This window comes from Chaetodon trifascialis, chromosome 1 (genome assembly GCF_039877785.1).
Source record: "Chaetodon trifascialis isolate fChaTrf1 chromosome 1, fChaTrf1.hap1, whole genome shotgun sequence".
Classification (NCBI taxonomy): Eukaryota; Metazoa; Chordata; class Actinopteri; order Chaetodontiformes; family Chaetodontidae; genus Chaetodon; species Chaetodon trifascialis.
In genome coordinates, this window is record NC_092056.1 from 5,659,992 (window position 1) to 5,781,887 (window position 121,896).

The 121,896-nt window shown below is 42.0% G+C and overlaps 4 protein-coding genes across 5 annotated transcripts; 2 read left to right on the top strand and 2 right to left on the bottom strand.

Moving 5' to 3' along the window:
- Positions 1-29,963: 29,963 nt before the first annotated feature.
- LOC139329989 (CD151 antigen-like) lies at positions 29,964-53,575 on the bottom strand. Its single transcript, XM_070960688.1, has 8 exons — positions 53,379-53,575; positions 48,683-48,767; positions 43,930-44,121; positions 36,275-36,349; positions 33,092-33,196; positions 31,706-31,864; positions 31,421-31,507; positions 29,964-31,324 (listed from the first exon to the last, which is right to left on the bottom strand). The coding sequence occupies exons 2-8, from the start codon at positions 48,764-48,766 to the stop codon at positions 31,265-31,267; spliced, it is 762 nt and encodes a 253-aa protein (XP_070816789.1). The 5' UTR covers position 48,767; positions 53,379-53,575; the 3' UTR covers positions 29,964-31,264.
- Positions 53,576-55,734: 2,159 nt separating this feature from the next.
- LOC139329996 (transmembrane protein 138-like) lies at positions 55,735-60,896 on the top strand. Of its 2 annotated transcripts, none has more exons than XM_070960700.1 (5): positions 55,735-55,870; positions 57,534-58,148; positions 58,360-58,531; positions 58,849-58,924; positions 60,581-60,896. In XM_070960700.1, the coding sequence occupies exons 3-5, from the start codon at positions 58,388-58,390 to the stop codon at positions 60,691-60,693; spliced, it is 333 nt and encodes a 110-aa protein (XP_070816801.1). In that variant the 5' UTR covers positions 55,735-55,870; positions 57,534-58,148; positions 58,360-58,387; the 3' UTR covers positions 60,694-60,896. The 2 variants fall into 2 exon arrangements, with proteins under 2 accessions (XP_070816801.1, XP_070816809.1); XM_070960708.1 differs by lacking the exon at positions 55,735-55,870 and adding an exon at positions 56,181-56,689.
- Positions 60,897-61,476: 580 nt separating this feature from the next.
- Positions 61,477-75,169, bottom strand: cfap70 (cilia and flagella associated protein 70). Its single transcript, XM_070966281.1, has 26 exons — positions 75,098-75,169; positions 73,744-73,930; positions 73,229-73,324; positions 73,005-73,087; positions 72,276-72,461; positions 71,822-72,004; positions 71,367-71,461; positions 70,766-70,856; positions 70,131-70,268; positions 69,665-69,805; positions 69,283-69,375; positions 68,958-69,049; positions 68,726-68,786; positions 68,414-68,596; positions 67,561-67,692; positions 67,328-67,456; positions 66,891-67,024; positions 66,673-66,788; positions 66,018-66,227; positions 65,364-65,506; positions 64,857-65,009; positions 63,781-63,942; positions 62,855-62,944; positions 62,388-62,489; positions 61,957-62,004; positions 61,477-61,589 (listed from the first exon to the last, which is right to left on the bottom strand). Exons 1-26 carry the CDS (start codon positions 75,167-75,169, stop codon positions 61,479-61,481), a joined length of 3,231 nt encoding a protein of 1,076 aa, XP_070822382.1. The 3' UTR covers positions 61,477-61,478.
- Positions 75,170-76,655: 1,486 nt separating this feature from the next.
- ddb1 (damage-specific DNA binding protein 1) lies at positions 76,656-120,954 on the top strand. Its single transcript, XM_070960517.1, has 27 exons — positions 76,656-76,836; positions 78,399-78,547; positions 79,334-79,450; positions 79,637-79,858; positions 80,422-80,536; positions 80,821-80,918; positions 84,767-84,925; positions 87,643-87,726; positions 87,945-88,061; positions 90,124-90,226; positions 90,924-90,999; positions 91,087-91,195; positions 93,852-94,030; positions 97,356-97,519; positions 99,279-99,386; positions 102,435-102,642; positions 103,649-103,744; positions 104,087-104,198; positions 105,138-105,261; positions 106,757-106,921; positions 107,451-107,545; positions 111,821-111,991; positions 113,080-113,189; positions 113,910-114,079; positions 117,670-117,772; positions 118,562-118,685; positions 120,254-120,954. Exons 1-27 carry the CDS (start codon positions 76,776-76,778, stop codon positions 120,335-120,337), a joined length of 3,423 nt encoding a protein of 1,140 aa, XP_070816618.1. The 5' UTR covers positions 76,656-76,775; the 3' UTR covers positions 120,338-120,954.
- The last annotated feature ends 942 nt before the right edge of the window (positions 120,955-121,896 follow it).

The following is a 121,896-nucleotide window of genomic DNA, read 5'->3' on the forward strand; positions in this document are numbered from 1 at the left end:
CTTTTATTAAAGAGTAAGATCGTTTTTGTTTAACCAGAAACAGCCGTTACATGGCTCTCGCCAGAGCCACCAGACTCCACTTACAGAAAGAGCAAGTTTATCACTGTAAAACACACTTCATTCAAACTCGACAGAAACAAAATAAAACTCACCAAAATCTTCTTGGTTCATCCTTCCACTGTTTCATCAATCACTATCATCTCTGGTTTGGTTGAAAGAAAGTCTTAATTCACCGAATCTGGAGAGGAACGAGAGAGAGATGGCGGACATCAGAGAAGCGGCGAGGGAAAACAGCGAGCAGAGCCCGAATATTTCCACGTGTAATCCACACGAATTATTTTCACTGTGTGACTTTTAAGTTAGCAAGTCTCTGCTGCTTTGTTCTTTAAGAGAAAAAAAAGGCAACAATGCTTTATGACTGTCTTCATAGCATCGCAGGGACTTCAGGAAGCTAACTGATCTGCCAAATTTGGTTTGGATTTTAAGTTACATTTGGTTAATTAACACATAATACAGAGGCATTACAGGCCTACAGCAGCTTTGCATTAGTCTGACCTTTGCTCTGAAACATGGTGAACTGCTGCAAAGCTGACAAAAATAACATTTCTAAACATGCTGCAAGAAGTACAAATTTTAAGAGGAAAGAAAGCTGCTATGTTGGCGGTAATGTTGTAATGTCACACCAGTGCAGACACTAAAAATGGTAAACAGAAAAACCTGATTTTAGAGGAACACAACAGGCAGAGTGAAGTACACTGCACCGCCCAACTCTCCACTCACGGACTAAACATCAGTGACATGAGCGCCCACTGCTACTCCCAGCACCACCGAGACGTAACAGCACACAGCAGAAACAGCTCCGGTGGAAATACGTGTTGTTAAAATGCTTTCGCTGTTTGCACAGTATGCATTTTAACATTCAGCTATTTTATTTTGAGTGTTTAATATTTTTCTCTCTCATAATACTAGGTCACACTCAAACCAGAAAAGGTTTACGTAGCAAGGACTCTCAGTCCCACAAGACTGCAGCGTACACCTGAACACAAACCACTCTTTGGAAACTGCTACGTCAAGCTTATTTAGAAGAGCTGCAGAGTTTCACAATATCGCACTAGAGGATGTGAGGTTCCATGGAATTAACTTTTTATTTATTCTATATGAACAACCTTAAACTCCGGGCACATGTCTCAAATACCAAGATCACAGGAATGCACTTATTCATCTGGCTTGTTGGGGCAATGCAGCCTCTTTCAAAGCTAAATACAAACAAAATATTGAGTTTCAAGGCTGTGTCGTTATGTTTCCATACCGAAGTCCACCTATACATTCTTCTGGATCTGAACAACCTCCTCCACTCCCGATAATACAAGCAGACTTTGCAATTGTACCATAAAGCTGCTCAGTAAACAGTCCAGACTGAGTTGCAGTACTCCTCACATGCCTTTGTGTGTGTTGGGCTGAAGATGAAAAGAGAGCATTGTAATTTTGATGGTTCATCAGCTTTGCAAAGGGCACAGGTTGATGCATGGATCAACCTTTCTTTTTGTTTTGCCCTCCTCCTCATTGTTTTTTATTTAAAACATCGGTTAACGCTGAAGCTGATTATAGTGAGACATGAAAAAACTGCATATTTTTGCATGAAATCCTTCAGCAAGGGCATTCAGGGGGTATTTGATGCTTTGTTTTTCCTAGTGGTTTTTCTAAAGAGAGTTGTCATCCTATTGAAACGACAGATAATCTGCATTGTGAGTTGTGTATTTTGCGTGTCTTTAGCCTGCACACAAAAGATGAATTAGCTGCAGTTAACAAAAGCCAAAACTTGTCAATGGGGAAAACTGAATGTCACTAATAGGCTTTCAGTTTGTGTTTGAATGGGTTCACAGCCGCCTGATTTGATGTCATTTCATGCAGCAGAACATGACAAATACGACACTGGTGTTCACATTTAAGAGGTATGCTTTAAATCAACATCAACATCCTGCCTCATGCACCTTTAAAGCTGTATAAGGCTAAAAAAAAAGCCTTCTCAAAGAAATCGTGCATTGGGCCTGGAAAACTGGAGCAATCTGCTGCTCTGTTTCATCAGTGGATTGCAGTTGGAGTGATTCTCAAATGCAAATGTAAATTCAAATTTACCAGCGCTATCTGAAACTCAAAGCACTCCAGCTATATGGCAGCCAACCCAAAAGCAAGATGGTCTTATTTTCTTGACTTTGGTTGTGAACTAGCTTCATCAGCGATTTTTTCAAAAACAGCCAAAAATACTTGAGATGTCAAAAACATGCTGCTAACTTGAATCTTGATTGGCTTCCTAACTTGAAAGCACTGAAACAGAATCATTCAACTTTATCTCCACTCCCTGCTTTTCACCCCTCATTGCTGAGCACTTAGCCCACATTTTTAACACCCCTGCCTTAGAAATAACTGGAATAATTGGACTTTTTTCTTTCTAATAGGTCTTTTTTGCAGCACACATTTTGACTTTTGAGTAGTAAAAGCCCAAGTGATATTAATAACATTAACAATGCCTGCTCTTGTCAAGCGTATCAGTAAGTCATGACATTGTGACAGTAAGACTGACGCAGCTAAATGGAATTCATCTGTCATTCATTCCTATGCTTTTCCTACTCTGAAATGTCAAAATGTCGTCCTATTGGTAAGAGACACGAGCTGAGAAAAAGCTCCTCGGTTAGTATATGCTGTGACTTTGTTTCGGGGGAACCTCAGCACCTTTGGAGCCTCTCCTTCAGTCCAGTATCAGACTCATGGCGGCACAGACGATGATCATCATTCTGGCCGATAAAACTGACCCACATCTGTCAGCTGCCAATGTATCATTTGCTGAACGAACTGCACCGGCCAGTGATGAATGGACCTGCCTCCTCTGCTCAATATGATGCTGGCTGCCTCGCTGTCCAGCACCGGGACGCCTGACAAGAATCCTCAAAGCAAAACAAGTCTGCACATGTCCATTTGGTAATGCTGTATTCACATTTTCAGCATGGAGAGAGCTAAACCTAGAGTGGTGACTGGGGTAGAAATTAAGCTTTTACTCATTACATTTAATTTACTTTTACTGTGATGGAGTGCTTTCTATTGTGGTGTTACAAGGACTGAATATAGTTTAGCATATAGTTTATATTAAGGCATATTTATACAAAATCAACTAATCAAACTGCAACAAATTGTATGAAGAGGTACATTTTCTGCCTTTTTAATGGAGCTTTCACCCACATCTGACGGTCTTCACCAGCAGATGAACTGTAACAAGCAAAATCATTAGATGCAGATGAAAGCTCTAGAAGGGCTTGTAAGTGGGTCTTGAGTAAGGTTATTTATCCCCGAGGTCACAATTTAACTTCCAGCCTGTGTCAAATTCATGTTCAGCAGCACCAAATGTTTTCCACGATGATGCCAAACATGAGCTATCAGACAAAAACATCATAAATAATCCAACAAGTCAACATTGAATTATTGTCCAGCCTTAGATATTCATTTTGCACTACTTTGGGATATCTCATTTTCACCTCTTCTCATTCTTAATTCATTTTCTCAACTTTCTTTTTGTAATCTGTGATGTCTAAAAGCCCTGCCGTTGTTTTTACAGAAAAGTGTGAACTGACCACAACCCTTGGACTCTCTCAAAGACTCGCCTGTCCTGTCGAGCTGTGACGTTTAGCCTGCACGGCCTCAGGGAAATAGTGTTGGCTAAAGGTCGCTGAACAACATAAATATTGAATAAACGACGATATTAGATTTTACTGTCCTTGGCTGAACATATGAAGCCAGCCACAGCATATTCTGCTGAGAAAGGCTCTGGGTTCTCAGTTATTAGCATAGCTGAAACTGTCAGTAGGATTTTGAATGAGGCTGGAACAGAACCTGGGTGTTTCGGTTTCACGTCGACCTTCTGTAATATATCGAAGTGCCAGGTTTCTGCCACAAAGCTGTAAAGGCTTACAGAAGAGTTAGATTTAAAATAAAATTATGCAGTAAAAGATGTTTTCCCAAAACAGGTTTGAGGATATCTTTGAAGGAAGAGAACTAAGGGAATTTACTGTGAAAGCCCATCAAACTTACTCATCCTCCTCATCTCCTAATACACTGAAGCCGAGCTGCCTGCTGGATGAAGTGGATTCCCCTTAGGTACTTTTTCTGCAGTGTGACTAAGTCCCTGTTATTTCTTTCCGCAACTACAACAATATCAGCATTCGTTTGCTGTTTTGAACAGGCAGAAAAACCAGAGAGGGCAAGCTAGTGTATAGTGACAGTGGGATGATCTGTGGATCACCTGCGGGTGGTTGCCTCCATGTGTAGACTTTGTTTTTTTTTCCCCTGTCTTTTGCCTTTAGGATCTCTAAGTGCGTGACATGGAAAACTAAAGCTCCTAAAATAACATCCGCCACAGACACTGCCGGTAGGAAGACCCAAAGATGACTGGGGACAAATTTCCAATCAGTTCTGTATGATGTAGGCTGAGCGCCTTCATTTGTACCACCATTTAACAGAGAAAATGGATTAAAACGCTCAGTTTGCAGTCAAATAACACACACACACACACAAGATGGTCAAACAGTTGATACTCTTAAAGCAAGTCACACTCAGCTCACACTGTGAAATGCAGCATTTCTGGTTTGATTCACTTGTGGGTTCAGAAATCTACTGTGGCACCCCATTTCAAACTTGGGTTAATGCAAATCTTATGACAGCAATAATGATGAAAAGCTGTCAAATCATTTTCACTTTCACACATGTTGGTGAGCTCCAGCCGGAAAAAAGAGGTGTGCAAACTGGCAGCTGATCTAGCCACATCTGTTAACAGGTGAATGCACCGCTGCGCCTTCTCCTCATGCTCACAAACCACTCTGAAAGCTCTAAAAATGCTCTAAATAGCTTATGTAAACAATGACATTTGACAAGCCTCTGAAGTTTGCTCTTGAGTCTGTTCTTGTTTTATCTGGTTAAAAATGCAGCCAATAATTTTTAACACTAAAACCGCAAGGTAAGAAAAATGGAACATCCAGCTGCAGAGCTGACAGCGAATATGCACACGGTTCATTAGCTGCAGTGAATGAGAGATGATGATGTTGAAGACTGAAGTGTAGCTATATCGACCTCAAATGGAAGGAGACTGTCTGTATACGTGTGTGTGTGTGTGTCTGTCCTTCAATTTTCTAGACAACCACTCATCCAATCCTTCACATTCGGCAGGTGGACTGTGACCTCTTGAGATCTACAAAACATATTTATTTGTAATGAGTTACTCCTGAACAAGCGCACACTTACACAGCATATTGAGAGCATTACATTGCCGAACAGCATGCTGGGTACAGCTTGTTACAGTACATTCAAGAAAAGATGAAGAATGAGAGACCTGAGATGTTACACTGTAGCACAAGTTTGCCATTTTGTTTAGGAATTAATGCTTTTGTTCCCAGAAACAGCCTGGTTCCAAATACCTAGCTGATGATAGCCTGCAGGTGTATTGCTCAGGACCCAACGAAGTGTACTGTTGAACCTGAAGTTTGGATTTGGATGAGCGATCCTTGAGAAAGCTGCAATACCAGAGGCCAAACTGTTCCAAACGGGGGCATTTTTGATTGGGTACTGCACCAGTGTTTAATGAAATCCAGATTAATGACGTCCTAAACAATACATATCTTGATGAGTGCATTTATCCAAAAGAACACCAGGAAATAGTGGGAAACACAAAGTGATGATCTGCTGCAGGAACAACAGGCTGAAGAAGATGACTTCAGGTCTGAATTAGCAGTTGCTATATAGGTCAAAAGTTGCACAGATCCTTGGCCTGCAGTTTGTGGTTCAGCATGAAAATAACTGGTTTCCATACGTAGTCATATCCAAAACGTTCAAGTGAAATTATTCTCAAGGGCCGACTTGTGTCACATCCAAGCACTGTACGTACGCCAAAATGTCTGGCTGTGCGGCGAGTCGCCAGGGAGGTGCTGATGGTGCCCCACATGCCCCAGAATCAGTGTGACAAGCTGTTAATCACATCCGGTCATTTATCTGTCAGTCCGCCCAAGTGTTGCGCACTGAGGATGGACAATTCTCCACAACGCTGTCACACAGCCACCTCCAGCTGTCTGTAGGTGCAGTCTCAAAGCATGCGATCACAGTTCGGGCCTTCTGAGTCATGCACTTCAACAGATGATGTCACTCCGACGACTTCAACAAGCAGTTCAGTCCAACACCTGACAGACACTGAGCAGCACTTCTTTCATTTATCGAGTTTCTTTGGCAGCCTCAGCATTGCAGCGCCCCCAGTCTATTTTTACCGGCATGCACGACGGCTTTCAGGGCATAAAACTGTGTGTCTGCAAAGTCACAGCGGTGTTTTCACCAGAAGCCAATGCACTGTGCTTGCACTGAGTCAAAGTAAGAGAAATAAAAGCAATGCAGTATTTAAGATAGACTGTGAGGTCTTACAGTTTTCACATTTGTGAGCTGAACTCTCAAAATTAATGTAAAATCCATCATCGTCTAATCTTGATCGTAGAGTCACTCCTAATCTAAACTTTCTGATGCCTACTCTTTACCTAAATAGCATTACATTTGGATTACTTTACATATAATATTTTAGCCCTATAATCTCAGATTAGGTTATATTAGAGTTAAATTTACAGTTCCACACAGAGGTGAAAGATGACGATAATCCTCTAATGAATTTAAAGATAAATCTTAACCTTAAACAAACTTCACACAACAATTTAAAAATCAGGTCTGGAATCTCAACTAGCACACTGCTGAAGAAATGATTTGCCAAATCTCACTTTTTTGATTCTTCTAAAGCAATTTGGTTCTTTTAAGTACAGAAATACAAAAAAAACAACCACATACACACGAGAAAAGGAAGAGAAGCCAAACACAGCCGATGCCTCCGTTGCTGTGATCTAGAAATAGCAACTGTTAAAAATGTGCTCGTGCTTAAATAACACATATTCATTCAAACATTTTCTTTTCTGTGACATGTAAATAAGTTCAAACTGTCAGAACAATCAGAATGCCTGAGATTGCTTTTGGTTAAGTGCTGCACAAAACGCTCAAGTTTCCTCTTCAAACACTGTGAGTCACTGCACATAAATAAAACGCTCATCCAAAATCATAATTGCAAACATGTGAACAACTCAACACAAGCCTGTGCTTATCAGCTGAGGACACAGGTGGCCTGGGGTAAAACTAACATGACATCACAGCGTCACACATGATGTGGTCACCGTTAGGCCTGGTTGAAGGATTTCATACACACTCGTTTTTGTTCTGTTTGTAGCTGCCTGAGCGTGAGTTGCGCTCATGTTCTGTGAAACACGCCAAACATCCAAAATGCATTCGACAGCATTCAGTGTGGTCAGAGAAGAAGTTTTGGATCGGACTGCACTGGATCACCACTGTCACTGACTGAATCAGTAGCTTTTAGCAGTGGAGCTTCCCTCGCTGGTGACCGCTACCTGCTCAGCCGTGGTACACAGTATGTTACTTCCTGGTTAAAAGCCCATTAAAAGACAGCAGAAACCACAGAGCCAATCATGATGTGATAAACGTCACAAATAAATGACTAAACCATGCTCATAGAAGCTAGTTTTGTACAGCTCAACAGCTTGAACCTGCAAGAAACTAAACATACTGCTGAAGTGAAGACAGTCCGACTGAGCGCTGAACAGTGATGCTTCTCACTTACGGGCTATTCACACATGCAGGCTTACAAGCTGCGATTAGGGATGTCAGTTCTGGTTAATTTTGCTTTCCACAGGCCAACACTTCTAAACTGGTGACTAAACAATTAATTTTGAGCTGGGGAGCACACTGGACTGTATTTCCCAGCCAGTCGTGTCCTGAGACAGCTTTTGAAATTGATCCAGCGTGAGCGAGAGCGCTGCAGCCAGCAGCTATGAATCAGGCTACAATGCAAACCCTCCTGCGTGAGTGCACCGTCAATGCACGTCCACTAAAGGTGTTTGTTTTTGCCACTGACGGGATGAGATTGTTATTCTGACTGTCTGACATGATTATGAAAAGGATTCCTACAGAGTCAGTCCTGGTGGCATAGCGTACTCAAGCTTGAGGTACCGAACTATTTCTTTGGCTCCCTCACCCTCTACCGCACTGATTGGTCGCACACCAGGCTCAGTCATTCAGCACAACAACTCAGTGAAGGCCTCACATCACACTGTGTGTGTGGATGCAAGTTCACCAATAGACCAAAATGTGCAACAGGTCAAAAATAGTGTTGGCTGACATCCCTGACTGGTATGGTGATCAGGTGCTAATTATTGTGATTGAGAACTGGTGTTGAAGTAGGCGCCACCTGCTGAGCTATACAGAGACTCAGAAGGTGACCAGCGACAAAACAGGGGAGAGTTGAAAAATGCTAGCTGTTTTGCTCGCTCGGGCATCATTGTTGAATTGAAGCAGTGTCAACAATGCATGCTGCAAGGAAAAAGATGACTGCAACACAAAGCTATTGTTTATTCTGGAAACATTATATCAGATGCTACCACTCCCTCCTGCAGTAACCCCTGTGTTCCCACCACTCTCCTCCCTGCCCACCTGTACACTTGTTCACCAGCCCATTCACATTTACTCTCTGTCTGTTTGGACCTCAGCTTGGCTTTTGGACTTCTGCCCCTTTCCCTGTTCCATAGCTGGATAAGTTTTCCTTCTCTCCCACGTCTGCCTGGTTTAGATCCTTGCCTGTTTTCTGACTACAAGCAAAGCTGCATTTTACTTCACCTGCCTGGCATTTTAGCATCATTCTGCTTATTGTTTTAGTATCGCTCTCATCACTGTTCAAGTCCACTCTACCCTACCTGTTCAGCACCAAACAGCAAACAAACACAGTTAGTGACTAGCTGGTGAACACAGTAGAGCACTTAGCGGCTAACAGAGGTAAAGGGATTAGAAATATATCAATTAATAAATTTAAGGGCATCATGAAGAATGTGGTGATGGAGACGTGCTTGTTTTTCTTGAGAGGTCCACTATGTTTTAATAGTTGTGGGAGAATTTACAGTCTGTTCACACTGCAAAAAAATGTAAACACGTACTCTGCACACACGCAGAGCATTTACCATTATTCATTTAAAAATACAAAGCTCCAGTTAACTGACACAATTTTCTCTGCAGAGCTGCCTCTGTAGCCTGTTAACTCAGAAGTGTCCCGTCACACCACATTGGATTCTCTGTGCAGGCGTTTGTTCTGGCCAAATACCAATTGATTTTTGGAACGACAAGTGGCCGGCGCCCAGATGGTTATATCATCATTCATTGTTTCAGACCCATCCAGATTAATTTGATCACAGCAGGATAAAAACGGTCAATCAGGCTGTAATGTAGCTGTAATATTGTGTATGACATGATGTTCCAACCTCACAAAAATAGACAGGGAGGAGGGGCCGCTGAAGTGACAGGAGGCAGATGTCCTGCAATGAAAAGTTTCATCAATCAGCAAGCTGTGTTCTCTGACAGCATCTCCAAACCCGCAGATTGCCTTAGAACTGACTCATGTTGCACAACAATGTGCAGATTTGATTAAACTGAACACTGCTGAAATGTGATCTGATACACAAGACACGCTGCTGTTGTTTTCAACCCAGACTCCCTTTTATGGACAGAAAAATATCAACCTCCTCCTCATAATGGAAGAAGTCACATTTGTGAGAAAGGAGCTCACATAACTCAGGCTTAATCTAACGTATCCATTTTCATACAATGGTCTAATTGCTTTAAAAAGGATGCCAAACGATCAGTGAAGTGAATCTCAAAATTCCTCAGCATAATTAGAACACCAAACGGATTCATTTGTAATTTCTGATGGCAAACGGAGCTTCTGGTTCAGCTGGCATTCACTTTCAGTTACTGAAGAGCCAAAATATCAAAAGAAAGTCAAAGGCTGATTTTGTATCTTGACTTGGGACCAAATTTGTCCTGCACATAGAAATGAATGGTCCATTTACAACAGATCACCTGAATTGTAAATGTCTGAACTTCCATTTATCAATAACTTCAATATCACACAGTATTGATCAGCAAATGCAGTTTAATCAGTTGTCACTTGGCTCTGATGAGCTGTTATGACTTAATCCGTCCATTAGCTCTTGCAGGACTTCTTATCCATGTTGCCTTAAAGTCGCAGTGAAACAACAGTTTCTGGGTGAAATGCAATGTGTGAGCTGGGTGTAGTTACGAAAGGAACAAGACCTGTGCATGGCTTGACTATTACAGCATAATATGGAGCTGTAGAGGACTGCTGACTTTTACCCAAACCTCCCGCACCCACTTTGTTAGATCAGGAGGTCGAAAACAAGGGAGAAACAAATATGTTAGTGCACAACCATCCTTTGTAAAATGTAAAAAAAAAAATGTTTTTGTCAACTGATATCCAAACGCACACCTCTGACACTTGATATCGCTTTATAATGTGCTTCAACCTTCAAACATTCAAGTGTGGTTGCTTAGCTGGTCGCTCCAGATCACATTTGATCAGGCAGATTTATGAGTGCACCCGAGTTCAGAGGAGAAACACCAGAGTTTCACAGGGAGAGAAAAGAGGAATTCCAGGATAAAAATCTTTGAAGGTTAAACGTGAGAATTCGTTCTTGACCTTTTGAAATATTTTGAGAAAACAATCCAAACTCAAGGTCCACTGTCTGACTAACGTTTCCAGAGCTTTCGAGCAGGCTCTTCATCGGTGGATGGAATTGGCTCAGTTGCCATACCGCTGACATGTTTCATCAGGGTTGATTTCTGTGACGTGGTTGGACAACACATCAGACGTACCAGTTTTTTTAAAGCGTAGTGCTGCCATTACACAATGATGCAGTTTCGAATGCATATTGATTTTAAATGTCTGCACTGATTTATCACACAGCAAGAACATAACTTTGACAACAACAAGAGAAGCTGACGTGATCTCCGCCGTGATGGATTACTTCAAGCAAGTTTCAACACTTTAAAAGTCGTTTTGTAAGGTTTGAGAAGCTCATCACAAAATAAATGTGAAACACTATGGAGCACTTTGGAGTTACGTAAATTATAATTATGTGATTTAAATAGGCTAAGACATTCAAAGACACTGTTCTGGTTCTTTAAATCTATCTTGATTAACAACTACAGTCATTTCTGTTTGAAGTTGTTCAATTTCACACTGCATTTAATTCATATATCATCCTGCTGTATTTCATTTGATACCTGTCATCTTTCATTGGATCGTATATTAATCTTATGGAGCAACAGGAATGCTGGTCTACAGTTTCAAAAACACAACGAGACCATCAGAAAAACAAGAAGGCGGGCTTAAAAACGATTGTAATGACAAATCAATTATTGTTATCATTAATGTAATCAGTGATAAAACCACATTCAGTGAACAATGTGTCACTAAATACTGCATCACTGAAATACATTTTTCATATTTTTGGATATAACTGGGTCTGAACCAACATTATATATCATCACATTGACCTGCTTAACATGAAATCTTAGCTGAAGCCATAACACATTCACTCATTCAGCTGTGCATCCAGCAGCATGTCAGGTTTAATCCCACATGGCATCTGAAGCAGCACAGACTGCAGTCTGCTTTGCGTGGTAGGGTTTCGACGATACGAATGATAAGGTTTTCTTTGTGGTGGAGCCCACTCTTTCAAACTGCTTTCAAATCCTGAAATTTGGACTTCCAACACACACACACACACACACACACACACACACACACACACACACACACACACACACACACACACACACACACACACACACACACACACACACACACTCTCTCTCTCTCTCTCTCTGACATGCCACTGTAAAAAAAAATAAAATAAAAAATAAAAATCAAAGAAATTGCTTCCTCAAGCAGATTTTCCCCAGGGACCACTGTGCTATCAGAGCCCACTGGCATTTCTTTCAAAGACACTTTTTTAGCATTTCTACCTTATTAAATGGTTCACGGATATGAGAGACGTAGGCAACAAGCATGAAGGGTTCTTGGCAGATCTGAGCCACCAGGACAGCAAAGTTTGGGGAATTTCACCTTAAGGCACACAAGCTCTCTCAATGTACCATCATATGCCTGCCTTAAGTATAAAGTGCACATATCTCACTGCATCTACGCAGCAGGATAACAAAACAATGGATATCATATGTTTTTCCACCAGGCTTCATCAGAATTGCTCATCCATGAAGTCTGGTGGTGAAACAATGAGTGATGCTTCTGTGCGTGGGCCACTGTTCCCTCTCTGACCACCACCTGAGCTTCACACACGGCTGTTTGCAGGACATGGACAGTCATTGATGTGCACCATAAAGCAAATAAATTGTTTTTTTTTCTCTCCTATGTACTATGATGGTTCAGCTCAAGCTCTGAATATGCTGTGACATCTCTGTTCTCGTCTGTCCTCCTTGTAAAGAAGTCGGATATCTTTAACTTGGATCCTTCTTCCTCCCATCACATCAGTGGAGTCCTTTTCTTCAAATACTGTGTAATTTACTGCAACCAGATGTTACAAAAATCAAAATCATTTTAAACCATCTCCTATCCCTAAGAAGGTGAGTAATTATCATTATAACATGTATATTTACATCTTAACAATTCTGATTTAATTACAGTAAAATAAAACAAAGAATGATAAAAAAGAAAAAAAGAAACTGGAAAGGATAATAAACAAGGATCCCAATAATGAGCCCTGTAGTAAGAGTAAATTACACCCCACCCGCTCCCCTAAAACAGGCCAACAGAAAAGAAATGTGGACAGTCTGCAAACAACATAAAATATAGAAAATGTCACAAAAACAAAGAAATTCTCATTTCTAGATCTAGATCCTATTGTGTATGAATAAGTTATAAATCTCAGTGTGAAACAGAGACAAGTTGCTAATCTTTACACCCAAGAAGTGGGAACAAGCTAACAAGCTAATAAAAAGCAAATAAATAATCATATCTGAAAGAGCATATCAATTATCAGAATGAGATATACACCGTTTCCCTCTCTGCACTCTCTTATATGATCCTATAGGTTTCATGGATACTACATCAACCCAGAATCATGTCTTTTCTAGTGGAAACTGACTGAATCTTGTAAATGTACAGAGTTCGCTTTGACTGGTTCAGACAATGATGTCAGGTCCCATCCAGCCCAGTGGCTTTATGTGTAGGCTTCCCTCCCTGCTGCAGACACTTAGTGGGGTCAGCTCCTGGTTACATCACTGCTTGGCGCTCAGCCTGATGAAACAGCCCCTGGAGTAAATCGGTCCAGTCGACTGGGACTGTGGCTGGGTACCTACGCACTGTATCATGTGACGACGAGATAAAAGAGGTTTTACAGTTTCAAAGTAGCCTGCAAGCCTCACATCACCGAGGCTTTCACCTAAAGACTTCCAGATAAATGATGGTCAAAGCTTCTGCCACAGTACAACACCTATGTGTGCAAAACACATGAATGTTACTGTTAGAAAAAGTTCGGCTGCCACAACTTCTTCGAAAACAAATACTTGTTTGACAGTACAGCACAACAGGGAACAAAGTGTGTAGAAAATAGTGCTGCAAATTGTCCTCGCTGTCACGTCGGGTTGACATTAATGAGCACGTCTGAACGAATCGAAAAGCGTCTCCGTTCTGATTGAAGCTGTAGCCACGTCACCCGCAACTGCAGCGACCCAGAGCAAGACTAACATCCTCAGATGCATCTCAATTGAGTCACTGATGCAGCCCTAACCCATTTCCAAATGAGCGTCTGGCAGGACCCTCCTTGTCAAGGCAGATAGGATGACTGCTGAGTCGTGTGGACAAATGGTGAGGGCGTTGAGCTGCAAACAGAATGAAAATGACCAAGAGAGACAGAGGGGGATACCGAGAGAGAGACAGATATGGAAGGAGACATTGCGCTGGCTTATGCAGCTCCCACACACTTAACGTCTCCATGTTGTCCTTTTTTTGTTGTTGTTTTTGCAAGGATGATTCTGCGATGAATCACCATGTGACCTACATCTGAGCACACAGGCTTGGAGAAAATTAAATTGATATCATTAGTTGGCTGCTCCCATCCACTTCTTCCAAATTACAGTCATTTAATAGCCTCCCGCTCATTCAGGGAGGCTCCTGCTTAACTGTTAAGGATGTGTGATTGTCTGCGTGCATCTAGCTGCTGGATGACGGGCTTGTCTATTTGTTAATGCGTGTATGCAAATGTGTGTGTTTTTTGGCTGATCGCAGAGCTCCTCAGTGAGTCTGAAAACATGAGATTTGATTCACCCCTAAATGTCAGAGTGTATTCAGCTGGCAGCTTGTTTTAATTTCCAAAAAGTGAAAAATATTCACGACTTTCTCCTTTCCTTTCCCCACACCCTGTTCAGAGTCATGACAGGAAATATTACTTCTGATAACATGCTTTTTTTTTTCCAAATTTGATGTCTTCTCTTAAACTCTCAAATCAAGCATTTCCAGTTTGAAATCAACTCGCGTTAACTCAAATGAAAGCCCACGAGCAAGATTTACACAGTGGATTTTTAGCTGATTCGAAGGCAGCGCAAGAGGAACACAAATCACGATTCCCAGACTAGCTTGACCCAAAAATATCTCAGCACTTGACCCACTGGTTCTCAGTGCACACAGAGAATCCGAAAAAACTTACATTAAACTGGTGAGAAAGGCACGCTAAGCCGCAGCCTGAGGATCGGAGCATATTCTCATTTCAGGACCAATGAATTATCATAATGAGCTGTCCATGGATGTCGATGTGTGTGTATGACAAACATGCTGTTGCAAGCTTCCCTGAGGCGCTGCGTACATACGTACACTGCGTGCCTTCGTGTGAGGCCACTTTACTGTTGACTGAATGATTCGGTGCAATGTGCACTCCTGGAAAGTCATTTTCTAGCTCAACATGGGGGAGGAGGCTGCACTCAGAAGACCCGAGATCCAACAACAAACTGCACATGAAAAACTACACACACACAGATTGTATATATATAGAGGAAGAGAAAGCAATTTCAGAAGGAGGTTGGATGTATGTTGGAGAAGCCAAGTTGTTCTCAGAGCTGCATTTAAAAGTGGAGCGAGACGCTGGTAGTCATAGTGGGGAAGGAATTACAAAGTGGATCAGTGGGCTTCCTGGTGGCCTGGTGATTTAATGCAGTATCTACCACGCTTCGCTTCAAGCTGGGGGCCTTTGCTGCATGTCATACCCTCCCCTCTCTACCCATGTTTCCTGTCTGCATCTCCACAGAAAACTCTTTAATGAAGGCAAAAGGTCAAAAGAATTTCTTTTAAAAGTGGTCCAGTATCTCTTTTTGTTTGGTGGCACGGTGGTAACACTGTCGCCTCAAAGTCAGAAGGTCCCGGGTTCAACTCTGGGCACTGGGGGCATGTCTTCCACCATGCCTTCTGTTTCCATGCCTTCCTTTAAGGGGGGGCCTTTCTGTGTGGAGTTTGCATGTTATCCCCGTGCTCACCTGGGGTATCCTCCATAAAAACTACCACTAAAAACATGCAAGAAGATCACCACCTGTCCCCGGGCGCCGCTGTCGGCTGGCAGGACCATTGTCACCCAGCTCTGTAACATCAGACCGACAAACAGCTACAGAGAATTAAATATTACACTCACATCTGCCTGAACTTTTCCGGCTGTGAGTTTAAACAATAGGTTTAGTATATCACGCCTACATGAAAGAGTTACTGGTGGCAATGATTGCTCCTTCTCTACATACGCCTACTGGTTGTGGCAACATCGCTCTAATGTCAGAGCGATAGGACATAGTCTATTTACATACGTACATTGTTTTACAACAGATTTAAAAAAAAAAGATGAATTGTTCCTTTCAGCAGAGGGCATAAGAGAAGCCAGCTATTGGCTCATATCTGCCAATCAAGACATCATCCAGCTTTCGGTCGTATTCTTCCTGTCTGTTCTCTAAAAGCATGCTGCTCCCACCGCTGCCATTCAGAGGAGAATGAGTGATGGAGTGAACATAAACAGTAGCGGAAGCAGGAACAGGAATCGCAGCAGAAAACCGGCATGACTGCCAAAGTGGCTGATTTGGAAACGTACAAAAACTGAACAACGCAGACCATGTGCAACGTTCTGAACGTTGCTTTCACTACAGATTGTCCAAACTGTGCGTCTGAAGCACAAGTGCTGGCCTCGATGCAGCTGCCGTTGTTTGGACGGAGCTTGCAGTTCAAAGCCAGACAGTTTTGGAGTCCAGAATGAAATAAAATTGAATTTGGGAGAAAGTGTGATCATGTGTCCACAGAGCTTCCAAACACTAATCTTCACTAGATCCAAATATACAACTCTCTCTCTCTCTCTCTCTGTCTGTCTCTGTCTCTCACTCTCTCACACACACACACACACACACACACACACACACACACACACACACACACACACACACACACACACACACACACACACACCATTGTTATGGGTTTTTTCCTCCACAACATTACACACACACACACACACACACACACACACACACACACACACACACACACACACACACACACACACACACACACACACACACACACACACACACACACACACACTTCTCTCTCCTCGGCAATACAGGCAGTCAGAGCTGGCAGCTTCAACCCCCCCAGCTAGTAAAGCGGCAGGGCGAGCAAACAAACAACACATGTGCACATGCAAGCTACGATCCTCGCTGGCTGCACACACTCGCTGGCTTCACATGCAGTCACATGGCACAGGAGCCTCCTATCAGATAACCTACAAGAATCACCATGACTCCATTAAAGTCAGGATAAACAGGGTGCAGGAGGTGTTGTTGTGGGTTTGAGGCACTTTAACAGAGAGTTAATGGGATGTGAACACAGGCTGACACATTGGGGAACCCCGAGCTGACCTACAACGTGGCAAGGACTTCACTCTTGCTGAACAATGCTCCAGTTCGCCGCTACGCTGGAAGATAGCTGTCCTCTCAGTTGCACTTTAAGTGAAATAGATTATTTGTCCCTGCAAACACACCCATGGGATTTCCGATCAGGTTGAAAAAATGGCAGGAGTCCCAGCTGTGGATCATGACCAAAATCGAAACAACTGGTCCAATAAAACCACCAAATTTAACATTACAATACAGTATGTGTTTAAAGTACTCTGGTAATGTGGCAGGGGCAAAGATAACTACCAAAACATGTGTGTTAATTAGCCCTAAATTAAAAAATTAATTCCTCAAACAGGTGAAAGCGATGATTGAAAACATTCATCAAGGAAAAAAGTCAAATATTCCTCAGATTTCTGCATATTCAGAAAATTGTAAAATATGTAAACATGTTTGATTTTTACTATGACTATTACTTGAAGATGTCCTTTTGGGATCTACAAAGACTGTAATTTTTCCCAATTTATGGATATTTTATACAAGAAATAAAATAACGGATTAATCCAAAAAGTGATCAATATTTAAGCCATAATGAAATCAAACCATAACGGAGAGGCAGAACTTATCAAGCAACTCAGCTTTTCATAATCTCTCCACGTTTGTTTCAGTTGGCTGACAAATAATAACAAAAGCAGAACCAATAGAGCCGCAGAAGAATCTGTAGGTTTGACAGAGATTCAGTGATTCTGAAAAGGTCTTTTATTTTCTACGAGATCAAAAAAAAACTGAGCGCGAGAATAACTCATAATGACCTTTGGAAATGATACTCTTTGAAGCTATCTGCCACCTCCATAATCCTCAAAAGAGCAAAGTCAGAATGCAATTGTGAATAAAAGGAACAGAGCTCGCACCCACACATGCACACTCGACACAAATACACGCACACACATACATGTCCTTTTCCACTCCCTCAGTTACATAACCTTAATGCAAGAGACAGCTTGACTAAGACATCCTGGGCCCATCTTGCGATCGCCGTTTACTTCAGCATGCCGGGGAATTCATTCATTCATTACCAGGTTGAGCTGATGACCTGTGTGTCAAGAGAGATGAATCATGTGGAAAAGAAAAACTTGCCAAGAGAGGACCCATGTCTGTGTGTGTGTGTGTGTGTGTGTGTGTGTGTGTGTGTGTGTGTGTGTGTGTGTGTGTGTGTGTGTGTGTGTGTGTGATGTGTGTGTGTGTGTGTGTGTGTGTGATGTGTGTGATGTGTGTGTTTCTGGACTAGAGATGCTGATGTCTGTATCCATTCCTGCCTGCTGTTTAACATAATGTAAATCCACAAATCCCCTTACAGAAACACACATACTCCAGGTTGAATGTTTTGCATTCATCTTTCTGACTGCTACAGCCTCTAAGGCAGAGACAGCCATGCTGTCGGTGGGCTCATTTTTGGTGCTAGCATGCTAAACAGCGACGAAGTCCATAACACACTGTTAAAGCTGCAGTATGTAAGATGAAGAAGAGAGCAGACTTAACATGAAAATTTGAACCAACACAAGTTCCACGTCACTCCCCCTCCCTCTCCGCTGCACTCATGCCCTGCCTCCAAGCCCCTCCTCCCTGCTGCATCTGAGCGGCTGCCGTGACAACCAGTAACGTTAGCCTTAGCATCAGAAACAAGCTCGCTCTGCCCAGCCGCTACATCACAGTCGCTAACATACCCTACGCGCTGCGGAGTGTTACTGTAACAATCACCATATTAGCTTCATGGTTACTTGTTGTCTTAGCTGTATATGCTGTTGTTGGCAGCGGCAGTATCGGGCAGTTTCTCCTTTGCGGGTGGCTGCCACTCAGAGAGGAGGGGGCGGTTCACAGTGTGTGTGAGTAGTGATTGACAGATGTCAGACACTCCCTCAGACGCTCCTCTGGCTCTGATTGGTTGTTTTGTGTTGGGTGTGGGGAATTCTTGCAAATCGCAGTAGGAGCAGTAGGTGGGACCAATGGAGCCGTTTTTTTTTTTCACAGATTACGTTTCATACTATGTACTGCTGTCTGGGCATAGGGACAGTTTTAGCAAACATGACAAAAAAATACTTTTATACAAGTTGCCTACTGCAGCTTTAATTGAAATTTTGTCAAACTCTCTACAGCAAAAGGAAAAACACATTAATGCCTGTGAAAATGATGATTATGAAAGAAACACTTTTAGCAGGCTAAACCTCCCTCCAGTTAAACCTGACAATGAAGAAAGCACAGTCTAATGCCAGTGTAATTATCAGACAACAAATGTAAATTCAATTATCAGGTCCTACTGAAAACCTTGGGCTCCTCAAAACAAACCCAGAATCATCATGGTCAATTAAATAACACTGTACTGGCTAATACAGCCAATAGTGGTCAGCCGACAGTAGCTCGGAGATTAGCTTGTTCGCCTTAGCGTTAGCTCGGCTGTCCCTGTTCGTTATGTGACCCGTTGCTTTGCAGATCTCTCACACACACGCACATAACAGGGAGCAACAGGCATTCAGGTTCATGCCTGGCAGATGCACAGGGTGAAACACGGGGCTCCCAGAGGCCTTCGCTGCAGCATGCAGGCAGGCGCCAATGACAGCCAGCCACAGAGCCAACAGTGACAAATAGTGGTGGACTTTTTACGCCCCAGCAACTCGCAACCCCCCCCACCTCCAACACACACACCCTCAGCACCCCCACCTCCATCTCTTTTCCCGTCAATGACACACACACAGGGATATGGAGGCACAACCCATCAGTGGCTCCTGGCTTCTCGTGCACAGAAGGAAATAATAAAACAACAACAACAAAAAAAAGAAAAAGCAAGAACTGCAGAAATATTATGCACTGTCATCTGCCGAGCTGACTGAGTCTGAGGGAGGAAGAAAATCTCAGCGAGGCACAACAAGGTGAGACAATATCCTGAGGATTTACCAGACTCTCACTTACATTTTTGCGTCATACACGCACAGATTAAAGCGAGGGACACATTAACAAAACTGCTTCTGAAACACCTTAACCAGTTTATCTTCAAATTGTTGAATCCCACCAATCAAAATTATAACCTCATAAGCACGCCCTGATGATTTAACTTAACCTGATTTGAGTTGATGTGTTGATTTTGTGCGCTTCATGAAAATTGTTTCTAGTGCATCTGAAAGAGCCTGGATAAAGATGCCCTGAAAATCAAGCAATTGAAAAAGGAGGAAATGGTAAATGGACTGTATTTATATAGCGCTTTTCTAGTCTGACGACCACTCAAAGCGCTTTTACAACATAGTCCGCATTCACGCATTCACACACACATTCGTACGGTGGCCAAGCCCCCTGCTCATTATGAGCATTATCCATTCACACACACTCACACACTGATGGCACAGCAGCAGGAGCAATTTGGGGTCCAAGGATACTTCAACATGTAAAATGCAGAGGCTGGGGATCAAACCAGAGCCTTTCTGATAAGTGGATGACCGCTCTACCTCTTGAGCCGCAGCCAACAAAGAGCCTCAATTTATTTGTGTAGGATCAGTGATTAGCAGTAATGAAAGTACACCATCTTAATCATTTTACTACTTTTACTTTTCAGCTTGATGCCATCCATTACGTAGTGGTTTCCACGTGTGTGTGGGCTACTAAGCACCAACCACATGGATGTACTAAACATCCATCACCATCCACATGTGGCCGTTTTGCTCTATATAGGGATCTATACATCCAAACCCCAAAGGCAATATACAGAATTACCCTATTCTCAGTGGGGGAAGTCCATTGACTCAAGCACTGTCCTTAAAATTTGAAGTATTTTACTTAAGCGTTTTCATTTTTTGCAATTTTATACATCTACCTGAAACCATTTCACAGCTTTAGTTACTATATGTGAGGGCTGGCATCTACGTTTGGAGCTCCGCCCTTGTAGGCAGGCTTCTTTGTCTGAGGTAGATGTGTGGCAGGACTGCTTCATTTGTGCAGGTAAGGGAGATCTGAGTAGCAGGATTGGTAGTACTGTTTTATTAGAAATCTAAGCAGGTGTGTAGTATATCTAGTTGTGTCCTGATTGATTCAGATTGACGGATGCTCTGTGGCTCCATGCTGAAGAGGTTGGCTGTAGATGATTCTGGTTTTGGTTAACTTTAGACATCATGAATATTATGTAATAATCTGACTCTTTAGGAAGGATACAGCTTTCACCTCTCCCCTATTTTAGCCACAATACAGAGATAGCCATCTTTACCAGTGGCATGACAAAGGTAACCTGATGGTTTGGTAATATAAGAGGCCTGAACCAGCTCATCAATGCTCTCTGGCAGACAGATTGTTGTAAATTGTTTGCTTTATAATGTTTAAAGTCTGGCTGTTCAGCTGTCTGTAATTGGCAGGACTGTCTTTTAAACTTTTGTGAATCTGAACCAACTGAATCTCACTGAAATACCTGGGTTTATCCTTCCTTTAGGCAGCGGGGATACCTGCGGGGAGTACTCGTGGTATACGCACACCCCTCTTTGCATGCAGTGTGGTAGGTCTGAAGGTGGCTTAAATCATCTTGTAGGTTTGCTTTTCCAGTGTAAGTTGTAGAGCACCCTGCCTACCTAATGCAACCAGTATATATCTTGTGTTTTATTTCCTAATGAAGTTGGTTTGTGTTTTAGCAATTTAGCTGTTTTATCAATTCATGAGCATTGTGAAATCAAAGGTTTTGCCTTCGACTTCTAATTGTTTCCTCCCTTTTTTCTCTGAGGTCCTTCACTGCAACAATCATCCCATTTTTAAAAACAAAATCCAGCTGCAAATCAAATGCACGTCTCGGCCTCTCCTTGAATGCTTTAAACTGGACTGTGTTACTTATGTAGTCAGGGGCCTATTAAGACTTATACAGAGACATGTCTGTCTGTCTTGGACACTGTACTGGGTCACATTTTAGACTCATTTTATAAAATAAGATTCATTTCTGTAGATTAAACTACCCAACAGTATATACAGAAGTTAAAATGAGCCCAACCTTGAATATCTACAGCAGTAAAATGCTACATATACATTAATGCAGCAATACTATTAATCCAAAAACATGATACAAAATACAACACTGAGGAGGACCATGTCTCTTCATGAGCCCTTTAAGTACATTTTGCTGATAATACTGAGATGCTTTACTGAATGCAGGACTTTTAGTGAATTTTCAGTTAGTAACGGTTCTGAATACTTCTTTCACTGCTATAAACTTAAGTGTTCCTGTAAGAAACTCAAACAGCAAAGAGCAAGGGGGAATCTATTACAGGACCAGTTCATCCCATAACGCTCACAATACAGTATTTGTGTTTATTCATACTTCATGACGGCACAACAACCAAAAGAAAGTTAATGCAAGTACTGCACATACACAGCAAAACAGCTGAAATAAGCATCCAACAAATACCAAGGCGGCAGTAGTGAAACAGCCAGCATGTCTGCAGTCACCAATATTACTGATAGGGGCTAACGAGCACACAGAAGCTAACTTTACCATCATGACGGATTGGCATGTTAGCTCAAACATTTAGCTAGCAGCACAGTCAGCAATGAACGTTACCTGGACGTTGATGAAGAGTTTCTGTCGCTCGAAAACGCTGCCAGAGAGGCAAGAAAATCCACCTGACGATATCAAACTGTTGACACGTTGGCTTGTCAAAGAAATGCGACAGGACAGCAGCAGAGCGGAGAGAAACAAACCGGCGGGCCTCTAACGGCTCAAAAAGGCCGCCATGTTGGAAAAGGTGCGTTTGATGTCATTACTGTACGGCCCGGGGAGCTGCAGGTAGGAGGAGGGCGGGCTTCGCACTTCATAAGAAGCAATACTACAGTGCGAGAACAGTGTTCGAAGCAGAAGCGTTGTTTTCAACATTTAAAGGAAAAGTACAAAATGATTAGCTTCAAAATATACTCAAGGTCACCTATCAAAAGTAAAAGTATATAATATAGACAGCATATTAACGTGTAAATGCACGGGGTGTGTCAATAAAGTTTTATCCCATAATAATACATCATAACCTACTATTTAAGTATATCTTGTATTATATTTGAAGTTGTCGTATAGGTGTAGGCCCACTGGAGGTAAATATCTATATAAAATATTTTCCTCTGAAATGTAAAACTTATAGTGCTGTACTTGAGTGAATGCACTTAATTACTTTCCACCACTGTCAATACATTCATGCAAAGATACTAGAATGAAAGCAAACAAATGCAAAAATTGCTTTTGAGATGAAGAGTTTTGGTGGTTATCTGTGTGCAGATCACAGCATTAGCAGTATACTGTTATAGCTGGAGCAAAAGCAAAGTGTATGTCTCATAATGCAAAGACAGAAGTGCAGATATGTAAACAGGTGAGCTGTGTGGTTGAATTGTAGTCCTGCAGGCTTTTTGTTTGCTGTGCACAGTGGTGGCTGTAGCAGTTTGGTCCCTGTAGAAGCTGCAAAGAGCTCCCAGGGTTTCATGGGGGGGGGGGGGGGGGGGGTGTTGTCCATGATGACTGGTAGCTTTGCCATCATCCTCCTCTCTCACACATCCTCTGTGGAGTCTGAAGAGCATCCCAGGGCAGAGCTGGCCTTCCTTTGACCAGTATCTTCCTGTCTGCTGCTGAGACGACCAAGCAGAGCACCGCTGATCCCACCACAGTACAAGACAAATACTTTTATCCAAAAATACTTGTATATTTTCACTTAAACCTGCAGAAACTGATGTTTTTGGCCTCCTCAGAGCAACAATCATTGAACACAACATCGACATATTATGACCTTTTAGGCTGATATGTGGAACAGTTGCTTATTTTATGGAGCAACATCACCATGTTCGTCCACTGTTCGCTTAGCTGTTTTTGATCTCCACCAATGAACTGCAGTAATCCGGTTTTTCACAGTAGACGCAGACTTCACGCTGCACATGTAATCACAGTGACTGCGTGTTACGAGTTCAGTGTATATTGATCTGTGAATGAGCCGGGATTGGACACTCGTCCTCAGTGTGTGTTTGTGTGCATGTGCACATACTCTGACCTGAGAGTCACTCCTAATAAGATAAAGATGAAAATTCCATAATCCCAATGCAATTACCTCCTGAAAGATAGAAAAACTTGTTCTTTTGAGCAGGCAGAATGCCCCAGACCATTGACTTTATTATTGTGCCAATATTGAGGCACATTCAGGCACCCTGAGGGGTCTTTGTATCACTGCTGCTCAGCCAGGAAAGTGAAAAAGAAAATGTGTACAGTGTAGACGGTTCCACGTGCCTGCTGTATTTGGAGAAAGTATTCATGCACAGATATTTAATAGCACCGGTGCACTTACCTGTACATTCTGCTGAAGTAGAACTTGTTTGCTGGTTTGTGCTGTAATGTACTGTCCATTTGATGGCAGCATGGTCAGATTAGCCAGCAAGGGAGCAAAAAATGTACAATGGCTCTATAGGCAGCATGTTCCTCCTCCCTTTCAAGCCCCCATTGAGTGCAGTCAAAGCTCCAGTCATAATAATAACACAATAGCTGGTGGTATAGACCCTGCATTTTTCTGTGCTCTTACCTTTAATTATGATTTTCCCTGCATGAGCACATTTTCTGATTGAAAGTTAAAGATATTAGAAAATAAATCTACATCCCCATCTCACCCTGTGGCCTAATCCACGTGTGTCGATAAGCATTTTATTATCCACTTTGGAAAATCTTTTAATGCACATTTAATGTCCCTGGTGGCTCTGACGAGGTGCGACTAAGAGTCATTGACCCTCAACACTGTTGAGATGCTATCAATTAGACACTGTAAATCAAGTGCACCTGCAGCATTTAAAATATTCACACCTCTGATTTACACATATAAACACACGCACAGGAGGAATGTGTGCTGACTAATGCCCCGTCATTATCACTGGGATAGAGTCAAACAAACTGTAATTGCAAATAGATATGGAGCATGGGACCCTATAAAAACACTAGCTCACCTTAACATAATTAAAGTGACACTTTGCATGCATCTCCTGCATCACTGAGTGAATCCTATGAGCCCTTTATAGTCAGACTAACTGAATTAGTTTAGTAGCAACTGACCTTTTAAAAACTTACATTTGAACCAATTTAACATGAATTCAAAAGCTGCGGTGATATTAAGTGGTCAAATTCTTTCATTGAAAGCTACTCTGACTTCCATCCTACTCAGAAAAGTCAGTGCAAATGAGTTGTAGTTTTTCACTTAAGTCAGAATGAATAGCACACAGCAATCCCAGTTTTTAAGATCAAACTGTTTATTATCGAACTCTTTATACCATCATCTGTGCACAGCAAAACATAAATAAAAATGAAGGCCTGACTGAAGTTTCCCTCAAACAAAACAACAATTACAACATATTAAATTTATTGATATGGATAATCATCCATAATCTTCCTCCCAAACAGGTATGTCATTCTGCATAATGGGGACTTTTACATTTCAAACTTTAAGTACATTTTATTTCCAGCACTTTTGTACTACAGGACTATAATTTTGAATGCAGGACTTTAACTTGTAATGGAGTATTTCTATGGAGGGCTGCAGTATTAGAACTTTTACTTGAGAAAATGACCTGACTGCTTCCTCCACTACCGATTAAAAACTATGTGGTCCTTTTAATTCATCACCTCTTACTGCGTTTCAATGGAGACACTTGTTTTGTCAGACCCTCTGCGAAGAAGTGACAGTTTGAAATAGCCTTAAGGATAAAAGTTGAAAATGAGCATAGTCCTCCCTCCTGTCTAGGTTTCAGAGGGAAATCAAATAAAACCATGTCATCCTTCAAATTCATGGGCTTTTTTTGTTTCTGCACAGAAGTAATGGCTTAATCTAATACGATGGTCACATTAACATTATCCCAACGAAAGAAGCTCAAACCGACTCTTCTGTCAAGGTTTCACTTGAACATCAAAACCATATTGTCCTTTAAATTAATGGCCTTAATTTAGAACACGCAAAGACATTTCTCTGATGGATTAATGAGTGTCACTTCAGCCAAAGGAAGTTCAGAATGAACACATGCTCTGTAGGTGTCAGAGGTCTCAGTGGTAAATCAAACAAACCCATGTTGCCTTTTAATTCATGGCCTTTCTTGAGTAGAAATCAGTTTCTTAGACCATTTTTGATTGGATAGCATCTGCTGTAATGTTATTTAGCAAAATGTGTCTATGCACATCCTTCCCAAACACATTTGATGTGAAAGGAAAGTGTTTTTTAGGTTTTTGTGTTGATAAGATAACGTCACACTGTGGGGTGGCAGAACAGACAAATATATTGGCTTCTTTCATGTGCATTGTAGTATTACATCCAAGGCCACGGCCTCCACAACTCCTCCTGATTCCACATCTGCAGCTGCAACCCTGTTGCCATCCCTGGGGACATACAACCCCCCACCCCCCTCAAACAGATACACTCCAAGCCCCTAGAGGATCAAAAGCCAGCTGGTCAAACCACCTTGGAGAGGGTCTAAACACCTAAGGACTCAGAATCTCCTCTGCCTGAATGGCATGTGACCCAGAAGAGGAAGAGGATGGAGAGCCAGATGTTGAGGCGCTACGCTTCAGGGAGCGAACGAGGGCTGAAGCAAGCCCGAGTGAGCAAGTGAGTGACAGGCGGCGTACGGCACTGTATCTGCGTGTGGAGGGATAAGAGCCACGTGTGAGCCTCTCGTCAGCACACAGGAGCTTTACCCCGATGTGCGTCCCTGCAGTCGCTCCTTCTTTCAACACATGCACCGGTGACATCTCCTAAAAGCTGAGAGGCAGCTCAGCGAGAGGTTTTATTTCACACAGCTCTTCGGCATTAGTCAGAGGGGAGCTTGAAAGCTACCGAGGCTCAAAGTCTCTCACTTCGCTGAGCCAGTCACTCTTAAATTAGAGGAAATGTAAATGACTTACATAATCAGCAGCCTCTTTGCAACCCCCCCCCCCAAAAAAAATGTGAAGTCAGCGCTTAATAAGACTGTTGATAACTGTGTAAAAATAGCCAAATATAATCAGTCATATTCAGTCAATTTACAGTTTGACCAAGTGAGCAGAATAAAACTGACATTTTATTTGGCTTCTTCTGCTGCATAATGAGGCTTATCCCTGACCCAGAGTCATGATCATCATGTGGGTGAAGCAGAAGCTGTTACTCTGTATTAATCATCCTGTATTAATCCATTCCTGCATGTTGTGGATTTTAATAAACTAACATCCATATGGCCATGCTCAGAATGTGACCATGCATACACTGGGCTTGTATATGTGTACAGGTAAACAAGCGATGACGGTGAAAACAACTCTTCTCGGTAGCGAGTGGATTTTTTCTCCCTTCATGCTGGATTATTCCAATTAATTTCAATTTCAGATGACAGCCCTTGACCGCCAAGACAAAAGACTTTTTTTTTTTCCATTTGTATTGAGACAGATTGGCCAAGAGTGCTGCTGCCATCTACAGACACAAGATTACATTTGTTACCCCGCCCTCACACAACCACAATGTAAACACCCGAGGCCTTGAATGAAAATGAAATGGCCTGATGCGTCCGTGCCTGCAGCAGAGACGTGCGGGGATGCAGAGCATACATACGGCTAAACACAAGAGCAGATTATGTTTAGACCTCCTGCATTCACCTGGAGATACAGCACAGGATTAGCCAGTCACAGCTATAAAGGCTCACAGCCCTCAGAAAATATTTGGCCTACAGAATTCCCTGTACTGCCTCCCACTTTTTTTATGTAGTGTACACATGCAGATGATGACATACAGTCGTTCAGTACATCCTAACCTTTATGGCTTGTGACCTCTTAAAACAATGCAATGTCTATTTGTGGCTCTGTGTCAAGGGTTGCATGTTTGTACCCACTGTGGCCTGTGAAGAGTGATTTTTTTTCATTCCCAGATAGATTAATTTGAATTTCTAGGGGCATGAGTGGGTAAAAAAAAATCAAACATTAGAGTCAAGTATGAAAAAATAAACTGAATTTTGAGCTGCATGTGACATTGTTTCTTCTGTCCTGTCGTCAATCATCATGATCCCTGAAGTGTCTCATGTGACCTCTTTGGGTGGTCCTTACCCACAGGTTGGGAACCACTGAGGTGTTTATCTTTGGGGTGTACGCTCATTTCCTTATAGGTAATGCTAAACTTAACTGACACTTACCTAACCTTAACCTTAACCAGACCCCAGTGAAGACAGCAACCGTTTTAGCTCATGATAAACGCAACTGCGGCAAAACGAAAACAAACCTCTGCAGACGAGCTGTCCCCGGTTGATTGAGCTGAAAATCATGCAAACTACGCCTAAAATTAGACTCTCACACAGAGGTTTCTGTACTCTTGGGTTCCCCTGCCCTTCAGTGACCCTGGGAACGAATGCCTGCATGTTCCTCCTCCTGTCACCAGCTGCAGACAAACTATAGCACAGCTCCCTGTCGTCTGTTTGTCCTGTAGGAACAGAAATCACGTCACCTCCCAGGCAAAAAAAGGTGCACAGAGAAGGGTGCACAAGCCCCGCCGGACTGAAAATAGCGTACACCTCTCTGCCGGATGGGCCAACAGGCCGAGGTGCAGCGGGTGACATGTGCAACGAATGGACAACTGCTTAGAGAGTATTGGAGGAGATATTTTGGAAATGTCATGCACTGGCATTATTAACATACCCCTTGTGTTAGGCTGTATGTGGGCTGTCACAGCCAGCAAGCAGAACAGGCAGGGAGGCCTGCACGGCTGGCAAGGAGGAGGGAAATTTATTATGGTTTTCATCAGCGGGGCACAATTGGGTGGGACACACTGATTGTTCAAAGGCTTGTCATAATTTCTGTCATCTATTTAAAGTCAAACTCAGGCAACGAGCAAAAGGCAACGGCTGTGTCAAGAGCAGGGCAGACGACCTGCATTCCACAGATGTCTGCTTCTTGGAAAAGCGCCCTGTTAAAATTGCCATGTGCTGAACTACTTTCACTCCGATGGAAACGTTAACTGCTGAATCCCCCCCCCCTCCCATGAGCAGAAAAAAAAAACTCCAAACAAAACTAGCAGGCTCATTTTGCCAGGGATGACTCAGCTTTCACGAGGTGAGCTGTGAGAGCACCTTCAAGGGGTATTATGACAATAGACATGCATTTCTGTTGTTTCGTTTCGCTGTGTGCGCCTGTTACACAGAGGGGAAATGTTTCTCCACTGCCAGCTTCCCGAGCTGAGAAATGGTTTAATTTGCATTGTTAGCAGTCCCAATGGAAACCTATTAGAAGTCTGTAGCCGTGATCTGACCGGTTGCCATTTTTCTTTCAGTTTGTTGCAGACTGAGGTGTATTTCTGAATGAATGAACTGTATGTGTTTCACTTACAAAATGCGAGCAGGTAAAGTTCCACATCCATGTGACATCCCGTCATCGTGAGCGCGTTAAAAAAGCCTCACTTCCATTTTTTCCTCCCCTGAACGCTCCAGGACCCCATGTTAAAGCTTTTCTGCCAATCTGAATTAGGAAAGAGTGTGAATGTGTTTGGGGAGGGGGGTAATCCTCAATAGCCTGTGGGTGTTATGCACACACTCTCACCAGCTGTTTTCATCAGTGTGGTGTTGTGGCGTGAAAGCCTGGCGCGTGCTGCCTCCCTGTGTTTGCACACAGTAACTGCTGCCGCTCGCCGTGATGACACCGATGCACGGCCCCTCTCAACGATGCAAAGGGTCAGACGAGCTGTCCTCGCATCAAACAGCAGAGTAACTCCCATTACAGGCCGTATAGCTGTCATTGTATAGGTAATGCACTCCGAAAGCAGGAATATGGCTTACATCCCGGATCGACATCACCGCGGTACAGTAACATTAGGGAATTGACTTTGGGTTAATACACTAATGCACCTATAAGCTGGTGCCAATTGTGTAAGGGCCACTGGTTACCGGCACGTGCTTTTGTCCGAACACGAGAATTGATTTTTTGGCAGTTTTTGGGATGACATGACCTGATAACTGTGAGGTGAAGGACGACCGCTCAGTATTTGTGCGCTGCTGCTGTTTTAAGTTATTAAAATAGCTGTTTTGTCTGTTGGCGGCTTGACTTTTGCTGAGAGAGCAAACACAGCGGAGGCAAAATGAAGTGTTGATCAGTGTTTATTCAAACTAAAATTATTCCTGGATTATCACAAAGACAGAAATACAGCAGATTAATTTAGCGTGGTCTCTGAGGCACGTAGGAAAAAGATCATCGCTAACAGTGAGTGAATATCATTTCCTACCATGAGTCTGTTAAATACAATAATATACTTATGGTCTATAGAAAAGTAAACAAAATCTTCATTTATGAAAACAATCTAAAAAGAGTGACATCAGTAGATAAGTGAGAAAGGCTAGAAGAGATACAGCAGGTCCTTACACAAAGTTATGGTTGACTTTGGCATCAGTGGAAAAATCCCTTGTAGAAAAGAAAACATGAGGCACTTTCTGATGAGAATTAGTAGTGGCACTGCTCCTATATATTCTTAACACAAATCTCTTCATTAACATCAACCAATTCCACCTTAGAGTAGTCACACAGGGTTAAAATGCTGGCGTTGCTGTGTCAAACGGCAGTCATGCTGTTGAGCAAGGCACTAACTTGTGTACCTTTGCTCTCGGCAGATACTGCGTCCCTCTCAGCAGGTCTTTAAGGTGGCAGAGATGATTAAAAACATGATCAAAACAGCAACATGGCACTACGAAGGCGCGTTAGGCAATGAAGCCTCACAGCTCAAAGGAAAGCCTCTCAATAGGTACAGAAAATAATCGTTTACACAGTATAAAACCGAACAGTTCAAAGGTTTAAAAAGGCCACTATCGAACAAATACTAACAATGCATGACTGGCTGGAGCGCGTGGTGACAGAATGCTGCTGCAGTTGCATGGGGCCCCAGAGGCAGGCTTGTTAAACCATGCTGCCAGGGAAGAGGAGCTGCTGCAACCGGGATTAACATTTTCTGCAAAGCGCCGGTTTTACTCCACTGATCTTTACACCACTCTCGGGTGCAGCACCTGGTCGACAAACATAAAATGTACTTCGAGGGAATCCGAGTGGAAGAAAACTACAATGCTCTAGTCCCGAGGAGGCTGTCCTACACTAATTTACACAATCTACGTTAAAACTCCCATCAGTGTCTCTCAGAGGCTTTTTCCTCAGTGCTGCGATCTTGAAGATGTAGCTGAGACTGCAATTTGAGTGCCTAATTACTTCAAGATACCTGGTAGTGTTTTTCCACCCTTTGTTTACCAAAATGAGATCCTCAGATGGGAAATTTGATCCCTTGCCAAATTTTCTTTCCTCTACGAGTGGGAAACAAAGAAAAGAACCTATGGGCTATTTGAGTACGGCAAGTGGTGATGAAGTTACCTCCATCACCCACACACTGTTCTTCTGCTTCTCTTAGTATGGCTCTGCCTTTAGACTTCGATATAGGCAGCATGTAAACACCATCCCTATGATCTGGGGATAGGATGGAGAAGGGAAACACAATTTAGTAAAACTGCGATCTCCACGGTTATTGGACGTTTACTGTATGTGTGTGAGTTCTTTGCTCACCTGCACACACGCAATCCCAACACCCACTGCTCCGATGATCTTCAGATGGTCCAGGATGAATTTTTCCAGTTTGGTGATGCAGCCGCCCTAAATGGAAAGATCAGTTGACGTGGGGGTGTTGTTATGTATACGGTTCAGATATGACAGCTCTTCTTTCTCTGCTACACGTACAGCACACAATCTCCCTGCTGACATACAGAGACATGACAGGAATACTGATCTAGCCACCCGTACTGAAAAGTCAACCCCTCTGATGCCCCCCTGCAGCACCCTTCATCCTCTCACCTCCACCTTGTAGATGTTGGATGGGTGGTCCCTGCGGCCGCAGAGCTCAGTGGGAGTCTTACAGCAGCTGTCAGGCACCATTCTGCTGTTTGCGTCTCTGGAGCGAATCCACACGCTCTCAGCCCAGTCAGATGAACTGTTGCTGCCACAGCACTTGAACTGACAGGAGACAGAGGAAAAGACATCTTCAGAGGGGAATTTTGATGGGATAAAGCAGTATAAAAAGATTAAGTTACATATGAAGCGTGAGAGGTCGTTTTAAACCAATGGGACGAACATTGTCCTTACAGCACGTCAGTGGAATTTGCTGGTTATTTGGTTCTTATTAATAGATATTTGACAAGATCGATACTACTCTGACAGCTGCACGTTAAATATGAAAGTAGCAGTCAATTAGCTTAGCTTAGCATGAGACTGGAAACAGGGGGAAACAACTAGCTTGTCTCTCTCCAGAGGTAACAAAGTATGGGACAATTTCTCCAGAGAGTCTCTGTTGGCTGCATGGCAACTACTCCTGAAATGGTTGAGCACAGAACCACCTGTAAAACCACAATGTGCCATTTTTACAGGAGATATAACACATTAAGTAGTGAGCTTTAGAGGTTGCTGGTGGGTAGATTTTGTTACCTTCAGACAGGGACAGGCTAGCTTTTTCTTCATGTTTCCAGTCTTTATGCTAAGCTAAGCTAACTGGCTGCAGCTTCATAGTTAACAGACATGACAGTGGTGTAAGTCCTCTCAACTAACTCTGAGCGAGAAAGCGGATATTTCCCAAAATGTGACACTGCACCAGTTCCACACAAAATATTGAAAATTATTCAAAATTGAAAAAAAAAACTTAGAATACAGGGCAAAGAATAAATGTTGACACCTGACAGCCCGGGGCATCTCATACTTAAAAAAAACTGAGCTCAGAAAAAATGAACCAACTGGAGCCTCAACTGGTGCTGAGATTTATTCATTCCTTCATGTGCTGTCAACTGGTGTAAGTAAAAGCGAGGGTGAATTACAGCAGAGAGCAGACGAGTCCGTCATCCTTAGCTGAAGTCAGAGGGACTTGAATCGGATTTGTTTTGACTCGCCCTCATCACCAAAATCTCTAATCTGATGGGATGATAGGTTACCAAACACTGTCCAATCAACAAACCACATGTGTGTCCATGTGACTTTTGCTTAGAGGCTCTGGTTCACTTCTAATATGATTGTGTGGAAGTAAACAGCAGCTTAAATATATCCAGTTTTCCTGGACTACTCTTAAAAGTAAACACCAGTTCTCATTTTAGCATTTGTGTCAAAAATAACATTAAACCACCCTCCACCTTCTCCACCCTGTGAAACTGGCAGCTGTGTCTGTCCATGTCTCCATCCCTTTGCGCAGACACTCACCTCCTGCTGCAGCTTGTCTACGGCCCTGGTGATCTGCTCATGGCTGTTCTGTTGATACTTCTGGGTCATGGTCTCCCTCAGATTCTGCTTCAGCTCCTCATTCAACTGTTGAGACACACAGACACAGATATATGCACAGTCCACCGCACAGCAAAGCAAAAACCTCAGACCATTACCAGGTGATGAATTACTTTCAACTGTTGACTGTTGCTGGTGAGATTTATGGCAGGCAGACTTTAAACGCTCTCTTGACGATACATGTCATGGACGGCAGCTCTAACAGCAGAGGGGCAGACGACGGCGGGACGAAGGCGGAGGAAGTCTGCGGGTTTTTTTTGTTCTCTAGACCAGTAGCAGAAAACGCTCAATGGAGGAGCGGGAGGTCTAGGGGGCTCAGTTTCTATGGCAACGAGCCAGCTGGGAAACCACTGTAAATCAAAGCGTGAAGGAGATATCAAGGGAATGAATGATGAAGAGAGGAAGGGAGGGCAGAGAGATGAGAGACGGGAGGTGAAGACAAAGAGGAGGAGGAGGAGGAAACAGGAGGGATGTCGATTCCAGATTTAAAATGGCTCAGTAAGTCGAAACAGCCGAGTGAGTGAACAACGATATGTGGTTTTAACCACACGCAAATAAATGTGAACAAGAGTTCAAGCATCTGTTCAGGCGATGGCTGTGAAAGCAGGCTGCTCCAACCTGGACCACCGTTTTACCAGACACAGCAGCAGTGTAAAAGTGCAGGTGCTGATGTGTAAATGTGCACCACCTACAGGCAAAGACGGTAATAGCACCTGCTGCTTCACCATCACCTGAAGGCTATGGCTGCGGCTGCAATCTGTTTCTTTTTCATGGCTGGTGATCGACATCTTTTACATTTTAAAATTGCAAAATGGAATAGTTTTATTAATGGTTATAAATGTAAATGTTTTTTGCTGGATAATGAAAAGAATCCAAAGGTATCAAATAATTAAATGTGTAATTGTAATTTGGAATTTCCCCTCGTGGGACTAAAAAAGGAATATTGAATTGAATAATTAAAATCATTCAGAGTTCCGCTGTCAACAGGTAGAACAGAAAAAGGAAATACAACATAATAAATTCACTGATGAGATCTCTGTTAACGCTAAGTTATAGAAATTTTATAACAACATGCTGATTTATTTTTAGGAGGCTGCGACAACAGCTACAAAACTGCAGATGTAGCACTCACTGCCTGCAGGTGGTGGGGAAGGTGCTGCAGTTATTACTTTACCTGATGGAGGCAGCACTGACACGTTTACAGCAGCAGGTCTGCACTGCACTTTCCTTTACTCTAGGTGGAGCCAGTTAACATATGCCGAAGTGAACGAACAATGAGCCAAGAGGTTCTCCTCTTGGGAATCCGCAGCTAGCTTAACATGAATAAATGTGTTTTGAGTGAGTTGCAAGCAGGTTGCATGAGGCGTTTGAGTTCTTGGAATTAAAAAACAAATGTACAGTTCTCACAACTAATTACTAGAGAGGAAATAACAAGGGAGGAAGAACAGGGAGAGAGAAGAAGAGTGGCATTAGTGACAGATGGGAGTGTGGTAGAAGTTATGTTGCCAACGATGACAAAATTTGGACATTTTTTACTTGATATGGACAGATCTAACAGCCTCTCCCACAGCAGTCAGTCAGCCTGCAGCCTCTCTGCAGGCTGAGCTGCTCACACAGAGCGGACAGCAGCGTGAACTTCAGAGCAGAGCGCACAGCTGAGGGGGTGAAACACACTTTAGGATCTAATTTAGTGGAGTCAGCGAGGACAACGCTCATTATCCATACATGCAACTAAAGTGATACAGATCGATGAATTTCTCAAAAACCTGTTGAACAAGCAGAACAGAAATGTGATTCAGTGACCTGCTGCCTCTTCATCCTCACCTGCTTTGTTTTTGTCATATCCCTCAGCCCTACTGTAGAGACTTGAGCAACTCAAGTAAGAATCTTGTGAAGGACGTGAATGAGACTGAGCTTTAGGAAGCAAGAGAGAGCCGTGGAGCTCAGCTCCTGCTCACATGAGCTGTGTATTATGAATGAACGAGACAGCGCTAATGGTAGCAGAGCACCTCTAGATGGAGAAAAGGCCTGCTGCTGAGCTATAAGCCACCAGGCTTTAAGACTAGTCAGGGACTGATGTAGGTGCAGAGCAAAGTCATGTTAATATTAAAGAAGGCAAAAAAAAATCTCATCTGTAACTTCTGGCAGTACAGTCAGTATAACTCTGCACTGGCAGAGCTGAAATGTTCAGAGGGGGGCTGAGGAAGTTTTACATTAACTACAGTACATGAGATAAGAAAATAATCACAAGCAGAACTGTGTATATCCAGAACACATTTTGTAGTGACAAGCAGTGTTTTTACTTTCTTTGGGCGTTTAGTCATTTATTTGTGAATCATTTTCCAGAGCATTTCAGCTCAAAATCATAACAGAATGCTCTTAAATGATCTGACAGTGCGTTTAGCTGTGTTATGGAGGCATTTTTCATTCCATTTGGACTAAATGTACCATGAGTAATATGGCCGGTCTGATATTTGTATTTTTAATGGGCAGTCTCACATTCCCTCTCTGCGATCTCATTTATCATGCTGGTTTTGTCGTGGTTAAAATTGCAGTGCAGCACATGCCATGTGGGAACTGAAACAGTCGTCTCTGTTTCATTACAACCTTTTTGACTACGTGCTCAGATTGAGAGACATGAAAAACATGCTCTGCTGAAGTTTTACTTGAGTACATCATTGATGCCACACGCACAGACATCAGGTTTTAATATCGCATGATAATTTTCTGTATTATGGTCGACCTGTAGGCTGTCCACCAAGACCATGTTTTTAAATTTTGTGACAATAATTGGGATAATTTATCAAAAATATATGTATCAGAACACAAAAAATAAGAGTACTCATGAGGGGGTTAGACAGTAACCCTAACCCTCTCTTTGATATTTGCCAAACCAATTCAATTATGACTGTATTATTACTTAAAACCAATCCTGACTTCTGGGTCATGTTTCAAATTACTTTTTTGTCATTTGAAATCAATATCTAGTCCTCCCACATCTGTCAGCTGTCAGCTCCTCTGTTATTCCATGCACGCAACCTAACACACAAATCCCAGGTTGGAAAACATATTTCAAAGGACTTAAAAAATAAATAAATAAATTACCTGCTGGTAGTAGATATAAGCCAGAACGCCAGCCAGGATCTCCAACAGGAAGATACACAGCAGCAGGACAAAGTACTGGGGAGGAGGAGGGAAAATAGAGTCAGTGGATCGTAATGTGATGGAGTGACAGGTGGCTTAAAAATCTGATGTGGTCGCTTTAAAGTCACTCATGAAGCGCTGCTTGAAAGGTAGTTTAATCATAACCGAGACATACAGGCTCTACAGTCTGGTCACATTCTATTGAGCTGTTAATGTGAAATAAAAATACTGGAAAAGTCTGCCCACTGCAGGTTTGTACCACCACCTGACAACAAACCAGGCTCATCAATACATTCTGACCGCTTCGGGGCTTGCTTTCAAACACCAATTCTAAACAGGTTTCGGTTATGTCGTTTACTCAAGGTATCCTGAAAACAGTCGAGATGCAAACACGAAAACGCTTTTTTTCTCTTGATGTACACCAGTCTCCCAAAGGGAATGCACAACAGTAATGGAGGAGCTGCTCACGGCTGCAACAAATTTAAACTAATAGCTCCAGAAACATCTCTAAACATTCTGCTGTCATTCATCAGCAGTCATAGTTTCACTGAGCTCTGAAAACTGCATTATTTCTCGTGTTAATTTGTTAGTATAAAACTCTTAACCCTGCAATTACTGAATTTCTGGCCACTTGGGGGCAGCAGAAACAACTTGTGAACACCATACTGACATATCACGTTTAAAGTTGTTGTTAGCAGCTGCTTATCTACACATTGAGCAGTGTTTGTGTGCACCTGCTCTTTCACCTTCAGGCTGTACATGTAAATATAATGCAATCAAATACAATGGCACCACCAAGCACAGCATAAAAAAGGGTCTAAAAGTGCTTTGTGCTTTCTGGTGTTGAGCTCTTTTGCTCAAAGCTGGTTTATTAAAGCCAAACATTGAATCAGTGCGCGGTGGCACATCTCACACCCTGCGCCTTTAAAGTGAGGTTCGCAGCCCAGAGTTTATCGCTGCTATCTGATTGGTGACCAGACCAATGGGAGTCAGAGGGAAGGTCTGCTTTTCATGCCAAGTTTCTTCAGAATTAAAGACAAGAAGAGATACTATCAGAACAAAACCTTGACCCAGATTCCTCTGGCCCGCTGCTATCAGAGAGAAAATCAGCCCGGTAAAGTGGGCTTGGTCTTTGATTTGATAGCTTGGGCTGATTAGATCTCTGAGTGGCTCTGAGTCTGAATGCTGAGCAGACTCTTCAATGCATTTTGATGTCGTGTTGATGGTTCAAAGAGAAGTACAGCTACAGATACACATAGTCAATATATAAAACAGTCAGATTCAGAGAATTGAACCTTAACAGTAAAGAAAGCGTGTGAAGATTTGATCCAATTGTTGTTTGACATCACACCCTTTAAGTAAAGATTTGATGCATTAAAAAATCTCTTACTCCTCCCATGATTTCATTAGTTTGATTAATTTCAATACTCCAATACCAAGTAAGTAAGCCAATTAAGCAACAGTTATCTGAAGTTCTGCCCTAAACGATAACTGTTCCATACATCATGCTGGTCCCTCAAAGCTTGAGTGACACGTCAGCAGATGGGCCAATCTCAGATAACAGTTCAGACTGCAGTACATACATAGATTTGATGATAAATAACTTTTCTGCAACTGTTTTTATCTATACTTATTTATAATAAGTATAGTTTTCCATTTCATTTAATGTTTTGTTTATAATTTAACTGTCATGGTTGATAATATGTCTGATTCCAAAAAAGTAAACAGAAAGCAGTGATTTTCAAATGATCTGTGTTTACTGATTACTGTTTATGGTTTTAAAAAGTGTTCCTGAGCCTGGGCAGTAACCTCCTTTATACAATCATGTGTTCACAAAGTGGTGAACCTCGCTCCATCCTCGCTTGAGAACAATGAAGCTGATGAGACATAGCATTAAATATATTGTCTTTGTACTGTTTTCAGTTGAGTTTATATCAAAAAGGATTAGCAAATTATCACATCCTGTTTATTTCAGTTTTACACAGCATCCTAATATTTTTGCAATGCGGTTGTAGCTTAAATGCAAAACATTCTGCCCCAGGAAACGTCTTTATTACAAGTCTTGTGTAAAAACATTTTTCAGCTAAGAAAATTATCAGATATTTACGTCTTTCCTCTTTATGTCCCTGGTCTTTCTGTCCCTGGTCTTGAAACTGAAATATCTGTCAGGCAGAAAACTGGAGGTTTATGGAAGCTGAACAGGGACATATCAGAGCTCGAGGACAAAAGTCTGTACACCTTCCTGCAATTAGGTGATTTTAAATTAGGCACAACATCACTTTAATTTATTTTATATATTCTGTACATCTTCACACTGATACAGAGCAAAGATCTGATCTCACGGTCACGACTCTTCTACCTGAAGTAAACATCTGTACAGAAATCCCTGCTGTTTCAACAGCTGAGCTAACTTTACACACACACACACACACACACACACACACACACACACACACACACACACACACACACACACACACACACACACACACACACACACACACACACACACACACACACACACACACACACACACACACGCTTCTATGCCTCTCAGACAGATCCCACACAGACAGTGATGTGTAGAGGGTGTGACAGAGAACCTGTTGTCGGCTGTGGAGGCTGAGGCGGCTGAATGACTGACTGCAGCGACTCCAGATGATCTCGTGAGCACACGCACGCACGCACGCACGCACGCACACTTTAGGTCTGAGCTGCCATTCTTCTCCTGGGCACAGTGTAATTACTGCAAAAATGGCTCTCTACAGGTTCATATGAATAAAAATTTTTCAAAAGCTCTGCAGTGGCTTCAGACTCAACAACGTGCTGCACGTAGGCTTCCTGGCTAAACTACAAAATGTCTCAAGGTAAACTCAGAGTCATCTTGCTGAGGTAGTTCGAAAATATTTGTTACTTCAGCCTTTTGTGTTCCTCTTTCACAGCGACTGTTTCTCTCCAGAGGTTTTGTAACTTCGTTCCTCCTTCACCTTCATGCATTTCCACCAGCATCCAGTGAACATAAAGGAACAACACAGTGGATACACACATTTGTATGCAGCTCTGTGTTTCTATTCCAGACTTCATTAGAAGTGTACTGCTGCCTTTACAATTACTGAGCAGGCAAGAGTTCAGAGCCACACTGAAGGTGACTTTAGACAGATAAGGGTTGGACATGTGCTGGGTTTTTGAAAGGAGACATCCAGTGACCTTTTGGCTACAAGGTGGACTCTCTGGCCTCATACAGCGAAATCAATTGGAACATTAAACTAACTTCAGCTTGATGCAGACTCTATTAACCTGTGTCCATCAGCTTTGATTATCAAACTAACTTCAGCCTGGTGTCTGACTTTATTCTGTGTAAAAGTATAAAAACTACGGGGTTGGAGGACGTGGGGCGAAATGATTCATCGAGATTCTCTCTTGAAAGATTGTCTCGATGCAGAAAAGTCAATAATCACAAACTTAGAAGCCAATTGTGGACATTATGATCGCCTGTAATTATTTTGTCAGACCCACTATATGCATGTTTCATATAGTCAATAAACTAATCACACATTACAGTGTTTTAAAAGTAGCACGTAGTCACAGCTCATCACCGCCAAGCAAATGGCCGATGTGATGGACCAATCAGTCACCTGCTGAGCTGAATCATGACTCATCACCTCTCTATCAACCAGCTGCAGAGCTGAAACAAACAATCCATCTACTAATTGATGCTACAGGCAAACGCACATCTTGTCGGACTGAATGTAAATTCTCCTTGAACATACTATACTGCTGTTCATGTCAGTGTGCCGGTAGTAAACACACGCAGGTGTGATATGAGGTTTCGCTGTGGCCTCTTGTGTCATCCCTGTGGCCTCACAAACTGCAAATACCTCAAAGCAAGTGGGAAGCAGTGCTCACGACTCACCAATGCCAGCAAATGCAGAAGAAATAAACTGATCAGTTAGATTCATTGTAGAATAAAAGTGAGAGATGTCAGCTGTTGTTTTATGGATGATTTGTAAGTCATACATAAAAGATCTTGGATGAAGATGAAGAGTTTTAATGAGTGAAAAATGTTCATGCTTCCAAGATGTAGCGACAAGATGTCATTCCATGAATTTGCATCTCTCGATGTGTGACATGAAGTCGGCAATGCGCGCACACACAGAACTCCATTATGTTCTCCATCTTTGGCAATCTCTTGCGATCCTCCCTCCCTCCTGACAACTTCATTCCTTCTCTGTGATTCATGGCTGTGATCTCTCTGCGAGATGCACCATGCATTCAAAAAACGCACAGAGAAGGTGTGCACGGATTTCAAACTAAGCATGAACACTTCTCTGCGTCGACCACCTTTCTTCATACAGCTATCAATACACAGCGCCAGCCTGGCTGGATTCACGGTATTCAACACCATTCAGAAATGAATTTCAATGAGTGTGCTAAAAGCTAAAAAAGACAGAAAATGAATGGTCTGTAAGTAGATTAAGATTCTGTGATAAGGCTAAAAGATCATACAGTCATGACAAACAATTCATAAGATGTGTTTAAAATTGTTTTAAAAGCAGTAAAATCCAACTGTTTTTGTCATTTGAGTAAATGCTCTCACTGAGGAACCACAACACCATCACCCATGTGATTATTTGTCCTTGCTTTTCAGAGCCGTAACATTTTAATATCATCTTTCAGACAACGCTGTGCCCCGAACTTTCTTTCTAGTTCTTCTGTCCCTGCTGAAGCTTGAAAGATCTTCCAAAGAAACTCTGTGTGCAGCTGAATAAATGCATGCTGTTAGTCAGCGATGATGAGCTGCAAGAAAACTACAAAGCACAGGTCTGCTAGCCTGTTGATTCTTATTAATACAGCTGACCAGAGAGAATGCAATGTGTGATGGATGGACTTTGAAAATGATTAATAGATTAACTCTCAGTAAAAACCAAAAGTTCCAATCTGGAAATCTTTTTGATAAAATGAGAGACACACAGAGGGAGGCAGAGAGAAATATAAAGAGACATAAAGAAGATAAAGTCAGAAAAGCCAAACTAAGTGAAGAGAAAGGCAGAGACGAGACTGAGACACACAGACTTGTAATATGTCGTGTCAAACTGCATGAAGTCAGTTTCTCCACAGGTGGATCCAGCCTGTGTCCAGACTGCTTTCCATTTGGCTCTGCGCTTGGAAGGAAAAAGTTTCTCCCCCCTCGCCTCCCTCCATTACTGTTCTGTCACTTTTCTCCTCCAAAACCATGAAGCTGTGTGTTTGCAGACACACCACACCCCTCTTCCCCTGCACAGAACTACAAAAACTACAGGAAGCCTGATGAGGCCATCCCTTTAATCAGCTTCAGCTAGTTTATTTCAGCCGTATGGTTAATACTGCAGAGTATCTGGTGATGCTATGGCTGCAACTTGTGACCTTTAGGTTACAGGACAGTGTCGCCAATTACTGCAGAGTGCAGCAGGTACTTGCCACATACAGGAAAACAATTACTTTACCCCCCCATGCCCGCCCTTATGTTTGCCCTCTTTAACAATCTCGATAGCATCTCTCCTTGCCGACAAGTTCATTTCTAGCCTGTGATTCATCGCCCTAATCTCAACCGCTCAGGATGCACCGACACACGGGAGAAGAGGGGGCGCACACATCTCCATTTACACACAAGTGCTGAGTTATATCAAATAATCTGGACAGAGCGGGAACTTCATTTATTGCACACGATTCTACAAACTTTTCAATTATATTTTAAAGCATCAGCACCCGCGCAAACATATTGGCAATTGGCAGTTGTTGGGCTGGCAGAGGCAGCAAGAAAATTTTACCATATTGCCAACCCCAACGCCATCCTTGTCCTACTTGCTACTTCATGCATGCTACATATAAACACACCTGGTGGAAACTGGCTATATTTTGGCATGTGCCTCGTCTCCAGTGAAAAGCGGATAATGCTAAAGATGACGACACAAACACTTCAGCTGCACCCACAGCGGTGTGCATGCATAATTTTAGCACGTTGAAATGTGTGGATGAGGGCCTGAGCTGTGTGTGTTTGTTCATGGGTGTGTGAATAGTACAGTGTTCCTGTGGGTTTGTATTTTGAGCTGGTTTGAGTGCCATGCTGGTGTCTCTGTTGGCAAACCCCGTGCTGTGTACAGAGTGTGCCTGGATCAAATATGGGCACACACGCTCCTACTGTGTCAGGCTCTTGTGTCTGACCCTGAATGCATTCGAGGCTGACATTGTGGTGTGAAGTGTGTTTTAAGGTGGTAAAAGAGCGTTTCTGTGAATGGAGTCTTGGAGCTGTTTCTGGTTAAACAAAACAGATCTTACTCTTTAAGAAAGTTATCTCTGCAGGGATCCTTTACATAATGTTGTCAGACACTTATTATAACTTATATATTGAACAGCCGCAGTCCACTGCAGTCCGCTTTGGGGCTTCTGGCTGCTCTCGTTCAATACTGAAAAAACTTCAAAAACTGTTGCCTCCATTAGTCACTTAGATAGGAAAATAGTCAGATAATATTCGACCGGAAGTCTTCGAGGACGTGCACAGAATGTCTCCACAGAAAGTTATGATGTACTGTGGGTCAGGCTGAAAGAAGCACATAATTCAACAACATGGAAGAGGACCATTATTTCACTTGTTTATTCTGTAAAAGAAGTTCATGTTGAAATAATATACAAGTGGTATGTCTCTCGTTGCATTGGTCTTCCCTCTTGAACTTGTGTGTTCTTTCAGAGGGAATATTCAAATGTCATTTTTGGCCATTTTGACAGCCCCAATATGCAGTCCTGCCTCTTCTCAGTCTGAGTATGTCATTTACTTCGACAATGGATGTATTCTGTGGCTTCACATCTGCTCAGTATCACCACATACAAAATGTTTTGTTTCTTCCAACAATACTCTCGTTAGCCATCTGGCTGGAGACCGGACAGAGAGTTTATGCTTCATGTCAAACACAGTCACAGGCGCCAAATAAGAGGCCTGGGCGATACAGAACCAGTGCTTTCCTTTGTTTTGTACCTGGCCAGGTGTTGGCTTTTGGTGGTCAGCAGGACAGATTTAGAGAGGAGCACATTTCCTGAAGCTATGTGCCTCTTGAACAGTAAACCTTTGGTACTTTAATGTGCATTCTGTCTTTGGTTTGTGGTTTTCTTTGTAATTATTTGTGGTATTTTAAATATTTTCATAGGTTTAGCTTATGTGGCTCATGAAATCTAAATCTTTGGTGTGTCTTGTTTCTAGCTTTCCTTGGTATTTGGTATTTTTGTGCATTTCACAATGTTATTTCTACAATGGTTTAGTTTGTATGCTTAAATTCCAAACACTATGTGTTATAAGGGCAATAATGTCAACTCAACTCAACACAGTGAAAAACTGAAGACTGTTATTTTTTCTAGGCATGGGTTGGGTTGTTATAGCTTTCATTTTTGTCTTACGACAGATTTTTTTCAGCATAGGGTTCATTCCCAGACCACTGACCAGGCAGCAAACATGTTTGGGTGTTTTTTCCACATCCTCCACGAGCCATTGGTGAACAGTAACTATAAAATTATGCACATATAGCACACGCTTACTATACATTTTCACAAGTCTGCTGTGCTCTCTCTACCCTGACGTGATCTCTTACCACTCGCAGTAGCCTCCTCTGCTCCTTGAAGGTGGCACAGCAGCCCAGCACGCCTGTTACCATGACGATGGCTCCAGCCAGGACCAGTATGTAGGCGGAGGCAGCGTAGGTCTTGGAGGAGAGAAGGCTGATGTAGTCGCTCTTCTCAACCAAGGTCCAAACACCCACCGCCATCACAACGCCCCCTGCCAACTGGGAGAAGAGCACATGATAAGAGTCCGATCTCGGCCAATAAGGGAGACACTCGTACCCAAAACAGGACAAGGTACACACAGGGGGAGACAAGAAATGAGGGTGGCAAAGAGGATTCAATTATTTATCACCTACGTCATCTTGTGACGAAGAGGAAACTGAAATTAACACATTTCAATGGTTGAATGCGAACTGATGAAAACGACCCACCGCTGCCACACAATCATCATCACAATCTAATCAGGAATCAGTTTACAAAAGATCATTTTTAACGAGCCAACTGGAGCTGCTGAGGTCAGTAATCCAGGGCTGTCACTGCTACCGTGACAGGCTTGATGAAAATCTAAACTTTTGTGCAGCTGCAGTGATTAGTCAATCGATTATCAGCGGACAGATGATGGATTTATCCTTTCAGTTATTTTTCTAGTAATAATGCTGAACGTTCCCTGGTTTCATCCTCTTAAATGAGAGGATTGGCTCCTTTTCTTTGTCAGATATGACAGCAAATTTAATAACTTTAAGTTTTGGACAAAACAAATTGAAGACATAACTGTGGCTACTGAGAAATTGTGAATGGCATTTTTTCACTGTTTGTTTTTTAGCACTTCACAGAATAAAGGAATGAAGAAAATAAGTGGCAGATTTCTTTAGAAATAAAATAAATGTTAGTTGCAGCTCTAAAACTCTTTTCTCTGGTTGGGGAACAGGCATTTCTAAAAGGTTTTGACTTTAACCGTACAGAGCAATCATGTGGTTTAAACTGAGAGGAATTACAAAGCGTGCAGTGAATCCTTAAGCCCGCGGGATAGACGACGCGTAATCACAAACGAGCGCAAAAGTCGCTGCTTCAATCCAGCACATAACTGTCATGGTCCAACATCTTCAGCATTATCTAAGCCAACAGTTGAAGAGGTTATGAGGAAAATTAAATTAATAAGATATCACAGTGACGAGTCAGCAGATGGTGCGGTGCTGCAACAGCAATCTGTCAGCATGCCAAAGCCATCAATCCAACAGCTTGCCTAATTTAGATTTAATTTATAAGGGAAGATGACGGCTACAGAGGCGAGACACTGAGTCAGACTGTACCACACCCAGAGACAGAGGAGGAAACACACAGAACAACAGTGATGAGCAAAGTGTTTCAAACAACGCTCGATGACTGTTTTAAAGAGTAACCAGTGCTTTACCAACTACTGAACAGGAGCAATGATAGGCTGCCGTTACAATACTGTGCATGATGATTATTTTAGTATGTTTTAATTCTCAATTCCATTACAGTTCAGAGTCCCTGAAACCAGACGCACGTGATAACTGAACTGTTGAATCACATTCTTTTTTTTTCAATTTATTAATTAAAGTTTGATCGGTGAGAGTATTCATCATTTTACAGGACACATAAAAAAGTGATGTGAGAAAATTCATCACAAATTGTTGATACGTATATTTTTTCTTTACACAAAGCATCTCACAGCACTCCAAACATCATCTCGTTACCCACAGAAAGATGCCAGCCCAGAGAACCACGGCATTAAGGTTCAGTGTTTGCAGTAATCGCTCTGTGTGGTGGACGTGATGCTGCTGTGGCTTTATCTGCTGTTAGAACTCAATGAACCACAGGAATTAGTGAATATTTTCCAAGTGTAATTGAAAGCTGCATGAGGGAAATTCATCCTTTGGCGACCTCCAGTGGCAGCAAGAGGCATAAACTGGAGCTTTGAAAGTGTGAAAGGACACGAGGTGACTAGAACATCACATCTGTGTATTTGCTCATTCATGAGATCTACAGGTGTGAAGACCACCATAGAAATGTTGTTTTTTTGTTTTTTTTTGCAGTCCTGCAACTATCACTGGAGACTGAGGAGACATAAGTGATACCTGAAATTGACAGGGACAAAGACAGTCAATACGTGTCATCTGTTAGCTGCATGACACTATTTTCTTCAGTATTTTTGTGCAATTCTTTATTTATTTACTGCATTTTATTCAAATCTTTGAACTCACTGGTGCCACAATAAGTGCTTTGTTTAAATGGCAACACACTGTGCTGCTCATTCAAAGTTCTGTCCTTGGCCTTCAAGATAAAAAGGTTTGTTCGTGAACACACACAGCAGATATGTGTTTGAGGTCTGACGGCCATTCGAGGTAATGTTCCAAGTTCAAGTCAAATTTATCTAGAATGGAGCTGTTGGCAGATTGGATATCTAAAATTCTTGCATTTTGAATCAAATTATGTTCTGAAAAAATTTCATTAAGGCCAAAATCTTAAAAAATTTCAACCTAAAACCTCCAATAGAGGCACATGTAACACCGCACTTCAAATGAAAACATCGAACCCAAAGTGAATTTTAAGGTTTTTAGTTTATAGTGAGATTAAATCGAGCATGGCTGAATCAATCTTGGACTGTACCTTTAAATACATCGCCACGTCCACTAATGTTACTTACTGGACCTGAAGTTACCTCGGAAAAGCGTCCCCATCATGGCCTACATGTGTCCCACCCCCAACAAAAGGCAGACAAACAGAAGGACCAACAGAAATCCATCTCATCCTGCTGAAACATTCTCTCTTTTACTCAGTGTGGTGTCGAGTCCTCCTCAATACTCAATCAAACCGACAGCACATGAAACAGGACACAGTGACCACGTTACTCCTGAGGTGAACGGACATCAAAATGCTTTATAGTGTTTCACTGTGTTCATTCTGTTGTTTGAAGTTCAGTCCAGAAAGCTCTGTATCTTCAATAACTGTGATGCATGTAGCTAAACTAAAGCATTTAGGAAAATATGTAGTAAATTTAGTCAAAAGATTTGATTTGGTCCTGAAACTTCCATATGGTTGGAACTCTGGCATCTGGCACAGAAGAAATTCAGCACTGTTCGCCTGCCAGTTTGAGAGAGATCCGATTCTTTGGCAGACAGATGATTATCACATATGGGCCCGAGCTGCAAGTGCGATTTCACACTGAGGACGACACCCTTCCTCTGCAGACAGGGAGGCAGCCACACTGATGTTTGCCTCTTATTTGACACAGAACATTCAAATGTTGAATTCATTTATTTGTAGTGCTTTCCTCCGGGAACGCCACGTTCTTGACACTGGAAAGTTTTGGGCTTTGAATGCATCTTCTGTGTCCTCTGTAAAAATATGCAACTTGGCTTTGATTCTGTGAACTGGAACAGCGGCAGCCGGCATTTATCTGCTGCTTGAATAAGAAGGCTTTGTTGAAGGGTTCTGAAAGACTTTCATCAGATAATTCTTCCTATTTGTCCCACGTGGAAAAAAGAAAAGTACATACTGTGTGCATGTGTATAACTATGTTTGTGTGGTGAAAGAAAACACTGTTTTTTACAGCTCCGCTTTGTTAAAATCTGAAACATCATCTTTTCTCTAATGGGAATGGGGTTGGATGTGTTTTCTGTATTGCTTCCATTTTCATCTATTTCACAATTTGGGCTGTTTAGGGCTCTGATGAATGACTGGGACCTGTGTTGATCCCTCTGGCTCCTTTTATTTTAACACATCGGTTAGACAGATTTGTTTTCATTGGATTTAAGCAGTGGACTTGGCACACAGCAGACCCTCTGCCAACACTGTCAAGTCATGAAGACAGCTCATGTCAACACACACACACACACACACACACACACACACACACACACACACACACACACACACACACACACACACACACACACACACACACACACACACACACGTATGGAAATGAGGTAAAAATGTGTTTTTAAAAAAGATTTTCAGCAAAATGCATCAAGCTTCAGATTATCCATAAAAATATTTTGAATGATTAGTTGAATTAACGTGCAATTAAATTAAACGTCTGAGCTGAAGTGTGGACGCTCCATATTAATGAAATCTGATTGGTTCGGTCTGTCATTTAGAAATCACATGAATGGAAAAGTTAAAAGGGAATTCATACTTTTAAACCAATCATATGAGGGGTCAACTACAACCAGTTTGATTGGTTTTGAAATATGGGCCTGCTTCTTCCCTGCCCCGATGGCAGATATCAGAAAGTTTCAGGGGAAGTTGAGAAACCACTTTATTTGAAGGTACAACTCAAAGCAAGTGCAACTGAAATGTCTCAGGAAATCTGTGTCGGTGCGAAACTACACCAAGAGCAGGAGGTCAAAGTTCAAACCACGCCTGTAAAGTGTGATGCACGCTCACAACAAAGAGTTCGGTAAATAATTAGTTCAGTCTCCTTTGCTTTCTCTTCCACATACACCAAGCATGGCGTCCGCAGGCATGTGTTTAAAACCTGTATGACTATCTGACTGCTTCTTTTCACTGTGTTCCAAGATCTCACCAATTACCTCGGTGAGTACAATGTCATTATTAACCAATAAAAGTGAAGGCCAAACCAACCATTGTAGGAAAAGTTACATATCCAGATCATAAATGTTTTAAGACACGCCTGCATCTTGGGAAAACTCTGCCCGAAGCCTTCAGGTGATTGAGAGGCACTTTAAACCAACACAAGCGCTTTGGCAATTAAAACCTCTGTGCAGGCTCAACAACGCCAGAATGGAAACTTACCCAAAAGAGAAAGTTGAACGTAAACAGGAGGTACTTCAGGCAGATGGTTCCACATGTTTCCTTTTTCTCCTCGTACACCCCCATGCTGTAAAAGAAGCCAAATATAGGTCAGTCATGACAATATCATAGAGTGGAAGACATTTTTAGATTCTCCAGCACTTTCAATAAAATCAACTTGTGAGCAACAACTAAAATCTTGAGCTTTCTGACAAAGAAATGTGTTGGTAAAGACAAGTGTGCCATACATGTGTCTTCTGGTGAATGATGCCTTGTTTGTACAGGATATAAAACTCTTTTGTGCAAGTATTAGGTGTGCCATGAAATTTGTTTGGCAATAGTTTGATAATACCTTTCAGCAATTGATAGTTTTTTGCTCAAGACACAGAAAAGTCCAAAACCCAAACACATTCAATTTACTTTGCCTCATATGAGAAGCTCAAGCCAGAGATTATTTGGCATTTTTGCGTAAAAAAAAATACTGAATCAATCAATAACGAAAATGGTTGCAGATTGATTTCCTGTTGATCGCTGCTGCTCTAACCTTTATGATACCCCGATGATTCAACAGCCATATAAAACAACTCCAACACAAATAAGCTAAATAAGCACGATGCAGGCCAGAAGCTGGCAGAGAGGAGAGAGAAATAGAGCTTGAAATAAAAGCCAACCTTCCCTTTATTGTGAAGTGCTTTTAACAAATCAGATGTTACAGGGCTAATGTAGAACATGGGGGAGTGAGCATCAGATTAGCAGTGTAGGCAGAATCAGTGAGCTGAGTTATTACATGTGTATGCAGAGAGATCCATGACTAAGCACTGAGTAGGAGCTGAGAGTCGGCCAAAGGCTGGAAATTATAACCACCCGCTTCCCTGGTGCCTGGTAGCAACATCCAACGCTTCTAGAAGCAAAGAATCATCTTCTTTTAACAGCAAATTCAACTTTTTAGCATGGTGTGTTCCACAAATCAGCTTGAGAGATGCTGTTTAAGGTAAAATGATTACTTCACTTTAACGAGATGGTTAAAAATGTCACGTGGGAGTTTTTTTAAAGCAGGAATGAGATCAGATTGAAGCTCATCCCAACAGTTCATTTGATATCATATTAAAATTTGAGTGTTTTCACCACCAATGTCTGCAAGATCCACAGATCTCATTGTAGAACATCACTTGCTACTCGCTGCCTTCATGTCATCTTCGTTACCCGAGTCTCAAATCCACTTTTTTACCCCACAATTTTCTTGGCTCGCTTGCCAGTCAAGCCCAGACTCGCCCTCCTCTCGCCTCTCTTCTTCCCCTCCCGACTCTCCGGTCTGCTCCCCCACCCCCGCACACAGCACCATCAGTTCAGATGTGAGCGCTACACGAATGAGTGAGTGTGTCTGGACTTCAGTCTGCTGACCATCTGTTATGATGGGCCCCCTCAGCGCGATCTTGTTAATGAAATTCAAACAACACTTAACAGACAACTCCTTATTTCACTTTTAAGAGCCGGATGGGAAACAGCTGAGTCATGAAAGTAGGTTAACTATTTAAAGTGTTAACAAGCTTTCTTTTGAAAATGGAAAAAAAGGCTACAGAGCGAATATCTCTTCTGCATGAAGGGTTTAACAACTGAGTTCCACAACTATGCATCTTATTAGCTTTACCTTCTTTCAGGACATGATAGCTTTCCTCAAGGGCACATTAAACAAGATGGCAAATAAAGCCAAGAAGTGCCACCTGTCTGACACACTCACCACAAATCGCATTTGGTGAGCTAATGGCTGTCTCGTCTACTCCAGGGAGTTATGTGGTGAAATACTAGGAACAGGTCCAGAAAAGTTTTATTATCTGCATGACCAAACAGATTTATTTATGTGTTACGTATGTTGCAGGTTAGTGAAGGCAGATGAGGAGTTTAAAGGCCTGCAGGACAAAGAAATGGCTAAATTACTGTAGTTTTAAGTGGAGAAGCACTCATCCAACACTGACTTCAGATAGTCTGATCACAGTGGAGCTGATTTATAGATCAATCTATTCAACTCTATGTTCATCTAAGTGTGTACAACTAGATGTTTTGCCAAAACCGCTGGGGTCAAGAAATGCAACAGAGACCTCACTAGTGCCTGAAACTAAAACAGGCAAAAAAAAAACTACAATTACCAGTATAAACCACCATGTTCTGAACTGAGACATTACAAACCCAACAAGTAACAAATAGGAACGTTGCATTTCGGAACAGAAAACAGAAAACTTGATCTACTCAATCCAGCAGGCCTAGTGCATGATGGGAAATGTGGACTCTCGCCAGTAATGCGAACCCAGGTTTGCACACCTGTCCTGGAGATGCTGACTGTGTTTCTGGCGCTGTTTACACCTGGCATCAACATCAAGGGTGATGGGATTACAAGTGGATTGTGTTAAATACAAGCATAAATGAACATCAAGACGCATCATGAACTGAAGACTCAAAGCGCTTTCCGAGGTGTTCTGGGATGCTTGTGACCACATATCTTTTGTAGTGTAAACGCTAATGTGTTCTGATGGATCCCTGACAAGGACGTAACAGGAATATACCTCATCAAAGGAGGATGTGGTGGTTGTTTTGGTTACGGCACACCAGGGCTTGAAAAAAATGGAGAGGAGCACTGATGTGGTTGGACTACAAGCTTCTTTTTCATCTTGTACCGCATTCATGTGCAAGAAACAAATTACTTTTTCCAGCCAATTTCAACAACTGGAATAGCCCGTAAAAGTATATGAGTTCTTAAAACGTTTGTTTTCTTAGCTGCTAGCCCACGTGAAAGAAATCTGGCGACACACAGTAACGAAATCTGAACACAAGTGATCCACTTGTGATCAGATCACCCAAGACACATGTTAATGCCAGGTGTAAACAGGGTCTCTGCATCCCTAGCTGGTAGCCAAGGATGCTGAATCTATATTGGCGGTGGAGGTGTTTATCTTGAGGGATTTAACAGTTGCAGACTGCCATCATGTCAACAGTATGTGGACATTTCCACCAGTAGGGGAAAAATCTTGGATTTGTGCAACGGTAAGACTGCTGACGCATTTTGTGTCCGCTAATACCAAATTAAACATCCTTCTGCTGTTAGCACACAGGCATGTACAAAAATAATTTGTGGATTATTTAAATAAACAGAATGAACGCCCACGGCTAACAAAACTGTTCATCTACATGACTTCAAAGTCAAATAATGTCTCAGTTTAGAGGCGCAATGATAACTCCATTAATCGATCAGAAAAAATTAACTGTTTTTTGAAATGTGGTTTGACATTTAAAAGACGTAATCTTGGACTCTGGGAACTGTGACGGCCATTTTTTCACCATCTTCCTACATTTTATAGACAAAATGATCAATGGAGAAAATAATTCACTGAGAAATCACAAATAAAAAGTTTGTTGCTTGGATTTAAGTTTGTTGCTTAAATCCAATGTTTGGACTTGACTGTGCACACCTCCATCTCACTGTAAATTAAATCTCCAATCTGTACTGTTATTTGCAGCTGATGAAAACAGCAAGCTGCAAGACAAAACTCTCAAAGTTTGATTTGTATTGGTCTTCATACTTACATCAACTTATGAATTAGATGCATCTGCTCTGCCAAAACATTTTCTACACTGTAGACTTGAAAAGCAGCATCTTGCGTGTGGTCAGTTTACCTTATCTTCATTAAAATTAAAATTTGATTGGCAAATAACTTTAGGGTATTATGGTATATTTTCAGGATTTCCCAGAGGAAAATGTTTAGCTGTGGCAGTAAGACACAGATCCTGAGTCAGATCCAGATCAATATAATTAGTGGACAAAGGCTTCAATAAAAGTGAGTCATGTCAAATGACACTGACTTCTAATTATTCTGCTCTTTTCCTTAAAGCTAATGTTTTATTTGAAAGAAATGTAGCTACTGATAGAAATAGCAGACTTGGAAAAACAAGTGATCTGATTTGAATGTGAGTGAACCAGATGTGTTTCCAGTCTGAACGCAGCTTGATGAACGAAACCAAATTAAAAGTGAGTCACGTCTGAAGTCATGTTACTCACACCTGAGACCTCTCTCATTTCACTGACTGGAAAAACTCCAGTGGCACAGAAAACCGGCTGTTTGACTAGCTGCTATCTGAAAATGATGCTGAAAAGATAATAAATTTGGCTCTTAACAGGAGGTTTATTTGGTAGCTAGCACCGACTACGAGAAAAAGTTAAGCTAGCTAAACATTTCCGTTACAAATCACGACTGCGTCCTAACAACGGCTCGGCTGTAAAACCACTGAAAAGTAAAGTCCTCCTGTGGGTTTTACAGAGTTTGAGTTCATAATAACCATCTAAGCAGGGTAACTCGATCATATATTGATTTATAAGACGACCTACCTTGATAAAAATCAGTTTTTTGTATGTTTTCTCGATGATTTTCAACTAACGTTACAGCGCATCTCTTCGCCAGTTTAAGCTAACTTCGTCTAACCTCTGTGCTGCTGAAACAACTGGAGAAAACGACCTACGTAATCAAGACCAGCCGCCTTTTAACAAAGGCGATAAACACGGTAAAACTGTACGGTAACCTCGCTTTCATACAAAGACACAAAATGTTTCGGCTGTATCGCAAACGACAATAAATGCTGCCATGTTTGGCCAATGCGGCACCGCAGTGTGAGCTAACGCAGCATCGAGGTATCACTTCCTGCTTTCTCCTACCTGCCGTTTCTTGGATCTTCTGTCGGTGTGGAGCGATGAAATGTGCTAAATTATTCCGAGATGTCGCCTGTTTTCATTCCACTTCTCTTGGATCGAGGCTTCTCCGACAGCCGAGTGAAGCTGGAGGTTAGAAAATCAAAGTGCTGAGCTCACGGACTGAGGGAGGCTGCTGCTGCTGCGGCGGCTGCTGCTGACTCCACCCCGGGCCACCTGGCATGTTTCACGGCTTTTTACTGTCCCGGGGCAATGCTTATGTGAAGCATGCAAATACTGAGGGGAAAGGGGGGAAACAAGAAAAGTAAACATGTTTTCAGGGATTTATGTCAATTTTTATAATCTTCAACTCTGGCACGTCACGATAATATTGATTGATAGTCCAGGCGTGGAATGTAACTAAGTACATTTACTCAAGTACTGTACTTAAATATGACTTTAAGGTACTTTACTTGAGAATGAAAATATTTTCAACTAATAATTGTTGATATCATTAAGTAATTATGCATTATTATAGATTAACATTGGGGGAATTCACAGCAGCAGTATGTAAATTAATTGAAATTAGCTCCACTTTGATGAGCTGCAACATTAAAGTGATGCACAATAAATTACAAGATCTTCTACTTAGAGTATTTCTACAGTGTAGTATTGCTATGTTTACTTAAGTACTTCTTCCACCCCTCTGATAATCTGGTTCAGAGGATTTTTATGTGCATCATCAGCATTCACAGATATTTCATTTGGTCCCTAGAAAGTAAATTAACTTCTATTCAATTTTAGCCAAATGAACATTTTCTAAAGGCTGAGATATGGACCACCCCTCTTTCATGGTTCCTACTGGAAAAGTCTTTTTCATCGTGGTTAAGGAGGTTATTACTCAGTTTTTCCCTGAGGAAGCTCACGTTACAGTGTGAAAGCAGCCAGAACCATGATATGGTTTTAAATGAATAATGACTTACAACATCATCAGAATTGATTCATTGAATATTTAGATTTTGTCTTTAACGAAACATCATATTTTATAAACTCTTCAAATGTTTTGCATGCAAAAATCTTAATTTGCAAGATAACTAAAGCTGTGAGATAACTGTAGTGGAGTAAAAAAAGTACGATATCTGCCTCTGAAATGTAGTGGAGTTTAAGTAGAAAGTGGCATTAAAGGAAAAGACTAGAGTACAAGTACCTCGAATGCCCACCATGCTCTGGTGGCTGTGGGAGAAATAGTATTTTCTCAGTGTTCAGTGTCTTGCCCAGGGACACTTTGATTTGTGGACAGGATGAGCTGGGGACTGAGCCACCAACCCTGCAATCAGTGGACGGCCGGCTCCATCTCCTGAACCACAGCTGCCCCACAATACTAATTACACGTTTCACACCCCAAACAACCTTAGATTCTATCCAATTATCCAATTACCAAAAACTAATTGACACTGTTGGTCCCCGGCTGGCTGCAGGGAAGACGTACAGCAGAGGGACCCAGTCGTTAATACAGCTTTGTAGGTGCATGGCAAGTCAGTGCTTGAGTAAATACACTGAAAAAGTTAGACCTATTTTCTTGCAGGGAAATGGTGCAGCATTGTTTTCTCTCTCTCTCTCTCTCTCTCTCTCTCTCTCTCGCTCCCCCCCTCTCTCTCCCTGTTTGTGTAGTAATGTGCATTCACCACTAGATGACAGTGATTTTCTTTTGGCTCAACTCCAGAAATCTTTCCGAGAAGCATTACCGTAATCTTGAATGGAAATGTGACTGAAAAAGCTGTGGAAAAAGCTCGGCGTGTAGCTTATAACCCGTCATCATTCTCTCATAGGCCGCTGCAGCTTTGATCTGCTTTCCTTTCTAATAAATGTCAGTCCGCTGTGAAAAAACAAACTTTACCTAACAAAGTACCCAAGAAATGGATTTTGCAACTCTTTTTTTAGGCATTTAAGTTTTTATTGTTTTTTTATTTTAAAGAAACAGCCGGTATGGCAGCAGGAAAACCTTTACATAATTTCAGAGGTACAGGAGTGGACATGTTTGCAAGACATGGTGCAAGAAATAAAGGATGAATTAAAGAAATAAATAAAAACAAACAGAAGTGAGAAATTTGATAAAATGAAAACATGTCACAGCCACAGCAAATGTTTGTCTCTGCTTGAAATGTAAATAGACAGTTCATCGATGTTTAATGAGGTCCTTTTAATCTCTTAAGCATCAGAGGATACAGTCTCCACCATTGAACTGACCCAGTCTTTGAAACAGGGAGTTAACATTATTTTTAAACTACATCCAGTCCTACAGTTTGCTGTCATTATGTATGTACACAAACTACCCACAATTCATAGTACGTCATGACAAAAGTCTTGTGCGTGTCCATTAGAGAGGAGGAGGGGATAAAACCTGTCACTGGGACAGCAGAGACAAGCTGTCAGTCTGCGCTGCACACTGTGTTGATGTGCCACATGCATCATTTGGACAGATACTCACTTCAGCCTCTGAAAACAACCTTCATTCACAGGTACACACACTTTTCTCAGCTCTGACAGCAGTTCGACTGGAGTAGCTGATATTCTGAAACAGTAAAAAGGAGGAAGTATCAATTCTGCCTGAAGCAACAAGCTGTTACGGAGTTACCTAAGAAGATTAAATGGTGCAGTACTAAGAACTACAAGTTGGGAGCACATTAACAACAGTCAGTCAACAACAGGCTTTTTAAATGACACCACGACGTTGTTGTCAAAGGAAAACTAAATATCCAGCAAACTTAGTACAGTTTAGAAGAAGAGAGAGTGGAAATGAGTAACTCTGTCTCTGATGTGTATCCATAGCTCTGGAAAACCTTGAACAAGATGTTTCACCTGTGAGACTTTGGTGTTATTTTCTGTTTTCTAAGTTTTTGCCAGTTGGGCTGCTAACCCAGAACCTCAGTGGGACAGCTTTCAAGAACTCTGGTCACCTCTCTGCTGTTTAGAAGTCCTAATCTTCCTCGCACCTGCCATGGCCGTGCCAAGCTATAAATACGGGAGTCATAAGAGGATCCACCTGGTGTCAGTGTGAAGGAGCCTGGTGGATAGTGAGCCTGGCTCAGAAGCAGCAAGAGGAGCCAAGGCAAAGATTTACAGTACCTACTTAACTAATTCTCTCAGTGGTGCAACAGTAGTGAAAGGAGGACCTGTTTTCTCAGCCTACAACAAGCGAGTGAAGAAAAGGTCCAATGTAATGGATGAGAAGTAACCTGAAGGAATACCTCAAGGTCTGTTCTGTATTTCTGGGATTTCACTGAATATTATCAGAAAAGGATGCTCTTTTGCGAGAGGAGCTGCTTTTCTACTTAACGGTAAACTGTAATTTGTGTGTAAATGTCCTTCCTGGTGTGGAGTTAGCCGTCATTTAATTGCATCCTGATCAGTGTTGGGCTTATTGTGGAGGCCTGAAATTTGATTTGCAAACATTTTTCTTGTGCTTCAAGGTTTGGTTCATGCAAATGATTAAAAATCAGATTCTCTCATTGGCCTGTTGTCGGTTTCCCACACTTGGACACACGGGGTCCCTCCCTCTCAAAGGTGTGATTCACCTGCTGAAGGTTTATTCGGTCATCCTGACCAAATGTTTGAATCAGAATCAGAATCAGAATTCCTTTATTGATCCCAGAGGAGAAACTGTTTTTGTTGCAGGTGCTCCATACAAGAATAAAATTAGAAAAGAAAGAAAAGAGAAAGAAAGAAAGAAAAAAAAAAGAAATATATATATATATAAAGCAAATATAAAAAACAAAATATGAATACTGAGAACACACACACACATATATATATATATATATATATATATATATATATATATATATATATATATATATATATATATATATATATACAGAAGGATGTGCAAAATTGAATTTGGCGAGAATGACTTTGAATTTGATGCTTTTCAGCAGTTTTTCAGCAGCTCCTATGTATTGATAAGGTCAAAGGTTACCCTCTTAGGGGAGAACATTAGAACATCAGTCAGTTTAATGTGTCTGGTTATGTTCAGTGGTAATATAACAACGTTTTTTTCTTTTTCAAATCAAGTCTCGTCTTTAAGTGGATCTAAATGAAAGCTGCACTGTGCAGTAAATACCGTTTTCCAGCATGATGTGCTCCTGCAGAAGACTAAAGTGTCTCTTCTGTCTCCTTCCACAGAGTCTCTGCTGGATTTACCTGGGTGCTGATATTTCACCAGTTTTGATACGAACGTTCAAGAAAACCTTTGCTGTCGCAGCGTGCCAGTGCTGAAGGTTTTCACCACACCATAGCCTGTGCTGCACCACATCTGTTCATGCTGGAGCGTTGAAAATCAATCGCTGTGACATGCTGACATCTGTGACTGCCATGCAACTCATCCCAAAGCTGGACCCTGTTTCTCATTTTGAAAGGACTTTAGTTTTTCCAAAGTAAACAGGACAAATTTTACAAAGAGAAAATGGAGCCCTAATGTTGTATCAGTCACACTTCACCTGCATCTGGGCAATCAGAGTGGAGCCATTTGAACGTCTTACAAAGACCTCAGATCAGTCAGGACTGCTGTGTGTGGATTGATGTTTCTATGTAGTGTGTGTGCGAGTGCAGAGCAGCCTTGGATCCAGCGTGGCACCACAGTCCGCCCGGGCGCCCAGCCTTCGGGCCGGAGGCGCTCCAAACCAGCAACTACTCTCTGGTGTTACTGATTCAGCTCAGCCTGCTCTCCTTCGACCTGTTTGTCAACTCCTTCAGCGAGCTGCTGAGGGCTGAACCGGCTGTTCAGCTGGTGCTTTTCATGTAAGAGTTCCTCATTGTTGCAGCTGCCAAGCATCATCTTTGGCTCGAGGGGAAAACAATTCGGGGCTAAAAATAGTATGCTTTAGCTGTCTATACTGAGTCATTAAGGATGCTGGAATGAAATGAAATAGATCTGCACAAAGAGTAATCTCTCTGTTTCTGTCCCTCCTGTTTCTTCTCTCTCGTCTTCTCTTTTCTTATTCTCCAACAGCATCCAGGACATCGCCATCCTGTTTAACATGATCATCATTCTGTTGATGCTGTTCAACACCTTCGTGTTCCAGGTCGGCCTGGTCGCCATCTTGCTGGAGCGATTTAGAGCTCTGCTAATGCTCTCTGCTCTCTATTTGACCTTCAGTATCATACTCCATTCCTGGCTCATGGTACGTGCTGTGTGTGCACAAATGTGCAGAAATATATTAAAAGCCTTCATGATTTTTCACAAGGGTGCAAAATCCTACAAATTTCATTAAATTAGTTTAAAATAAAACTAACAGAATGACATTATGAGACTGGGAATTGGCCAGAAATCTGTGTCTGAGCACCCTCAAACAGCCCATCTTGTCCTGTTTTTGCCATCAGTCTAATTTTAGTGACTCATTTGAGATACATGCCAAAGACTTTTTCCTCCTTTTTAATGGTTTTATTAAAAGCTGTGACATCAAAATAACGATGAATGTTTTCTGTATAATCTTTCCAGAATCTGCGTTGGCTAAATACCAACAGATTTATTTGGACAGACGGCCTTCAGGTGCTGTTTGTGTTCCAAAGAACAGGTAAGAGGACATGTTTACACACTGTTTTTAATGCCAACCAAATGCATTTATTTTGAATGTCTGAACACAGAAGCCTGCTATTAAATACTGCTGTCTCTGGAGCCTTGCTGGGGATGTCAAAAACGTGTCTCATTTCAGCCTTTTAATTGTATTCATGATCTTAAATGAAATGAGAGAAGCAATCAAAGCAGTACCACTGGTATAAATTAGTTTTTACATTTCAGACATGCTCTGATTACCAGACTCACAAACTGACTCAAACTTTATGTTTTCTCTCTGCTGAATATAAGACGTAGGAGACAATATATGCAGATTCTTTCCCTCAGAGCAGGAGTATTATGAACAGACTGAATGCTGCTTTTAGGTACAAGGATTAAACAAAAGGACTATGTGAACTGTGCCATCATTCCACCCACCTTCTTAGTTCCCACTTTATGTCTGACACATTGCTAATTTTGTCAATTATTGAGAGAGAACAGAATGGGCATTTCAGTGTGATTATGGCTCCAGTTACGCTCTGTAGAGGGTCACTGACAGAAAGCTTAGCGCTTTCAGAGTTTTTCATGAACGTGTTAGTCTCTCCGCTCTACCAACAGGCTCCAGGCAGTGATCTCATATCTCCAAGTGGGTGTGATTTTCATACATGTATAAGCTCATAAGTGGATAAAAGGATTAATTGTCCTGTTGTTGTTCTCTGCAGGTGATCCCTCATTAAGTGTGAGGGGGTATGAGGAGTGTAGCCATGTTTCATTTATCTCTCTGTTTTGTCTGCTACTTAAGACCCATCCAGACGGTTACTCAGTGTGTGATTCAGTGTTGCATCACCACCTCACAGAGTCTCTTTCATTACGATCCTACTTTAAGACACTGTAAACTCTGCTGGGCTGAACTGTACTTTTCTGATCCCATACAGAGTTCTAAATGCTGGTGGAGATCTCCCATTTCTATCTGTTTTTGCAAAGCTAACGTCCATGTACAATCACACATTATCTCTGAAGTAACCTTAATCCCTGTGTAGTCATAACATAGAAGCTACTTGCTTGGAAATGGGTAATGAAATATGCAAACTAAGAAGTGGCATTAATATATTTATTTTCACCACTGACATTCGTCATGTTTTCATGCATTTACCTTTTGTATGTGAATGTAAGTCATCATTTTCCTGGTAATGGAATTTGGCCTCTAAAACGTGTGCACTGCATTGCCACTGAAGAGCCACTGAAGTGGTTCAGTGTGAGAGATTAGCATAACTCAAGCAAGTCTCAGGTTTATACAAGTTGATTTTCATGACAATACTGAAAGTTAATGCAGCGGGACATTGAGAGAAACACTAAACTTCATTTGGTTTTTCATGAGCTGTTTTGGACGTGTTGTGCTGCTGCCTGCTTATTCAAAGTGCTGCCCTGCATTCATTTAAATTTGGACTAGTTTATACAATACAATACAGTCCAGGACAGAATAAAGCTTTCTTTGAATGTCAGCACCTGCAACAGAGTAACCCCTGACTCAGTATTCATCAACAACTTTTTCAACTCTCTCAGTAATTTTTGTGCTTTGGGAAGGCGACAGTGTGACTCAGAGCACCTTGAGTGTAATTTCTGTATGTTTTGGTGTTTTTTCATGTGAACACATCCTCATATATTTTCCCGTTTGCAGCATCTGTGTTGTACTACTACCTGTACAAGAGGACCTCAGAGTATCTGGGTGACCCTCGCCTCTACGAGGATTCGCCGTGGCTGCGAGAAGTCTACGCTCGGGTCAGACAGTGATCCCACGGCAACAGCACATGATGCCACAGAGGCCAGAACTAGTACAAAAATGGCACAATAAAAAAATGCCCATATGGAAAGCAAAGACGTGACAAAAATCCATATAATGGGAAAAAACTGGCTACATCAAAATTAAATGCATTTCCAATCAGAAACCAATTACATATTGATAGCAATAATTTCCCAATTCAAAATAACAAAAATACATCCAGTTTAAAAATCTGCATTCAGAATGTATTTGGCAGGAAGTGTAGCCAACAAACGTCCACTGCTGGAAAGATTGTGCCAAAATCTGGTAAAGTGTTTTCGAACACCAGAACGTCTCATCAGGCTTGTTTTGCTGTTCAGATGGAAAAAACTTAAAATGAGATGATTTCTCTTTTTAATATCATGCTCATACCAGTCACCACATGCCCTTTTTCTTTTCTTTTGTTAATGCTGTACATTTTTTAAAAAGACTACGTTGCAGTTGTTTTGTATGCATTTGAGACTATTTGCGTTGCTTTGAGTTTGTTTGTCAAAGGAATCTCCACTGTCTGTCAAATCCGATCATTTGCACCATATAACTGCTAATACATATGTATATGCTTAAAATACAATAAAATGTCTTTTGAAAGTGTTGCTCATTTAGACACTTTGTGTGTGTATGTGTATGTGTATGTGTGTGTATGTGTATGTGTATGTGTGTGTATGTGTATGTGTATGTGTATGTGTATGTGTATGTGTATGTGTATGTGTATGTGTATGTGTATGTGTACGTGTATGAAATGTACTGGCCATGTGATTTAAACCTCTGCTTTGGAGCTTGTTCCAAAACATGAGTCCAGATGACTGAAGCGCAGCCGATCCTTCAGCTCACTGAACTCTCTGAGGAGTGACTCATTCTGCAGGTTGAACTGTACACCACGAAAAGAGAAAAGGTTTTCATTAGATGGGAGTTTCTTTACGTGAAGTGAAAAAGAGAAATTACTTTCAAATAGGTCTTGGTTGGCAGGAACCTACTGTATTTAGTCAATACAATAAAAAACAATATGACAAATTTACTGTTGAATACAGGAGCATAGATTTGTTTGTGTGACAGCGAAACCCCAGAAACTTAGAAATCTACATATATAAAATGATTTCCTCTTCAGTTAAAAAATGATTGAATGCAACAGGACATTTTTTGGTATTTTACTGACTGAAGGAAAAATCAAAAGCTTTGTTTTTGCTGTGTTTAGTGTTAAATATAGAAAAAAAACCCAAAACACTGGACTAACTCACCCTTGTTGCGTATTTATGAAACTGCTCGGCTTCCTCTTGTCTGCCAGACTGAAAACAAAAGATTCATTTCATGGTTAGTTCAGGTTCCTGTGGCCTGCCTCCAAAACTCCAGCTGCAGACAGTGAAAAGTGTCCCAGCTCACTGGATACATTCCTGAAGCGCTGCAGGCCACAAAGGTGTGTCCTTGTGGTTAAACTGAACTTGCTTATAGATGAATATCACAGGGTGACACAACTGGTGAGCAAAGGATTGTGGGATTCTAAGGACCAAAGGGTACACCGGCTGTGTGTCCTGTGTTTGGGAAAAGAAAGGCGACGTTTCTTGGTGACAGTTCTTGGGATTCTTCATAAGAGGAAGATGTCCCATTGAGTCATATCCTGTATCTAAATATAAACCTCAAGGGACGTTTTCAGAGCCTCGTCATCACTCACCCTGAGGCAGATCAGAGACAGGTAAGCCCACACCTCTGCATTCTGGTTATTCAAATGGTTGGCCTCAGTCAAAGCTCCCTCAGCGTCACACAGCTCCTCCAGCTGCACAGACAGACACACAAAAACACACAACACAGGCTCACTTTCTTACAAACTAAATGAGAAAAAAAATGGCTCCCAACAACTTCACAGCTGTTTTGTTTATATGAGACTTGTTTGCTAACTACACAGTAACTCAAAGAGTAACCTGTGCTTTGAGAACAGATGATAAAATCACTGAGCTCAGCAGTTTTGGTGGAGATAAACCTCCAACGTCAACTGCCTGTAACACTGTAATGTCACAAGACACTATGTGAAAATAAAGCTGCTTCTTTGGAGCCTTTAAAACCAGCATTTAGCTGGATTTCAGTATATATCAGGTTTCCATTGTTTCCATCGCTGTTCTGGAGGTGGAGGTGGAGCTTTACCCGGTAACAGGCGGTGCCCAGGCCCAGCCAGGTCAGGCAGGATGGAGACTGCTCACAAGCCTGAAGGTAGACAGCTCTGGCTTGCTCAAACTGAAAGTTCAAAATAAGAGATTAAGTAAGACTGTAGTTAGTGGCTTCAACAGGATGTTTTACAGTTATAATGATGATCTCTAACTTGAGGAAAAACTGTTTCGGCTTGGTGTCTACAGCACAATGCTTTTTTTATGCTCCTTGTTCCACAAGGTTCAATATTGGGTCCTGTCTCATTAACAATTTGCATTAACAATATTACATCTATATAACAACCTGTAACACTCATCTTTATGCAGATGATACACTGCATACTAAACTCTTACAAGCCCTTGTTTAAACTGGTCCCGTAGTCAGTCTTTGAGCCATTCAAGTGATTGGCTAATGCTCGAAGTCCCACGAGTAAACACTGAGCTGCTTTTAGTTTTTGTGCTGCACACACCTGGAACATTTCACAACACACAAAAACACAATTCTTGTTAATTATGTGTTTTAACTGTACTCTTGACATGATTGGAAATGAGAGCACGCCCTCAATAATTGAGATTTAAACAAAGGTTGAATTAATGAATGAATTATGACACACTCACGTGATTATACACATTCACATGTTGCAACATAATACCAACTTGATCATAATTGTGCTGCAAATTCAAAACATGTCCAGGAAAACACATTGTTCCTTCTGACCAATTCTGCTATTTTTTGAAAGACTTACTATGACTAGTTTTTCCAAGATGTGTGGGAGCGGCACATCTGACTGGTCGATTACAAGAATGACTGGTGAAATTTGTGATCTTTCCTGGATATGCACCAGGTAAAATCTCCTCCCCTGACTCATCAGCAGACACAGTGCATGAGTAAACCAGCAATGGAGCTAGAGCTCAATATCTGACCTTCTGCTGCTGGAGGTAGATGGATCCCAGGCGGAGGAGGACAAGGTGAGAGTCTGATGGCTGCTGCAGCGAGCTCAGGCTCCGCTCATAGCTCTCCTGGGCATCAGTGAACGCCCCCCGCAGGTAGTGACAGTGACCAGTAAGAGCCCACACATCCGCTTCCTGCCCACAGGGTGCACAACACTTCCATCCATGAATGAGAATGATTCAAAAAGAGTCTTTTATTCATGAACAAACCACTACCAGTGAAGAACATGTCTGACTTCACCACTAGGCCTTTCAGAAGGATTCAGTGCCTCAGATTAACTCATGTTTGCTGTCATCTTACTCAACCAGCCTTCTGCATTTAACATTGCTGTGACAGAGCTCAGCATTCGTATGAAAAGCTGAACAGAAGTTTCTCTCTTTTTCTCCTGAAATCATTAGAGCTTCGGTTGCAGAACTTTGGAAATTTGGATCATTTGACTTTCGAAATTTAAATTAATCTGAAAACTACAGCATCATGTTTTGTTTGAAGTATGACGTATGTAGAACTAGAAGTGACAGAACTCAGAAGTTATGGCTTAAAGGTCAAAATCAAAGCAACAGTGACTGAGGCTCATGTTACTATAATAAATGAGATCTCCCACAAAGCAGTTAAAGGCAACAAAGAATGTACTGTTAGACTACCAACTATAATGTTGGAGCAGAAACAAGGAGCAATTATGACTTTCATCCTCAGTAAAGGTTGAGCACAGATCGTTACACATTTTAGCCTGATATCTGAAACATTTTTGAGTAATTTAAGTATTCCGTTCATTAAATCCGGTTTTGTCACTTTGCACTTCTCCACTTGATGCTGCCTGTGCTGATTAACTTAACTGTATTTTGCTGCATTTAAAAGACAATGAGGCGAAAGAAGTTCATAAATTCAAAACTAAATGTGAATCTTTGCTGCAGTTTCAATGTGATAAATTACAGACTGCAGACTGAAACACTCAGACTAACAGAGCAGTACAAAGGCAGTGAACCATTCATGCCACATTTTCCACTAAGTCTTTGCTCAGTGTTGCAACCAGTAGTCAGGGTGTGAGTACCTGTTCTTTGTGAAACAACGCCTCCCTGAGGCTGTCCATGGCACTGCAATAGTCAGCTCTGAGCAGCTGCAGCTGGGCCAGATGAAGAAGATAGGAGACACTGCGACCACCGTGTGACCACAGCAGCTCCTGAGACAGAGCACGCTCTGCCATCTGACAACAGCAAAACAGTGACTGTTGACAACTGTTAGCAACCACAACATGGACATCTATCATTTCATTTTTGTTGAAACTTTACTGCTGACAATTTGAGCTCTTAGATTTAGACATTCAAGGTTGCCACTGTCCATTTTAGCATGCCAGTATAGATAAAATAAAAAAAAGCCAGCTGACATTTTCCAGATGCTGGAGCATCAAAAATGGTCATAAATAACTTTGGGACCAGAACACATTACACTGAGCGCCACAAAATGACCCCACAGCGATACTGTACTTTGTCGGATGTTTTCATTAATATTTGACCAGCGTGCATCCAGCTGGCTGACCAGCCACGGAGTGTGTTCCTACCTGCAGGGCAGCGTTCTGCAGCAGGAACTGAGCTGTCTCTGTGTAAATGGTGGAAGAGAGTTTAGCTGGAGCTGATCTGGAGCTGACACTCTGTGCTGGAGACTCTTCTTGTGCCCTTGAGTCCTGGTCTCCACAGTCTGGGTCTATGGGAAAATCATGGTAACGCAGTCAGGTAACACTGGCTGCCCCAGGACCCTGAAGTGCACTGAGAGCATTGATAAGCACATGACATACAGAAGAGATGAGACTTATTTTAAAGTCTTTTTATTGATTCTTGCCAACGTGAATGCATCTAACCTATGAATAGGCTGACATTATCTTCTGACTGCATGCTGTATATCAACATTTTTACTTGCGTTAGGTCTTCTGTTAGGATTAAAGATTTGCTATAAATTAACACTACAGATCCATTGGAGCAAAGGCAAACTGGAACCAGAGGAACAAACTAAACCCCATATGGCCCTTTCTCAGTCATCACTGGCAGACACAACACCACAGTCGCTTCTAGCATTTCTGCTTTTCTCTCCAAGAATGGTATTTATGTCTGCCTCCTGCTTGCCCCTCATGTGACGAGGAAATACTAACACGTCTTTACATTCAGTTGAGGAGACAGCGCACTCTACTCTGGCTGCTTTTACTCCCATTGCATCTCACCTTGATTAACAGCGTGAGACTGACGTGCAGATGTGGCCGTCTCCTCTTCTTCATGCTGGTCTTCCTCCTTGTTATTTTTCTCCTCCTTCAGTTTCTTCTCCTCCTCCCTCTGTGTTTGCCTCTTTGCTTCTCTTTCCCTCAGCCGCCTTCTGGCCTCCAGAAAAGCCCTCTCAGCCAGGATGGATTCGTTCTGGCTTTCGTGGTACAAACCTGGACAGCAGTCCCAGAAATGTGAAATGAGACTACCCAGTTCCCAGCATGCAACTCTCCTGCCTCACAGATCAGGGAAAATTAGGGTCAGAGTTTGTGAGGGTTAATGTAAATGTTATTCAACCAAAAAAGCTAAATGTTGATCATTTGTGCTGATCTCTTATAACATTGACATTTGACCATTTATGAGTACCTGGTTTTCATTATCAGGTATTTTATTTTGATTTTCTTCTTTTAGCTGTAAAGAAAACTCTCTGAAAGGTTTTTTAAGTGTACACATACACCATACCAAGAAATGTCTCTTGTGAAGCCTCTGTCATATTAAAGGTAAAGAACACTCACTGGCTGATATCTGATGTTTCACTTTGGTGTGTTGGTAGTAGCAGTCTGTATATGTCCTGTGTTGGTTAACAGCAGTGAGAAGGAATACAGACTTTCATCTCACCCAGCAGTGTCCAGGCCACCACACTGGTTGGATCTAGGCTGGTGGCTCGCTCCAGGAAGGCCTGGGCCTCCTCGTAATGCTCAAACATGGCCGCCAAGACCCCACACATCATCAGGCTGGAGAAACAAGAGGATACAGACACACAGGACCTCCCAGTTCACACAGGAAGTTAAGTTACATTAAGTTTATCTTTTTAGTGCAACTGGAGGATTTCTAACCTGGGTTGGTGTGCCTGCTTGATGGACACGGCGTCATGGAAACACTCTTTAGCTTTCATGTAATCTGCAGTCAGCATGTGGAGGCTTCCCCACTCAAACTTGAAGGAGGGCTCGCTGGGCTGCCTCACCACCAGCTGCAGGAAAAGTTATTTTATTAGCTAGAGTCACTTCTGCATACTGTAGAGATTATGATTAATTATTACTCCAAAATGACTTGTGGCCACCTGATGCAACAAACAGAGAAAAACACCAATTATCTCCAAGGATGATGGACAAACAGAAGACTGTGAAATTGTGACAACGAATCAATAAATCAATCATAGGCGTGCATTTTGATTTATACTATAGTTTTTTATATATAAAGCAGTCAGTTCAGCGAGTTCTTTTCCTCATTTATTTTGAGTGAAGTATTAAGAAATGCGAGCCTGTTCTGTTACCTCTTGGTAGTACTGAACAGCCTGCTGATAATCCCCAGTAAGCTGAGCCTCTCTGGCAAACTGTCTGAGCTGAGAGGAACTCAGCTGGATCTCATCCGGGGCGTCATCATCGGCGTCATCTGAATAAATCTGGTGAGGAAAGGATGAAAATAAGCATAGGTAAACAGTACATAAAAATGTGTGTGTGTGTGTAAGTGTGTAAGTGTGTGCGTGTATGTGTGCGTGTGTGTTACCTTGTTGAGAGCTATGTGCATCTCGTCCACCAGGTAAACATAAAGCTTGCTGACGAAAGCCTTTAGCTCCTGAGGGTCGGTGAAGGGCTCCGTGTGCTGCATCACGTCACATACAATCCTCACCACTGCATGCTACACCAGAAACACACACACACACACACACACACACACACACACACACACACACACACACACACACACACACACTTATGGACTCAAATAGTGTCAGAGGAGCCATCACCACCACGAGAAAACCCTAAAGGCCCATTTATACCCTCCGGATCCGGACGAAATCCGTCCGTCTGTCCCACACGTTGTCTCCGTAGGGGGCCTTCATACCTCCGTCCGTTTTCAGTGTTTTGTCAGTGTGTCCTCCAGGGGACAATGTCGAGTCATAAATTACAGAGCCGTTGTCATGGCAGCCGATGCCTTGTCAACGTTTCTGTCAGCATATACCGGCATCAGTAATGGCGTCAGTAGAGGAGGTTATTATAATGACAGTACTGAGAAATAGGAAAAAAAGATTAGACGAATCTTTTTTTGACGTAGAGCCGTTTCTCTTCTTCGTCGGTTTTTAGTTTGACTCATTTTGCTCATTTTGACTCTACACTGCCCCCACGACTTCCAGTGGTTTCGAGTGGTTTCGTCCGGAGAGCTCCGGATGGCTAAGCTCAGAGCCGACAGACAAACTGACGGATGAAACAGCCTCCGGATACGGACGAAAGCGTCCGTATCCGTTATTTACGGAGGGTATAAATGGGCCTTAATGGGCTACAGATGCTCTCCAAAAAACTACTTTCAGGGCTCCTGCAAGTTGTATCCATCCACCAGTGATGTGTGAGGTTGTTCTGACCTTCATCTGTTCCTTGAAGGTGAAGTATCTCCCAGACATATTTAGCGCTCCCGTAAGTTGAACCTTCATTTGCTCCCGGCTGCAGTCTTCCCACAGCTTGCACCTTGTTCCAAACAATTCCTTATACTGCTCCGAAACATGCATCACCACGTTGCCCACCTGCCTGTGGAAGTCCAGCACTGCCTGCAGGAGCACACACCGATTGAGAGAATTCAGCAAGCCTGCAAAATTCATTTTCTGTGTGTGTGTGTGTGTTCTGTGTATGGATATAAATAAAAATGTATTTAGTGTATATCTGTGACTGTGTTTTACTCTCTCTGCTCTGCTAGGGCCTGCTGGAAGTGGAGGTCTGGGTGGGATCAACTCCTTCACCCTGCAGGAAATGGAGACACATCTCAGTACACTCTCAGTCATTCGTGTTCCACATTCAGTCAGAAACCCAAGAGGCAAAGATCAAATGTAACAGACCAGCAAGACAGCATCACCAACAGAACCAGGACAGAATCACTGACCACAGGACTGAGAGGATTTATATACCATTCACCTTCTGGCCAGCTCCTCTGGAGATGTTTCCGGCACCAGCGGTTTCTCCAGGGATATCTCAATGATAATGTAAGTTCTGGCCTCCACATACATCTGTCATTAACAGGAATGAGATGTTAATAGACTGAAGACTTCCCAAAATACTGCATAACAGCAAGCATGTAAACTGGATACAGGTTAGTATTTTATACATTACTGGTGCATTGACTGCATCTACTAAAACTGCGACTACAGTTTGCAGTAAATGATCCCTAAATTGTTTGTGACTGCATTAAAACTGCACTAAACACTGTGCAGAGTTGTGTTGCAGTGTAGTGGAAGCTTACATTTCCCTCCGTACTGATGTGCGGCAGCTCAGTTTCGGACAGGCTGTCGGCTGCGCTGTCGGCTGCAGGCATTCTGCTCTGGTTGCCAGGCTGCTGACATGACGAAAACAGGCTACATTAGGGTCCAACCTTCAAAAATATAAAGTGAGACTTCCAAGGCTACAGTTTGGTGAAATTAGGCAACTAAAAACTGGTGTTTTTACTGCTGGAATCCTGGTGAATTCATTTGTTTCAGAGGTAAAAAAATCAACCACTGGGGTTTGCTCAGGTTGAAAAGCTTTCAGGTTGTAAGGACTTGCTTTACAGTATATGTTTTATCTGATTCTACTAATTAAACTGTCAAGTAAAATGAATCTCCTCTGACCGTCAGGACCCTGCTGACCTTTTTGGCTGCCTCCTTGGAATCCTTGGCTCCCTTCCCTGCCTTGCCCCTGTAAGAGCCTGCAGCTGAGCCAGCACGAGCTTTGACCAGGCTGGCTGCTGCCTTGGCCTGCTCCTTCAACACACTGACACTCCGCCTGGCCTTTAAGTACGAGATCAATGACAACTCACTTTAACAGAGACTTAACGATACACACCGTGGGACCAGCATTAGAGTTATTTAGTGGGCTATTTTAAGTGAAGTCTTTACTAATGTATCACACATGATGGTCTCTGGACTGGACACACAGATCATTTTGTCAGACACCAGTTAAGAAAGCCAACAACCTCTGTGTGTCCTATATATAATTCCTGGTACCCATTACACAACGCTTGTTCTAGTAAATACAAACCCAGATCCAGAGCTATAAATGCTATAAATGAGCAAAAATGAAAGCAAATTAGTTATGTGTGTGTATTTCTGTGACCTTTTTCAGCAACTCAGCCTCAGAGAACGGCTGAACGCTGTATGCTCCTCGGATGCGGCTGACTCCAGGATACAGCAGCCGCCCCATGTCCACAAACGCCACGCCATGGAAGGGGATCTCTGGGTTCTCCTCAGCAAGCTACACACACACACGTGCGCACATGGAGTTGTGTTTCCATCACTTCAGAGGACATTACGTAGACTTACACTCATTTCCTGGAGACTTATTCTGACCATAACCACAACTACTTGCCTTAACCTAAGCCTTAACTTAACCTTAACCTAAGTCTTTACTTAAATTTAATGATTTACATTTCAGACACTGCGTGTTGTCCACATAAAGAAGGCAAATTCCCACAGTGTGACTTTGTACACAAATTTATGTCTCCACAGTGTGAGAAACACAGGGTACCTACACACACACACACACACACACACACACACACACACACACACACACACACACACACACACACACACACACAAAACTTAGAAGCAATTTTGCCTGAAATGATGGTGGATGTCGCCCCCATTTCTTACATTTTGTTCAGGCTGGAGATAACTCTGCAGGGTCGATACAGTACAGAGAGGAAACTTGAAAACACTTCCTGTCCTTTGATAACAAAGCCATCTCACCGGTTTGGTTTCTGCTGCCTTTGCCAGCGGAGCCAACGACCTCATAATCTCCACCGGCCAGAGTCTGCTCTCAGTGATCCTCTGCCGCAGCCTGAAATTAGACGTCAACACTGATACACATATTTTCATGCTTTTCTGTATCTCTATCGCTCTGATGTTGGTTTTTGTTTTCTCTTTTTTGTTTTGGTATAACTCATATACTGCATGTCCCAAGTTATTATTTGTTGCTGTAGTGACCACTGAGATTTTTTTATCCTAAGTATTTAAACTGTTAACTTCAGAGTTAGACAAATCACAGAATCCCAGGTTCATTGCATGACCCCGAGGTTAAGTCAATAAAAAGATCAAACAACTTCTCCGTTACTTCCTGATTTCCTTTCCATTTGGCCTGAAATGCACTGACCGAGGGAACCAAGTTTTCAAGTTCACTCTGCTATAAACATGAAATGTGTTCTTTTGTCAAAAAGTCCAGACATAGCCCCCAGAAATTGATGACTGACTTTCCTTTTCTAGAATAAAATCATAAAAGTTACTGCCAGCAGCTAACATGCTGGTCAGACGGGAGGAGGAGGAGGAGGAGTGTGGTGTGTGTGGAGCTGACCTGCTAGTTCCTCCTGCATCCAGGAAGCAGCACATTTCGGTGTCCCAGCTCACCCTACTCTTCATGGTCTCTGCCTCATTGCGAAACTCCCGGTCCTGCAGGAACATTTAGACCTTCAGTCCTGTCACTGTCTTAATTGGAAATAACAGTATTGGAAATGCTACTAAGGGCAAATTGCTTTACCTATTTTTAATGGTTTTAAGGCACTCTACACATCTAAGCTTGACAGCTAAGCTTCATGCAGTTTACCAATGCATCAAATTGCATGATGTGTTGGGAAATTAAACTGGTGTTTACCTTAAAGTTTGTCTATCAAATGAAAGGCAGTAAATGACCTTCCTCACTTTCACACAGATCCATATATTGACAGATGGTAACAGTAATGTGTTATACTGCAAAATCAAAGTGCCAAGGCATTCCAGCTAACATAACTGGCAGCAGGGGCAGGACGCTACCTCTAGGCCAGTCAGCTCGCCGTCCTCCTGTTCAATGGGCTCTTCCTGGAAAAAGGCAGCAGGCCAGAAGTGGTTCCCTGGGACCAGCAGGGCCTGATGTGGCCTCTTCCTCTGTCGGCCCCTCTCCTCCTTCTGCCCCCCGGCCTTCATCCGCCCTTCACAGAACATCAGCACCTGATCTTTCTGGGAGTCAGAGGAATAATACAACCACATTATTAAAATCCTTCAGCCTGGACAGAATGGCATTTGTGTTGGTCTTAATGAGGCAGCATGAGTTTTCTGTTTTATTCTGATTTAACTACTACTGTTATGCCTTGATATCTTAGATCACGAAGGCCTTAATATCTCTACTTGTTTTTTGGAAGGTTATATTAGGCCATTATATGACTGTAATTGGTTGTGTTCAGTGAAACAGCATGAAGAAGCTACATGAAAAGCACTGTGTAACACTCACCTCTGCAGTAAGAGGGACCTCCAGGGCAGCAGTGTATGTGCAGGGCGCAGGACCAGACAGCAGCATCCACGACTCTGGGATGGAGTAGGCTGTCTCCATGGTTACCTTCAGCAAGTTGGAGGCTGAGAGTTCAGCCTCAGACAGCACTGGATCCGACACACTGACACAAACATCCAGGGTCGACTGCTGTAGGGGGTCAAATCACGAGGCACATCCATGTTTAATTACATTTTCTGCAAATACCATTTTTATGTTAAAGGGTGCAAAATGTTTCCAGCCTGAGGTTCAAAGTGCTTTTCCAAATGCTGGTGGGAAAATGTCGAGTCATTTTATGTCTTGGCCTGAAAACTGACCATATTCAAAGATAAGTTGAATCACAGATTTGACACACTGTGGTGAAACATTTGGAAAAAGGACCAGAAAAAGCCGAACTCAGAAAAGAAAATGAAAGCAAAGCTATGAACAATATTTATCAAATTTAAATTCAGACCAGATAACAAAAATTAATTTGACAAGTGAATCAATTTTATTTCCTAAGTAAGAACAGAATGAAAGTTGTTAAAATTTAGCATCAGCACATCTCATTGGTGAGTAATTGAAGGCCAGACGATGATCTTTTCTAACTGCACTTAAGCAAAAATACAGTACAGAGGATGTGACCACTATGTAAATAGTAGCTATGAATCCACCTCTACTAATAACTGAGTGATATTATTGTTGACAGCCAACCTTGCTGCCGGAGGCCTGGAACTCTTTGGCTGGGGAGCTGGTCACTGGATTCAGTGGGACTGTGGTTGAGAAGTTGCACTGACCTGAAGACAGAAGAGAAAATCATTCCAGTTCACAGTTAAAGTCCTGCCCTGTGAGGTAACATAAAGCAACTTACATTTGGGGAAATAAAGCAGTTTGTTTAATTCTAATATGAAAACACATAATTACAGGAACAGCTGTACCTCGTAGCAGCGGCAGCAGGTTGACCACAGCTTGGCCCAGCACCAGTGTCTTTGCTTCAACCTTCTTCTCCTCAGGCAGGACCTCCATCACCGTCACTGACCGCAACACAATCATTCACATTAAACAGTGCTGTGAAAACTGAGAGCTGTGCAGACCAGCATGACAACTCCAGGCCTTCCTGTGTTCTTTATGTTCATTTAGCAGCAAGCAAATTATCACCAGTGTTAATACAAAGATTAGTGATAATTGTTTTGGTTTAAGCTGCAGTTGACTAATATTCAGAGAATAAGTCTTGGGTGGATGACAAATTAAAAATTATGCTATCATCAATATTGCTGTCAAGTGAAGATAAATCTAATTGCCTAAATCTTCCCATTTGCCATGCTCCCCTGCTGTCTGTAGAGTACCACTCACAGAAGAGACCGAGTGAAAATGTTTAGAAACCTCACTGCTGGCTAGCTCAACTGTCAGTTATGTCAGATATCAGAAGGCAGACATTTCAATATCAGCTTACATATGATTGGTTTATGGGCAATGTTACTGAGAGCCTGAGCTTCTTTGGGGCAGTGAAAGCTGCAGGTAAAGTCGTAGTCAACACCCGGCTCCACAGGGTTGGCCTGCTTCTTATCTGACTCTCCCAGCACCGTTCCATCCATTTCAACCCGCAGAAAACTCTGGAAGCTGTCTGCCTTTTTTCCATGCTGAAAAGAGAAGAAACAGAATATGTAACAAGAGGTGGATACTGCACTGTCATCCACACACCTTTTGAACCTCAACTATTCTTCCAATGTTGTCAGAGTTTTTATTCACCCCTGATCCAGATACCAATCTTTTAATTTCCAGTAATGAGCCCTGCTCTGATGTTTATATCAAACTACACAATAAGGTAACAATTAACAGTTATCAGTTTTCAGTAATGTATACTTCACATAATGCAAAAAGCATGCTCCATGAATTTGAGCCATTGGTATGCTGCCAAACCCTCATGGACCTGTAACTGGGCAGGGATGGTGCTTTGATCAGTTGTATGGTTTGATGCCTTTGAAAAGTGAGAACAGAATTGTGAAGTGGTACTGGATGGAAATATAGTTTGCTGCTCAATAATAAAATATAGGCACAAAATAATGATCAGAGGCGACAGTGACTATTCGATGACTTTTTTTTTCCCATTTAAATTTTCATTAAAAATTTTGAGCACTTGTTCCCCACTTGAATGTAATAATACAATTAAAACTAACATTGCCACTTGTACAAACATGGGGAAAGAAAACAAGAAATGAGCAACATCAACAAACTAACATCTTAATTTTCTTAGACAAGTGCATAAGCATAATGTACAGCTCTAACTATAACTATGCTACTCTTGCTATATTGTCTCACATGACCCATCCCCATGAGGTCATCGAGACACATCAGTCAACAACAAACCAAAAATACAAGCAGCCTGTTGTCCAACCACATTGACAAAAGTGATACACAAATATGTATAGAGTCTGATATAAATACAAACATAATGAAACATAACACAAACATAAACAAATTAGGGCCTGCACTTGTCAACCAATTCATATCAGTTAGCTAACACAGTGTCAGTGAGCTAACACGGTTTATTAATGCAAAGCATCATCTATCATCCACTTAATCTTAAATTAAATCAAAATTAGAGAATTTAATTCCCAGCCTGTTCCTTCAAACTTCACTTTGGTGACAGTCAGTAACAGATGGTAGCTTTATGTTCACAGGTAAAATGCACCTTTTTGACACCTACCAGGCACATTTCTGTTGCTTAACCATTGGTGGCCTCATTTCAGTTAACGTTAGTTGACTAGTTAGCATGTGTAAAACTAACTAACGTTGAATGAGCTTACCAGGTTATTTCCACGGGTGACAATTATTTTTATAGTCAGCTTTGTTCCTGTAATGTTCTCAAATGTCTCCATTGTGTTTGCAGACAAACCATAGACGGACGTTAGCTGACGTTTGAGGCCGTGGCTGCTCTTTCGTTGAGTACGCGATACAGTCCCGTTTCCGTGGCAACACTACTACACGCGGTGGTGAGTTCAGGTAGAATCAGAAATGTCGAACGTTTGTTTGACGAAGCAGCAGCAACAACAACTCCTAAACAATTTAGAAAAGGCCTTTCAGGACAGCAAGAAAAATAAATGATAAATCAAACGAATAGACTCCCAGGAGCGAAACAAAACAACAAACAGAATAACATAATACAGTATATCTGCTTTGACTGGTCTTAAACAGTGAAAATTGTTCAGTTACAGACTGTTTTTCACCCTCGCACCCTTCCGTAATTTTGTCTTTTATTGTTGTAACAAAGCAAGGAACAGGAATATATCTTACTAATTTCACCTTTATTCAACAAATGCATAGCACCATTTCTCCTGCTACTGTTCTCAGAGAAATTAGATTTTGCTGTTGTAATAGCGGCACTGTGGCAGGAGGGGTCACTGTTCTCAAAGGACACTGCACTGGTGGCGCAACACTTATAGCACCAGTGCAGCTTATTGCTATGAGTGGTCCTACCTAACATATAAACAGTTCTGCCAAAGTTGGTGCACATTTATTTCAGGTGAAGTCTGTGGAGCACAGTTGGAAAAAAGGATGGTGTCCTGTACTTTTGAGCAAGTTGACTAGAGGTGAATAAGCTTCAGCACACTGTCTCAACTGGTAGCCTATATAAGTTGTATCAGTCAAGCCTTCAGATCTTCATCGGGGGATGGTCTTTTCTCAGATTCTTTATAGCCAAGCTTTACAGAATTCATGAAGTAATGTTAATAGTTTTGAGCAGAATAGCCTTTCATAATTTTCAGTGACTGAGAAAACATGTCATTAGTTATCTCTTAAAGACTGCAACAGTACAGTACAACAGTGTAGAAATATTCTGCTACAAGTCCTGCATTCAACATTTTTCTTTAGTAAAAGCACAGTATTAGCATCAAAATATACTTAATGTACCAAAAGTAAAAGTATTCATTATACATGACACCTTTCAGAACAATTTAGAATTACATTTACTGATACATTACTGTGTAAGCATCACTTTAATATTGCAGCTGGTAGAGGTGGGGCTAATTTGAACTACTTTATATAGTACTGGGTAGCTTAATTATAGTAATAAATCATAATGAATTTATTTTTGTTTGCATTATATTCTGGATTGATAATCTGATTTTGTGATGTAAGTAGTAACCTATATAAAGCTGTTAAAGAGTAAAAAGTACAATGTTTGCCTATAAATAGTAGTGGAGTAGAAGAATACAGTTGTAGAAAGTAGAAATACTCAGACTAAGTACAGTATACTGCTTAAGTAAGTATACTTTCTCACTTTCTTCCACGGAGTAGTTTTAACAGTCGAGACCGGCCTCCGCGACACAGGGGGCGCTCCAACCCGCAGTCAGTTGCCGTTTACTTGTTGTGCTCCTTGCCTAAACGGCTCAGCTAATTACTTCCGGGAGTTTTATTATCAATGATTTTGTCACTTTTGTGAGAATAAAACACTACTGTGGTGTTTGTCTTTTGTTGTTGTCAAAGATGTCGTACAACTACGTGGTAACAGCCCAGAAGCCTACGGCCGTCAACGCCTGCATTACAGGTAAATTTCCGCTGTTTTTGCAGTTGTGCGGTAATGAAACATTTGCCACCTGCGTGCTAGCTCAGCTCCCGCGCTGCAAGTAACGTTCTTCAGACGGGCCTGTGGCAACCGCTAGCCTTTGTGTTGCTAAACCAAATCTAAACAAGTCATACGGACCTGTATACGAGCCAAAGCACGCACGTTTCTTACGTATTAATGCCATGTGTGTTATAACGCACACAACCAGCGTAGTACGGACCCCGTTTTTGGGATCCAGCGTTAGCCGTTGTCGTGCCTAGTTTGGTTATTCCGGATCAAAATAACTCGTCTAGCTGACAAACATTTCACCCCACGGCTAATGCAAACTGTGTACAGCATGCCGACAGAGCGTTTTTGGCTGTTTTCTGGCAAATAGTTCCTCCTTTGTAAGCTTGATCAGAAATCTGGTGTCGTCGTGTGCTGCAAAATGGGTCACAAAGTACAGGACACGTAAATGTACTGAAACCAACACTCCGGTGGTGTTATTGAAAATGGCAAATGTTTCATTACCGCACAATTAAGTAATGCTAAGTCCTTCAACGCATGTTACTGCTTACAATTTGAGTACATAGAAATGACTGTTAACTTCAGTGTCTGCCCTCCTCTTCCTATGTCCTACTCCTACAGTAAACATTATTCCCTGTAGTAGTAATTATATGATCATGAGTAAAGCAAGGGGTTGTATTCTCTCTATCTGTCCCTAAATTTGCAGTGTACACATTTTTGATAACAGACAAATGTTTGGGGTTTCATGTAATAAATGATTGATTAATTAATCAATAGAATCTTCTGTTGACCAGCTAGTTGTTTCAGTAATAACTGTGACACAAGCTTCTAAACTCATCTGATTGTGAGTGAAATGAGCCTGCTTGGGAATAAGAAATTGCTTTGTTTATTTATGAACACATTTTCTGGCTAGTTTATATGTGAAATATGATAAAATATTGTAGTATAGACTACTTTGATTTTTATTTATCAGTTTTACCAACCCTTTTACAAGGGTTGAGCGATTTGAAGAAAAAGAATCACATTGCTGTCATATTGCGATTGTAATATTGGTCCCAATTTTTAGTTGAAATGGTCATTTTTGCATTTCATTTGCACTGAAAAAATATGGCGATGATTATTTTACATAAATATATTTGAGAATCTGTACCAAACAAGCATGTGTAGACAGAGGCGTCTGTGCAGCACCACTATGCTTCATTTAAAATAGTATGTTGGTTGACATCCACCATCCTGATTCCAAAAAAGTTGGGACTCTGTGTGTCGATCAAGAAATAGCAGCTTCTGCGATTTGGATATTGCACTTTGCTTTACTGTGATTTTAATAATGTTCTGCTGAATTGTTCAGTCCTATTTTTAAAACATCACAGGTGCGGCTCAGGTAATCTGTGATGGGAGTTGATGGGAGAAAATGTTGTCAGTGTTGCTGTTCAGCCCCACTGTTGGACACATGTCCACCTTTCTCAGTCATTATTTTCTCTGCTGCTCTCACCTAAACAACATTTATTAACATATTCTAAATGTTGGTGCTTCTCCAGGTCACTTCACCTCTGCAGAGGACCTCAATCTGCTCATTGCTAAAAACACACGGTTGGAGATCTATGTGGTCACAGCAGAGGGGCTGCGGCCCGTCAAGGAAGTGGGCATGTATGGAAAGATTGCTGTCATGGAGCTCTTCAGGCCAAAGGTACGAGTTGTGGGCTGTTGGAACAGTTTGTCAACCAGCTGGTCTCGGTGAAAATTTATATCAGAACCAGAATCAAAATCAGATTTATTGGCAAAGTTTGTGCACGCATACAAGGAGTGTGACTTTTTTGTCACTCTCAAAGTTGCACTGTGCTCCAAGAACAGTTTTCAGGAAGCTGGATATAAATAGACACACTGTTAAAAACTAAGACAACAAAGCTGAACAAAGATAAAATAAACATTTTTACAGTGCAGTAACCATCCATCACATTATACAGCATCACACAATTATTATCATTATCAGTTTCAATGACCCTTAAAGGATAAGATATGTTACGTGTCAGACATGAAACTTTCTAAACTTTTTTATAACGCTAATGCAGTCGTTTTCAATACTGTAGACAAGCAAGTGTACAAAGTATGATGACTGTCAATATTCATAGCTGCAGCTCTGTTGTAAACAAGAGTGCAAAGAATCCTGAAATAACTACTGAAAGGTTAATATGAGATGTATTTGTGGTTGCACTGTCACCAAGTTTCTTGCTGACTGATGCACCCTGTGTCATACATAATGCTAAATGCTAAGATGTGATGGTCTTTTTTGTTTCTTAGTCATCTTTAGAACTGGTCAAGTCTGTTTCTGTTAATTAGGCTGGTGTCCGTAAACCAGGTGGCTGATCAGTGTCACTGCTACAGCCTGACGTGGCGGCCCGGTTTCATTAAATCGGAAGCAGGTCTCTGCCTGTTTGGACTTTGATGACTTTGATGTCTATTTTTGTTTGTTCAGGGCGAGAGCAAAGACCTGCTGTTCATTCTCACATCCAAGTACAACGCCTGCATCCTAGAATACAAACAGAACGGGGAGAGCATCGACATCATCACTCGTGCCCACGGCAATGTCCAGGTGGGTGAGACAGCAGCACAAATGTCATTCTCGAAAGCAATTTTTAGGTCTCATTTTAAAATAAAGAAGCTGACAAACGGTTACAAGCTTTACTGTGTCAACAGCAGTCTGAGAGCACATTAAATGTGAATTTTGTCCGAAGTGCACTCTGGCTTTAAACCTTCCCAAACAAATACTCTTTTGCAGGATCGTATCGGGCGTCCATCAGAGACGGGTATCATTGGAATTGTAGACCCAGAGTGCCGTATGATTGGCCTGCGGCTGTATGACGGTTTATTCAAGGTGATCCCATTGGACCGGGACAACCGTGAGCTCAAGGCCTTCAACATCAGACTGGAGGAGCTGCAGGTCATCGACGTTCACTTCCTGTATGGCTGCCAGGCCCCAACTGTCTGCTTCATCTACCAGGTACTGTAGGAGCTGTGGTGTTTCGATGTGGGAGCATGGCTCTGTGTAAGAGAATAGGTCACACTTGTTCGTTCATGCAGGTCGGACTTTTGCTTTTATTGTGTGCATTTTTCAAGTACGATCTCAAGTCCATATTGAATTGTAGCATTGTGTGTGTGTTTTTTTCCTGTAAGCAACCAAAAGTTATCTTTACGTTCAGTGGTACTCACCAAAACGTGTGTGTCCTTGAGATCTCAAAAATATGTCAAGAGCATTTCCTTTCTCATAAATATTTGTGAAGCTGATTTGTTAAATGCTTGAAATCCAGCATTGTTTACATTTGTCTTAATATCTGTGTTTGCTAGCTTGCAGCCTTCTTCTTGCCTGCCTTTTCTGGGCATTGCAGCATATCCTGCCACCTGTTGATCAGTAGAACATTGTGCATTGTATCACCTGCGTGCATGTGTGTGTACATGTGCGTCCTCACGAGTGTGCATGTGATGAATAAAACGTGGACTCACTCATAGCAAAAACAGGTGTATAGCTGCTAGAGGTCTAATATGATGTCTTGTTGTGTGTCGTAGGACCCTCAGGGACGCCATGTGAAGACCTACGAGGTTTCTCTGAGGGAGAAGGAGTTCAACAAGGGCCCCTGGAAACAGGAGAACGTGGAGGCTGAGGCGTCTATGGTCATCCCAGGTAATCACCTTATACTGAAATGATCAGTCTGTCGATACGTAAAGTAGTAAATCTACAGAAAATAAAGTGCTGCACATGATTTTTTTTTATTCAGCAGATTTTCACTTGGATGTTGTTTTCTGTGTGATTTTTACAGTTTTTAAAAAAATTCACAGTAAAACAAGCAGTTATTAAAGTGTGATTCAGATTTTTTTTTCCACAGATTCTTTGAGTTATGTATGAATCATAAAAGTGAAAGAAAAAAATTTAGCACTGACTCTCTTGCCTGTGTGCTTGCATTTCAGTCCCAGAGCCATTTGGTGGCGCTATAATCATAGGACAAGAGTCCATCACCTACCACAATGGAGACAAATACTTGGCCATTGCACCACCTACTATCAAGGTAAAGCCATCAAATAATAGCTATTGATCGTGCTCTGTTTTTGTTGTCTCTCATGAAATAGTAAATTATTGAGATATTTCATTGTTCAGCAGCCCAAATGAAGACATTTCAGTTGCAGTATATCACAGTGTGTCTAGTAACACATCAAGAATAATGTTATTTTCTCTGTATAATAATGTCTTTATGTGAGCAATTATTTTTTCCTTTCATAATTGGGAGGTTAAAGAAATGACAGATATTTAGCCCCATCTTATGTAAAGCTACCAGCTCTGCAGGGAAGACTGCACAGAGGAGAGGAATGCAGTTTCATTTAAAACAAAGCGTCCTGCTGGCATCGTGATAAAAGGGTTGGTGTCAGCGGTGAGCGTTTTCTTCATATTAATGTACTGCACATAATTACATCCCGATAAAAACAAGCATTTCTGTAATGAGGACAACCAAACTAAAGCTACAAAGTAATGTCACTTGGAGAGTGAACGCCATAGGTGTCAAGTTTTGGAAACACACAGTCATTAGGATCAGACTTTTTAATTATCAAGCAAAGTTCAGTTCATATTCAGAGGGTAGGAGAGAAACTTGTCAAGTTAAATGCAGATTTTGTGAGAAATTAAGTCCCAGATGCAGATCTTTGATGTAATGAATTGAAGTAAAAATGGTGTGAGTGAAAGTGTCGTCAGCATCAGTATTATATGAACATAATATTTGGCTACTTTTGGGGGACCCTGAGGTGTGCACGTTCGAGTTTATTTGTGATGAATCTTGTGATTGATGTTGAACTTACATTTAAAGACAAGTTAACTGCCATCATTATGACTGCAGCTCCCCACACACCACTGCTTTTATCAAGATTAAGTTGCAGTCTGCACTGCTCTGCTCATATTTAACAAAGCTCACGGCCCAAAGGAGCTCCTCAACAGCATCCTGCTTCTATAATTAGAGAATGTCTTGCTGCGTTTTGGTACCATCGCCTCATACATTTTGGAACAGGCGCTTCAGATTGTTCAGATGCAGTAGCTTCTAATTTGGAGCTACACAGCTTTGTGTTGTCTTCATTAGAAAAAACGAATGTCTTTGTGATATTAGGGTTATTGGCTCTGTTGTCAAGTAATTTATCATTCTGATTTATTTGTGCTTTGTGCTCATACTTCGTTCCACGTGAGCTTTTTCTGATTAACTTTATCTCATTTGGAAAGGAATTTGAAAAATAGTTATGCTGCAATAATTTAAGTTGAGGTCATTTCTGTTCACCTGCTCAAGTGTTTGAGACACTTGGATACACTCAACGTATTTGTAACTAAATGCAATTTGTGTCGATCAACTGTCGAGTGCTTTTTGTCCCTTTTAATCTACAATTCTCTGTCCAGCACTCCTGCAAATGCATGTTTTCAGTCAACAAAACCTGTGCTGTCTTGGACATAGGCGACTTCGACCAGATGTGATGTTTGGACTTGGAACTCAGTTCAGTTTTACGTAACAGGGTCTCATTAAATGGTGCTTTTTATGTCAGTACCTGCAACAGGTAATCTCTAAATGTGCATAGGAGACACGCCACTATTTCAGTGAAACAGAAAAAAGTATCTGTAGATACTCAGACGTGAACCTGGAAATATTGATTTTTAAGATAAGATACAACTTTATTAATCCCCCGCTGGGGAAATCAGGGCGTTATACACAGTAAGCAATAGCAGCAGAAATAAAAAAGGAGGCATAGAAGAGAATAAAAAAAATCAATGACATGTACGTTTTATACAGAAGGAGTATAAAAAATGATATTGCTAATGGAAAGTTACACATTGTAGCATTATGGATAATTAAAAACAGTGTTTTGCACTATTGCAAGACAGATAAATATATATATATGTAACACAGCAGAAAAAATATATATGCATTGACTCGAAAAGAAATATTGCACAAGATGTTGCATGCATGGAATATCAATATGCAAGTAAGTGTCCTTCAACTCACTTTTGGAGTGTTGTCTAGCTTTGAATTTGTCCTCACCCTGTCATAAATAATAAATGCAGCACCAGTATAGCTTCATGTGTTCATGCCTTATTGTCTCATCGTGGGCTGCAGCTCATGTCTGCGTCCTGCTGATCGGCTCCGTCTTTAAAAGCCCATCTCGCAGTTGTCTTGCAAGCTGTCATGCCTCTTATACAGCAGCACAGTAGCAGTGCCCACCACTGCTCAGCAGATGTTTGAGGGAAGAGGCAGTGAAGCATCTGTTGTCGCTGTGTGTTTAAAGGAACCCCACTCAGAATGAAGTATCGTCTGACTTCCTCTCACCCCTGACGCAGCGTTGGTATTCAGCTGAACGACACTCCTTTCAGCAATGTCAAGAAAACACACATGCATATCAGCATTTTTTCAGCTGATTAATAAATTGTCACTCTAGAGCACAGAAGTAAAGAACTGATGTGAGACACCAAAGGTTCTTCTGCCCAGTGCATCTGAGCTTACATAACGCTTTTTGGTAGGCTGGTCTATGGTGGGCCAGCGGACTGGCTGCACGAAGCTTTAAAATCTAAAAAGATTAATACCCACCAGTCAGTCGCGAGGGACGCGAGAGGTTTTTGGAAAATAAAAGTGGTTCCGAGGTTTAACAGAAAATATAAGCAACACCACAGGCGGGCGGATTGTGAAAACAAGTTTTGTGAAGGCTCGATCATGTGAGAAATTGACTCTACTTGTACAGTAGACAACGACAATAGCAATGCCTCCTGTTGAAGAGTAGAGCAAGCTCAGTCACGCTACGTGATTTTAATGCCAAATCCAATCACGGATACTTTTCAAGCCATCTTATCTTGTAGTTATAGTGGAGGCAGGAAACTCTCCAGCAACTCCAGTTTAAAGCTTTAATGTTTTCAGTCTGGTTAGGCCCATTTTGAGTGTGGCAGCTCAAGTGTAACCAGGACTGAAAACTGAGAGTGACTCTGACAATATCCAAAGGGAGTTTTGTTCAGGTGGAAAGAAAAAGCAGACGTGTGTGTCACCTCTGTTAGAACCCCCCCAGCGGCTCTGCAGTTTTGTTTAGGGAACATATCTTATATAATACTGCACAATATGCCAGCATGCACTGAACAGACCCCAAACGTGTGAAGCCAATTACAAGCAGAGCTCAGCCAGGTTCACATTATCAGCCAACATTAGCTTATCACACCTGTATGTGTATCAGCTGGTAAGTCAACACAGAAAAACCAAAGAAATAAGGTTTATATAATGTCGGGCCGAGTACGTGTTTCAGTCACAATGCTTTAATCTCAGAATGTAACGATGCTTATCAAACTGTTTGTGTGTGTGTGATCTGCTTATGGAAAAATATCAGAATTATTCAGCATCAAAAATCCAGTGTAGGTCAGGCCCTAATGGCAAGTATTGTACAAAATTCTCCCACATTGATACCGCCGTGTGTCACGTTAGGTTTGTAATCGTCTCTCAGATTGTAGTTTCTCAAACATGGAGCAAGAAACTGTAGAAGCAGCGTGAAATCCTTCTCCTCCAGCACGAACCTTTGTGATGTTCCTGTTGTGGCGTACGCAGCCTCCTGACGGGACGGCAGGCAGACTTGTTTAATCTCCACTTTTCCTGTCAGGCGAAATTTGAAGAGTCTCTCGTCGCTGTACACGAGCCAGATTTAAGCTGTATGTCGGGGAGTCTCCTCAGAGTACGTTTTCATAATGAGAAGGAAGAAAACAAACATTATGAAGACAGGTCTCTGTGGCTGTACGCTGACATGCTCGTACAGTGTATATATAATGCATGAGGTGAGGATGAGGACTCTTTTTGTGTTGGTGTAATTGAAGCTGCAGGCTTTACCTCCACTGTGAGCGTTCCACTCTCATTTGCAGCAAAGCACCATCGTCTGTCACAACCGCGTTGACCCGAATGGCTCACGCTACCTGCTGGGGGACATGGAGGGACGTCTGTTCATGCTGCTGCTGGAGAAGGAGGAGCTGATGGACGGCACGGTGGCACTCAAAGACCTGCACGTGGAGCTGCTCGGAGAGGTCCTCTGTTTGTCTCGTTATCTTTGTCTGTCTCTGTTTATCCACCTGTCTCTCCTCTGGCATCCGTCCCATTTGTTTCTCTGCACCTGGCTCGACCACTCTGGCTGCTGCTTGTTGATTTTCTTCCCGCTGCCTTTTCCTCTCACTACCCTTTTTGTTACAATTGACTTTTTAATGGTTTATGGCCCTGACAGGAGCTAATGGATCAGTCGACACTTGTGCAGAAGATGAGAAAAAATGAGCGCGCCTCTTTGTTGCTTCCTTGCCAGGGTGTCACTTATCCCTTTTAAGTTGGTTTAGACAATGACTGTATGTCAATACTGTGCTCGAGACTAAATCTCATGTTGGAGGCACACAGCTTTTGGCTTGTGGTGCCTTTCGCTAATGACACGCCACAGAGTTTAGAAAGGTAAAAAGCTTTCTTGCTAGTCCGCTGACTGATGCTGGAGCTAGAAACAATTGAGCCGAGTTGGGCTGTTTAAGGTAGAGACAGATTGCTTCTCAAATCCTTCTTAACTTTGTTGTTGGGAGCAGTCTGCTCACTCAACAGGCAGCAGCAGCAGCTCTGCATTAAAATGTCAGACAGGAAAACCTTTGTTTTTTATTGTGTATCAGTAATACCTTAGAGTGTAAGACCGTGTTCACACCCATGAAGGTGAATTTAAAAGCTTTATCCATGTCTCAAGCGGAGTCTGTCTGCTTTCACGCCACTTTTAACAAGCGAACTGCCCAAAAGTGACATTTCTAAACAATAGGAAAGTTAGATTTTTTTAATCTTTCTTCCTTTCAGAACAATAAATCTGTGCCTTGTGTTGTTATCTGCCAGCACTGTAATGATTTAATTTGTGTTTAGTATAGCCAAGTGTTTCTCAGTGACCTTTCTGTTGTTGCTGTCAGACGATTGAAAAGGTTGGGCTGCAAATCATCAAGTAATCTGACAATTAGCAATGTTATTTTGATTAATGTTCAGTCAGTAAAAGGTACAAAATTATCAGGACTTCCTATCTGAAATCAGCCTGAAGCGATGTCTCATAAGAGCTCATTTTGGCCAACACTTCAAACAAAATCAAATTTGCAGCTTCCGTATTCTTACTTAGATGATTTAAATCATTAAATAAAACTATTATCAAATTGCTGATTGATTCATTTATTGTCTTTTAAGAGTTCTGGTCAAACTCAAAGTGAGCTTTGTAAATGCTGACTCTACTGTGAAAAGAAGGTCAAAGTGAACCTGCGTTAGTGTGGAGCTCAAACAATTAACCGATAAACTGATCGACAGGAAATTGATCAGCAGCTATTTTGATAATTGATTAATCACCTCAGTCATTATATATTTGCTGCTTCCAGCGTCTTCACTGTGAGAATAATAATAGGAAGCTGCCTGTCTTTGGGTTTGGACTGTTGATTGGACAAAACAAGCAGTTTGCAGACATCACTCTGGGCTCTGGGAAAATGTGATAGACATTCATCTTTAATTTCTAATATTTGAAAGGCAAAGTACAATAAAGGTAAACAAATAGAATAATTAATTAGGAAAATAATTGGCATTTAAATGAGCCGATCTTGCCTTTGAGCTCACGCCTGGTGTTTTTAATGTGTTCTTTTCATTGTCCTCACTGAGATCAGATCTCTGGCCTCCAGAGCAAAACCTGCACCTGAGTCATTTCTGAGACTCCCTTAAAAAAATCTAAGTTTTGTGAGTTCAGTTGGGGGAAACTTTCTAAACTTTGTGAAACATCGTCTATGACAGATTCTTAATCATTTATCCCCTCTTTTGAATTGGGGAAATGTAATACATTAAATTATTCCTTTCTTTGTGTAAAAAATATTGTCACCAGCATGTTGGTTACTCTGTGACGACGTAATCTGCCTTGTTAACAGCACAGAGTGCAGTACACACCGTCACACACATTAGTTATTATTGCTTTCTGCTCTTGCTTTGATTTTTCACACAATTCTGTTGAATAATGCATCTTTTGGTAAGTTTCATGCCAGAGAACAGACGTATCATCAGTAATTAGAGGTGCGTCTCTCGGCCACTTGCTCACTCTGTAAAAACAATCTCTTTTATATTAGCTTAAACAAATATCTGTATCAGTGTTTACACCTCGTGTTAACGTGTTTTTTGCTGGATAACATGCCCCAGTACAGATCATATTTTAAATACCAGGTGTAACTCAGAGTCAGCCGTGTTAGCGGCTGCTTACATAGGCACACCAGTGTTTTGAGCTCAATACATCAGCATGCTAAAACGCTCACACTGGCAATGCTAACATGCTGATATGAAGCAGGTATAATGTTACTGCCAAAAGACAACGTACAGCTGAGACGGACAGGGATGTAATATCTTTTGCAGGTGTTTGGTTATAAACCAAAATATTAGACAAATTGGAATTTTGAGCTCATGGTGGCACTAGATGAAAAAAGAGACGTTCACCAAAGTGATTTCTCCGAAGGTGGACATGAATGTCTGATGGCAGTCTGTCCAACAGGTTATTGAGACATTTCACTCAAAACCAAATGTCAGTGTCGTGGTGTTAGAGGAAAAGACGGGGTCGTCAGAGTTCATGAGATTCATTCAAGTGTTGGACAGACTGACACATCTACATCGTCTCTAGAGCCAAACATTGCTGAAAATGAAATAATCGCTATTTGCAGCCCCAGTGTGAACGTGGCCTCAGAGACTGAGCTGTTTCTGTGCTTCTCTCCAATGACAGACGTCCATCGCTGAGTGTTTGACCTACTTGGATAACGGTGTGGTCTTTGTGGGCTCCAGACTGGGAGACTCCCAGCTGGTGAAGGTAAGGAGCAAGAGACCGTTTCACACCTTCTGCAATCATAAGAATGAAAGTAAAGTAAGATGTTGTTATGTTAACATTTTTAAGTACCTCTCACGTTTGCATTTTCATATCTTAAATTTTTAATCTCGCTAATCTTTAACAGACGTCTCTACAAAATTGCACGTTTTCTTGTGTTTTCTGGTGGATTTGTAAAGAGGCCTCTGTTTGTCTCTCTGCAGCTCAACGTGGACAGCAATGACCAAGGCTCGTATGTGGCGGTCATGGAGACGTTCACCAATCTGGGCCCCATCGTGGACATGTGTGTGGTGGACCTGGAGAGACAAGGCCAGGGCCAGGTAATAACCGAAAGCTGACTCTTTGATTTTTGTGAAAGCTAAACAGTTTTCATTTTTGCCACCATCAGAATAGGAAAGACACCACACATTATATTAGCGTCACATATTGAAAGCAGATCATTCAGATAGAATTTTGACATGCATGGTGGGTCTTCATCTGTGGTTTCATCTTCATCATCCTCTTTGTCGCAGCCTTCAGGGAGTCAGGGCTTATACAGCCAATTCAGCTGAGTCGTGTTAACATTGTGTTTGTCAGCAGAATTAAGCATGCAACATACGACAGCATAAACCTGCCACTGGCCTCGATAGCCTGGTACAAGTGTTGAAGAGATTCATGCTGACATCAGATACACACTTCCTGCGCCTTTTTATAGGCTGCCTGTGTGCTCTTCTTTCCTCTAGTTTATTTTTTTTGTCGCCAGTGGTCCCTGTGCGCCTGACATTAGCATGCGCCTGGTATCTCAGTGGCATTTCAGTGTGATTTAGCTGGACTGCAGTTGCACCTGATGTTAAAATGCATCTCCGGGCCACACGCTTAAATTGACTTCCTTGTTCCACGGCAAAAAGACAGATTGCTGCGCATGTTATTTCCCCCTAATAATATTTACACCTTTTAAAACTGACAGTGAAGACTTTGTCTCGCTTGCTCTCTGTCTGCGAGTTCCCTGACAATCGATCTTCTTTAGTACTTCTGTGTACTAAAGTTTATCTGTCTTCCACTGTTGTTAAATTGTATTCTGAATAGAATGTAATATAACCCATATTGCAAGTGGATGTCACATTTAAAAAGCAGCAAGACACAATTTAATGTTTCTAGCTGGTAGAGGAATTGATTTCTTCCTGTTTTATGTCAAATGAAACCAGATGCTGAATTAGTCTGTTTGTTTCTGGCTCATTCTTTCACGTGTTTGTGCACAAGTATAATAGTTTGACAAAAACAGTTTTTGATTTGAACATTTGTCCTTTGTGTCAATTCACTGAGGCAGAGGAGGATGAAGCAGTGAAGTAGCGAGAGAGATACAGTACAGAAGGTTTTGTTGGCAGGGTTTGACTGCAGGCCTCAGGGGTACTTGATGGGGTTCCAAAGGCAACGGTCCACTAGAGCACTGAGCCGCTCTCTGGGTACAGACCAGCACACAGTCAGCCACGGACTGTGTTCATCCACGCACACTTTCCAGCTCATTTCAGTCTGTAGAGGCCCAGAACGAAAATCCAATCATAATTGTTTTAATATGCCATTTGCTGTAAATCCACACAGCGTTTGACCCGGTTAATTGGCGCGGACACATTCCAACACAGTTAAGACAGCAGAGGGCCGATGCATAAGCTGCCGGATGTCTCTCAGAAAAAGCATGACGGCACAGTTTACAGTCAAAGCTGAAAAATTATCGTATTCACAGACATACGATGAACCACACGGGGGTTTATGAAGGATAAACCCTGCGTAAGTAAACACAAACATGTTATGTGCAGATTATCAGGGTGCAGTCAGTCCCGTGAGAGTGTGTCTGAGTGTGTGAGGGCATTTGAGTACATGCTCGGGGGAGTTAGGTGAGTTGCCAGGTTCACAATGGTTGTTTCCATTAGGATGAAGCTGTTGGGTGGCAGGTGGTTGGGGCTGAGATTATACAGGCTCTGGCATTAATCCTGTTAGTGTACCATGACTGGATGAATGAATAACATTCTGATGCTCTCCAGTCAGACCGTACAGACACCAGAATTATTTGCCTTCAGGGTGTTGGATCTCAACACTGTTTGCCATGTTTGAACTGGGCAACCTCAGAGAAGCTCCACTATAAACTCGCACCGATTTCCAAATCCTCCACTGCCACACCTGTTTCTGCTTTGATGCTGACTTCTGCTACTACTTCCACCATAGCTTGACATTCACGACTACAGATTTTAATGACGTTAAGACTAAAAAATAAGGCATCACAAAATTATAAAGATGTTTAGGAGTAAATACTAAAAATAACAGGATCAAGTACTTGATGTATCAATCCTAGAAAACGAGAGAAAGAAAAATCAATCCGTGTCTTTATACCTGCTTTGCTGCTTTCAGCTGGTGACATGCTCGGGTGCTTTCAAGGAGGGCTCTCTTCGGATCATTCGCAACGGCATTGGGATTCATGAGCATGCCAGCATTGACCTCCCAGGAATCAAAGGTTGGTTTGTTGTGTGTGTGTTTGCCTGTGTCTCCTCTCTCTCAAGTCTCGACTTTATCTGGACCTTAATCCTTCGCTGACTTGACAGCGGAGCCACTTCCACCTGCACATCTGTTTGCCAGTCCTTGCCAAAGCGCCGGCCGTCGCTTGGCGTGCGAGCGCGAGCAGGTGGCTCAGATGTCAAAGGTCTCGGCTCGCCGCTTTCCGTAGAACAGGAGAAATGCCAAGGTTACGTTTGGAAACATTTGTTTTCATTAAGCAGGCCGGCGAGCTCCACAGCGTCTGCAGCAGCGAATCGTCAAGTTGAAGAATCCCATCAGGTTTAACAATGGCAGACACCTCTTAATTTCTGAAAATTAGGTTCCGCTCCCAAGATTGTTCTCTGATGCTTAAATGAGACACACAGGCCAGCGAAGGTCTGCTCACGCTTGTTAGGCTTCAGCCGTTTATTGACCATCTCTGCCCTGCACGTCTCAGCTGCTGCCTCCTTCTCCTGGCCTCTTGATGAGAGGCAATTATTCACTTAACCAATCAATGGCTCTCTGAAGGGGATCTGCAACGTGCACATCCACCGACATGTTAACATTTGACTCATGGAATAGTTAAAGCTCAGCTTTGATCCCTGCTCTAGATTGCGTTTCTCCTGCTCTGAACTGCTCATAACTTTTCTAACGCCCTCTCTCGAATCCTCCTCAAGGTTTGTGGCCACTCCGCTCTGAGGCAGGCAGAGAGACAGATGACATGCTGGTGCTGTCTTTCGTGGGTCAAACACGGTGAGTGTTTTCCGAGCAGCGTGTCAGATAAGTGTGGAGTCAATTCTGAATGCCTTTATCTTATCTTAAGAGCGTGTTTTCCCCCAGAGTGCTGATGCTGAGTGGCGAGGAAGTCGAGGAGACTGAACTTCCAGGCTTTGTGGACAACCAGCAGACGTTTTACTGCGGAAACGTGGCACACCAACAGCTCATTCAAGTGCGTACACACACACACACACACACACACACACACACACACACACACACACACACACACACACACACACACACACACACCTTTGTTATGTGTATAAAGAGTGTGTGCTGTCAGGGTCCTTCACCAGAACATGCTTTGGTTAATTTTAAACTGACCCTCATTTGACGAGCCTGTTCTCCTAGAATTAACTGACTTTGCAGTACGTGTGCATCTCATGCCAAAGCAAGAATAGCAATTTTAATTTCACAAATTCTAAATTAATTATCAAACTTAATTATTGAACTGTGGCTTTTCTCCATTTAATAAGATATACTTTGTTGGCGCTGAGTCATACATGATTGAAAGGAGCAGTTGTGAATATGAGGGTCGCAAAAGGACTTCATGTATTTTACATTTGGTTAAGATGAATTTTGCACTTCATTTAAATTCAAGTTGTAGCCTGCCTTTTGGAAATGAGAATGAAACCTGCTGGGAGTTCTGCCAACTGTTAGACCCTCAACTGTAAGGTTGTTATGACAACACTGCTTGTGTTTTAAAGCTGCAGCTCTCTTCCCTCTCAGAGTTGATGTTTTTTCAGAGAATATATTCTTACATTGTTGCTAATCTGGTTTACATATATACACGACTCCTTTTTGGCCTAAGAAAAAGTTACTTCAGATAATAGAAGTTGATAGTTGTACTTAAAGTTGCATTGAGGACACCATCTGATTTTTTTTTTTTTTTTTCTTCTTGCTTCAGCCTTGAGTGGCCTTATCAAAGAAGACACTGTGGTAGACGGCGTCAGGGACACTAGAATTAATGGACCGAAAGCCACACAGAGACATGTTCAGTGGCAACAAAAAGGAGATATTTGTCACATACAAATCCTTCACATTGCAATACTTTTGATACTAAGAATAAATGAAATGACTCCATGTAATACGAATGGGTGCTAAACCTGGTAAGAATGAACGCCTGACTCTGCAGCTCTTGCAGCCTTTATCCTTGCTGTAGCTCATTATTTTGGCCCTCTGTCCTGTAGTTGGACTGTGTTCTTGAACTTTGCAGCTCTAATTAAACCTGCAATAAAAAAAAAAAACTGTAGGCAGCAGTTTCCAGCAAGCAAGCACAGACGAGTGCACTACCTGCCCAGCAGGAAACTTCAAAAGCCTGAAGCACCTGGTGAACACTGAACACCTAGAAAGACTCAGATATTCTTCATGCGGGGGAGCTGGAGACCAAGCCAGGGCTCAAAGACTGCTGAATATTAGTGTTAACAGATGGCCATAAATGCATCTTGGAGGGTTTATTCAGTTGTTTGTTTACCGACTACCTTTCCCATGAGCCTCAGCTGCACTTTCTGTTTAGTGTTAGTTAGCAAATGTGAACCTGCTAACATGCTAAAAAGCTGCATGGTTACATAAAGAAACACTGCAGAACGTGGTAAACATTATACCTGTCATACCAGCGTTTTGACTACGAGCACCTTCAGCTCAAAGCACCGCTGTGACAAAATAATCTCCCAGTTGTTTGGATGTTTGCTGTTTCCCAACAGTGTGTTAACTCATGAAGGGAACATGTCCTTGCTTACGTTCACTACAAGAGGTCAAATTTAGATTGTTTTTGTCTCTTCAAACATGCGATACTTTGTGCTCCACTACAAACGTCAACAGACTGCAAAAACTAGACGTAATGTTCATCACTGCTTCCAAGGACTCCATTAAGGATCCTATATTGAATGTATGCTTTTCTTTCACATTTCATTGCACCACCGTATTATGTGAGCTCCCCAGCAATGCAACACCTCCATTTATAGTTTGGCTGTTGCTTGTACCTGCAGCAGTCTGTTAATGAGGCTTCTTCAGCTCTTTTTTTTTTTTTTTTTTCTTCTTCCTCTTTGTCTTGTCTTGCCTCTTCAGTGCTGGGTGACTCTCCTCATCACATTATTACATTTTCAATATTAAAATTTGTATTTCTCCTTGACCTGAGCTGCCTTAACCAGGTATTCAGAAGCCTCTTTTGGTGCATGCAACACAAATGCAATCAAATTAACTTTTATAACAATATTAATAGGTCTGAATAACACAGACATCTTGTGGCATCAAGGGATTTGTGCCATCAAACAAACGCTGGACACTCTTTTCATGTGTATATATATATGTAATGCCATATTTCTTAATGCTTGTGTAGTGATTGATCTGCTGTATTTTCCATGAATACATTATAATTCCTTATTTTTTAGTGAGTAAAATTCCAGTGTAACTTTCAGTTTGTCTTCCCCTAAAATCCTTCACTTTTATCTTACTTTAAACATCAAAATTGGCTCCATAAGTGTCCTTTTCTCAGGACACAAGGATCTCCTAATTCACCAACTGTGTGACGAGCTGGTGTGGATTATATACAAAGTAATTTATCTTCTTCCCAGTCCTCAGCATCAGAAACTCGGTCTCATCACAAAACCACAAATGTGGAAAAATTCCCCTTGCAATTAATCATAATTTCTTTACAGACATTGGAAAAAAAAAGTGCAATAACAATCCTGTCTCAGAATCGAAAATGAACAATGATATTTGCTTTGTAACGGCTTCATGTTTTCGCTCCCATCATCCTCTCTGTCACTTCCCTGAAATGCTGTGCAAAATGACATTTTAAAAAGCAACAACTGTGTGTCCTCCAGATTACATCAGGCTCTGTGCGTCTGGTGCTCCAGGACAGCAAGGCATTAGTGAGTGAATGGAAGGAGCCTCAGGGCAGGAACATCAGCGTGGCCGCCTGCAATCACACTCAGGTGGTGCTTGCCGTGGGACGGGCCCTCTACTACCTGCAGATCCTGGCTGGAGAGCTCAAACAGATCAGGTAGGACAGAGATGCAGACACACAGAGGATAGAGCCAATGTCCGTATCCTGACATTTTAAGGCAATGTTTGACTTCCTCCTGTACTACAAACAGAGCCGAACAAGGTCTTTCTGTAAACATTTTCAATCATGTATCATGCAGTCAACCGGAGCTTCTTGTTCATGATATCTACACCACCTTAGATATAAACCTATATTACTGAATTCAGGATGTCTGGAGATCTCCTGGTATGACATTCAAAAAGCGCTGAATGTCAACAGAATGAGAGGACACATCAGCCCTGCGCTTTAAAGAAATATTTGACATTTTGGGAAATGCACTTATTCACATCTCCTTGTGAGAGATAAGAGGATTGAGACCTGTCTTATGTTTGTATGGTAAATAAGAAGCCACCAGCAGCAGCCGGTTAGCTTAGCTTAGCACAAAAACTGGAGACTTGAAGAAAGTGCCAGCCTGGCTCTAAACAAACAGGATACAACGTGTTGATTAGTGATCTTCAGAGGTGCTGGCAGGCAGACTTTGTTGCCTTTGGACAGAACCAGGCAAGCTGTTTCCCTCTGTCTCCAGTCTCTGTGCTAAGCTAAGCTAACCAGCTGCTGGCTGCAGCTACATATTTGCCCTACAGACATGAGAGTGGTATCTACCTTCTTATCTAACTCCAGCCAAGAAAGTGAAAAAGCCTCTTTCCCAAAATGTCAAACAGTTCCTTTAATGCTCACTCTGTCTGTCTTTGGGTTTGATGGTGAGACACCGACAAACTGGGTCAGCTTGCATGTTCAGAGAAGCTTAAGAGTAAAAAAAAATGTCCACCCTCATCCCTGCAGTTATCCTCTGGCTGTGTTCTTTATAAAGAACGCCTTTAGCATGAAAACCAGCCAGTTTGGTAAAGATTGTTTTAAGATGTGTTTTGAAAATCCTTAAAATGAGATCTCCCTTATATATCATAAGTTCAAGAATGTATGAATAGAATTATTGTTCATTTCCAGAGTGAGACTGTTGAACACAGGATTTCTCCTTCTTCAGTGTTTGTGCTCTGGAGGCTTCAAGCTTCCACATCACACTTCTGTCAGTTGAATATTGGACCACGATTGGTTCCCAAACTATATGTGATGTCACAAATCATGCTCGAAGGCCCCTTGAAATCAGATTTTCCATGAGCACAGAGAAACTTTCCGCTTTCAGCAATAAGACTGTAAAAACAGCTTTCAAGTGTCAAACTCTGCACAGTGAAGCTCAAACATTCAACTGTCGTAAAAACACATTTCTGACTGGAGGGGGACTTAGAATATTAGGTAACAAAATCGACTGCAGAGAGCAGTCTTAATGCCTCGTCAGGAAACAATCAAGATATTATATTCCAACTTACTGTTGTCATTAAATTAGCCTAACTAATAGACTTACAGGTTAATTTAATAGTTAATATGAAACAGCAGGGAGGAATCTGACATATGACTGCATACAAAATACCCAACGGAACTGTTATATGAAAGTTTAATTAATCAAACATTAATTTATTATATTCCCAGTAGTTCAACAACTTTCTCTCTGACTGAGTTATGTGTTATTATTATCCAGCACTATCTCACCTTCATTTTAATATCTTCTTTCCTGATCTGCGGTAAAGTTTGAGACCAGGGATTTGCATCTCATTTTTAAGTCTGAAGTGAATGGTGCAGTAGAGCTGTCATACTTTTTATTATATTTCTGTCATGTTGCTGTTGTGGTCTACCCTTGTGGCTGTCTTTGTGCCAGCATTGCAGTAACACCGCTTCGAGCCACCATTTTTACAGTAGCTGGAAAAACAAAGTCGAGGATACACAAAAATGTTTTTTTGTTTGTTTGTTTTTTATGTTTGTTTTTTTTATTTTCAGAGAAAGACACACGGCTTGTCAAAACGGCCAGCAGGGCTGCTCCAAGCACAGAGAGTGTTGGTAGATGATAGAACAATGAAGGAGACAGAGTGAAGTGTCTCACCAGAGCTGTGAAATAATGCTTGGCCCACATCAATAAACTGCTGGTTTCCTGCGCGAGTCGCAAAATTCTGTAAACGCTGGACGGTCATAGTGGAATTAAAGGTGTTTGCATGGCTGAAATGTTCTTCTTTAAGGCCGTTAAGACACTCAGTGATCATCCTTACATCACATTTGTTATTGAGTATCTTTGTTCTCCCATTATGCAGGAATTCAGGCTTTTTTCCCCATTATAGTTTTATCTCTTTTTATTGCATTTAAGATATGAGCTGTATAGACACAGTCCTTTATTACAGTGTATGTAATTTCATGTGCTATTATATTGATATACAGCATGTCATGATTCAGAACCTGTTGGTGGATAAAATGACCAGGCAGGGATCTCTGTTTCTGTCTAATCCTGTTAATTAAATACCTGGCAAATCAAGGTACTACATCACATTGATGGAAAAATCATTAGAAAAAATCCAATACTGCCATAAAGGACTCCTACTACATGATTTTCCACATTGACCACAGTGGCCTTATCCAACCAGAGGTATGAAAGGAGGGCTACGTCAGTATAATGAGACAGTTTTATATCATCTCACAGTGTGTGTCGTCATGTCCCGCAGCTCTAAAACACAGGGTGATAATCAGACATTTAAATTCAGAATAATCAGCATTCTCATTGATATTGGAAATGTAATTCATGTTGGTCCGTCCCAAACAAGCTTATGCTGTGTCAAAGCATTGAGTGCAGTAACGTCAAGTGACAAATTAAGCAAACTGTGAAATTTGTGCTGATTCTGCTCATCACTTCATCATTTTGACAAGTTAAGACTAATATCCAGAATGTTCAAAATATGATTGCTTTGATAAAAATTTCACAGTGTACCACTGACTTAGTGACAGATACAAACACTTGCCCCCGAATGGTTCCTATGGCTTAATTTTTCCTGCTGTACTTGGAGAGAACAGGCATTGAGGAAATGACTGACCTACTGCTGATCATAAATTCACAGCAAAGCTTAAACAACAAATCTGATTGGCTGTTTATGGGCGATGATCAGGAAGTCCAGCTGGGACAAAAACCTTGTTGCCTGTCAACACACTGGCTGAGACCCTGCCACGGTTTTACAGCTGTGACATAAACGGTCACCTGGAAACTTCAGCCAGCGGGAGCCCACAGCTCAGCTCACCAGATGACTGAAACACGTTTCAATTTTCATCTCACACGAGGAAAAAAAACGTCTGCGCTATGTGTCATTTTGTGCCGCTGCTTGTGTCAAACTGTGTCACACGCGGTCCACTTTCACAGTGTGTGCAGGACAGCTTGTGACTGTGTTTCTCACGTCCTCTACACCTCCCTTAGCACCACGGAGATGGAGCACGAGGTGGCCTGCCTGGACATCACACCTCTGGGGGAGGGCGGCGGTGAGTCACCGCTCTGCGCTGTGGGACTCTGGACCGACATCTCAGCCCGTGTGCTCAAGCTGCCCTGCTTCACAGCCCTGCACAAGGAAATGCTGGGCGGAGGTGAGAGGAAAGAGCGGCAGGTGCACTGACAGGAGAAAAGGAAAGCTGTGACTGGCTCGTGCACAGGGATAGTTAGACGCAGATAATGTCAGATAGAGTGAAGTTTGTTTCTGCGGCCCAGTTGCAGATACGGTGTCTCAGTGGGCTTGTCAGATCCACAAAAGCAATGCTAACCTAACTCAGGCTATGTCAGAAAGGAAGAGAAAAAAAGTCACACTTAAAGGAGGAAAAGCCTGAATACAGGCCTGGGGGTGTGTTACCTTATATGGGCGTACAGTTAAATCCTCAGTCAGCCTTGACACTCACCCTGTACGCTGTCTGAAAGCACAAAGCGTCACAGCTCTGTCTGTGTGAGTGATTTAAACTCAGTATCAGAAACACACATTACATTTTTACCGTGTTTTTGCCTCTGTACATTTGCTTTTTAGTATCACTTACCATAATTAAAATTTCTTCATAGTAAATTACAAAGAGTCGCCTTTCACAAAATCATAAAGTGATTTATATTGGTTTTAAAAATTCCACCTTCTCATGGATCAATAGTGCTGGAGGCAGCAGCACCAGAGGAGGACATTTAAATAGAAACCCCCTCTCCTCAGATGGCTGAAGGTGGGAAAAGCTCAATAATAAAACAGTGGGACTGGTCTCATACAAATACAGTAAATGCATTCATAAAGGAATAGTTAAGCATTTTGCTTTCTTGCTGAGAATTGCAGAAGAAGATCAGACCCCTTTTTGTTTGATTTTCTTGCCTTTGTAGTGAACAGAATGTGGAAGTTCCTTTAAGAAGTCCAATAAATAAGTCCAAGCAATGGGTGTATAATAGTGTGGTGGGAGCTAAAATGGATTGCATCTCTAGCTTCATTAATGGATGTAAATGGAATCTCCCATTAAGTACCTCATTTTTTAGCACTCGAACATTAACTATGCTGCCAACCCAAACGCATTTAGTGCGCCATTTAGCCACCGGAAAGGTATTTAACTTTAGCTAAAATATGTAAGAGAGGTCTTTTTGGTTAAACTTATCAAAAAGTCAGCAGTCGCTGGGGACAAAGTTTCATAAGATGGAGAAGCAGCACAGCAAGGACTCTTACTTTCCAGTTAGGATTCTTTACCCGTGACAAATGTTTCTGCACTCTCTCCCAAAGTGTCACACGTGATTTTCCAGCCACGTTTGATTGACAGCTGCTCAAACTCCGCAAACTGTGCTCTCTTGCTCCCCTAACAAGGACAGTCCGACTGCACACTGTTAAAACAGGAAGCCTTCAAATTAAAAGCTCATACTGTTCTAATTGTGGATATTTTTAGCTCTGTCATTGGAAGAATTTTAACACGAAACTGCACTGCTGCACTCAGGCTGCGTTCGCTTTGTTAACCGAATTACAAGTTGTGTTTTTATTAACTTTTCTTTATGTATTTTGATGGAAATGTGTAAATACAGCATTCCATTACCATTTTTTCACACTGCAGCTTTGTGGAGAGTCAGCTGGGAAGCGTTTAATCAGAGTCAGTGTTGTTTTGATAATTGGCCTGCAGTCAGAGAAAACGAGGCTTGGGAAACGGAAAAGACAGAGGACTTTATATTTACCCTGAAGCATTTAAATGTTTCTTTTTTTTCCAAAAGTTACCAGCTAGTCTGGCCATATTGATTTTTCTGACAAAGACATTTTCGCAGACATTTATCATTTTGGTGTTCATCCATGAACCTGTGACTCCAGTGTGCAGTACAAATAAATCATTCTACTGTGTGTGTCCCCAGAGATCATCCCTCGCTCGATCCTAATGACCACCTTTGAAGGCAGCTACTACCTGCTGTGTGCGCTGGGAGACGGAGCACTCTTCTACTTTGGTCTGGACCTGCAGACCGGTAGGCCCATCACACCACCATCAACACAAAAAGTTAGATGAGAGATTCTCAAAGTTTCTCAGACTGATGCGGGCCTCCAGGCAGGGCCACGGGCAGCTGTCTGAAGACATTTTCATTCTTTAGAATATTATTTCTGTGGAGGATTGCAGAACTGCATTTGGGTGTAATGTTGAAGAAGCTCTGCAGCCTGAGGAAGCTAATGCTCACAGTTTGATTGAAAGGCTGCTGTTTGACTCTAAAGAGAGATTTCAATGACGTAATCAAACACAGTGATTTGATCACATCACTATAGTGCGGTCATAACTACCAGGAATCATTTTTACTGACCAAAATGTGCAATTCAAACACATTGTCACCTGTTTTATATATAGAATTATAGCAGTTTGTTTTGAAGGCTGCCAGTTTACTGAGGTAGTGTTGAAGCATGTCTTTAATGTGTTTCTTTTTGATGGATTTAAACATGTTATGTGTGACCACATTTAAGTTATTAAGCTTTAACAAACACAAGATTCTTTAACTACTTAAATATCAGAGAAACAGGATTTTTCAAGACAGCCCTTTAAACCTCCAATACATTTCTTTTTTCTTTATTTTTTATTCTTGGCCACTTGGTGGCAGCAGAAAAGAGTTATGGACACCGTTGAAGTATATATGGCAAACATGTTAGCAAACAGCTGCTTATAAAACATTTGCAGGCCACCTGGTGAACTTAAATCTTTCAGCTCTGGCTTTGGTCCGACTCTTGAGCTGTTAAATGCCCCACTGTGTTCATCAGCCAGCGTCTAACTGTGTCTGTTTGGTGCTAAACAGGTCGACTACAGTGGGCCTTTATTGCTTTCTCTCTGAAAACAACAGCCTGCTGGCTCTGAAAACAACGCTGCGACAGCAGTGAGAGTGAACCAATAACCTCAGTTTCATGCTGCATCTGAAATTCTCACCAGATCAAATAAATTCGACCATGTTCGATTGAAGGAGTACCCCAGCAGTTTAGCGTTGCTCGCCAAAATGTGGTGTTACTAAGTGTGTCTGGTCACAGTGGAGGCAGCAGAGGCTATATCCGGACTTTTCATCTATAATGACACCTCCAAGCTCCAACACTTCCTACACTTTCTGTAATGCAGCTCAATAGTGGCTTTTGTTGAACACCTCCTGCCTGCTGAACGCTCCAGTCTTTCAAACCCCACATGGCCCTCTGTGATAAAGACCTTCTCTTTAGTCTCCAAGCCCAAGGCTAGATGCTGCACTGAAATGACATCACCAGGTCAAGACATCCAGGTGATGTCATTCAAGTAATAAAAATGAGTCATTTGAAAGCCACATAAAACATGATAATACTACTGTTTTTACCGGCGGGGTAGTACTCCCTTTAAGAGCATATTTACTTTGACACGTGAAAGCTGCGCAATGGCCCTTTAATTACTGCATTATTGAATGGCTGTCTGTTCCAGTTAAAGTTGACTTTAAGGTCTGCATGGATGGAAAAAATCGTGTTTATCCACTCTTATGGGGCCATATGTTCCAACAATATGAATTTTTAAATTATTTTATAATCATTGTAAGCGTTGGCATGCGACCATGGAAACACTCATTCTCATGAAGAAAAAAAAAAAAGATGAACAGAACAGACAAGACAACGTCAGACTCCTAGCCGTTACTGGATTCAGCTTCAGGTTTTATTGTGAGGTGTCATCTGTAAAATAACACACATTTAAGTGAATTCAGTACATGTGATTACCTCAATGTTCATTCTTACTCTAGTTACTGGTGCTCTTTAGTTTTCTTCCCAAATAACTGTAAAAGATTAAAAACTGTTTGACCACCATGATGGCAGGACCTGTGGATGATGCTGGTGGACAGTTCAGAGGCACAAAAAAGAATAAAACACAACTCAAAACTTACTTACAGGCCCCCTGAAATCCATTCAGATATTCTTACATACAGGTCTAATGTGTTTTTCATGCTTATAGGTGACACTAATGTGATACAAAGGTGAAATGAGCAGACAGGACGACGTTAGGCTGTTGCTGCTTTGATTCCTCGTAGCAGAATGACAAGAGAGCGAAGAAGAGGGCAAAACAGTCGACTGCACAACATCCTGCTGACGTTTAACACGTCCACAAAGACTGAATAAAAGTCTCTTACAACTTAAAATAAAACATCAGCAAGAGCTGGAATACTTAAAAAAAATGTACTTCACATATATTCAAAGAATAAACAGGAAATAAAAACAAGTAGGATTTTCTCATTCTGGGTTCCTTATCCTTTGAATTCTTTCTCATTACTCATCAGGACAGCTAACCCCATTAACATTTTCAAATTAAGACCAAAGAAGCATCCTTTTCACCCTGATCTATGGCCTCACCTTACATAATCAATATAAAATGTCAGATAATGGTTAAAAATGCTCATCACAGTTCCCTAATGTGCACGGTGACGTCTTCAGACTGCATGCTTTGTCCAACCAACAGTCCAAAATCTGAAGATGATTAAGTGCAAAACACAAGAAATACCTGAAATGGTTATTGTTCTATCGAAATACGTGCAGATTGATTATATGTTGACTTACTGACCGATCAATTGACAAATCGTTTCAGCTCTGGAGTCCAGTCAGTCAAAGAAACCCCTGCACAGAGTGCAGACAGTGATCAGTGCATGTCACAACCACGTCCACAGTTATTCCGTGATCCTCGGAAGGATTTTGTTCTGAATTGAATCAAAAACAGAATCAGAGACAGTAACAGAATACGAGAGGGGTGAAAGCCAAAGCTTATACAAAGTATATGCAGTACTATTAAGGCTATGAGTTGTACACAAATGAATAAATGAGCAGAGAAGCATAAAGGCAGATGCTTCCATACAGGCCTCAAGGGCACATGAAACCATTCAGGTTTTTAAAGAGCATTCAAAAGGAGTCGGCTGTTCTGCACACAAGGACAAACTTTATTGTCTGAAGGCACTTAGCAAGTGGCTGTTTTGACCCAAGCAGTGATTAGTACACCCACCTTAACTGCAGTTAAACTTGTTTTCGATCTTATTTCCTTCCCCCAGGCGCCCTGAGCGAGCGTAAGAAAGTCACCCTCGGCACCCAGCCCACTGTGCTGAGGACCTTCAGATCCCTGTCCACCTCCAACGTGTTCGCCTGCTCCGACCGACCCACCGTCATCTATTCCTCCAACCACAAGCTGGTCTTCTCCAACGTCAACCTCAAGGAGGTCAATTACATGTGCCCACTCAACTCCGAGGGCTACCCCGACAGGTCAGCAGCAGAACTTTCGCTGCTCGTGCATTACATCGCTCTGCAGCTCGGTGGATGTTTTAGGACATTGGTTCTCGACCTTTTTTGGATGAACGCCCCTCTACTCAATGCCCACACCTCTTGCTGCCCCCCATCAACGAGAAAGCAGTTGAAACCCCTGTATATTGATATTTATGATTGAAATTGAGTATTTCACTGGCCTATTTGAGATGTAGGCCTCCCCACTGTATTCATAGCCACTGTAGCCATGTCATTTAACACAGTTTGCTAATTATTAGAATTCTTCGATCAAATAAAAATGTAAATGTAGTGTTAAATGTAAAATTAATGAAGGTTACACTTGAACATATATTTATTATCAAATTCCAACATTAATTAGGCTCCTTCACTGATCTAGCTTGATGAACCAATCTCAGTTCAAAATAATGATTTAAAAAAAATCCTGGCCAATCAAAAAATACAATGAGCGTGCACAGCAGAGAGAACACAGTACATTGGCTTAACTGACATTAACGGTAGCCTAACTGCTCAGGCGGGCAGTGTGGAAGCTCTAACCTGTTAACACGAGCGCCGAAATAAAAAGCGTCAGGTTCCGCCACGCACACGAGCCGCAGACGCGTCCGCCATGTTCCGGCATATTCTTGCTGTAAATTCTTAAACACTGCATGATGTTGTGAGACAAGGCATGGATGACTATTAAAAATACTGTGGTGGTGAATGACTGTTGCTGTTATAGAAACGCCCCCCATTTTGCTCTTAGCGCCTCCCAATGTTCTCTGAACGCCCCCTGGGGGGCGGTACCGCCACTGTTGAGAAACCCTGTTTAAGGATTTCTTCGTGCTTTGCAGAGTTCAAAAACACACACCTTCACTTTCTTTGTTTTGATCAGCGAGCAGACACAGCTGGCCCAGACAGAAGCACATACAATCACGCTTTGTTTTGATTTGTGGGTGTATTTCTTCTTCTTTTTCTCCTCACTAATGCTGCGTCTCGATTTCCTTCACAGTCTGGCTCTGGCCAACAACAGCACTCTGACCATCGGCACCATCGACGAGATTCAGAAGCTCCACATTCGCACTGTCCCCCTCTATGAGTCCCCCAGGTCAGTCGGTTGACCCTCAAACGAGCATTTCAGAGCCATCGTCTGTGCAAACACGCTGCTTGATGTTTGCTCTGATTCAAGCGACTTTCTCCTGTTGGTTTTGTTACCCATCAGCCGTGTTTTCGTGCTCAGATGCTTCAGTGCTACCATTTCTTAGCGTTGCTAAATAAGTTATTAAAAGTTTGACTGTTGAGTTATCCAGTGAGAAAACAGACAGCACTCTCCCAAGACACCTTCTTTTGTTCAGCTTCCCCCTCGTCGCTGCTGTTTTCATGTTAATCAACGGCTCTCCTCCGCTTCCTCTCACTCCTGTCATCTCCCTCTGTGCTAACACTCCATCAGGAGGATCTGCTACCAGGAGGTCTCCCAGTGTTTCGGGGTTTTGTCCAGCAGGGTGGAGATTCAGGATGTGAGTGGCACCACATCTGCCGTGCGCCCCAGCGCGAGCACTCAGGTACTACAGCTCCATGTCGTGTGTTGATGATAAACACCCAAAGGCTTGTTTGTTTTGCGCTCTTATCTAACCAGGCATGCTGACTAAGAACATTATTTATAACATTAACTGGAAGCTTGTCAGGACAACGAATGTCTCGTCTTCTTAGGCTCTTTGCAGGTGTTGTGGAACCAGATTTACCAAACCAGGATTTAAATTTTAATGCTGTTTGATCATTTACTTTCTCAGTCTAAGAATATTAATCTTGGCATAATTGAAGCTGTTACCGGCAGGATATTTGTCTGTTTTTGCTTGAACTATTATTTGTTTGTGTAAAATATACAAAACTCTGCAACATATCTTCTCGCTGTTTGTTTTCGCTCCTGCAGAGACATGCAGGTTGTAAGAGAGTGAAATGAACGACGACAGCACGACGTTTTTTTAACTGTTGTTTTCCAGCTAAATTTAGCTGTCGCAAGAGTTCGAGTTCAGTTCAAACTCCATTAAAAATAATCATCTTTCGTTTGATTTGTCGTCAAAGAATAGTGACAATGAGGTTTCAGCTGCCAGAGAAGAACAGTGGGAGCAACATTTAAAAGAGTTTTGTGCTTGGAGAGCAAATAAAAAAGTCTTTTCAGCCAGATTTACAGTGACAGCATGTGTTATGTCCACTCAGCTTGGCTCTGTCGCTGCCCCAAGGGGACAGGTGTGTACTTTTATTTGTGTTTATATTTATTACTGCAGTGCACAACTTTGGGGAAACAAAGCACATCCAGAGCCTCTCACACGTGATGACCAGAAAGATGTTTACCTGATTTTAAATGCTGCACATCTGGTGCTGCAGATGGTGCCGACTGTGCTGTTGAGCTCAGGCAGAAATAGAGATTTGAATTGCTTTATTAGCTTTCTCTTTGTCCCTGCCTCTCTTCTGTCCCCTCTCATAAATCCACATCTTTCCAGGCTCTCTCCAGCAGCGTGAGCTCCAGCAAACTCTTCCCCAGCAGCACTTCTCCCCATGAGACCTCCTTCGGTGAAGAGGTGGAGGTTCACAGTCTGCTCGTGGTGGATCAGCACACCTTTGAAGGTGAGGCAGCCGGATGTACATTTCCATTTGATCTCACAGAGCTGCTGCTTTCATATGGAGCTCCTGATGGTAAAATAATGTGCTCGGCTGGGAGAATAACGAGGTCAGCGCTGAGCAGTCTTTCCACAGCCTGGTCCCAGCGCTCGTTCATCAAGCTCATATCTGATCCTGAAATGGGTGCGCGCTCGTTTTAGCTAACAGGTTTGTGTTTATCTGTTTCAGCATCGTCATCGTCCTGAATTTAATCTCATGTCTTTTAAGTTGGGTTTTTTTTTTTACTCAGTTCTCCATAAAATATGTTTGTTATCACGATTACTCACCATATGAAACTCACACAGACTGTTTATGGAGTAGCTGAATAATTGAACATGTTGAGCGTCATGCAGATCGTTTCATGGTGAAGCCCTCTGAACGAGGCAGGTTTTTGCTCCAGCCTGTTCTGCAATGCAGATTTCCCTGCGCCAAGCCTTCCTTTTAAAACTCCAAGCGATACCACACCAGCATAAATTATGGTATGTTATATGTTAATGATATGTAAATATGGGACTGGCTCAGCACACACCTGTCAGTCCACATCTGTCTCCAGTCTATCAACATGCGATCGGAGACCTGCTCATTTAGATGTGAGATTTCCACCAGTCGGACTTATGCAGTAGTGCAGTGTCTCATATGAGCGCTGTACATGCTTGCGTTTCAGTGAACAGTGAGTTCACTGATGCATATAAGTGCATTGTTTTTAAGAAGTAATGCAGGCTTCAAATAATCAGCTATTCAGTTACTGCTACACCCTGAAAACTGCAGTTATTTCCATTAGCTTTGCCCATGATGGGTCCTGCTGTCTGTCACGCCTCTATACTCAACACCAGCTGTGTCATATGTTTTAATGGTGTTATAGAACATGGCATCCATTGCCTTTCTGCACTTCATTTAATCAGTTATCTCCACATATACTGGCCAGATGAAGACAAACGGCCGGGGATAAAAAGTGAGCAAAACCAGTGAGAAAAATGAAAAGTGTCCTACCTGGACAGGTGGAATAAAACAGGAGAGTGAAGGAGATAAATAAATAAACGATGACTATGCAGGTCTTATTAGGCAGAATACAGTAAGTGAAAGCACCTGCTGTCCATGTAACGTACGCACATAGCTCATCACAGGCTTTGATGCGATAATGGAGCAAGAAAAACAAACATCACTGTCATTTTTTTTTCCCTTCAGATGAAGTGGTTTAAACTATTGTCTTCTTCAAAACTAGTACGTGTGTCTGACGGCTCGTGTCCTTTGTTTCACGTTTGCCCTGCTGGATGATGTAGCGATGTTAGCGTGATCCCACAAAATAAATCGTGATAAACCAGAATCATCCTTTAAAGCTGAATACTGAAGGCTGTCACCAAAGACCAACAGATAGAATGCAGAAAAGCCTTTAAGAGGGAGATGTATTGTGCTGCTCTCACACGCCGTTCCCTGAGGATTGTGTGTTTTGTGTCTCTGTCAGTTCTCCATGCCCATCAGTTCCTCCCCAGTGAGTACGCCCTCAGCATGGTGTCATGTCGTCTGGGAAAAGACCCATCAGTGTATTTTATCGTTGGTACCGCCATGGTGTACCCAGAGGAGGCCGAGCCCAAGCAGGGACGCATCATCGTCTTCCACTACACCGACGGTCAGTAGCCGGGCTTTTCTTCACCTCCTTCTGTTTTCGGCAAACAAAACTCCTCTGCACTTTGTTGTTTTGTTCCTCGTCCTGTGTCCTCTCATCCAGCTCGCCGAGCTTCGTCTCTTTATCCTTCACCCGGTTTCATTTTCTCCTCCCCGTCGTCTGTCCTGTTTTTTCCCTCGTGGACACTTTGTCCTGCCATGCTCTCGTTTCCCTCCTCACTTAATCATTTTCTTATCAGTTCTTATCAGACTGTTCTCCTCTCTCCACAACCAATCCCCCTCATTTTCTTTCATACTCTGTCCCTCTCTTTGCTGGCCTTTTATTTATCCTCCTTTAGCCTTCCATTCTACCTTCATACTTATTCCGAATGCCTCACCTACTCTCTTTTACCATTTCCCACAGTCACTGAACACAATGCTATCCTCTGCCTCCGTAATAGCTTGTAGGTGCTAGTTTAGGTTGACATTGAGCTTGTAACGCTCTGAATGTAACTGAACAGACAGCCTGACAGACACTGTGCTCTTTCCTGCAGGTAAGCTGCAAACCGTGGCTGAGAAGGAGGTGAAAGGAGCTGTCTATTCTATGGTGGAGTTCAATGGCAAACTGCTGGCCAGCATCAATAGCACAGTAAGTGAGGGTAGACAGACGAAGCACTTGACTTTTTCCTATTGCAGTCATGTTCCTGTGCAGTGTTTTCAAAGATTTGAAGAAAAATGTGGCTTAAATCTGCTCTGCACTTTGAACTATTGTCAGATTATTTTTTCACCTTCAAAAACTCTTAAGACTTGTTAGTACAATTAAAATCGTTAGTCTCAGCCCTCGAGTAGGTACTGACAAAGTGCTTCTTTCAAGTGCACCTCTGTAGTGGTTGCCTAACATCATAATTTACCTTCTGATCCTGGAATTAAATTCAGTATCTCTCAGTGCTGCTGGAGAGAGATAACTATCCTCTGTCACGTCATTGTGTTTACGCTGGAGGTCAAACACAAGATACAAACAACTGGCTGGACTCTACAGCTGCTAAGACCCAGTTTCTCTATTGATAAGATAAGATAAGACTTTATTGATCCTGTGCTGGGGAAATTCACTTGTTGCAGTGGCAGAATGAAAAGGAGAGGTAGAAAACACAGACAATAAAAAAGGTCCAAAATAAAATCAGCTTTATTGGGAGGCTGTCAATCAATTCCTTGTTTATCCCTAAAGTGAAGACATGCTGCGTGTTCCCTCATAGATAGCTCTAGGATGTGCTAATGCTAACGTTTAAACATTTACTGCTATCATTGTAGCGCCTGAGTTTTGGTACAATGTTAAAATGGTACTATTTTATTTATATTTATATATTTTTGCTTTTTTTTACATTTAACAAAATGTACCAACCCATAACTTAAAGTCATGATGAAAATATGGTATCAAATAATAACTAAACAAGACCAGGAATCCGGCCGAGCATTCGATGCCACGTTTAGATTGAAGGATCCACGTTCGATGGGGTTCACTTTAAAGTTCACGTGATGTAATTTTCAGCAGAATTCAGCATCTTTTTTTTTCTCAGCAGCCTCTGTATGACCGGAGTGTTTGAACTTTCTTTGATTGTCTAAGAAGCATGTGATCTGTTCAAAAGGAACAGCCTCCTCAGTCATTTTAAAGCTCAGTATCTAAATAGATGTGTCGCATATGGATTGCTGTGTGAAATCACTTGCCCCCCCCATTGTCCTTTAACACCACGCTCATCCACACTGAGCTATAGATAGATGAAACGGATTAAAGGCTTGAAAAGGCAGCTTTATTTTAAGGTATCAAGAATCAAATAATCACGAGTTGCAGATTTGTGGGACTCATCACAGCACAATGACACACTTTCACCTGTTCCTTCCTTCCTTTGATATCTTCTTCACTGAACTAGACTTTCAAGAAGTCATTTCACTCTAAATGACTTCAAAATGGCTATTAGAGACTTTGCCTTGTATTTCATGTTGCAGCTGCAGCGGAGTGACAGAAAACATTCAGATTTCAAACATCAATCACAAACTCTGCTGTGTATTTTTTTGTGTCAGCTTCTCTGAAATAAAGAGCAAATCTTTGCCTCTTAACTCACTATTACGCACCAGAGCTGAACAATCATTAAGGACCAATCCATCACAGTCGTGATATCAATTTTCCCCTTCGACAGAAGCCTCAGTAGAACATCTGACGTAAGTTGCTTGTGTAATGCCTTTTTAGATTACTTTTATAATAATTTCATCAACTGGATGCGGCACACTTGAGCATTGTTCTGCTTCCTCTGGCATTTCCTTGCCTCGAAATGATGAACTCTTCATCACTGTCACTTCCAAAACCTTCATATTTATGTCAGAATCCCTTCATGCGAGGGTTTTTTTGGTCTGAAAATGTAGGAAATTCCCCAACTGAAGTAGAAATAGAGGTCACATGTTTGAAAATTAGCTGCACTTCAGTATTTACTTCGATCGTATTCCCTGTGTTTCGATGTCTGTATCCATTTCAGTTTGCGAGTTATAAAAATTTAACAAGCTGACATAAATTAAGCATCACATTATTGAATATGTTTGGCATTCAGACTAAACGTAGATATTAAGACATGTCTATATTAAAGGAATACACTGCAAAAAACACAAGATAAAAGCAATAAAATGGGGGAAATGTTAAGCTGAACTATTCTTTTAAGTGTGTAAGGCAGGATATGGTTAGCGTAGCTTAGCATAAAGACTGAAAGCAGGGGGACACAGCCAGTGTTGATCTAATAGCAACCACCAACACCTTTAAAGCTCACAAATTTAAATGCAAAATTATCTGCCTGTCCAGAACAGGATTATAGGTAAATTTCACTTATTAGAAGTAGAAATAACTAATATCTACTATGTCTAGAAATATTTTTCTGGATACAAAGAAATACTGACTTTGGCAAAGCAGTTTTTTACATGTCAGTGTCGATCAAACAGCTTCAGTTTCAAGCATTTCATTACTCAGAGCCAGTCATAAAGTAACAAGTTATGATATCTCATTAAGCTAATTAAGGACCAAAATGCTTGAAACAAGTGAAGTGCTCAAAGAAAAAAACTGCCTGGTAAGAAGATGGATCCTGTCAGACGAAGAACAAGCGTATGGCCTCGATTTAAGATAATTCTTATTCAGATTTCTCTTTTTGTAGTGTAGTTCGACGTTTTGGGAAATTAGAAGATCAGTGCCACTCTCGCATCTGTATGAAGATGAAGCTACAGCCGGTTATCTGGTTTGTTTAATCTGAACATAAAACAAGTGTAAAAACTGTAAGTTGTGGTTTAATGGGGGGTCACGATATGTGGGACTGTTTATTTGCTCAGGCTATAACTTCATTTGGTGTTGGTTTCCAGTGGTTCCCAGCACCGGTTCCCAGTGGAAGATAAACCTGTTTGTCTGCTATAGCACACACATCTGCTCTGTACATCACTTGTCCTGTGTTGTCCTTTGAGGAATAACAGAAACCAAAACAGTCCGTGCCCTTAAGTTTTGCATTGATTCAGCAGAATACCGCCGTGGCGTCCGTCTGCGTAGACTTTACTCACCTTATTTTGATGCAGCCCCTCCGGCCGGCTGAGATGAACAGCAGCATTACTGATATTTCCCCAAAGACTTTTTTCTTCCTAGTAATAATAATAAAAAAACCAACAGTACATTAAAAAACCACAGAAAGGGTGACGAAATGAGATTTCTGTTGGACTTTAATAGATATGGATCTCAGCAAAATCAATAAGCATGCAGATTTTTCCCGTCCTTTTAGACAACGAGGAGCCAATACAGTAAAATAAATGGAAGAAATAAATATGATGCAGGTCACCGCATGGGGTACATTGATATGTATAGACATAGAAGATGTGTGAAATTAGGAATTTTTTTTTTCTACTCAAAATATTAAAAAAATAAATAAAAATATTTTGGGCAGCACTATTCATGCGAAGATTCAACCCAAAGGTGCTTCACTTAAAAGAATTAAAAACAGTTAAACAGAATATTAGAACAAACAAACAAAAAAACAGTGAAATAATAATGGATTTAAAAACATGGCGAGTGAATATGTAAAAACCCTGTGAGGAAAATACAAGATGTGAAAGATAATTACATTAAGGGCAGAACTGCGGTTTGTGAACGCAACACTCAAAGTGGGCCCTCCTGTCCGGTGCATCCACACCAGAAAGGTACTGAGAAAGACCATCTGGATCTGGATCTGTTATTGGCTGGAGGCTACACACCCGCTGCCCAAAGGCTGACCCCCAGAAACATCCTGAACACAGCAAATAAGTGGAAAGAGGTAGAGAGCGGGGTCACCAGCCCACACTTAAAGAGGGTCATAACTGATGACTGAACGGGATTATTTATGTTTTTTAGTCCTGCTTATTCTGTCTTTAAATAAAATGGCACATTAAAAAGATTAAGCTTCTGATTTTCTCCTAAAAACTCCCAGTTCCTCATTCTAAGGTCAGGTCCATCCTTTAAAAGCACATTTATCCCTGAGATCATTACGACATTGCTGAGCTCTGACCCTGATGTCGCGGTACCTTCTCGTAGGTGCTCTCAACATCACTCCGACATCAAGTCAACAGCCACGAGACACACCTCTGTCACTCACTCGCCCCAAAACCATTTTTAACAAATGTCAGTGGGTGCAGACAGTGTGAAACAGTTTGTATAATTAGCTGTTAACTTTTCGTGTAATGTGGCAGCTGATAACTCAGACTGTTAATCAGCCCTTCAACCTCACGCTCGCTGAGGCACGTCTAATGCAGACTGATAGCACCGTGAAACTGAAGTGTCAGCCAGTTCATCAAATACTGCTGGAGCTAATTGCCGATCTACCTTTGGCAGCTTGTATGACAACAAACAATTACTCACCTTGACGGTTTGTTCCAGGTCCGTCTGTACGAGTGGACGGCCGAGAAGGAGCTGAGGACCGAGTGTAACCACTACAACAATATCATGGCCCTTTACCTGAAGACCAAAGGAGATTTCATCCTGGTGGGAGACCTGATGAGGTCCGTCCTGCTGCTGGCGTACAAACCCATGGAGGGCAACTTTGAAGAGGTGAGATGTGAAGGGGATTTAGAGAAAATGACAGTTAAGGAAGCTGGGGAGTGTATGTGGCTGCTCTGTAACAGAAGCGAAAACCTGCATCAGGGTTTTCGCTCTCAGCCGAGGCCGCCGGTGTTTAAACTATGTGGTAGCCTTTTGTCTTCACATCATGTTTTATCTTTGCTGTGAAAATGTTTCTCTCTCTACAAAGCGTTGTCGCTGACGTATACCTCCCACCCTTTTGATGAGCGGTGTGTTCAAATTTATTTGCGGTGGAAAGATGAAGAGATTTGACGACAAGTCACGCACACTGTTGACGGCACGCTGCGGCGCTGTGCTCGGTGTAATGTGTGTGAGAGACTCTGAAGAAGCAGAACACACCCGAGAACACCTCAGACATGTTAGGAAATGAGGAGCCTGTAACTACTGGAAATGCTACATGTGACTTTGTACTAAGCTAAGCTAATTTTCTCCTGGTTAATGCTGAGGTGTGAGAATGGTATCGATCTTTAAAGCAAAAAAGGAGGAAAGTGTGCTCATCCAACCCCATTTGGGTTCAAGTGCAGGATAAAAAACAGCAACAGAGCAAAAGGAGACGCTGTACACACACTGAAATACACACACAGTCTGCATACAGCTCTTTGTCTGTATATATAGCCTGTTTCCGTTTCCTTTGAGTGATATTGATCGTCTCATGTAACTCTCAGCAAGAGCAAGTAAGACTATCCTCCAAAATGTCCAACGATTCCTTTAACAGGCAGCTTCTGATTACTGTCTGGCATATGCCTTAAAGTGATGTGAGGCACAGAGCGGTGCGTCTTCTTCTCAAAACTGCCTTTGACTCGTGATGCTCACGGTATCATAGATGGAACAGATGGCACGGGCGGTTTTTGATTTTTCATTTTTTAGCATGTGAACCTCTTCAAGGGTCTTTAAGAAGTCCAGCGCCGTCATGCTTGCACTGAAGCAGTTGACTGTGTTCAGATTTCAGCACCTCTCGTGCTCATAGATGACCATCCTGGTCTTTGCCCCACACCTCTGTGCTGTTTACTGTTTAATCCAACACATGTTTATTTATTGATTTATTTATTTTTGCCCAGATTGCACGTGACTTCAATCCTAACTGGATGAGCGCAGTGGAAATCCTGGATGACGACAACTTCCTGGGGGCAGAGAACGCCTTCAACCTGTTTGTCTGCCAGAAGGACAGGTGAGGGACACTTCAAAACTTATTGTATATCACTGAGATTAGTCCCCTGAGCTGCTCCTCTATAGCCGAACTGGCAATAACTTTCTAATATTAATCCACTGAAACCGGCGTTGTGTCATCAGGAGGCCCATAATGCTTCTTCTCAGCGGCGCTGTTGATAGGAATGCGCTTTAACAGCATCGTCCTTGCATTTGTTTTGGGAATTATGAGTCATCTCGCTGCTGAGCTTTTAGCCGCTCGGCTGCATTTCCCGCTTTAGTCATTTTGTATTAGACAAGTGTTGATTTCATGGAAAAGGAAGAAAGATGTGGTCTGAAAGCGAGCGTGTTACGTTTATGCCACCAGTTATTATCCACCTAATACATCAGGTCGGACCACTCAATGCTTTTGACCTTTATTTTTGTCTCACATCTCTCTTCCTGTTGGGCTCCCCATGTTTCCTCACCCTTTTTGCCATTACCTCTCTATCACTCTCTGACCTTTTACACCGCATCTGATATCTGTGCCCAGCTTGTTTTTCTTTTGCTTAATCAATCACTCATGCCCCCCAAACATTTCTTACTTTGCCTTTGACATCTTTTTCTCTTTGTTTTTACACTCGGATTTCATCACTCCTCTTTCTGTTTGCTGCCGCCTCGACCCCTCCGCATCCCACCTGTTCCATCCTTCAATGTTTGTAATCTTCCTGTATTTCTCTCCCACTGCCCTTCCCTCGGCCAGTGCGGCCACCACAGACGAGGAGCGGCAGCACCTGCAGGAGGTGGGGGTCTTCCACCTCGGGGAGTTTGTCAATGTCTTCTGCCACGGCTCGCTGGTGCTGCAGAACCTGGGCGAGAGCTCCACGCCCACCCAGGGCTCCGTGCTCTTCGGCACCGTTAACGGCATGATTGGTATGTGCACGCACAGTTTCACACTCACGGAAGCATTTAAACACAGATATTTACTGTTTTCAAGCAAAACTTCAGCATTTTGGCAATGCGCTCACTTGCTTTGTTGCAGAGAGTTAGACTGGAAGATCACTAGCTGATTAACCATAATTAACCCTCTGCAGCAACCGATTAGCTAGCTTAGCACAAAGACTGGAAACATGGTGGAAACAGCTAGCCTGGCTCAGCCCAGAGGGAACAAAATCCACCTCTTAGCAGCTCTAACGCTCACTAAATAACACGTTCCATCTTGTTTGTAAAGTTTGTGCAAACACTGAAATGTGAAAATGTGAAGTTTTAAAGGAATATTACATTTTGGATTATTTCTTGGCTGGAAACGATAACCTTCTTGAGTCTCTGCTGGTTGGCAAATGCAGGAAAATAAACATGAGCAGTTGTCAGTTTGAGACTCTCGCTGCACAGAGACGACTCTCATTTCCAGTATTTCCAATAATCAGCAGGCTGCAGTAACGAGACCTCAGACCAATTAGGCAGTGCACAAACTTTTGTCAAAACCAGTTATTCAGAACTAATGTTTCCATTTCAGAAAAGGAGGAGTAAGAGAGAAATCATATTTTTACACCTCATTGCTCAGATTTACACTAGTAACTTTCAGCCTGCCAATAATGATGGCGGAGATTAAAAATAGGGAGTGCACATCATTTGGACACAACAGTAATTTACACCATGCACTCCCACAGCATTAATGCTCAGCACGTTATTTCACCTCAACACCTTCTGTGACTCTTTTAAAAGTCTCTGGGTAAAGTTTAACAGGAAATGAGAACCGCTGCACATTCCAGTAAAAACTTTCCACATCAGCCCCGTAAAACATAATGGGCTTGAGTGTTTAATGAAGAAAAATAACCCTGCTAGTCTTATCGCTTCGAGATGCTGTGAGAAATTCACTGTTTCTGGGAAGAACGTGATTATTCTACCCAAAAAGAATACCAGAAGTGGACTTTGGGCTGCTGTTGAAAACCCAGGCACTGAGTGATGGGAAGATTGTCACACCAATATGTGAGGCGAGGGAGGCGAGCACACGATGTCGGAGAAAATGCCATCTAATGTCAAATTATTCTATCCGAGCTCAAAGCTTCAGAAAAGACTCTGCTGCTGTTAAATGTTCTTCTCAAGATGTTACAGCTGAACATTATATTTGACTGTCAAAGGCTTAAAATGAATATTCCAGCTATGATGTGCGCCTTCATACAGGTATTTAATTCACCTTTGCAACATACAGCTGATCGTTTGGACTGATGGTACAGAGACATGGAGAGAAATGGACACAGCAGATGGTCGATATGGCTTTTTTTATGGCTGTCTCATTAAAACAAGTTACTGTCATGTAGAACCGAAACAATCGATTGATTGTTTAGTCAAAAATCATCATCAGTTCATCGTCAAAATCATTTTTCAGCCTCTCTGTGATGATTTTTTTCCTTTTTTTTGTTGGTCAGACAAAACAAGGATGTGAACTTTGCCCTTAGGAAATTTCTTCTTTTTTTAATTGTCTTTTTAGTTGGACATACACAGGTCACTAGTTTACTGAGTCATTACTTTAGTTTTCATCCAGATTTATCACGAATTTCAACCCAGTTTCTGCAAAAGAAAATGTAAATGGAACTGTTTCCATCCACCTCTGTTATCTGAATATTATTCTAATAATATAATAAACTTCATTTATGTGGCACTTTTCTTAACAATGTTACAAAGTGCTTTGGAAAATGAGATAAAAATAAAACCAGATCAGGCAGATAAAATGATGAAAAGGTCAGGGACAGGTGCAGTAAAACAATCGTTTTAATAAGGAAGTCAGGCAATAATTGGCCTTTTTCCATCATTCTGTGAGCGACTGTGATCTGATTTAATGCTCCACACGGCATCAGTCTGCAGACTGAACGGAGCTGCCGCGCTGAGAAGTTGGAGGTCCGCAGCCCGTCGCCTGAAGCTCTTCATCTAACAGCTTCCTGTGGCTGCTCCTCCTCCTCCCATTACTTATTGCAATATGTCAAAAAATGGCTGCTGTCTTGTTTCGTAGACCTACTTTTGATGAAGGATGGTGGTTAAGTGCGAAGCAACACATTGCATTTCCTGTGACTACTTCATGATAAAAGTCAGTCGTCGTGTTTCACCAGTTAAATGCTTTTATTTTGAAACTGCAGCAGCCACTTGTCGAGGCTGACACCCAGCTCATAATATATCACTACTGCAGTGATTTCATCGTTGGTCCATAGATTGAGTCGCTGTCGTGCTCACTCGTGGGGGTAGATGGTGACTTAAAGAGTCAAACCTAAAATGATGTGGAAACATGATGGAAATATTCATGTTTGCTTCATGTGTTCATTGGATGAAGGTTACAGACTCCACGTGGCTCCACGCAGATCTGATGTTTTTGTCTGCTGCTCTTTTCACTCTCTACAGCCGACGTTCGTACATCATGACTGTTTCCATCACATTTGGCTTTAATCGATACTTTAGCGTTTCCTCCTCAACCAAGAGTAAAAGCTTTCTTTCTTTCGTTGCATACTTTGACGTTGTTGGGGGTTTTTTTGGGGGGGAGGGTAATTTTCTGCATTCACACAGTTTTTTTATTCACAAATTGAAAATGTGCATGAAAACAGGTGGATGGAAACACATTTAATGTCATAAGACTTCGTAGCCTTGACAGTTGCAGCATGAAAGGATGCTAATCAATTGAGTAATAAGAAATAATATAAAAGCAAATAAGTAAACAGGAACTTTTTGTTTTGATGACAGTCCGTTCACTCAAAAACAAACAGACAAGAAACAAGTGATGGACAACATGAAAGATCCAACACTTGTGACGGGCATTTTTCTCTATATCCTGACATTTTGGTGACAAAACTTTAAAATTCCTTAATCAAGAAACTAATCGGCAGATTAATTGATCGTGAAAATAATCATTAGTTACAACCCTGCTGTCCTCCAAACTGCTGCTGGCAGTTAGTCCCAAAAATCCCCCACTTTCATGGCTTCGTATGCAGAGAGACGAGCTCCGCATCACAAATCAGTGTAACCTTTTGTTTGTCTGTTTATTGTGTCAATTTCAGTGCAGATTATTTCCCCTGAGCACCAGAGTAATACACACTGTCACAGAACCGTTAGCATGGAGGAAGGCTCGCTGCTTCCTGTGTGGCTCCAGCTTTTACAGGGAAATTACTCTCAAAATAAAACATTTTGGAACAGTTTTCAATTATTGAAGTGTTGAACCATCCCATTTTACTCCGACCATCGTCCAGCACACGAGCATGAGACGTGCATCAGGAGGGCTGCAGCCGCACTAATGATGTTTTATTTATAGTAAAATCTTTTTGAGTCATATCATGAATCCAGTCCTGAAACGTCTTCTTCCCTCTGGCTGATGAGAAGGTGTTTACCATCTGCTGCAGTGCTGCAGAATCGAATATTACACCTTCAAAGAAAGGGTTGTGTTGTCGACTGACGTGTGTGTCTTTGTGCTTGTGTGTGTGTGTGTGTGTGTGTGTGTGTGTGTGTGTGTGTGTGTGTGTGTGTGTGTGTGTGTGTGTTAGGTCTGGTGACGTCCCTGTCCGAGGGCTGGTACAGCCTCCTCCTGGACCTGCAGAACCGCCTCAACAAGGTCATCAAGAGTGTGGGCAAGATCGAGCACAGCTTATATCCTTCTTCTGCTGAGTCACGGGGGCAGAGGCGAGCTGCTCTGACTGGTCGCCTCGTAGGCGCTAAAACCCAGAGAGTGAAGTGACAAAGCGATAATAGCTGCTTTAATTGGCTTTGAATGTGTTTGACAGACGTCTCGTGCATGAAGCAGTTCGTATGTGGCCGCTTTGTGGTCTGATGATATCAATTAGTCGATAGAGAGAAAAACAGTTTGGATTTTTTGCCATTATTTGAAACTTTTACAATATTAAACAGCACATGTAGGTTTTGGACAGCTGGTCATACAAGCAGTACATTTGAGGACATCACTTGTCACATGTTCTGGTACATGTTATCAAATCAGCAGAAACTAATGGTGATGATATTTTTGAAAAATCATTTCTGAAGCTTTAGCTGCAGAAATATCATTTAATCATCGTTACGCATTAAAACCTGAAAAAACTGAGCTTTTGGAGGATTAATTGGAGAATTAAGGGTGATTGCGTGCAGATAAATTGGAGGCTTTTTGCATTACACATCACTTATCAAGATGCGTTGAAAAGCATATTCTTTATGTTTTGGAATCAAAGCTGCAGCTTAAACTGCGGCTGTCCACAGGTTCAACAGATCCTGACTGTCCACAGCAGCCGCTGTTCTTCTGAACACTGCTGTTTTTATTAGCCCTCCTTCATGTCGTGCTGAATATTTGCTGACGGTGCCTGAGGTAAAATATGTGATATTGTACCCAAAGTGCGATGCTCAGGCAGAGAAGCAGCTTTGTATTGATTTTCCTTAACTCCGCGGCACCTGGAGGTCCTTCCACACAGAGCGGAAGACAGAGCAGGCCACGGGATTCATCGACGGGGATCTGATCGAGAGCTTCCTGGACCTCGGACGAGCCAAGATGCAGGAGGTCGTCAGCACTCTACAGGTAGGAGCGCGTTCGTCCACACTCACATACGACATGTGGAATCAGGTCGCTGGCACAGCTTGTGGTGACCTGTGATGGACACAAGTGTAAAAGTTGGAGACATAAGCTTGTTATTAGCCTGGACCCCCACTCTGATAACAAGCTCACTGTGTCCTCCCACAAACATGTGGTGAAGAAGCAAACTGGCACTGTGGTGTCGTTTGTGTGTTTGGCTTGAAGCGGCGTTGAACCTTCAAAGAGCCTTCAGACCGTTTTATTACGCTCCTGTGCTCCTGTGTGAGTGAGGACTGGGAATAACTCACCTGGCAGAACAGGTGGCAAAAACACTTTTGGCAAATAAACAAATGAGCATATTCTGCTTTGTGCCTCTTTACTGTCACTGCCTTTCACAAAATGTCCACACTTTTAGCTCTTTTCCATTTGGCTTTTCCATGTTTGCTTAAAGCCAAGATTCGGCTAAAGTTGGAACCAATGCTTTAAAATGAAATGTGTTGTGAAAAAATGCTTTTAAAATAATGAATTGGAGACTTGATCTGTGATCTTATTGTCTGAAGATTTGAGTAACGTGACTTTTAGCCTGATTAATTGATTAAAGTCATTCTGCAGGAAGATTGCTGATATTTCTCTCCTTCTTCACAATGTGATTACATGTTAGCATGCCAGATTTGCCCCCCCCCCCCCCCCCCCCATCCTGCATGAGCACGAATCACCGCCTGTTGCTGATTGGCTTGAAACATGTTGTGTGACTCAGTCTGAGCCACTTTCTTTCCCATTTGCAGAGCCAGAGCTGTGTATGAAAACTAGATTTCTTTTCAGCGTGCACACACAAAACAAACAGCTAATTTCACATTCAGCAAGTATCAACAATCTTTCTCCAGAATGACTCACCCCCCCTTTCAGTGTTTGCTCTGCAAAACATCAGAAAACACTCAGAAATACCCATCGGCTTCCCGGAGGCCGGGGTGACCCTATCTAATGTCTTGATTTGTCCAACCAAGAGTTTAAAATCCAAAGGTTGTCAATTTTCTACAACATTCAGACCAAGAAACAGCTGAATTTCACATTGAGAACTTTGAAATGTCACATATTTCACGTTTGCATAAGAACGGCTTAAACTATTAATCACCTGTAAACAGTTTAATCAACTCAAAACTTTATTTAAATACCACAAGTCACACATCAAGTGCAACTCCAGCTGCACTGAAACGTCACGGAAGAGGTTGTGGTTCAGGGCAGAAAAGGCCAAAAACGACGAGATGAAGAGGCAGAAGAGACACAAGACAGAAATACAAAATGCAGTCAATCCATGATCAGTAGAGACAAGAAAGTGTAAACGACCCCCTGCAGCTCACAGAAACATCCCACCTCAAAACAGCTGAATCCAAAGTGCAAAAAAAAAAAGAAGTGGTGCAAAGTGACAAAAATCTATTGTCGGCTCAGTAAATTGCCTTTGAAACACAGCCCCCCCCCACCCCCCATACAGGTAGCTGTTTATCTCTTCATCCAGCGGCTCCGGTGGGGTTTGTCTCAGAGGGGTCCGCTCACTGTTTCGTATCGCTCAATTTCAGATCGATGACGGCAGCGGCATGAAGCGTGAAGCCACAGTGGACGAGGTCATTAAGATTGTGGAGGAGCTGACGAGGATCCACTAACCTCAACCGCCATCCGGACCCCCCAGCTGAGCGAGAGGATGGTCCCGAGGAGGAATGGCGGGCAATGCGGCGAGCTGTCGAACTTGGCTTGGGTTTTTCAGATTTGTAAATAATTATAAATAAACAGTGTGTGCATGTTCGTCCTTCAGACTTCAAGATTTGTCAAGCGTTGAGGCCCTGAAGGTGCTACGTGATGAGTGTAGCGCTCTTCATTTAGACAAGTCTCTGGGCGAAGTGTGTAGCACCCTGTTTGGACAACAAAAAGACCAAAGTAAAGACATTGGTCTGAGTGTGTTTGAGTGTGTGTGTGCGCATGTGTGGCTGCGTCTGGGTGGAGTAATGTGCAACTATAAATAGAAAAAAAAAAAAACCCCAGAGATTTCCTTCACCAAAAAACCTTCTCTGGGGTGTTTGTGCGTTGCAGGTAGGTCGAAGGTTAGCAGATCCTCTCCACCCCACAGGTTCAGTCTGAGTTACACATCTCAGTTTTATTATTGAAGTCTGAAGTAAACACGCTGTACGAAAAACAGAATGAGGAAAATGATAGATTTATAGCTATTTTGTCTTTGTGATGTTTTCTTTGTTTATTCTAATAAACTTTGCTTTAGTACTGTTAACTCACGTGTCTGCATTTGTCTGTTTGGACGTCCTTACCTGGATTAGCACAGGATTATGTGCAGACATTCATGGTTCTCTTCTGGTTTTTAATGAATTTCTGTGGTACAAATGGGCCTGTTCGTGGTCCCCAGAGGATCTGCTGTAATCACTTCGATCCCCTGATCTTTCACCTTTTTGTTTTCTGATACTTTGATTTATAAAAATCTTGTGAAATTCCCATCAGAGCTCGGCTGTACTTTGGGTTCAGTGCTAATTAGCAAACGTGCACCCTCAGCAATGTGAATTATGTCATGCTGGTATTTTTTTTTTACTCTATAGTGTCTTTATTATTATTTGATAGTGAAAATAAATATTTGCAGCTGTAGCTTGATGTAAACTGCTCTTTATCCTGTTTGCATTCACACTGCAGCTTTTAGTCATTTTCTGCTTTTATATAGAACCATTTCAGTACGCTTAAAGAAGATGCCCTCCACCATTACTGATGTTGACCTCATTCATCAAATTAGAGCGGCATCTCGGGTCTGCTTGACAGTTAAAGCAGCCTTGTCTCTTGGAGCCCACGCAGTCATAATGAATCTTAGGCATCCAAACAAGAAGATGCAAGGGTGAAAAAAGAAGGTCTAAATCTCTTCGTGTCAGTCGATCGGTTTGTGTGCATACTAAACACGCAGGGTTCGCTCGCTCTTTGTCAGACCTGCTGAAAATGCAGAAAATTGTGTGCATTGTTTTCACAAGCTACTCATTAATTTCGTTTGTGTGCATATTTCTTTTCATCTGCAGTAAACAGTGTCGAGTGAGAGCACACCAGCTCTTTCAGTTGAAGATATCAAAGGTCTTACAGAGGGAAACACTGGCAGGGTGACAGGGTGATTCTCCACACCTTTGCATTTCCGAAACTGAGGGAAAACTGGTCAGAAGCTGGCAGTGGACGTCCTCTGCTA

Bases quoted from the DNA above. Each gene is read 5' to 3' on its own strand.
- LOC139329989 (XM_070960688.1), bottom strand. From the start codon at position 48,766: ATGGGGGTGTACGAGGAGAAAAAGGAAACATGTGGAACCATCTGCCTG. The intron at 44,122-48,682 runs GTAAGTTTCCAT...CTCTTCTCCCAG, and splicing joins CGTTCAACTTTCTCTTTTGG to TTGGCAGGGGGCGTTGTGAT. The intron at 31,865-33,091 runs GTGAGTGTCTGC...GTCTCCTGTCAG, and splicing joins TAGACAAGCTGCAGCAGGAG to TTCAAGTGCTGTGGCAGCAA.
- LOC139329996 (XM_070960700.1), top strand. From the start codon at position 58,388: ATGATCATCATTCTGTTGATGCTGTTCAACACCTTCGTGTTCCAGGTC. The intron at 58,532-58,848 runs GTACGTGCTGTG...TAATCTTTCCAG, and splicing joins TACTCCATTCCTGGCTCATG to AATCTGCGTTGGCTAAATAC. The intron at 58,925-60,580 runs GTAAGAGGACAT...TCCCGTTTGCAG, and splicing joins GTTTGTGTTCCAAAGAACAG to CATCTGTGTTGTACTACTAC.
- cfap70 (XM_070966281.1), bottom strand. From the start codon at position 75,169: ATGGAGACATTTGAGAACATTACAGGAACAAAGCTGACTATAAAAATA. The intron at 63,943-64,856 runs GTACTCACACCC...CCCTGTGGGCAG, and splicing joins CGTTGTTTCACAAAGAACAG to GAAGCGGATGTGTGGGCTCT. The intron at 62,005-62,387 runs GTGAGTGATGAC...TTTTGTTTTCAG, and splicing joins TGTCTCTGATCTGCCTCAGG to TCTGGCAGACAAGAGGAAGC.
- ddb1 (XM_070960517.1), top strand. From the start codon at position 76,776: ATGTCGTACAACTACGTGGTAACAGCCCAGAAGCCTACGGCCGTCAAC. The intron at 79,859-80,421 runs GTACTGTAGGAG...TGTGTGTCGTAG, and splicing joins CTGTCTGCTTCATCTACCAG to GACCCTCAGGGACGCCATGT. The intron at 94,031-97,355 runs GTAGGACAGAGA...CACCTCCCTTAG, and splicing joins GGAGAGCTCAAACAGATCAG to CACCACGGAGATGGAGCACG.